Genomic DNA, 144179 nt, shown 5'->3' with positions numbered 1-144179 from the left:
TGTAGCCTTCTCTTGGTCAGGAATGCCTTTTTTGCCATTGCTAGTCTGCTTTTGATGTGTTCCTTGCTCCGTCCTTGGTAATTTTGCTGCCTAGGTAGCATAATTCCTTAACTCCATCTACTTCGTGACCATTAATCCTGATTTTAAATTTTAAGTTTCTCGCTATTCTCATTTGTAATACTTCTCATTACTTTCGTATTTCTTCGATTTACTGTCAATCCATACTCTATACTCATCAGACTATTAATTCCGTTCAGTAGATCACGTAATTCTTCATTTTTACGCAGGCTATTAATGTCATCAGCGAATCGTATCATTGATATCCTTTCACCTTGAATTTTAATTCCACTCCTGAATCTTTCTTTTATTTCCATCAGTGCTTCCTCGATGTACAGATTGAACAGTAGGGGCGAAAGGCTACAGCCTTGTCTTACACCCTTCTTAATACGAGCACTTCGTTTTTGGTCGTCCAGTTTTATTATCCCTCTTGTCTGTTGTACATATTGTATAAGACCCGTCTCTCCCTATGGCTTACCCCTGCTTTTCTCAGAATTTCAAACATCTTTCACCATTTTATATTGTCGAACGTTTTTTTCCAGGTCAATAAATCATATGAACGTGTCTTGATTTTTCTTTAGTCTTGCTTGCATTATCAACTGCAACGTCAGAATTGCCTCTCTCGTGCCTTTACCTTTCCTAAAGCCAAACTGATCATCATCTAACGCATCCTCAATTCTCTTTTCCATTCTTCTGTATATTATTCTTGTAATCAACTTGGATGCGTGAGCTGTTAGGCTGATCATGCAATAATTCTCGCACTTGTCAGCTTTTGCCGCCTTCGGAAATGTGTGAATGATGCTTTTCCTAAAGTCAGACTTATACATACTACACACTAACGAGAATAGTCGTTTTGTTGCCACTTTCCGTAGTGATTTTAGAAATTCTGATCGAATGTTATATATCCTTCTGACTTACTTGATTTCAAGTGCTCCAAAGATCTTTTCAGTTCTGATTCTAATACTGGATCCCTTATCTCTTCTGAAACGACTCCTGGTTCTTCTTCTATCACATCAGACAAATCATCCCCCACATAGAGGCTTTCAATGTATTCTTTCCACCTATCCGGTCTGTCCTCTGCATTTAACAGTGAAATTCCCGTTGCGCTGTTAATATTATAACCCTTGCCTTTAATGTCATCGAAGGATGTTTTGACGTACCTGTACGCTGAGTCTGTCCTTCCTACAATCATTTGTTCTTCGATGTCTTCACATTTTTCCTGAGGTCATTTCGACTTAGCTTCCCAGCACTTCCTACTTATTTCACTCCTCAGCGAGTTGTATTTCTGTATTCCTGAGTTTCCCGCAACATTTTTGTACTTCTTCCTTCCATCGAGCAATTGAATTATTTCTTCTGTTACCCATAGTTTCATCGCAGTTACCTTCTTTGTACCTGTGCTTTCCTTCCAAGCTTCTGTCATGGTCCTTTTTAGACTTGTCCACTCCTCTTCAACTGTGCCTCTTACTGAGCTATTCCGTATTGCTGTATCTATAGCCTTAGAGAACTTCAACCGTACCTCGGCATTCCTTAGGGCTTCCGTATCCCATTTCCTTCCGTATTGATTCTGACTAACGTCATAACCTTCAGCCTACTCTTCATCACTACTATACTGTGATCTGAGTCTATGTCGGCTCCTGCGTATGCCTTATGATCCAGTATCTGATTTCGGAATCTCTGTCTGACCATGATGTAATATAACTGAAATCTTCCCGTGTCTCCCGGCCTTTTCCAAGTATACCTCCTCCTCTCGTGATTCTTGAACAGAGTATTCGCTATTACTAGCTGAAACTTATTACAGAACTCAATTAGTCTTTCTCCTCTCTCCTGTAACTTTTCTTCTACTCCGTCCCCTATAACTGCATACCAGTCTCTAATGAGTATTAGATTTTCATATCCCTTTACATACTGTTTTAAGCTTTCAGTATCCTCATACACTTTCTCTCTCTCTATCTTCAGCTTGCGACGTCGGCATGTATACCTGAACTATCGTTGTCGGCGTTGGTTTGCTGTCGATTCTGACAAGAACAACCCTATCACTGAACTGTTCACAGTAACACACTCTCTGCCCTACCTTCCTATTCATAAGGCATCCTACTCCCATTATAACATTCTCTGATGCTGTTGATATTACCCTATACTCACCTGACCGGAAGTCCTTGCCTGCTTTCCACTTCACTTCACTGGCGCCTACTATATATAGATTGAGCCTTTGCATTTCCCTTTTCTAGATTGAGCCTTTGAATTTCAGTTTTCAGATCTTCTAGTTTCCCTACCACCATCACCACGTTATTGCCGTCATTTCTTTTTTTTTTTTTGACCTGACGAAAGGCCAATCCGCGGCGACACCATATCCTCGCTCCGTTACACGAATGAGGCCTCAGGGGCCTGCTCCCGATTTTTATAAAGAGCTTCTTCTTGCTCCACACCTTCAGAGTACGAGTCAGTGTTTCACATATTTCCCCCATATCCAAGAGCATGGGGTCCCGCAGGGTTCTGTAACGATCATTCCACTGTTTTTAGTGGCCATTAACGCTCTAGCAGGAGCTGTAGGGACCTCAGTATCATCATTCTCATATGCTAACGACTTTTGCATTTCCATTTGCTCATCTACTATTGGTGCGGCTGAACGTCGACTGCAGGGAGTCATACAAATGGCGCAGTCATTGGCCCTCAACGATGGCATTCATTTTTCAACCACAGAGACTTGCCTAATGGACTTCAGTTGCTTTTGTACAGTCCACCCACACCCACAACTTTATCTTGACAATCATATCCTTAATGTAGTGCACTATTACGGCTTTCTAGGCCTGGTTTTCAGTACCCGCTTAACTTGGCTTCCCCATCTTCATCAGCTTAAGCAGAAGTTTTGGCAGCATCTTAATATTATTTTACCCCTGAGTCACACTGACTGGGGTGCATATTGCCCTACATGATTGCAGCTGTCACAGCTCTGTCTTGACTGTGGGAATCTGGCGTTTGCTTCAGCATCGCCTTCAGCACAACGGATGCTGGATTCTGTACACCTCTGTGGAGTTCGACTTGCGTGGGAGCTTTCCGAACGAATCCACTGAACAGCCTTCCAGTATAAGCTGGTGTTGTTCCAGTGCGGATCAAGCGACAACAACTGCTTCCCAATCACACGACGCACATTCGGAGCTTTCCTCAACATCCAGATTACTTTTTCCTTAACACGGCTATCCATTTCCCACAATGGAGGCCAAGATCGTGGATTTCAATTGCAGTCTGTGTCCAATCCCTCTTCACTGAACTCAAGTATTTCCCTCTAACACTCTCCTCCTGTTCACTCACGTACACCTCCATAGTGAGTACCTCGATCACAGCTTCGTCTGGACCTATCAAAAGTCCGTAAAGACCGTTCATCCAGCGTCCCTCTGCCGCATATTTCTCTTTATTCTTGACGCGTCACAGGGTCCGAGGTATTTTACACAGATAGATTACTGGTTGATGGTCACGTTGAGATTGCATATGCTCATGCAGGACATAGTAAACATTGCTCCTTGCCACATGGATGCTCAGCTGGTAGCCATCTCTCGCGCTCTTCAGCATATCCGTTCCTGCGCTGCGAGTCTTCCCTCACTTGAAGCGACTCCTTGAGCGCCTTACAAGCTTTCGACCAGTGCTAGCCTTGTCATCGTTTGGTTATGGCCATCAAGGAACCCATTTACGTCGTCGAACAACGTCGAGGGGCAACAGTCTTCGTATGGAACTTGGGACACGTCGGAATCACGGGAAATGAACTTGCCGATAGCCTACGCAAAGAGGCTACTCATAGACCAAGTCTGGATACTGGCACACCGGAAAACTGATCTCCTATCGGTATTACGCTGTATTTTTTTTTTCAGGATGTGGTGTACTGAATGACACACCCTAACTCACGGTCGTCTCCTGTGTCGCGAGGAACCATTCCGGTCCAGATCTTGTGGGACTGCTCCAATCTAGCAGCCCTGAGGCGGATTTTTAATCTTCCTGACGCACTATCTTTGGTGTTAGTTGTCAAGCCTCAACTGCTGATCTAGTTTTAAGTTTTATTCGAGAGGAGGGGGGTGGGAGGGGGGTCTTTATCATACTGTTTAAGAGTGGGCGCTTTACCCTCATCTTTCAGGCCTGAATTCTAAATTTTCCTCGCTCCTTTTGTTCGACTTAGTGATTGTCTTTTCACCACGTGTTTCCCTTGCCTTGCGTTTGTAGGCTGGGTATTGTAGTGTGTTGCAGAGCAGCTGTGCCATTGTTTTTTATTCTTGCGATCAGCCAGCCAAGGCCATCTGCTAAGTTGTTTTAACACTTTTCCGTTTCGTTAAAGTTTTAAATTTTGGCTTTACAGTTTCGTTTTCTACTTCAGTGTAGTTTTACGCATTTTTTTGCTTCTCCGTATATCAAGTGATAGGTTTCCTTTGAAGTATGATTTTAATCTGAGACCTGTGTGACTACGGAAAAAGGAACTGATAACCATGCAGTTTCGTTCCTTTAATCTTCAAACCTACCAGCCAATCAAATCAGAGTTACTAAGTGCAGCACGTCACGCGGTAACGATTAAAAAACGTACCTCACAGCTATTTCCACTGTCACAACGTTTTTTCACCAGTTTTATCCACAGGATCATAAATCATTACCAGAAAAATTAACTGCTAATTTCAATAGATGTCACAAATATCAGTTAAACAAGGCAACGCGAAAATACGAAAGCCAAAATCAACACAGAATATGAATAAATATATACGACTGAATAACACTTTTGTGCCATAATACGATTGTTTACTATGACAGAATCAATAATTTTGTCAGGCTATGATCATCCTCCTCAAATGAAAATAAATATAGTTAAATTACAAAACTGGCGTAGTAATGCCAACTAGCTGGTAAAACTGATCTCTTCGTTGGAAAAACAAAATTTAGCTTTCTCGTTCTTCCAAGATTTTCATACTTCCTTTTCTTTAATAATGCGACTCTCATTTATTTTAATGATAGGGGACGTTTCATACTGTTAGTATTAGTGACGCATGAAGATCGTTAAAGTTTACACAAGCATAGTATCAGTCAATTAACTGATTGCATGACACTGTCAAGTGTTCTACATTTCGCAACGTCGGTAATGGTAGTATTTTACTTTGAGGTGGAACTGATGTTGGCGCGCCGAAGCACTCTACTGGCAAGATTATCTGAGTAAGGACCCTTATTCCAATTACAGAAAAATTTTAATGTTCTTGAACTTGACCACATGGTAGCTTTCTTCCAGTAATCTTGCTGGAACTCCTCCTTGAGTAAACACTGTACGGTGTCAATTATAACTGCTTTGCTTTCACATTCACTGTGCCTTGCCAGGCAGTTTTTCACCAGGGTGTCCACATATAGTATCTGTGTGATCTCTCACAGTCGCTTTGTGGCCGACATCTTCCACTATTAGCTGCCAACCCCTAAACCGCTCACTCATGAACCACGATGTTCGTCTCAAGAATAAACTCGATGTAAATTTTACATCAACCGTTCTTCCGCGTTTGATGGAATGTCACTGGATTCCGTTTCACATGGAGTGAAAACCAAGCTGTCTCGAGTAAAGTACGAAAATAAGGGTACCTTTTGTACTGCACGTTACGCGCACGTCGACAGAGCGATAATACGCTATAACAGCTTTACCGGTGCATTTGACAGCAAATGTCAGCCAGCAGGTCCAAATGACCTGCAGTGATGATAGCATCTGCAGTCAAGAAGTAAAAAGAGACCGACAAACACGTAATACAGCTTAGAACGTCATTTAATTTTTAAACAAGATGAAATAATAGTCGTAAAATTCCAGCAATACCGCACGCTTCTTGGGGACCAGACAGATAGCGTAACAAGCTCTAGTTTTTAGCTAACATAGTATTGTAATTAAAACTCCCGACATAAAAACAGAATATTTTTTTGCTTGAGCTGTATCTGGCTCAAAAGCTTATTGCACGGATTTCGTCGTATAGTTAAACACTGAAACAGTCGTCTAATAATTCTGAACTGTTTCCATATCCGAATACGAGATACACATTTCAGTCCTGGAATTGTCATCTGTTACCTTCATAACGGGTCAATCAACACTAGGCTAGCTGAAACCTTCCAAGCAGCACTTTTTCTCCTCTTCTTTCATGCCGTGCCTCTCTGTATCCCCCCCAACTTTCGGCAAAGCTGCGTGCATTAGTTCCAGTACGTCTGGCAGCTCAAATGTCTTGTCTTATTATTTCTTGCGACAAATCCCTTAACTTGGCACCAGATCAGTTTTTTTTCGAGTTTATAGAGCACTGGAGCGGTGGCAACTGTAAAAATGTAGCATTTGTAAGTTGTACTCGATGAAGTTAAAACTTTTGCTTCCCATGTTTCTGCGACGCAAATCACTCCGTCTATTTTGAGACCACATCTCTGGTAGAAAACAGTACCTTACTCAAAATAAGGAGTATCATATTTTGATTTGTGTCCTAAAATTTTATTTGCTATGTGTTTTTAACTGAAAGAATCTTTTGCAATCAAGAATTTATATTTGCCAAGCTAATTTGGATTTTTCGTGCAGTACGTACTTATAAAAGGAATATCCCCATTCCTTATAAAAATGCTTATTATATATGTGTTAGGTAGCATATATTTGATGAATTTTAAATATGAACGATGTAGGTATTCCAAATGTAACCTACAAAACGCCAAAGCGAGGGCTTAAACAGTAGTTTATGGACAGCACCGCATAACGAGTGTACTACGCTAACGATGTACTACGCTAACGATTCAGCTATACACACTGTTTATGGAAACTCATTTAACTTAGTAAATAAATTCCTTCAGAAAACTTCAACACCGCCCTCTTTTTGTAATCTAATCAAAAACTTCCAAAAGAATTCCTATTTCGCCTCTTTTTTCCACGTGCGAGTCGTTACGGAGGAGGATGCAGAGTCAGCCATTTTCACAGTACGTGACAGCCAGAGTACAATAGTACAGACACAGCAACTGGACACGATTTTTGAAATAAAACTTCATAGCTCAAGTATGATTAAGATAAACTTTGATGGCTGTTAATACATTAAAATATCTTAAAGTCTCATTTACCGTAACATATTAACAAGATACACTGATTAGCAAGAATATTATGATCACCGACCTGTTATTCAGATAAATCCGTACACGCGATAGCAGCGTCACCTGGCGAGGATAGATGCAGTATCAATGAGCATGCTGTCAGTATGTAGAATGGGGAAGAAGCTCTATGTGAGTTTTGCCGAGGGTAGATTGTGATGGCTCGGGTGCTCGGCACGAGCATTTCGGAAACTGCACGACTTGTCGGCTGTTCGAGGAGAGCTACGGTGAGTGTCATCAACACGCGGCGAAACCAAAGTGAAACCGCATCCAGATGTACTAAGGTTGGGCGGCGACCCGTCATTACTGATGTCGGACGTTATAGGCTGGGCAGATTGATGAAACAGGACAGGTGGCAAACTGTGGTGGAACTGACTTTAAAGCTGGCCATAGTACAAGATTATCTGAACACACAGTGCACCGAACATTTCCAACAAGGGACCTCCGCGGCTGACGACCCTTACATGTGCCAATGTTAACACCACGACATTGGAAAATGTAACTGAAATGGTCACGTGACCTTCGGTGGTGCATGGTGCACTGACAGATCGTTGCCTTGTCTGATGAATCTCGTTAACTTCTCCATCATGCCGATGTGACTCGGCGAATACGTCATCTTCCAATGGAACAACAGCTTAACACCTGTATCGCGTAACGGGGAGAAGCTTGTGGCGGTACCATTATGCTCATTCACATGGGCACCCTTGGGTCCAGTGGAGCTCGTGCAAGGCACCGTGGCCGCCAAGGAGTATCGTAAACTGGTTGTAGACCACGTACACCCCTATATGACGATCATGTTTCCCAACGGCAGTGGTAATTTTCAGCAAGATACTGCACCATGTCACAGGACTGGAAGTGTGGTGGAGTGTTTCGAGGAACACGTTTGTGAGTTCCAATTGATGTTCTGGCCTCCCAACTCGCCAGATCTCCATCCGGTCGAACTCATCTAGTACGTGATTGTATGTGGCGTCAGAGCTCATCGCCCATCCTCGAAATTTACAAGAATTAGTTTAATTGTGTCTGTAGATATAGTACAAGCTCTTATTACTTCCATGCCACGAAGCGTCGCTGCCGTTAAATGTGCCGAAGGTGGACATACCGTTTTTTTTTGGGTCATCAGTCTACTGACTGGTTTGATGCGGCCCGCCACGAATTCCTTTCCTGTGCTAACCTCTTCATCTCAGAGTAGCACTTGCAACCTACGTCCCCAATTATTTGCTTGACGTATTCCAATCTCTGTCTTCCTCTACAGTTTTTGCCCTCTACAGCTCCCTCTAGTACCATGCAAGTCATTCCCTCATATCTTAGCAGATGTCCTATCATCCTGTCCCTTCTCCTTATCAGTGTTTTCCACATATTCCTTTCCTCTCCGATTCTGTGTAGAACCTCCTCATTTCTTACCTTATCAGTCCACCTAATTTTCAACATTCGTCTATAGCACCACATCTCAAATGCTTCGATTATTAGGTAGGTGGTTATAATGTTCTTTCTGATCCTTGTATCGAATACATTAGTAGGCCCTACTTGAAAGACCGTGTACGTGTGCTAAGAATGCTGCCCAATCATCGAGTTTGTGTTTGTTTATATCAGCTTTATTCTTATGTTGAACGAGGTCCAGTACCATTCAGACTATATCTTTGGATGTTATACAGTTTTGTCCACGACATTACCAACATTTACGAAAAGACTTTCAATAGAGTGCAGAGATGGAATTTCGTAATACTTCCGTTAGCATGGCCAAGAATATATGGAAAATACATACACTGATCAAAGAATAACACTGAGAAATTTAAGAAGAAATACTATGGTATATGTGAATTACTGTGTTTGTAGTGTTATTGGCATTTTCAATAGGGACAGAGGCCGCAGTCTGGATAAAGGACATAGTTGCCCAACATGTTGATACTAGTGCATGGCTGCATTGAAGTGAATATTACGTCCGTTATAATTCCTGAGACCGTGCTTTTCTGCGATTTGATTTAATAATGATAGCATTCCCTCAGCTAAAATAGCCCGGGCTAAAATTCCTATCTCTGGGCAGGGATTACTCAGAAGGGTGACCTCAAGTGAAAAGAAGCGTGCAATGCTACACTCTTTAATCGTGCAGGTATATAAAATTAAAAGAGAAATGGCTGACGGGAACATACAGCACATACTGTGGAAGAGCAGTATTTCAGGTCAGGTGAGTATAGGGTGGTGGTTGTGGTCTTCAGCCTAAAGACTGTTGGAACTCTGCATGCCAGTCATCTGATCCAAACCTCTTCATATTTACTTAAGTACTGCGACCTACCCCAACTTTAATCAGCTTACTGTAGTCAAGCATTAGTCATCCTCAACAATATTTGACCTCACACTTCCGTCCATTGGCATACTTACACTTTCTCGATAAATGAAGAAGCGCCCCATCAGACATTTCGGTCATTTGCTCTCGTCACAAACTCCTTTTCTCTTCAATTCGATTCATTAATAACCCTATATAACCATCTAACCTTTGCATTCAACCTGTAGCAGTACAGTACAGATTTATTAAGGAAGCAAAATTCCACCGAGGTATTGCAGCATCAGACGTAATAGTGAATATAAAACGAGAATGCAGACAAATAATCATTAACATCATAGTGAACAGATTACAGTAACCAAGGTAGATAGAAATGCGAGCCACTACGAAAGTACAAGTAAAGACGACAAATAAATCTGCAGATGACCAAGAAGCTGCAAAAGGTGAGAGATGAAGGGAATTATTCAGAATTATTCAGTCCATTAATGACGAAGAAAATTTAGTCTTTATTAAGAATGGAATTCAACAGTGATAGAAGAAAGAAGTGACAGAGGAAAACAGACAGAAACGAAACAATGTAAGGAAAGCGGTTGGGTAAAAAACGAAACAAACCATTGCAAACATTTATTTTAAACTACGAGATAAAGTTTTATATGTGGATGAGGCATGGAAGGTTAAGTTTTAAACTGCGAAACATTTTCAGAAACAAATGAAGATTCTAATAATTATTTATTATGAAACGTAGAGTAAATCTGAAGAAATTGTGGGAATGTAGTATGACAGCCTACCAAAACATGAGGCTATAAGAAACTCGAATAGCAAAATTGTAGTATAGTTCAAAGTAAGTGTTGCGACGACAATTTTATCATAGAGGTAGTATATAAAACAAGTAAGTGCTGCTGATGTTGATTTATGACAACAGTGTCTAGCAGCTGCTATGTTCCTGAAAAACTCTGTAATAATCATGAGGTCTCAATTCTTTTGTGGCTGCGACGCTGTTATCATTATACCACTTTAGACTTTATTTCTGCGACATGGCACCATAACTACGTCATGGGACCTGTTTTTACAATCATAGAGCAAAAAGGTTCCGACAATCTTGTAAATGTATCTGTAAAACTGTTAAATAAATGTAGCTCTGAATACACCACAACTGCTATGTTCGAGAGCAGAAAACCAATTACTTGATATAAAAACTGCCGTATGACTCGGACACCAATCCTAAGTCATTGTTTATTTTTAACGTTAAATTATCTATATTATTACAAACATTTTCTAAGATTCTAAATTCCGACAACAGAATTATTGTGTATGTATTTATCTCTTTTACTGGATTGTTTTATTTTGCAACGAAAAGAAAATATTATTTGCATTTACACTCGAAGTATGAAATGTATCAGGATGACAAACTTTTCCGAAAGCACATCATCTTCAATATAATGCATAGTGATTATTCTATCAATAACCAAAAAGGCTAAACAAATAGCAATAAACGGTAACTGTAATGGAGATCGAAACTCGTCTGCGAAAACTGCGAACCGCACGAATACGATCAAAAGTAGTCTCGAAGGATACATAAATAGAGACACTGGTAAGGAGGATCTCTGTATGGAAAAGAGATTAGCAACCTTGGGTCGCTATAGTAGGGAACACTTAAGTGTGACCTGAATAAGTTGAAACAACAAGAGCTTTTTGAGAGTTTAAAAGGAAGCAGCTGATTGAAGCGAAGAAAAGCAATACAATAGATAGGGAATAAGTAACTGCGAGTGATCAAATAGTGTACGTAACAGAGAAAATCAGGCAAAATGTCAAGTCCCGACAACGTAAACATGCTAGGAACTTTTAACATATTTTAACCTCTCATGTACGTATTAAAATGGGTTTCATACAATGGTTTATACATTATTTCTCTTCCACGTGTCCTTACAAACATTTTCACTAACTTTCATTGTCCTACTCATTTTTAATATGGCCCTCTATGGCAGTGAAAGTTTGATTGTAATCAGCCCGTATCAAAGTCAGTTGATGAAACTTCCTGACAGACTAAAACTGTGAGTCTGACGGATGTCCAGGACCTTTGTCTTTCGCGGGCAAGTGGTGTACCGACTGAGCTACATAACCACGACTCACAACCCGTGAGCACCTCATCTCCTACCTTTGAAACATCGCTGAGATTCTCCTTTTAAACTTGCAGGACCAGCACTCTTGAAAGAAACTATAATTGCTGAGACATGGCTTAGTCATAGCCTGCGGTATATTTCCAGAATGAAGTTAGTTGAATCCGTGTGATTAAGAATAGTAAACGAGGCACTGAAAGTAGTAAATCATTTTTGCTAGTTCGACAGAAAAATGACTGACGATGACAGATGTGAAGAGGATGCAAAATATAGTATAGCAACAAAAGAAAAAATAACTAGCCAAGAATGTAAACTAAAGAGGTAGATCGCATTTTAAGTACTTTTAGCACTATATGGAATTGAAACATCGTCGATCAACTTTACGGACAAGTCATGAGTAAAATATTTTGAAACAGGATACTACAGAAGAATGCTGACGATTATATAGGTAGATCGTATAAAAAGTGACGATCTAGCGAAGCGAAATGGGGAGAACATAAAAATATGGCACAACTTGACTGAATCAAGGGATCTCTTGACGGGATATATCTCGAGACATGAAAGGATTATCAGTTTGGTAATGGAGACAAGTGCTGATGGTGCAAGCTGTACAGAAATACAACACCTGGAGCACAGTATGTTGGTAACCTGGGTAAAATAGGCAGCAATAATGCTGATACGAAAAGACTTGCTTGAATTAGACTGGCGAGGAGAACAGCGTCAAGGCGGTGTTTTAAATTACTGCAAGGACAATGGTTATTTCATTCGCAGTTACTTTTAACCTTGCATAATTCTCCATTGTCGCTTTGAACTCATGAAGAAAAGAAGTTCTGCAAGAGGGTAGGTTTTATTGGATACGGGCTTCAATCGCACATTGTCCTGCTTCATTTCGAACTAAGAAATAAGTAAGGTCATTAAACTGAAGAATCATTGCCAAACACTCAAGTAAGTACAACTTAAATTGTATTTTGTTGCAGGGATTGTGGAAAAATGTGGAGTAAAGATTATGACTCAATTTACAAGCCGCTGTGAGGTACTGAATCGTCACAGTATGTGCCTTGATTCAGTGGAAAATGTAAGACATACTTGAACCATATCTCGGGTTATTTGTGTGTGATATCATTTGTGTGGCTATATAGCTGCAGGAAGTTGAGTGTTAACTGTGGGCCCGCGGGACACTACTTCTACATGTCCTGTATTTGTTTCCAGGTAGGTACGGTACTTTCTCTTAAGGTACGGTACTTTCTCTTATCGAGTGAGTAATCCACTATCAGTTAAGCGAACTCTTGCCTGAACCAGGACTGCTACGAGATAACTGTTAAAAACACTGAACAGTTGACACGACTGTTTTTATTGAAGTCTGTACTGAACCACAGTAGAGATTTAGGGACTAGATCGTTTTCGTTTACTACTAAAAATGTGGGGAACCTTTACAGTACGCGATTGTGGTTGCTGTGGATTCTTTTTTTTTTTTAAATATCTGACTGGTCTGATGTGGCCCGCCACGAATTCCTTTTCTGTTCCCACCTTTTCATCTCAATGTATCATTTGCACCCTGCGTCCTCAATTAATTATTTCACTTATTTGCTGAATTTATCCCAATCTGTGTCCTCCTCTGCAGTTTTTACTCTTCACAGCGTGATCTGCTACAGTGGAAGTCCTTCCGTGAAGTCTTAACAAATATGCTCCTATCCCAGCCCTTCTACTTGTCACTATTTTCCATTTATTTCTTTCCTAGTCGGTACTCCGCAGAACCTCCTCACTCCTTACCTTATCACATCAACTACTTTCCAACATTATTCTCTAGCATCACGTCTCAAACTCTTAGAATCACGTCTGTTTCGATTTTCCCACAGTTTATCCTACACTACCATACAATATTGTACTTCAGACGTGCATTCTTAGAAATGTATTCCTCGAATTATGGACTTTGTTTGTTATTAGTAGATTTTTCTTGGTCAGGAATGCCCTTTTTGCCAGTGCTAGTCTGCTTTTTACGTCCTCATTGCTCCGTCTGTTAGGGACTATTTTGCTGCCTAGGTAGCAGCATTCGTTAACTTCGTGATCACCAGTCCTGATTTTAAGTTTCTCACGGTTCTAATTTCTGCTACTTTTCATTACTTTCGTCTCTCTTCGACTTAATCCCTATTCTGTACTCATTAGAATTTTCATTCCATTCATAAGAAACTGTAATTCCTCATTTCACTGGGGATATCAGGGTCATCAGCGAATCTTATCATTGATATCCATTCACCTTGAATATTAATTCCACTCTTGAACGTGCCTCTTATTTCTGTCATTGCTTCTTCGATACGTAGATTGAACACTAGAATCGAAAGACCGCATCCCTTTCTTACACCCTTTTTAATCTTTCTTTTTGGTATTCCATTCTTATTGATCCTCTTGGCTCTTGTATACATTGTATATTACCTGCTTTTTCCCTATATATTACCACTATTTTTCTCAAAATTTCGAGCATCTTGCACCATTTGATATAACTAAATGCTTTTTAGAGGTCGACCAATCCTATGAAAGTGCCTTGATTTTTCTTTAGTCTTGATTCCACTTGTCATCTCTGCAATCTTAGAAATCCTGTGGATGATATATCACCAGTCTCATAGTTTCTACGCACTAACGTGAACAGTAGTTTGTTGCCATTTCCCCCTATTATTTAGTGCCTTAATTTACAGGCTGTATAGACCGCCTATATTTCTCACAATACATTTTTCGTATTCACCGTTCCTACAGCTGGACTGGTCGGTCGTCACTGTGGCCCCACGCTTGGTGTTAACTTCGTCATGATTTGTGCTTTTCCATGCGTATCCTTAGCGTTTACGCTGTTTTGAATTTGGATGATTAAGAGAAGAAGAAATGTCATTCATCTGAAAAACATAACCGATTGTATTCCTAGTATTCTCTCAACGGCCACCGTAATTATTCCAATATTTAATTTTCAAATATAAATGTGAGTGCAGTTTTCTGCAGTCTTCCGAGAAAAGGCGCTCAGTTCCGAAGAGAAATTTGTGAGAACACACTAATTTCGTAAGGCTTTTAGAACTGTTTGAATGTGGGTTACATATCCACTATTTAAAACATGAAATGTAGACTCGAAGCACCTTCTGCCGTCTAAATTTCCAGTTGTTTTATTTGAGAAATCAGTTTCAGCGCTACATTAAGCTTTTTGTGCAAATAAAATAACAACTGAAAATTTAGACCGTTGAACGAGGTTTGATTCGATATTTTATGTTGAACAGTCGAGTTCCCGCAACCATCCTGTATGATGGGCTTACTTATCCACTATTTGTTCAGACTTCAGATTGCTTACTGCATACACCGATGTAAGTTATTTCGAATTCCTTTCTTTGACAGTGATTCAAATTTTAAAGTTTATCATCTCTCGTAATATTCATGTGACCAGTAACTTTGAAGCCATTGCTATAATTTTTACTGTCTTCATTTTATTGTAGCTCCTTCGAAAGTTTTGTGTACTTACTTCCCTTTTATAAGAGCAAAAATTTTTCATTACTTGGAGAAATTTATTTCATAATTTTAAAGAAAGACCGTGTAAATGCGATCATTCATCATTTAAATATACTGGGACCATATATATTCTCATTATCTTTAATGTACCGACGAGTCCACTTTTTAAGTTTCGTTGTAGTCATAGATTTCATCACTTTTACGTTCCTGCCTTATAAACTGACATGGCAGTCATTTGCGACACGCTACGACCTTGTGCATCTTCATGAGAATTTGATCCGTCATAAAATTAGAACAGTGTACCTTTCCCATCATATGGTTCACTAATTTAGAATTGCGGATGCAGCAAAACAATATCGTGTACATCTTACCTGCGATATTAACACACCGTCACGAACAGGCGCTTTGTGTAACATAAATTGCCTCGGAAGTAGTGACGGTCTGGTTTTAAATTTCATTACATACGATAGCCAAAGAAGCATACTTTGTTCTCTTCTGGCTACTAATACCATTAATTATTTGAACAATTAGCAGCTAAAGTGATCCCTTGAGGTTTAGCGATGAATTAAAATATTCTTGCGAGAAATTTCAGAAACACGTGTGCTCCATTGTCTTAGGTTTCTGGAAGGCTTTACTATCAGAATCACAAGTCGAAGCAACTCGAAGGTATAGTAAGAAATTGCACTGCTCGTTGGACCGTTTGGAGCTGACGTACTGGTTACTTCATTGCAGAGACAAGAAAATAGCAACATGCCAGACGCATAGTCGAATCTACTCAGTATAGATGAGAGTGAGTGCTGCAAACTTGGAGGTTCGTGAAGTCGGTGTTGGAGGAGGGGCAACGTAGCTGAAGGCACTAGGCCGCTCTGATAATCGAGAAGCATTGTTTGGGGTTAGCGTCTGGGATGTAGTTGCGTCACAACAGCTGCCGCAAGTTTAAGCCGGCCGTGGCCGAACCGCCCGCCGTAATTATTAACGAGCGACCCAGACCTAGCGACGTGCCCTGCCCGGCCTGACGTCATGCTGCTTTACAGGTCTCATCCGTCAGGCGTGACCCTCATGCAGTCAACTGTGTATCGCACCTCGACACACACCAAGAGTCTGGTACATTAAACATAATGTAACCTCGACTTTGGTTGGAATTTTGGACATCCAGTACGATTATTCAAATGTTTATCTGTAAGTATCTGGAGATAACGATCTACAGTTATTTGTACACATACATAATACCGTTTAGCGCAGAATAGCGGTCGTACTTTATTGTTAAACTTTTTCTCCTTTCCTGTACACTTTGTCTGTATAAGATAGTCGAAATATGCAGTTGATACAGTTTGATTAGATGAAAAATTTAATAAGAAATCAAACCCCTATTCTACATTTAGAATCACTAAATAACGTATCAGACATTTGAATCAAACTTCATGTAGCGAACTTGCTGCCAAAATTTATTTTAATGTGAAATTGCAACAGCATTCTGTAGGATTTTTGTCTGAATTTGGCTCTGAATGGGTTTGAAACACATGCGCATTTCCTCACGTTTCTTGTTTGATAGTATTTATTGTACCATTTCATAAGCTCTAATAGCAGATCTCCGGAACCTGTTTTTATATTATGAGACAATCCAAAGCCTCTGTAGATTAGGAACTGGTGCAAGAGTCCTTGCCTGCTTCATTGTTTTACTTTTCCATAAACGTAATTGTCTTCTGATTACTGAACTCGCCATGATTAATTTTACGATGCGCATCTTTAGGAATTGCAGGGAGAGAATCAACACGTATTGCACAAGTAACGGAAAAAACACGGGAGTTCATCATTGTGACAGGCTCAGACAATGAAAAAGTGCGAAAGAAAAATGGAAGACTGAAGGTAAAGTATTAGAGGAAGGAAAATAAGGAGAAGAAAATGAAGAACGGATAGAAGAAAAGGCACAAAAAGAAGGATTAGATACTGATTGGGGGAGGCAGTAAAAGAATATTTTAAGGTGATTCTGATTGGACCGTTCTGAGTAACATTTCCGTAAGATCTGCTTTCTCTGGTACAGAGAAGCTTTTCTTCTCTCTCTCTCCACTTTTTTTTTTTTTCTAAATGGAGCAACTCTTGTGTTTCAAATGGAGCCAAAGCAACAACAGTGAAAAAGAGTATATTTTGTGTTTCTTGTTTGTTTGATATCACTTTGCACTGAAGTCAACGATGAATAAAAATGTAATCACATTATTGTTGCAAGCAATGCAACGCTTGATTCCGTGCTACTCCGTGTCTTTAAGTGTATCATAAAAAAAGAAATACTGAAACGTGTGTCTTTCACTCTAGTGTAAAATCCTGCTAATTCTAATTAACGAATGAAAGGGTAAGGCAGAGATGAAAATTGACCAAAATAGGTGGAAGAAGGAATGGTGGCATGAAAGTTTGCTGTAGACGTCATTTCTACTAGTTACGACACTATTGTAGAAGAGTAGTATTTGTATGGTTAGCGATCAGTAAACTGTCCTCATTTTTTGAATGGTTCTTTGACTCCAATCGAAATGTACACTGTTTGAATCTTCCCGGGAAATTTAAAATCTGTACTCGGGTCATTGTTCTTCACCGGGTTATTTTATTTCAACGGCTGAGCTATTCATGTACGACTCACCAAATGCGACCAGGAGGAACTGTGTCTTGTTGTCTCAACCCCAGTTCAAAGAAACTGATATGAGTTGTCCCCTCGTAGCTCAAATTCTGGTCACCATGTCGATAGTGTGCACTTATCCGTGGTTATTGTGGGGAGAAACAATTCTCGGACCAGTTATAATTTGAAGTGAGGGCTTCAGTATCCAGTGTTAGTACATGTTATTCGTCATTTTAGGAATTTTGCTGTACATACTTGAGAACGCCCACCGTGATTACCAGTGGTTTCCAACATTTCTGAGTCTAATGACATATTAACTAGTATCCCAATACATGCTCCACCGCGGACTTCTAGTACTCAGCCACACACAATTGAATTTATCAAAGTGCACGGGCCTGAAGATGGCGTTAACGCAACGTCGAAACTAGTAGCCATATAAATATAAGATCTTAAGTACAGCTGGAGGAGTTTCATTTTTATTAAAAATTATACCAGCTGTGTCCCACCACAATCCAATTTAAATATGGATGTACGAAGATCTAATAATAGAAGCATCTCCCTCTTTCCAGTCACTTTCAAAACACTATCAGCTTGCCTCTTGTCTGGAGCACACAAGCGACTAGAAACTTGCTGGATCCAGAACAAATTTTTTACCTCAAAACCATACCCAAAGTGTGAGACCTCAGACAAAAATCTGTTCTATGCACATTTGCGGAATACAAAAGGTGTTCGACTCGATCAACAGTCCCTCACTATCCCAAAGACAAGAAATCATAAAATAAACAATAAATGTAATGAAATCTAAAGTAATATTTGTGGGAGGGATATCAGAAACCTTGGACATTCAAACAGGTGTGAGACAAGGAGAGGGACTCTCTCCTATTCTGTTCAACGTCGTCCTAGACAACGGCATGTAAGAATGGGAGAAAGAAATTGAGAAACATGGGTTTTGGAAGCTGTACCTACTGGGCTTTCCCGAAAACAATCTCTACATACCACACCACGCGTTTGCAGACAACCTGGGATACTTACAGAGGACGAAGAGACTGCCATAAAACACCCGAGATACTTAAAGTAGACTGAATTCTTATCTTCAAATACAGATATCGTTAACACGAAACCAAAATACGAAAAAATCAACAGGGTCGTGTACTCTAAATATCTTGGAGAATTAATTGAACTGACAAACAATAAAAAAATCCCACAGCAAAATCGCCTCCAAAAAGTAAAAAAAAGGCATTAGGGTTAATCAAAAACCTCTGCAACGAAAGATCCAAGTCAGGACTGACAAAAATTCGGCAGTGCAAGACAGTCATAAAACCAACAGTCCTATATTCAAGCTAAACACTGACATTTAATAGAAAACAAGAACATGAAGAAATAAGAGAAGAAGAGAGAAAGATCATAAGAAAAGTTTTATGAGCGTGAAATACCCAGGATGGGTACAGACTACAATCAACCAAAACAGCAAAAAAGTTTTCAAACATGAAACTGACATTTAAAAAGGCGAATGATGTTCTCTGGAAATCCCAGCAGATATCTGAAAAGCGATTGCCAAAGACAATAATGGAGTACCTAGCATGACGTAATCATTCAACACTTTGGCTGAACGAAATTCGAAAGGACCTCAAAAACGTGAACGTGGCACCAACTGACATTTTAGACACAGACACCTTCAGGCTCAAAGTACGCAAATGGGAAGTTGGATCAAGGAAAACAAAACAAAGGCAGTACAGATCAAAGTTGTCAGAAGAACGTAAACACTTCTTCTCAGAAAGAATGAAAACCTGTTAGAATAATAAGAACCTAGAGAAAAGTCGACATAGTTATTTGCCTACTGTCTTCTATTTAGAGGGAGAATTCGTTCGTGCGTAAAACAAATCTTCAATTTGGGGACTACGCTGAATATCAAAGCCCTCAGAAATACGCCAGTCATATGCATTGACTTTAAGAAAGCGTATGACTCCGTTGACCGCCAGTCATTGTTCAACATTCTGTACGAACAACGTTTGGACAACGAAACACTGCGGTTGATCAGACAGACATTGATAAACATGACATCAAAAGTGAAATTTGGGGGCGAAGTCTGAATCCTTTGAGGTCAGGACAGGCGTGCGTCATGGAGAAGGTCTTTCATCACTCCTCTTCAACCTAGTGTTGGACAAAGTCAGTAAGGAATGGGAGAAAGAGCTGAAATTAGAAGGAAGCCAGTGCGACTAGGACGACCCAAGGATAAACTGGAAGTTGGCTGCTTCGCCGTCGCGGACGACCTGGCACTACTTGCAGACAACGAAACCACACCAATCAGGTAAGTAGAAGTACTCAAAGAGTGTGTAGAAAAAGTAGGGCTATAGATGTCCTTCCAAAAAACAGAGTTCTGCACGAAATTCAACATACTAAATTTAAACAGAGAATATGGCAAGATTAAAAGAGTAACACATTTTAACTACCTATAGGAAGTGCTTGAGGCTACAGGAAAGGAGAAAATCACGCAGAACACCAGATTACTGAAGATGAAGAGAGTCACACAGGGTGCGTACAGCAAAAAATGGTTGTCCACATCCATCGAAATTCTTCACTGTAATACTGTAATCAAACCTGAGGCACTATAAGCCTGTGAGACATTGACGCTACATACCAAGGGTGACCTAAAGAAGATCCTCACAGAAAAAAGAAAAATTATGACGAAAATTATTGAACCTAAACTCACAAACGAAGGATACAGGCTTCACTCCAGAGACACCACAGAGAAGTGGTAAAACCTTGCAGCGGACATCAGAAAGAGGCGACTAAAATTTTACGGCCACATCAGCAAACTCCCACAGAGCAGACACACCAACAGAATAGACACATACAGAGGCTCATATCACTACACCTTGAATGGCACAAGTCAAAATTAATCTGGAATAGGCTCAGGCAGATTCAGCTTCTACAGACACAAATGTCAGAGGAGACAGCACCTAAAGCCCAAAGACCAAAGTGGACCGAAGCAAGGTAGGGGTCCTTCATCGAACAATTGAAAGAGTACTGGAAGAACAGGAGGAACAAGTAGTCATAAATGCTTCGCGTGGTCTGATGAAGGTCTGTAATGTGTGTACTACTACTACTACTACTACTAATAATAATAATAATAATAATAATAATAATAATACCTGATATGTTCTACGGCAGGGCAGTAACAATTACATAGTTGATCTTGTGCTGTGCTGTCCGCTAGTTCGTAAATCTGTTGCGAAGTCCATAATGAAGCAATTTCTGGTCTAGTGCAGGAACTGCCTACAACTCAGAGATGATATTTTGTTGAGATATTTAAGTATATGTGACGTGTATGTTGCAATTTTACTGTTATAGGTGCACGGCGTAAGGTAATAAAGTATGTTGTTTACTGCATGGAGTATATGAGGAACATGGTATTCATCCTTATATTTCACAAGCTGCAGTCTGCACCGCATTGTGCCACACGTTACTTTAGTTTTTGAAAAAAGTAATTTTTGGTAAGTTATGCAATTAGTATTACAGTCTCATGAAACAATGATTATAGTACAGACATTTCAAAAACAATCAAAATTCGGTGAGCGAAACGTAGCTGAACCCCTACGTTTTTAACGCTCAGAAAATTTTATTTTACTCCCTAGAGGGTGATTACCCCCCTTGTTGGGAACCACTGGTCTAGATTGTGTTAGTTACAATATGAGATACTATCTTCTGAAACGTGAATGGGTAATTTTATCGCTCGCTTCGTGAGCCAGTAACGGAAAGATGCGAAGCGACTAATGGTTCAACATGTGTGGGAACGAGGCAAGGGCAGACAACCGCTGTAAACGAAAAAAATTGTGTTATATAAATGCAAATTGGCGGAAATGAAGCAACATCGTCGCGCCAGGGGCTGAATGGATCGAGGCAGCGCTCGGCTCCCGGAATGCGTGATTCGCCGACCATAGGGGGTGGGGGTCAAGGTTTGGCCCTCACGCTGCTCGTTTCGCTCAGCCATTGCCGCTGATGGCCCACCCGGCGGCATCTCCCGTGAGACCCACTGCCGAGGTAACGACTTTTCCATGGGTGCCTATATCGAGGGCGAACACTCGAAATTACTCTCGGTCGTTGTCGGAGCGCTCGTGCGGTGCAGAAAGAGCTGCTCGTGCTTGAGGCTTGTTATTGAACTTCTCCACCATGAATGAGAAAAGAAAACCCCCTCACCCTTCAGTATTCCAGATTTTCGGTAGTAAAATATTCGTTCTATCGTATAAGATGCTAAACACCGGCGTTAAAAAAGGTTTTTGACGGGGGGTGGCATGCACCCAACAAGTCTTCCACGTTATTGATCTACGTCTACATCTACGTAGATACTCCGCAAGCTACCGTAAGGTGCGTGGCGGAGGGTACCCTGTACCACTACTTGTCATTTCCCCTCCTGTTCCACTCGGGAATAGAGCGGGGAAAAACGACTAGCTGTACGCCTCCATATGAGCCCTAATTACTCGTATCTTATCTCCGTGGTCCTTACTCGAGTTGTATGTTGACGGTAGCAGAATCGTTTGGCAGTCAGCTTCAAATGCCGGTTCTCTAAATTTTCTCAATAGTGTTTCCGGATAATAACGCCGCCATCCCTCCCGAAGCATCTCCGTAACACTTACGCCTTGCTCGAACCTACCGGAAAGAAATCTAGCAGCCCTCCTCTGAATTGCTTCGATGTCTTCCTTGCCTGGTACAGATACCAAACACTAGCGAAGTACTCAAGAATAGGTCGCACGGCGTCCTATATGCGGTCTCCTTTACAGGTGAACCACTCTTTTCTAAAATTCTCCCAATAAATCTAAGTCAACCATTTGCCTTCCCTACCACAGTTTTCAAATGCTCTTTCCACCATATGACGCTTTGCAACGTTGCGCCCAGGTACTAAAACGCTTTGAATGTGTCAAGCTGGACATTAGTATACTGTATCTCAACATTATAGGTTTGTTCTTCCTACTCATCTGCATTATCTTACATTTTTCCACATTTTGGGCTAGCTGCCATTCATCACACCAACTGGATATCCTGTCTAGTTCGTATCTTCCTACAGTCACTCCGCTTCGACACCCTACGGTACACCACGGTATCATCAGCAAACAATCGCAAACTGTTGCCAGCCCTTTCCGCCATACTATTCGTGTACGTGGATAACAACAGCTGTCTTATCAAACTTCCCCGGGGCACACCTGACGATGCCTTGTCTCTGATGAACACTAGCCGTCGAGGACAAGATACTGGGTTCCATTTCTTAGTAAGTCTTCGAGTTACTCACATATCTGTGAACTTTTCCATATGCTCGTACATTTGTTAGCAGCCTGCTATGGAGCACCGTGCCTGCCTGTTCCGCTTCATCCATAGTTCTCAGTACATCACGTGAGAAAAGGGCAAGCTGAGTTTCTCACAAGCGATGCTTACTAAAACCATGCTGTTTCGTAGTCATTAGCTGCTTAGCCTCAAGAATATTTTATTCGAATTGAGAATGTGTTCAAGGATTCAGCAGGAAACAGAAGTTGGGGTACTGATCTGTAACTTTGTGGGTCCGTTCTTTTAGCTTTGTTGTACACTGTAGTCACCTGCCCTTCTTTCCAGTCGCTTGGTACTTTGTGCTGGCGAGAGATTCACGATAAATGCAAGATAGGTAAGGGGCTAGTGCCGCAGATCACTCTTAAAATCGAACTGGGATTCCATCCAGACCTGGTGATTTATTTGTTTTCAGATATTTAAGTTGCTTCTCTACGCCAGGTATACTTACTTCTATGTCGTCCATACAGTAGTCAATCCGATGGTCAAATGACAATATGTTTGTACGGTTCTCCTGCGTGAACGATTTCTTGAACGTGAAATTTAAAAATTCGACTTTCGGTTTTCTATCTTCAGCTGCCACACCAGCTGGTCAACAAGAGAATGAATGAAAGCCTTAGACCCGCTTAGCGACTTTGCATACAACCAGAATTTTCTCGGGTTCTGTGCCAGATATTTTTGTAAGGCGTGGCGGTGGTAGTTGTATGTTTTTCTAACAGACGCACGAATCTCTACTAACGTTCGTTTGTCGTCGTTTGTGCTTCCCCTTTTGAGCTTCGAGTGAAACAGTCTCTGCTTCCTCAGCATCTTACCCATTTCGTTATTAAACCATGATGGGTCTTTCCCATCCTTTATCCACTTACTAGCCACGTGACTCTCCAGACCACGATTTACAACCTGCTTAAATTTTGCCGATAATTCCTGTACATCCATCTGAATGGTACTAAGTGATGACAGTACACTATTTAAGTTAGATGTTAATAATTTTTATATGCTCTATCTAGAAGAAACACACTCCTAGATTTCTTGACTGATTTATTGACTTTCGCAATCATAATTACGGCAATGAAATCATGATCGTAAATCCCCATTCTGTGCTGACATTGTCGATAAGGTGCGCCCTCGAAATAAAAGTTTCTGGGTTTGGTGCCGCGTCATAATGTAAAAACTACTGCTGTCATAGAAAAGCCAACGTTTCGGCCACGATTGCAGCGGCCTTCTTCTGGGTCTAGTTAGCTGCTATAGCAGCAGTAGTTTTTACATTATGACGCGGTACCAAACCCAGAAAACTTTTTTATGTCGACTGACACTGGCCGCGGAAGCCTACGCGATTATAAAAGTGTTCGAGTGAAACTGGCAGCCGCTCATTTTTTGGCCACTTTCCACAATTCCAACTACCTGTTCTGTCCTGCGGATTTAACCAGACGTTTTAGTATTCTTCAATTACTAAAAAAGGTGTCGGTAACTGCTGTCTGACGAGCAGGACAAAAGTCCTGGACGGCGCTCTTTGTCGTAGCGAAATGTTAATATCGTTCCAGCAGCATCCAGCGAGGCCCATTGAAGTCGGTAGGTGGGCTTCAGCTCCCAACAATCGTTCCTAAAATCCTGCGCAAAGGCTTGCACATGAAACCATACGGATTGCTGTTGGTCCAGGTAATCACTCCAGAAGATTAATGTTGCACCCAGATGTTCATAAGGATGGACAACACCAACAATACGTCAAAGAAGTTAATTTTTACTGACAAAGCAACGTTGCAGACAGATGATAAAATCGATTGACCCAGTGTTGTTTTTTTGGGCTACACCCCTGGCTATCAAGCGAACATGGTTTATGAAGGATCAATGTGTTCTGCTCACTGTCGAAGGAAAATATTTTCCGGCCCTTATTATTTTTAGAGAAAACTGTTACAGGCTTTTGCTGTGTCGACATGCCTTCCTTGTAGGTTCTGCACAGTTGGAAAAAGACTCCTACAACCTCATCTTGCAACAACAAGGAGCACCTTCTCACTTCTACTGGATAATGCAGAACACCTAAACAGGGATCTGCCTGGACGAAGGTTAGGCCCTGCAGTTGCCGACCGTGACTGGCGGTGCAGATGGTCAGAACGATTATCAGAAATTCCCTCTTGTGAGGGAATAGGGTTATGTGAAAGACACAATCGTTGCCACAGTTACGGCAACGAATCGCATCTGCGGTAGAGTCCACCACCAATGACAAGTTGCACAAGGATTTGTAAGAGCATGAATACCGCTTCTACGTTTCCCGTCCCTGTCACCCTTAAACAAAACTACCAGAGGTTTTAACAGGATAAAGTATGGGTTGAATAAATTTTAATTAATTTTTGAAAATGTTAGGTTCTTTTCTGCTCTGCCAGTATTATTTAATAACCCGACAGAATTAGTTACAACTTAAGGTCAAAACGGTTGTTCACTAACGCATGCCCACCTCGATTTATTATAGGATGTCAAATCAAACACCTTTCAATCGTCTAGTTTCCAAACTTCTTTAGCTATCAGTTTCGGCGATTTACTACGCCATCTTCAAGCCTCTGACCAACGTGTAGGAAGATTCCACCTCGGTTCGGGTCAAAACATTGGCCAGCATTCGGAGACTGGTATTAGTAGATTTCTGCTTGCTATACACTTCAACGTTTCAGAGCAAGTATCTCTGAGGCAATAATAGATATTGAGAAATGAATTTCACGGATATGAATGTAAGGCAAGGGCTCATGGAAGTAAATTCTAACACACATTCTAAAACGTAAGCAAATATTATTTTTGACAAACTTTTTTTATTCCTTGCGCAATCAATAACATGAAAAATCACAAAAATAATGGCGTTGGTTGCATCGCAATACACCCATTACGTCCAGAGAAATTACAAAGCGAAGTTGACACTTGACATTAACGAAACGGGCAGCTATTGTTACACATACCGAGATGCAAGTATGAACCCCAAGTTATTAATATTTGCGATGTGATTGACGTCCGTAATCTAACTTTCACTGTTACCACGATGGCCGAGAGTAATAATGGAGTTTCCTGCCACTGACATTGAGTTGTACATAACGGTTTTCCTCTGGTCGGGGGACGCCGAACAGTTACAATACTCGATACAACCCCCTGCGTCTGCAGTTGCGTACTGGAAGCGTTGTCACCGGACTTCGCCACCATGGACGTTTTGTCTGGGGACATGTGAAAAATGTCGTGTTATCAGCTTGTTCCAGCAGCTACGGACAACATGAAAACCCGTATTACTGCCGCATGTGCTACATAACACCGGAAACACTTGACTTCAGTGAGTGGAGCTAATACAGAGGTTTTTCCACGTAAATACGATCTCTTCGAAAATGCGTTGCAGCGTTTCTGCTGTGAGAAATTTAACTGCATACTGGTGGGAATTTTGTGTGTTTCTGAGAAGAATTACGTTTGCTTTGTAGGCACCATTTTACGTATTTGTAGTCATTTCACAATGTGCAAGAGATAAGTTGCAACGTAGTCATTAAAGATGCTCAGTGACAAGTCCTGTACGTGTCATGTACTACTGTATAATAGATGTAAAACTATTTACAACTAGCATTTATACGTGTGTTAGATCCTTGCTCAGCCAATAATTATGTCCATCCTGCCCGGTGACATTCTGTATTTCGTTACCATTACGTCCATTCTAGTACTGTAGTATTGATCAATAAAGCATGAACAAGTAAACCCTTCATCAGATTACCTGCCATTAGGAACGTAGGTGCACTCAACGACTATGATATGATTTTCAGATGATAGAACACCGCAAACAGTCATCCTTTTCTTGCAGATTTTATTCGGCAAATCTAGATTTCGGCTAGTGCCTAATCATTATCAGTGCAACATCTCATAGTGTGAGTGCAAGTTCTAGTACATCAGTTCCCTGCTATCCACAGGGGACTATGAAATGATGCAGGACGACAGTTGTGCACAGGGGGCTGACGTACTAGAGCATGCACTGATACTATGAATTGGTGTATTGACAATGGCTACGCACTAGCCGTATCTAGATTTGCCGAGGAAAACCTGCGCTCTATTATTTGAAAGTATACCCTCTCCTTATTTTTCATAGTGCGTGACTCGACACCCGCATTGTTTCCAGTCCATTTAATAAATGTGTATATAGTATAGTGTATACAGTATATTTCACTGTATAACAGGTAACTCAGGGAATTCTATAGGGCTGAGGAATGTAAACACTTCTTCAAAATATTCTGACTTATTAAGTAACACTGAACTATTCACCTTGTCCTCCTTGGTGGCAATGACATTTCGAGAAGACAGTTTTTTTTCTAACGATCCCACAATGGAATATGCTATGGAAGTGAATAATCTTATTGAAATCCATATTTACTGTTCTTGATCTGAAGTACCTCACAAACATGAATCCAACAGCAACCAGGTTATCCGGGTTACCTTAGGTTCACAAAAAAGGTGTTGCAATAAGACCTATTTTGTTTTCAGTTTCGGCAACTTATCATAAGTTAGCAAAAGAGATTCATTAATTTAAACAAAAACTAAACTTCAACCAAAATTTCGAATACCTAATTCATTTGTGTTAGTGAAGAAACTAACAGATGTACCCATTCCACCTAATGCAAAACAAATCTCATTTGATGTTACATGTAGGTCAATCAGGTAGGGATGCAACTACTACTCGTAGACTGAGTATGAAAGGAGTTGGAGACTGAGAAAGAAAGATTCCACCTTTGCTGAACATTCTCTATATAAATGTCAGTCATATGATGTAAAATGAGATCTTCTCCATACAGAAACTAAAGGGTGGAAACTAACATTACTTAAAGTTCGCCGGCCGCGGTGGCCGTGCGGGTCTAGGCGCTCTAGTCAGGAGCCGCGCTGCTGCTACGGTCGCAGGTTCGAATCCTGCCTCGGGCATGGGTGTGTGTGATGTCCTTAGGTTAGTTAGGTTCAAGTAGTTCTAAGTTCTACGGGACTGATGACCACAGCAGTTGAGTCCCATAGTGCTCAGAGCCATTTGAACCATTTGAACTTGAGGTTCTGGCCATTAATAAATACATCAAAGAATCCTGACGTGGTTCTTCATGATCAGACACAGTCCCATTATTTACTCTTATTCAAGTAGCAGCCAGTTTTTATTCCTCTCACCGTTAGCTAATAAGCTAGTAATAACTGTTCCAAGCACACATTCCATAGACGTCTTTCTTACCCTCCCTTTATTCGATCTGTTGTTCACATTCAGCTGTTTGTCCATATGACATAATAGCCTGTGTCATTATTAAATTGTAGAACATTTCTGTTCTATTCACTCACATTACCTTGCTATTTGATTATATCGTAATATAAGATCTATTGGTTCAGTGTCTGGTTAAGTATTACGTCATTCTTGTGTTTTGTATTGATACAGTCATAAAATGCCACAAATCTTTGTACAGCTTTCTTTGTACACCTATGAATTCTCGCTGAACTTGTGTGAAATGTCTGTTTAGCATTAAGTTACCTGACGATGGCCTAAAAAGCTGAAAGCTGGTTGATAAGTAATTAATGACTATTATTGTTAAACATTAATACTTTCTGTTCAAGTTATTAATATGTTCATGTTCCTCCAAGAACAAACAGACTATTTCATAAATATAAGTCTGTGCTGAAAATAATATTTATTGACGTTTTAGAATGTCTCACAGTATTTACTTTCACGATCCCCTGCCTTATATCCGTGAAAGTCGTTTTTCAGTATCTATTGTTGTTCTAGAGATATTTGCGCTGAAACGTCTAAGTGAGCCACCCTGTACATTCCGTGCCATTATGGTACATCCCACCACAGATGCAGCCGGCCTGTCAGTGACGACGAAGAATTGTAAATATAATGGCTTCACTGTAGCTTTGTAATACGGGCATGAATATGTTGCTAAGTAAATATCAATTTCACCATGATTCCTTCCAGTTCCCTATGACGAATATTTCGCTATGATTATCATAATTTTTCGTTGCTGGCAACTGATTGCCCGCTACGAATGAGGGCAGACGCTTCAGGGGGCTGTGTATTGCTGCCGTTAGTAGACGCCAGTTGCTCATACGCTGTCTGGCCGGATGCGAAGGTGTCCGGTGAGGTCGGTGCCTTGTGATCACACGTGGCCCGCCTCACTGGGATTGCCGGCAGCCACGACGCCGGAGTTGCGTAGCTGCCTTCCCTGATGATAACAGGCTGCTTCATGATTTCGATTGCCTCTCTCATTTTTCTTGTGTGGATCCACGGCACTACTCGTCCCTCTGGGAATTTGACAGCCTGACCACAATCGCGAAGTTGCTCCGCCGATGTCGATTTGTTCCGTTGGACCGACTGGACTTACCGATCATGCTCTGCTACGCGCTTGTTAGGCCTACCCGTTTCCCCAGTATAAGTGTCAAGGCAATCACATTGTATCTCGTATACACCGGCCGCGTTGCGTGCATTTACAGCATCCTTAATGGGACCTACCAAATGCTGGATCCTGCGTCCACCCCAGAAGACTGGTTTGATGTCTACTCGGCAACCACTGACAAGCTCAACATAAGGTGAGCGTACCACCAGGAGCTGTCCTTTTATTTCATTCTCTGTATGTGGCCTCCTGCGGAATTTAGTAGCTATTCTTATTGTTTTATTGTCTTAGTCGTTGGCAGTAATGGTATTGCACACGTCTTTCAGTTTTTACCTCTGACGCGGTGGGTTCGAGCAGTCGTCATATGTACTGTGGGAACACTTTCGAGCCGGATGATGGTGGTGTTACGTTTGTAGATATCAACTGGTGCTGGTAGGTCTCCGACTGATCTTCTGTCCCAGGTTGACGTTGCAAGTTCTGTAGATCTCGTTGGACAGGAACAGGATCGCACCATTCATTCTCGTCCTCGTGTAACCAGAATGTTCTTATGCAGGGTGTTATACTGACAGAACGTACACAGATTTGCTTCTCCATGTGGCTAAATAACGAATGTGTGGTTCACATGAGCCGGCCGAAGTGGCCGTGCGGTTAAAGGCGCTGCAGTCTGGAACCGCAAGACCGCTACGGTCGCAGGTTCGAATCCTGCCTCGGGCATGGATGTTTGTGATTTCCTTAGGTTAGTTAGGTTTAACTAGTTCTAAGTTCTAGGGGACTAATGACCTCAGCAGTTGAGTCCCATGGTGCTCAGAGCCATTTGTTTTTTGTGGTTCACATGTCACAGCCAAGATCATGGGAAGTATTGGCGGAGTTAAGACAGCTTGCTCAAATGCTTGCACAGAGAGGTCTGCTTCTAACGGTGAGAGGGATGAGGTGGGGGAGGGGGCGGGAAATAACATTGGCACACGCCACTGTTTCCGTTTATTCATATCCTTTCCAAACTATGGAAAATCGGTTGACAATAAACATAACCACGCTATGTCACGGACATCAGGTATTATCCTTTCCTAAATCATATTGATGTAGTTTCCTAGCCAGATACTATGGCAGATTGTAAGTAGTTGAGTCGATCTCCTTAACGATACGCCTTACCGGGCAGCTTTCCTTATGAATGTTAGGCTCTGTAAACTGTTTGTGGCACTGGGTCTTTGATGATGAGTCCCTGACTGAATCATGATGTTCCATCGTCTAGCATTATATGGCTCGGGTCTTCTTAGTAATCCTTGACACCAGATCATTTCTAAGTTCTTAGTAGGTGTGATCACTCGACAAATCGACCATTTTTATTCATGTTGCGTTATATCCATTAGAATGATGGCGTTGCCTTCATCTGTCAGAATTACTATACCTTCGTCTCTCCCTAGCTGTTCTATAGCAGCGCTTTTTTCTCGAAAGATGTTTAGGTGGTTTCCGTCTTTGTAGGATTCTGACGTTTCTTTACCCTATCCTTCAAACTATTGAGCGCGGTGTGAAGAGATTGAATAATTTCTTCTGTGCAAATCTTGTAAATTTTATTGACCGATCTACCTAAAATTTTTACATGTATTCTAATGAATGCTCAGCTGGACATAGTCTGTTTACTTTTTAACATACAGGGTGGTCCATTGATAGTGACCGGGCCAAATATCTCACGAAATAATTGTCAATCGAAAAAACTACAAAGAACGAAACTCGTATAGCTTGAAGGGAGAAACCGGATGGCGCTATGGTTGGCCCGCTAGATGTCACTTCCATAGGTCAAACGGATATCAACTGTGTTTTTTTATATTCGTGTCGTACGTAAAGAAATATGAATGTTTTAGTTGGACTACTTTTTTCGCTTTGTTATAGATGGCGCTGTAATAGTCACAAACGTGTAAGTACATGGTATCTCGTAACATTCCGCCAGTGATACATCACCCGTGTTAAAATGGACCGTTTACCAATTGCGGAAAAGGTCGATATCGTGTTGATGTATGGCTATTGTGATCAAAATGCCCAACGGGCGTGTGCTATGTATGCTGCTCGGTATCCTGGGCGACATCACCGAAGTGTCCGGACCGTTCGCCGCATAGTTACCTTATTTAAGGAATGAGGAAGTGTTCAGCCACATGTGAAACGTAAACCACGACCTACAACAAATTATGATGCCCAAGTAGGTGTTTTAGCTTCTGTCGCGTCTAATCCGCACATCAGTCGCAGACAAATGGCGTGAGAATCGGGAATCACAAAAACGTCGGTGTTGAGAACGCTACACCAACATCTATTGCACCAGTATCATATTTCTACGCACCAGGAATTGCATGGTGACGAATTTGAACGTCGAGTACAGTTCTGCCACTGGGCACAAGAGGAATTACGGGACGATGACAGATTTTTTGCACACATTCTACGTATTTAGCGAAGAAGCGTCATTCACCAACAGCGGTAACGTAAACCGATAATATGCACTATTGGGCCACGGAGAATCCACGATGGCTGCGACAAGTGGAACATCAGCGACCTTGGCGGGTTAATGTATGGTGCGGCATAATGGGAGGAAGGATAATTGGTCCCCATTTTATTGATGGCTATCTAAATGGTGCAATGTATGCTGATTTCCTACGTAATGTTCTACCGATGTTACTACAAGATGTTTCACTGCATGACAGAATGGCGATGTACTTCCAACATGATGGATGTCCGGCACATAGCTTACGTGCGGTTTAAGCGGTATTGAATAGCGTATTTCTTGACAGGTGGACTGGTCGTCGAAGCTCCAAACCATGGTCCGGACGTTCACCAGATATGACGTCACCGGATTTCTTTCTGTGGGGAAAGTTGAAGGATATTTGCTATCGTGATCCACCGACAACGCCTGACCACATGCATCAGCGCATTGTCACGGCATGTGCGAACCTTAGGGAAGGCGAACTACTCGCTGTTGAGAGGAATGTCGTTACACGTATTGCCAAATGCATTGAGGTTGACGGACATCATTTTGAGTGTTTATTGCATTAATGTGGTATTTACAGGTAATCATAACAGCATGCGTTCTCAGAAACGATAAGTTCACAATGATACATGTATCACATTGGAACAACCGAAACAAAATGTTCCAACGTACCTACGTTCTGTATTTTAATTTAAAAAACGTACCTGTTAACAGATGTTCGTCTAAAATTGTGAGCCATATGTTTGGGACTATTACAGCGCCATCTATCACAAAGCGAAAAACGTGGTCCAACTAAAACATTCGTATTTCCTTACGTACTACACGAATATGTAATAAAGAATGGGGGTTCCAATTTAAAAAAAAAACGCAGTTGGTATCCGTTTGACCTACGGCAGCGCCATCTAGCGGGCCAACCATTGCGCCATCTGGTTTCCCCCTTCAAGCTAGATGAGTTTCGTTCTTTGTAGTTTTTTTCGTTTGATGCTTAGTTCGTAAGATATTTGGCCCGGTCACGATCAATAGACCACCTTGTATGAATAATTTAGAAAATGAAACAGTGTTACCAAAAAATTCGAAATGTTCTTTTCTTCAAATTTTTACACGATACTCTAAATGATCATTCGCAACGATGTAGGTTACACCTTTTAAAGAACAAATAATTGAAAATAATAGAACAGATATTTAGTATTCTTCAAAACACACCTTTTAAAGATGTTCAGCAAGTTCAAATAGGCTTCCTGAAACATGTTAATTGGAACTTCCCCGCAGGCAACTCGTCACTGCAGCTTCCTTGGCATCTACTGTCCCAAAATAAAGATCTTTAAGCTTTTATTTGTTCAAGGAAGCAGAAAGAAGCCCCCTCGTGCCAGATCGGGAGTTTATGGTGGCTGGGGCAGCGCTTCCACACCGTGCCTGACATTAAACGCCGGGTGAGACGATGCGTTGTCGTGGTGGAATCATCAGGTTCCACTGACATCCTTCCTGACCTGAAGCACCGGTTTCGATGACTTTCAAGGAGTTTCGATTAAAATTCGTTGTTGACAGTTTATACCTGTGGCACAAATTCCTATTTGATTCTGCCCTCGGAATACGAAACAGCGACGAGCATCGCCTTCACCCGGAATTTCATCATTCTTGACTTTTATGGCTTCGGTGAAGTTTTCGTGTGTCACTATGCCTGATTTCCGGAACTTAATACAAAATTTAATGCCATGTTCCTGGTCAGTAAATCGTGGCATTTTGATCTCCCGACACAGCTACACGCTATGAGCACACCGCACACAGTAACAGCCAGCAGGCAGCTTGCAAGGAACATATCGGCGTCTCAGGACCTCCGACCAACTATTCCCCCAGCAACCGTAACACTGCAAACTTCCTGGTTGGCAGGAAAATCGAAAGTTCTTGGCCGATTTACTTCTAATTCTGAACATTTGGACGGTCATCGTATATTTAAATATATAAGTAGTGCAGAAAATGGAAACGCTGTCTTCGGAAATATTGGGAAATTCTTACATTAAAATTTTACGTGATACTCTAATACACATTCGTACGGACATACCCCATACGGTGTATCAGTACATATCCAACAGTACATAGAAGACACTATTTAATTCATAGTATACTATGATCAATGCGCGTGCAGTGGATAAAGACTAATATTCATTCACAAGCCACGACGAATTTTTCGAGATATTACGTCACACTATTGCATGAAACTCAAACACACACTCAATCGTCCATTACATACATACTGCTATAAACGGTAATGTACATATTTTCTATTAAATCCGACTGCAAGAAAAAGTAAATGCTGTGCTTTGACGTGAAAATACGTGGTTTCGATTTCATTCTGACAGTAACTTCCAAGTATGTTAGGAGAGCTTGTAAACCATTAGACAAATCGTTTCTCCCATTTTTTCTCCTTATGTAATTTTTGAAATAAATATTGAATATAAAAAAATAGGCTGCTGTGTTTTCTTCCTTTACATCGATTTTACAGGAAACAAGAAAGTTGTATACATGGTTAACCAGTTTACGATTCGCCCGAAACATTGTAAGCCTTCCCATTCACAGATTAAAAATGCCAAAATACTGGCAGCGAAGCTATAGTCATCAATGATCCAGCAGCTGAAGGGTGTCTCTCATACCTTATATACCAATGATCCAAACCGATTGGTCCATTCATTTTAAGTGACTTCAGTTTCCCATCAAGCTGTCGTTTCCAGTAACAACAAACAAGGTTCAGTAACAGAGAGATTGATAAGTGGATTGATGGGGAGGAAATGGAATAGTAAGGGGGGTGTGGACAGATATAAGGGTAAGAGGTGACGCGCAGAGAAAGAGGAGGAGGAGGAGAAGCGGGGCGGAGAGAAGATGGGAGGACATTAGAATGTATATTGAATTCTCATACACGTTTAGGAAGTGAGAAGCATTTCCGGTCTTGGTAGTTACTTTATAAAGGCGAACATCGCGGTAAATGGTAGCAGCTAAACAGTTGCAGGATAAAGTTCTATTTAAATCCGGTTTCGGTATATCTAAAAATACCTTCATCAGAAGCAAAAATACACATGAACAGGAAGACATCTTCATTACCAAAAAACTTAGCAACATAACTGAGATAGAAGAAAAAACTAACGCTTATAGCTTAAGCAACCATGAAAATTACCAAATATTAAAAGCACAAAAACTTTTAGTCACTTACTAAAATCATATTCTGCAGTGGAGATGCATAAAACAATCGTACCAACGGCGGCACCAGCAGTTAAAATTAAAATATCACCCCAATCTCTACAGCATGATTATGAAGAGATGGTCGATGCGAACGCGGCATTCTATCAGTACATAGCTTGTGAACTCGCGTGGAGCGGGTGTGGAAGCACTAGGGCAGAGAGAGGGCACTTGTGGTATGCGTGATACACTCGCGCATATTAAAACCCGGGATGCATACTCATGCGCATCAAAATTTTTAAGGTTGTGCTAATTCAAACCCTCTGTCTTAATAAATCAAACATAGCAGAACCATTTAAAACATCCACATGCAATAGAAAATATGAACACCAATTTGCCTGTGTCCTAGTGTCATGCAGGTCAAGCTTGCGCTAAGAAACATATCCAACGTGCGCGCAAATTGGCTCTGAGCAACCTGTGACTTAACATCAGAGGTCGTCAGTCGCCTAGAACTTAGAACTAATTAAACCTAACTAACCTAAGGACATCACACACATCCATGCCCGAGGCAGGATTCGTACCTGCGACCGTAGCGGTGGCTCGGCTCCAGACTGTAGCATCTAGAACCGCACGGCCACTCCGGCTGGAACCACGCAAATTAAAGGCTTGGATACACACTAACGAAAACGAACAAAATGTTGTATAAGATCGAAACAATCTGTCATCATGAATAAGAAAATTAAATCTTTATCCTACAACTGTTTGGCGGTTATCATTTACCGTGAAGATTTTTAACAGTTGCTGCTTCAGCCATGTTTAAAATCTTGAAAGGCGACCATCTTTACTAAACAGAAGAGAAGAGATTCATTGGTTGAGGTGGTATCCCAAACTCACAAATGTCTTCAAAAAGTTCAACCGTACAGGCAAATTCGGACGCGACATAGAGGTTTCGATTCAGAATCCCACTCACATGCATGAATCCTCTAGATTTTGGCACTGTGTAACGAAGAGGAAAATGGGGGCGGTTCAAACAAACGGAGTCCAATGATAGTAGAAATAGTTTCTATCGCTGTTTGACGTTTTCCGTGCCTATAGACGGCGTTTCCTTCCCTAATAGCGTCTACTTCTACACTGTAGCGGATGCGTGCATGGGAATGCACCCACTGCAAATTGATACCCTGCACCCTACGTTTATTGCGAACACGTTTCAAACCATATCGAAAATACAGCGATTGATTGTTTTATTCCATCTCCGGTGTTGAATATTTTTAAGGACGATATGGGAGTCAGAGACCATAATATCTTTGAGAAGCGAGCAGAAAAAACAAAAAATGTCTCTGAGCACTGTGGGACTTTACATCTGAGGTCACAGTTCCCTAGAACTTAGAACTACTTAAACGTAACTAACCTAAGGACATCACACACATCCATACCCGAGGCGTGATTCGAACCTGCGACCGTAGCAGTCGCGCGGTTCCGGACTGAAGCGCCTAGAACCGCTCGGCCACCGTGGCCGGCTGAAAAAACAAACATGAATACTTCTAAAAGTGGCACTGGCTACGCCGTCAAAGCAGAAGCGCCTTTAGGCAGTACGGAGACTTGCCGGGCTTCGTTCTGAGGGCACAGGAAAGCGCAGTATCCTTGTGGAATTCTGGATCTATCGCTGTACATACAGATATATGAGGCTGCTTAGCTGCAACGAGACTATTCAAGTTGTATATTTCAGCTACACATTCATGGCAAGTTGTATTAATTTAACAGAATCGAATCTGGCAGGTGTGTGTTTTGAGATCACACTGAAATAAAGGCGAATGCGAAAAATATAGAATTGAACGTATTACGAGAGACCAATTGTCAAAGATGGTACAGACTCCCGAAATTTTTTTCCCCTGTAGAAGGCAACACACAGTCGGTAGATGCAGTCTGTACTTTTATGGACACAACTGTTGACATCTTAGACAAGTGTCGCGGCACCTACTGTAAGTGTGTGAAACTTTTATTAGGGGCACCGTCACATATTGCTTCCCACACACACTTGTATGGAGTACACCGTGCTGTACACCTACCAACCTTTAGTATGTTCTATCTTGATAGTACTGAAGGGGTCAAATTAACGAAGCTCTAAATGGAGTACGCACTTCCAAACAAACCAAGGACATATAAATAATTAATATAAAAACAATAGAAAGAATCTATGGAACTTGTGTAAAGATATTTTATCAACTGCGGACTCACGAATATGATTGCACTTCGACATTATCGGAGAATATCGTGGGTATGCCCTTTCATTCAAACTGCTGCAAAACAAAGTGCGTTTCAACGATTTATTCAACAGAATTTCGAGATTCAAGGTCAGCCACGAATCATACAGTCTCTGGTTAATAAGTTCCGTTTCACTTCCCAAAGGATGGTAGTTACGTACTGGAATACGCTTCACATACATGGAGCTAAATGATAAGCGTCTGGCGCATCGCAGCGGCAAACGGATGCAACCTGCTGCGGCTCGCTGCAAAACGAGCAGCACGCAGGTGGCGATTTCCTGCTAGGGCTTTGCAGAGCAGCACCGGGTTTCCGCTTCCGTGAGCGCGCCCTGTCGGGAGCGGAGGGCACGCGGCGGACGGCTCGGCACACACACACACACACACACACACACACACACACACACACACGTGGATTGGCAGACAGCTTGGCGCCGAGTGCAGCTGCATGTGAGCTGACAACGGTTAAGAGCAGCATGAAACAGACTGTAACACGCAGACTGAAAAAAAAGGACATTTCCTCTCAGTGAGAGTAAACAAGCAGTTTAGCACTCACAAGGGGAGGCCGCCAATTATGAAATTCAGATTCGATTCATACTGCGCATAATAAAAGCTCATGGCCAGAGGTGTAATGTGGCAAAGCACCAAGATGCACTTCTCAGCCGTTGTCGAGAAAATCGACAGTTAAAAGAAACCGTTGCGGTGAAATACACTCTACGATTGATAATTTTCTACAGCGTCGTGGCGCAGCGGAAAGCGCTGGGGTTCGTAATCCGAAGGTCGCCGGATCGAATCTTGCGCCATGCAATTTTTTTTATTATTAGTTTTTTGCAATTCATATATATATATATATATATATATATATATATATATATATATATATATATAACTATTAATGAATTGCTTATGCATGTTGGTGAAGGCGGATAGCTCTCCAATTGTACCGCCTCCATTTTTCCGTTTTTCTAACAGGGTGTACCAAAGCTCTCCCGTCCGCACTGATTTTCGACGATGTTATAAGTTGCGCTAGGGACCGCATCTACCTTCTTTCGAAGTTAGCAGGCAACTACGCTGTTATGCGGCGGCTCGTTTCGGCCCATTCAACATCTGTCCTTCAAGTGTAACGAGCGAGTAACGGAGTTTATATTTCATACCTGCCGCAGCAAATTTGTGTTCGTGGGGTCTCTATTCTAATTCGAACGGAATATCGTTTCTACGTCTTCCGTTAACTATACGTGATTAACATTATGAAGACAATTAATAACATTTGTGAAATACAACTTTGTTTGCGGAAAACATAATGATGTTCGAAGTCGCCAGTTTTTCCACGACAAACGACTTTCAACAACTTATTATATGCATAATTGTTGCAACTGATTGCCGGGAATTATATATATATATACATATATATTTGAATTGCAAAAAACAAATACTAAAAAAGAAAATGTTGCATGACGCGAGATTCGATCCGGCGACCTTCGGATTACGACCCCGAGCGCTTACCGCTGCGCCACGACGCTGTACAAAATTATTTATCGTAGAGAGTATTTCACCGCATCGGTTTCTTTCAACTGTCGATTTTCTCGACAACGGCTCAGAAGTGCATCTTGGTGCTTTGCCACATTACACCTCTGGCCATGAGCTTTTATTGTACGCAGTATGAATCGAATCTGAATTTCACAATTGGCGGCCTCCCCTTGTCAGTCATTTCAGCTTATAATTCAGTTGTATTCTGGGAGACAAAACTAAAGCTTCTGAATGGCAGTGAAGACGTGATATTACAAGCTAGTAGATCCGTTCAAGAAGCGAAATTCTAGCCGACAGACCGATACGAAAGTAAAGGAAACATGTCCTCCGTTTCGTAAATGTTCTTTTCTTGCTTAGGGAATGAAAAGGGATAGATTTAGGAGGCTCTTGAGATTTGTAGCATTCTGTTTTCAAGCCGGCTGTGAGACGTTGAAGATGCCCTTGTCTTTTAAAAATATGTCGTTGTTATTCTTATCAGTCCGAAGACTGGTTTGATGCAGTTCTCAACGTGGCTCTGTCCTCTGCAAGACTCATCATCTTTCAGTAATTCTTCAATCGACATTCATTTGAACTTGCTTACTGTATTCATCCCTTGGTCTCCTATTGCAATTTTTAGCCCCCCCCCCCCCTCCCCAAATACTTCCCTTCAGTACTGAACTGACAATTCTTTGATATCTCAGAATGTGTCCTATCACCCGATCCCTTCCTTTGGCCAAGTCGTATCAGGTATTTTATTACTCCTGAATTATATTTATTATCTACCTGTTGGGCTGAGCGGTTCTAGGCGCTTCAGTCTGCAACCGCGCGACCGCTACGCTCGCAGGTTCGAATCCTGCCGCGGGAATGGATGTGTGTGATGTCCTTAGGTTAATTAGGTTAAAGTAGTTCTAAGTTATAGGGGACTGATGACGTCAGATATTAAGTCCCATAGTGCTCAGAGCCATTTGAACCATTTGAGGCATCTCCATGTTGGTTACATCATCTACCCATCTTGAGCATTATTATGTATCACCACATTTCAAAAACTTGCGGTCTGAACTGTTCATCGTCCACGTTTCACTGTCATACAGGGTGTCCAGCGAAGGGGTCCCTAATTCCAAAAATAAATATCTCGAAAACTATGATCGATAGACGACTGCAACAAACGGTAAATCCATTGTGGAAGCTGTAAGAATCTTATACGTACACAACAGAGTGGTTTCGAAATAGTTCGAAAAGCCGCTTACAAATGGCGCTCTAGTAAGTAGTGTCTATAAACATTGCTTACAATAGTTGAGCGTTCCCGGCTGTACTGATGAACCGTGAAAGGAGGTTAGCGTACAGAAGACAGAGATGGGAAACATGTATTCTATTGAACAAAGTTTTTTCTAGTAATGAAATGCTACACCTTAGAACACAGTCCTACAGGAACAAAGCACAGTTTATAAACATGATTTAATTTTCCAAAAGGAACTGATGTGATAACCATTCGCAAGGTCTTCACCAAATATGGACGGACGGGCAGAGTAGCTGATGATCTAGCGAGGAATGTTGACCCCAGAGTAACCGTAGTTACTCATGAAAATTTCTCCACGGCTTCTGCAATTATTCAGCAAAATCTAAGGATATCTGTCCTAAGAACTGTTGCATGGAGTGATTTGAAGCGTTTCAACATGCAAAAAATACTGAGACGGAGCCTGCATATGTTTCTATTCAAAAGCCAAGGCCAACAGGCCACACCTATATGATCTGTGCGTCAGAGGGCTGACTTGACGAATCAGATCCTCACAATGATTGACGGATTTGATGGTTGATCTAGTTCACATACGGTGTACACTTTCACTTGAATGTCGTAGGGAATTAAGGAAACTGGCGGTTCTGGGGTTTCGAAAATCGCCATTTGTTTGAAGTGCACACCATATATCCTCCTGCTGTTTGGGCTGGGGTATATAGCAGAGGCGCGATTGGCGATTTTTCATACGAGAAACGCACACTAGAGAACGTTACATTGCAATTTTGGAGAACAGCTAGTTTTGGAGGATCGACTAGACACCGAGTGGTTCATGCAAGATGGGCCAGACCACATCTCACCAAACAGGGGTTTTGCTTTCTCTATCAACACTACGGCACCAGAGGCATTGCGTTGTATGATTACAAATTTATTGCTGCACGCATGGACTGGCCTCCACTGCCTACTGCACCCATCCCACTACTGCACGAGTTTCAGCCAGTGATCTGTGTGGCATCTGCAACTATTTTGAGATACAACAGGATGTGTTGCCAAAATTCATAGTTCGTTTGCGCCACCACCGTACTGCGAGTAGTGAACATTTTAAAAAGATGGTAATGTGTCTGCGAAGACTGCATGCAGAGGGCGCGTTTAATTATGCATACTGATACTGCGTGAGCTTTCCACGTACATAGCCATCTCTTAGCATCTTTTCTAACTATTTCGAAACTTCTCTATGACTTCTGTATTAAATTCTTACAGATTTCACAGTAAACATATTTTTTGTTGCATTCGTCTGTCATTACTAGTTTCCGAGATATTTAATTCAAATGGTTCAAATGGCTCTGAGCACTATGGGACTTAACATCGATGGTCATCAGTCCCCTAGAACTTAGAACTATTTAAACCTAACTAACCTAAGGACAGCACACAACACCCAGCCATCACGCCGGGAATCGAACCCGGGAACCCAGGCGCGGGAAGCGAGAATGCTACCGCACGACCACGAGCTGCGGACAGATATTTAATTTTGAGATCGGGGGTTCCGTCGTTGGACTGCCTGTTCAAAGCTACACTCCAGAACAATAACTCTGGAAAAGATTAGCTGATACTCAAATCTATATTCGATGTTAACAAATTTCTCTTCTTCAGAAACCCTTTTCTTCAATTGTCGTTCTATATTTCGTATACTTTCTACTTCAGCCATCATAAGTGATTTTCCGGTCTAATATAAAATCTCATCTACTAATTTTAACGTCCCAGTCCTCATCTAATCCACTCAACATCGTCTGATTTGATACGACTACATATCGCAACTCTATTTTGTGGGTGTTCATCTTCTAACCTATTTTCACGACGCTATCTATTCCGTTCAGTTGCTCTTCCTAGTCCTCTGCTGCCTCTGTGAGGACTGTTACCGCACAGAATGGTTAGGGGTAGAAACTAGGAAAATTTTATTGAAACTCGTTCGCATTGCCACTAGGAAATTGAAGTCATGCCAGAGACAGAGGCAGATGCAAGAAGGGAGCCAGTATCTCGCAAGTGAGTCAGGTCGACATTTTACCGTCTGCTGAGTAAGGATACGCATTCAGCAGAAAGTAGAGGGTAGCAGGAAGCCAAAGGAAGCGTGACAAGTACATATTCTTTAGCTCGTAAGACATGTTGTAAGGAACTGTATCTCTTTCAAAAGAGCGCATGCCGAGACACCGACACAGCAGTTAATAGCCTGTTAAGTTAATACTGTAGAATGAGGAGGACCAATGCGGTCATTATGAACGGAGCCTTGCGTCATAGCTTTCACGCCAGCTTCCTTCAAATACTCCAGCTCTCCATTTCTCGTCATGAGTCGATTATTGGGATCGATGGCATTCACAGTAATAACGCTCCATTCCGCAATTACGATACGGTAGTCTGTAGTGAATCTAAGTCCTAGATGCTCCAGCGTAGTCTGTGAACTAGCCGAAGATGTACTCAACTTTATAGCCTTTATGCTGCTCGCCGCCTGACATCTATTGTTGGAGGAACTGGATGTCTTTCGAAAACATCACATCGCAGAGTGCTGCCAATACCGGACTTCAACGATGAAGTGAGCAACAGGGCATCTTGGGGTTCACAGTCCTGTTCAACACTCAGGCGCCTTCCGGTACTAAAGCTTATCAGAATTAGGGGGGTATCAACGGCAGGCCTAACAATTCGAATAGCAGCCAGACACGCTGGACACCAAGCTACACAGGCGGTCTCGCATGAGACAGAAACATAAACTGTCCTATCGAACATAATAATTTTAAAGTGGCAGAAGGCTTAGTAAGCTCACTAGAATGTCACAAACCATTATTTTCTTCCTATGAAATGTGAAATCGGTGGAATATCAACCTTAGGTTGCAAAAATGAGCATGAAAGTGGCTTTTAAATTGCAAGTGCTAGAAATAGGGCATGGGAATAAGACGTTTTAGAAATAATGGAACTAACGGTAGAGCATAATGAACGCACCCGCAAGCATCGACAGAATGTGGCAGTGTGGGCGGTGGTTGCACATAGCGAGGTAGTAGTCAGGAATTCCAGAATGAGATTTTCACTCTGCAGCGGAGTGTGCGCTGATATGAAACTTCCTGGCAGATTAAAACTGTGTGCCCGACCGAGACTCGAACTCGGGACCTTTGCCTTTCGCGGGCAAGTGCTCTACCATCTGAGCTACCGAAGCACGACTCACGTCCGGTACTCACAGCTTACCTTCTGCCAGTATCTCGTCTCCTACCTTCCAAACTTAAGGTAGGAGACGAGATACTGGCAGAAGTAAAGCTGTGAGTACCGGACGTGAGTCGTGCTTCGGTAGCTCAGATGGTAGAGCACTTGCCCGCGAAAGGCAAAGGTCCCGAGTTCGAGTCTCGGTCGGGCACACCGTTTTAATCTGCCAGGAAGTTTCATAGTCAGGAATTGTTCCTCCAGGTAACACCCAAGTGAAGTGGTTACCTGAGCCTGGTGCCGGGAGAGTATTATGTGGACTAATAAGGTAAGGATTCAGGTGGTTCTGTGCAGAATCGGAGCGGAAAGGAATATGTAGAAAACACTGACAAGAAGAAGGCACAGAAAGATCTGTTAAGACATCAGGCAATGGCTGCCATGACTAGGGGGAACTGTAGAGGTCAAAAACTGTAGAAGAAGACATCCTGCAAATAACTAAGGATGTATGTTGCAAGTGCTACTTTGAGATAAAGAAGCTGGCACACGAGAAAAATTTTTGGCCTACAATGTCAAAGCACTCAGAAGACTGCTGGCTCAAAAAATGCGCAGGGTGCGCGTGGTTTATCGGCTGGAGGTTGTGCGAGTGTGAGCTTACTTCAAACAATTTCGTATTACGAATCACCTAACACAACAACTGTTTAAGATTAAATTTCTTAAATGCCACTGGTTGTGGATTATTTCGATATATACAGCTACAGTTGCTGAGGATGAATCAAATACTAAAACTTTCTGGAGTGCACGAGTTTTCGGTAACTAAAGCTCACCAGAGATTTTGTTTCTGGCTGTTGTCATTTCTTCCGCACACCGTCCACTCTAAAAACAGAAAATGTCTGCGCAAAGCGAGCCATGCCTCAGTGTGGCTCTATACACCACGCTGCCCATCTCCATACTACACTTCTTTCCAGTGTCTCCTGCTCGACGCCCGCCAACAAAATTCTTGCTCCGCCATACTAGCGGCGCCTTCCGCAGGTGGCTGCAGCCAATGCCCTGATGAAAGGTAGGTCCGGGCGGTATGTCACCAAGTCTCCAACACTACGCAAGACTTGGCCGCCGTCCCCAAAACGGCCTATGGCACTGACATCGAGACAATGTGGCCTTTACCGCTCCGTAATGTTGCCTGTGCGCTGTGGTGACTCCTACGTCAGCCAAAACGACAGAAAAATTGTGACTGGCAAGCAAATTGTCAGCCACTGCTACAGCGACCACCGGCGCTGGTACCAAGTTAATGTTGCGTGTTTGGCCTGGCACTCCAGGCCGTTCTTCTGCGACCAGCATATTCAGTGCTGGACCACAAATACAGAAAACCTCGAGCACCGTGCCAATGCGTGACAGTAACGCGCTGTAGCACTATCGGCTGCTAACACAGTGGGCCCAGCGGTCGGCTGTAGATGAAGTCTTTTTATTTCCGTAGTGCAGATTGCTTTTTCGTGGCCATGCCAGGAAAGCTTGGTGTGGAACCGTGGCTGCCCTCGCACTTCCGCACCTACCCTTTGTCCAGAATTGAGCCTTAGAGCCATGCAGGCATAACTGGCTATGACAGAAAAAAAAGAAATAAGCTCTGAAATCCAATTCGACGGTACAGGCCCAGTGTAATACTGAAAAGGCCTAATGAGCCAGTCACTGAAGAATCTTGCACAACACATCCTCTGGTTAATACTAGTCTGTCAAGTGCTTTTGGTTCATTCCATAAATTTCAGAATGCATACTCCAAGATATCTCAGCTCACTTTACCTTTGTAAGTCAATAGGTAGAGCAGAACCAACATTTTATAATTCTCGTTCATCTGATATTAAACCATTCGAGTGTTTTCTGTGGCGTTATATCAAATAAGCTGTTTTCGCAATGATAAAGTGCCACGTGAAGCGCGAGATTTGAATGCCTATGACTCAAATTTTTTCTAATATTGGCGGCAACTAGACGCCTGTTCTCGGCTGAAAAGCGTACGCTTCATGCACTTAATGTGACATGTAGTGTACCAGTCGCAAAAGTACACTGCTCTGCAAGCTTAAGGAGAGACGCTCAGTGGAAATGAATGTGGGGCAGAATACTTCCAGAGGTGTCCCATTTGTGCACAGGAAGTTAGACGTCACATGGCATGAGGTCAGCTTGACTGCACCACCAACTGGGACAGGCCCCACAACATGAGTCAGTTGAACAAATGGGAAAAAGACAGTATGTCTCAAGCAACGAGCAGCTACAGTTATGGTGGTGTTCTTCGTTACTTCATGTCCAGGAGGAAAAATTAGACGACAGCATATGGGGAGAATCATTGGGAAACTGAAGGAAGGACAATGTGTGTAGCCCAGGAGACTGGCATTGCTCGCAGCAATGTTCCAATTGCATGGGGAGTATTCCAAACAACAGGCGCTGTTGTCTGAAGAAGAGCAGGTGGTCGACTGCGATGATCAACTGCAGCAGCAGATCACCGCCAGGTTGCGCAATAATCAAAAAGGGAACCACGTCAGATAGCGAGTGCAAATGCAATCACTTTTAACAGGCCTACAAGACAAGAAAGCTCACGCTCCACAGGGTCTTGGTGACTGCATGGAAGTGGTCTTTCTGCCCGACGACCAGTATGCTATGTTCCACTCTTTCTGCCCTACGACCAGTACTTGTGTTCCACTGACACCCGTGCACCAGCAGAACCGTTGTGATAGCACCAAGAGCAAATGGAGTGAACCAATGGTGAGTAGGCTCAAGTACGATTCTCCGAACAGAACTGACTCTGAGTAGTGATTCTGGCCATATCATCATATGGCGAGGGGTAGGACCCGCAATGGACCAAGCACGTTACACTCACCAGTCAATGTTACTATGGCACTGTACTTCTTCCCCATGTGTATTTCTTCAGAGGTGCATTCTGTCCTAACTTCATTTTCTTTGGATGACGTGGGTGACTGTACCGAAGAACACAAGTGGATGAACCCTTAGAATGAGAGGATATGCGGCGAACGGACTGGTCTGCCCTTTCCTATTACTTCGGTCCCGTCGAGCCATTGTAGGATGCGTTATGAAGACATTTTGCAACACGTCCGGGCACGCCAGCAACCCTCTACCATTTGTCTATGGCACTGGTGGGGGAAAGGAAGGCCATCCTTGCCATCCTTGTGGCCAGCATGGCAACACGTGGCAGAGTGTTCACTTACGTCAGCTGTGATCATACACCCTATAAAGAACCATTTTCGATTTTTGTAATGTCCAGAGGACCATAAAACACGACGACCGCAATCCAAGTACAGTCTCTGAACAGAAGTGTCATTTCTGATAGCCTCGTTGCGTATCTCTTTCACTTCTGTACTACACTGTAACAGTTCTTTCTATGTTTGCTCCGCATTTCATTGTGCAATGTCACTTGTCGATGACACATCCTGCGGAAGTTATTTTCATCTTTTTGATTAGCTCACCGGAGTGTGGCAGATAATAAGTCGTATGAAGGTGTGGTTCGAATGACATATTTGTGTCGCAGTCTCATCATTCGGCAATGAATCGTTATTGTTGTTGTGGTCTTTAGTCCTGAAACTGTTTTGATCCAGCTCTCCATGCCACTCTATCCTGTGCAAGCTGCTTCATCTCCCAGTACGTACTGCAGCCTACATCCTTCTGAATTTGCTTAGTGTATTCATCTCTTCGTCTCCCCCTACGATTTTTACCCTCCACGCTGCCCTCCAATACTAGATTTGTGATCCCTTAATGCCTCAGAACATGTCCTACCAACCGATCCCTTCTTCTAGTCAAGTTGTGCCACAAACTCCTCTTCTCCCCAATTCTATTCAGTACCTCCTCATTAGTTATGTGATCTATCCATCTAATCTTCAGCATTCTTCTGTAGCACCACATTTCGAAAGCTTCTATTCTCTTCTTGCCCAAACTATTTATTGTCCATGTTTCACTTCCATACATGGCTACGCTCCATACAAATACTTTCAGAAACGACTTCCTGACACTTAAATCTATACTCGATTTTAACAAATTTCTCTTCTTCGGCAACGCTTTCCTTGCCATTGCCAGTCTACATTTTATATCCTCTCTACTTCGACCATCATCAGTTATTTTGCTCCCCAAATAGCAAAATTCCTTTGTTACTTTAAGTGTCTCATTTCCTAATTTAATTCGCTCAGCATCACCAGATGTTCATCTTATATCCTCCTTTCAATACACAGTCCATTCCGTTCAACTGCTCTTCCATGTCCTTTGCTGTCTCTGACAGAATTACAGTGTCATCGGAAAAACATTAAAGTTTTTATTTATGAACAGTTAGCGGACTCAAATTCATGTACACCTATTTTTTTCTTAATAATTTGACTCTCACGTAGTGGACACTATTTTCAATATATAGATTATTGGGGATTCTTACGGCTTAGCGAAAAAGCTGCTGGAACGTGAGCCCTGTAGGAGTCTATTCGCTTTCCATCTATCTGTCTATGGGCCAGAGGCGACTTGCGATGCGTCCTTTTGTAAGTCAACTGCTTATGAAATTTTCTTTGGTTTCCTAGGTCTCGTTTAAGATTTCCTCGCTTAATCTTGAGCCATCCATTAATGCTAAAAGCCTGTAAAATAACCAAGATATATTCCTTGCATTGTTACTAAACCGCTCCGTCAGGTAATATAGTTCCCCTGAGCCTTGGCAAATCCAAGTACAGTGTTGGAACCTCTTTTTATTTTCAGAGAGTATTGTGATTCTAATTATTGCGTACTATTTCCGATACATTCAGTATTGGCACAATATTTACATTAACTAGGACAGTTTAAATAACGAAATTTTCTATAAATATGCCTGTGATAAACTGTATAAATTCCGATGTATAATAAATAATGACTACAGATTAAGAAGAAAAAGTTTCTAAGTTAGTACCTCTCACAAGAACATAAATAGTAAGGATAGTGTCTATATGGTGATAGCTGAACTCTTGAAGCATTTAAGATAAAATCTTGGTTATTGAAAGACCAGTATCATCCAAGAAGAAAAGAATGATAATTTGATACTCCAACTGAAGATGGATCTAAAAGGTGTAGGACAAACCACAACACTTAAATGTGCGTGTTCACCATTTTTTCAGTGATACGTATCATAAAGCTGATCTTCGCTGTAGTAGATATTTAAAGAAGAAAACTTTGCCAGAATCTGGGAAAAGATACACATTGGTACCGAACTAGTATGAGAAAGAGCTCGTGACCTATTCAAGCTTTCGCCAGTGAGTCAAGTTTATCTTGATAGGTTCATTCGTTGGGTATTAACAAAAAAATCTAATGATCAAGATTCTCATTCCAGACCCACACAAAATTTTACTTTACCAGATATAATCAGTATTAAACTAGTTCAGATACCAGTTCCATAGCAAAAATTATGGTTCCATGGTTAGGGCAAGATTTCACGACATTGATCCTTACATCCCCAATATTTAGCAGTGCGTACATAATGGATTGCCATAAATCCTAAGCAGCGATCAGAATACTGCTCCACTAATGATCATACAACTGCTCACGCAGCCATCATCTGCGTGATATAAACGTACATGGTTTATACTTATTACCACGTTGTAGATAAGCCATATCAAGTAACTTTCACCAGACAGACCTTGTACGATGTTCAGATTGTCACTTAAGTTTACTGTTACAAATAACTTTAACTTTGCATTGAGACGTTTGCAACACGTTTCTCTTTTCCTACTTAGCGTAACAACTATGCTGCAGCAGTGAGACACTCTATAACACCAATACCATACTCAAAACTTAAGTTATCTTTGCCACGGTGACTGGGTACCAAATTTCACGTTTACGACACACGTAGACAGACCGATATTACCTTGACGGTATTATATCTTATACTCTTTCTGTTTTCGACGCATCTCTTCAGCAGACAGTAAAAAATCTCATTTTGATTGGATTCTGCGTACTGTAAAAGATATAGCGTAATATTCCAGGCCTGAATGTAATAATTCAAAACTCTGAAGTATTTCATAAAGCTTCCGTGAATACTACAGCAGGCCTATCTCCAGCTCACGGCTGCCCACACGACTCATCACAAATTGCTCTGCGCAGATGGGAGCAAACGCAGATTTGCTTGATAGGGGTGCAGATTTAATTTAGATTTGCCCTCTGAACATTAACGAAATATTAAATCAGTTTAATTAAAATGGTGCCTGTTATATCAAACGCGAATAACCACTCCGGTCCGTGTGGCGATGGAAACCCAAGCCGAGCACATGCAAATGACTATTTCCGTTAGTCGTTCACACAGACCTCGTCACTGACATGAAAGTACAGGCTTAATAACTGCCACTGGCCTCAACAGGACCTCTTCAGGGCGATAACACGGTAGTAAACTGTTACTATTCTCTCGAATACTGGACATATTTATTTAAATTCACAATAGGCTTGAAAGCTAAGATTTTTGATGTTCTGGGGCTGAGACTTAGTATCATTTTGTTTCTGATCCGTATATGAGACTCTATTCTAGATTCATTTAACAATAATATTTACGCCATTACGAACCTTTTTTTATGATTTTTGTCGTATTTGTGGAATCCCTTTTATGAAGTACAAAATTATAGTCTTATGGAGACAACCTTGACTGATATATTTGTTATATTCTTTATTTACCGCTGTTGTCACAAGCATATTTTTTACATGCTCGACTTAAATGTTATAGACAATCATCTTTAGATGAACGTCCAACGTACTGAACGGCAAGCCTCTGAGGATCAGGAATCGAGAACGAAACTTCATTCACTTCTTGTAATTCTTTAATGAGACATCTACATCTACATCTACATATATACTCCGCTAGCCACCAAGCGGTGTGTGGCGGAGGGCACAATTCACGCCAAAGTCAATTTCCTCTCCTCTGTTCTACTCGCGGATCGCGCGAGGGAAAAACGACTGTCTGAACGCCTCAGTACGAGCTCTAATATCCCTTATCTTTTAATGGTGATCATTGCGCGATTTGAAACTTGGTGGTAATAATATGTGCTCTGCATCCTCGGTGAAGATCGGATTTCAGAATTTAGTGAGCAGCCCCTTCTGTTTATCGAGCAGCCTATCTACAAGTCTCACTTCAAACTTTCTATGAGATTTGTAACGCTATCGCGATGACTAAATGTACCAGTCAAGAATCTTGCCGCTCTTCTTTGGACCTTCTCAATCTCTTGAATCAGATCCAACTGGTAAGGGTCCCATACAGACGAACAGTACTCCAAGACTGGACGAAATAACGTATTGTAAGCTATTTCCTTTGTTGAAGGACAGCATCGCTTCAGGATTCTACCAAAAAACCGCAATCTAGAGTTCGTCTTGCCCGTTACTTGTGTAATCTGATCATTCCATTTGAGATCATTTCGAATTGTCTCACCCAGATACTTGACGGACGTTACCGCTTCCAAAGACTGGGCATTTATTTTGTAATCGCACATTAATGGGGATTTTCGCCTTTTTATACGAAGTAGGTTACACTTACTAATATTGAGAGAGAACTGCCAGCCATTACACCATGCATTTATTTTCTGCAAATCCTCATTGATTCGTTCAAAACTTTCGTGTGATACTACTTTCCTGTAGACTACAGCATCATCGACAAACAGTCTAACGCCGCAGTCAATACAATCAACAAGATCGTTTATGTAAATGGTATAAAGCAGAGGACCTATTACGCTACCCTGGGGCACACCTGAAGTTACACTTGTTTCTGTTGAAGTCACCACGTTCAGGACGACATACTGCTCCTGTCTGTTAGTAAACTTTCTATCCAATCGCATATGTCATCGGATAGACCGTAAGCGCGCACTTTATGTAGCAAGCGACAGTGTGGAACTGAGTCGAACGCCTTTCGAAAGTCGACAAATATGACTTCAGTTGTAAGAATATTTTTTGTGTATACGCTGATAAAGCCCTTCCTGACGTAATTACTGATAAATGCACGTCAGTACAATTTACTCTCAGACTATTCCAACCATTATCAATTGAAAAATATACAGGAAGAAAACTTCTAATTGCTATAATGGCATCAGTGATGAACCCAAATTAAGTCACTCCTTCGAAGCTGATACCTTTTAAAACAAAACGGGATGCAGTACACCATCCTCCTCGTCTACGTTGATACTACTACACCTGCTCTGTCAGTGTGTGTATGTGTGTGTGTGTGTGTGTGTGTGTGGGTGTGTGTGTGTGTGTGTGTGTGTGTGTGTGAAATCTTATGGGACTTAACTGCTAAGGTCATCAGTCCCTAAGCTTACACACTACTTAACCTAAATTATCCTAAGGAGAAATACGCACGCCCATGCCCGAGGGAGGACTAGAACCTCCGCCGGGATCAGCCGCACAGTCCATGACTGCAGCGCCCTAGACCGCTCGGCTAATCACGCGTGGCACTCTCTCAGTGAGATATTCCTTTGTTTCCAAACACACCAGTTTTCGAATTTTATGTATGTAATAATATTTGGTTGCTAGATTTTACTATAAATACCCTTACTTCTCAGTAGTCCACATTGAATTAAGTAACCTGTCAATGCCTAACACTTCCGTGCTACAATACACACGGCAGAAAAAAAAAAAATCCTTTTAAAAGTTTTCAATACGCTCATGATTTGTTGTTGGAACAGTGCATATGGACTACATGAAATGATTACAGCTACATATCAGATTGATCCCTGTTAATATGTAGTGTAGCCTTAATGGATGTCAATGCAGGCACTGACTCTAGTGTTCAGTCGATAATACGGATATTGCATTTCATTCTTGGCCATCCAATCTTTTTGATCCCACTTGGTTCCCGTTTTTCTCTGTAGATTATTTCTATTTTTCTCAAAATGTTCCACCAGTTTTCATCGAACTAATCCTATGACCGTGTTTTGAAACCTGAGGAAGCGTAACTGAAACGAGAAGAGTTCGCTAAAAACACTGGTTTTATCTGTTATTGAGTACTGTTTGAACATCTGGACCCTCACCGAGTTCAGCCAGAGATGATTTAAAGAGTGTCTCAGATATTCTCAACAAATTACAGTAGAAGACTCTTCAAAGAGAACATTTCTCACAAATTACCGAGAGTCTCGTTCATAAAAGAACACAATAACACGTATGTCTTATTATGCTACAAGTCCAAACAAATTACTTTCTCCAATATAGGCTACATGTTTTTGACAATGACGATCAACTGAGAAACGTTCACACTGATAGAGAAGGGTACCGACATACTTTCTTCCACGTAAAACAAGAAATAGAATAGGAACGGCGTAAAAGGAATATGGTATAGTATACACCCTCCAGCACACTTGAAACCTACAGACGTAGTTGTAGAAGTCATCGGTTTTCTCCCGAAACTCTGAAACATCGTTCCCGGTAAGGTGAGGAATAATGATCGAATCTTGGTATATGGTTGCTGCAAACAAAAAAAACTTAATAATATTTTATTAATCATGTTCGTATATTCGAAAAAGTCTGTCATCACATTGTACATTTTAAGGACTGAGGATTATTTTCTACAGGATAGAAACTTGAATGGTTACTTTTTTTCTGTCAGCCGAATTCATAAATAAGACATTTGGTGTTCTAAATATTAGTTCTGGTTCATATTTACAAGTAATCTATGAAAAACCATGGGAAATAAACAGTGAAATAACGTGAGGCCCTTAAGATCTGGCTCCGCAATAATATGAAATACGGAAATTGCTAATGTATCATCTGCATATGGTTAGAGACTTCCTCATTCTGATTTGTTTGCATACTTATTAATAATTATCAAATGAGGCTTGTAAAATTCTAAGGAGTTATTTTCGGAAAAGGAATTTTACATTTATACCATATAAAACATTGTACACAACACGTTTCTTAAATATCTTTGTCTTTTAATCGCAGTTAATAGCACCTTCTTTCGACGGTTAGATTTTTTGGTATAAAAAAATCATATTGTTCCTGTCACTAAATTTGTATTATTGTCTCCTCAAATTTTATTTTGAAACGAGTGATAATGAAAGAAAATTCAGCTCAAATGAACCGCTACTGTTGAGTAAGACGTCAGGGACTGCGGTAGAAGTTTGCTTTATTGGTATTTACTCTAGGCAGAAGCAATGCAATTCAGGTCGTCGGAGATGAATTATGTGTACTGATCCACAGTGAAAGCAACGTAAGGAGGCGGCTACAAAATGTGAAGAACTAGTAACAGCAGAGAGAGGTTGTTAAACAATTACTACAACTGACAGAATTACAGTTGAGAAAATTACAGATTCCGTTTTAAGATCACACTTGTCCGCGTTTAAAAATATATGTTTTATTTTTTAAATTTGAATGCGATCCGCATTATGTGCTTGCTATCCAATGAAACTCATATCGACAAGTGATCTTCTTTGTGACAAATATTTCCTTATAACATCCTGCTTACAGTTAATTTTCGCATCATTCCCTTACGTAATCGAGAGAAAAAGAGTTTATTAGTTCGGAGTGATCAGTTAAATCAATAATGAATTTCCTTAGCTATCAGTAATCGAAACACTGCGTAACTTACATGTTACTATATTCTGGCTTTCTACTGGTGTTGAAAATCCCATCAGCGAATAAAAATTGTATAACTGATCGATTGTGCATCTTATCACTCGTGTATTATTTGATAGTGGTGAAGTTGCGTCAATCATTTGTAATGACACCTAAATGTTTTCCGTGATGACAGTTTCTCCTAATAGGGAACTCACGTTTTCACCAGAGAAACAAATATATACCGCTCCGAATATTGACTGCCAAGAGCAGAGGGGTTGTCGATGGAGACAACTGTGCCTTAAAAAAAATGGTGCAAATGGCTCTGAGCACTATGGGAGTAAACATCTTAGGTCATCAGTCCCCTAGAACTTAGAACTAGTTAAACCTAACTAACCTAAGGACATCACACACATCCATGCCCGAGGCAGGATTCGAACCTGCGACCGTAGCAGTCGCGCGGTTCCGGACTGCGCGCCTAGAACCGTGAGACCACCGCGGCCGGCAAACTGTGCCTTATTCACACAGTGCTGTCAATACTCGTTTGACGTGAGGCGTGCGCCATGCACCCAAGTATAAGTTACACGCGTTTCGGTGTGTATTATAAAGCTCCTACGACGGTGCGTATAAGGCGGACGCGATATGAACCGATCAATATCATCTTCTAATTCGAAATAAACGTACAGTTATTACATAGCAACTAGTATAGTTCTACACCCAGTGTCTAGATCAGTGGCTAAATAGGAACAGCTACCAACTCGAAGTCGTCTGGCATAACCGTTTCTCAACTATGGACACGGTACACAGTGACTAGTAGTGCAAATCATTAGCCCTAAAAATAGTAAATAAGGAGCTCTGGTCTTAGATCGAAATCCGACAGGCGTTTATTCTCAACGGAACGAGATATCAGCTTGCAAATCTCCACAGATGAAAGGAATGCCAAGTCGGATTACAAGTAAAGTTGTCATTTTACCTCTACACTATATTTCTGCCACTTTCCTACCTTGTGCCAAGGAAAATCACTACACAGTCGTAAATTTTGAGAAGTTATTTTATTTAGACAACGAGTTTCGGCATCTCAATAATAACATCCTACCGCCCCTACACCGGGCATGTACAGACTATCAGATATATCGATAATTGTATACTGGGGCCATCAGTATCTGGATTCTGTGAATTCGTTCTTGGAGTCTGTACTTCAAAGAGATGAAAACACTTATTGTTGTAAAGTCTTCGAATAGGTTTGCCGAGTTTCCTTGATAAATATTTGACCGGCCGCTGTCACGATCCCACAATGGATCAACAGAGACTTTCCTAATTGTCTTCTTAAGCCGTCAAGCGCAGATTGCATCACTGACTCTTAGAACTCAAACAAAACTGAGAGAGTTACAAGTGGCGCACGGTCGTTACGATTGTTTTCCTCTGAAGGTAAACAATAAAACATTAAACAGAAATTCAAATTCGTTGCCAAGGCTACTCCAAACATCTGAAACATTAAAATAAGGGAAAATGCTGTTACTCGAAATACTTCACTAAAAAGGCTCTTAATCGTTATTTATCTCTGAGGAGAGAGAGAGAGAGAGAGAGAGAGAGAGAGAGAGAGAGAGAGAGAGAGAGAGAGAGGGCTCACTGAGATGTGTCGGCGTGATTTGAGTGAGTGCCGGATCCCACGCTTTACTTAAGCTAATGCCTCTGTTTCTCAGTCGGCTGAATTGATTGCCACTCCGAGGTCTACTGTGGATAATTTAATCAGTGGCGACAGAGAGGATTCAGATTAAGTAAAACGTGGGATCCGACACTCATTTTGTAAATCGCATCTGAAAGTAGTCAATGCTACCTCTGTCTCAGCTCATAGAAAAGTGCCTGTTTTGGAAAAGGTTTTCGTCTTACAGTATTCTCGTTATTTGTAACTCTTTATGTACTGGCGTAACTTTTCTTTTGGTTTTGACTTTCTTTTAACTGTTTCATTGTTTAACGGTGTCGGGAATCAATCGCAAGGTTGAGACGCATCGTTTCCCGTTTAGTAATCTATATTACTGACCATCCCTGAACCCGTAACCCAATACTAGTTTCAGGTTTCCAACAGAATGACTTTCAGTAACAACAAAAATTTGATTTCAGAATTTCACTTCATTAATGACGGAACTTAAAAAAAAATTAAAATGCTGTCAGAACTTACTATTTAAGAGGTAGGTTACGTTAAAAATTTAACATCATAAGACAAATTGTTGCAGTTATAAACTGTGTGTTTATCTTGAGATATCGTAACTGGCGGCGTGAAAATACCAGGACTTTATTCCTCCGGTATTTGAGAATCAGAGCGCTTAGCAATTTCATCCAACTTTAAGCATAAGTTCAAACCTTTTCTGAACTTTTTCTCGTTTACAGGCCGAAGGTGAAATATTTAACTCTTGAACTGATTTGTAATGCAATCCGCGGTTTGAAGCTGTATCATGCACGGGAGTTTAACTCATAAAAGAATCGGGATTTCACTGGTTTGGAATCTCAGCAACTAGGAACCCCAAATCTAGGGTCAACATCTGTCGAAGAGAGCTATCGGAGACGTCGATATATTATGTAAACATAAAACTAGAACTCATTTCCAAATCCAAATAACACGTGAACAGTATTTTTCGTCGAGAATTATTGAAGGCTCATAAATTAAGAGTAAAGTTATTTTATGCGTGACCAGTATACCATTTCTCACGCCCACAACTGGCGACTTATTTCAATTTGGGACAATTTTCTAAGGTGACTCCCGGAGTCACGAAGAGACTAGTGTTCTATGGTACCAGAAACCCTTGTGTGGGGCTGTGGGCCGTCTACGATAAAACAGCAGAGGGAGTCTGTTTAGTGGGAACTACATATGATTAGTCAAGTACATTGTTCAGACACGCTATTTTGGCCACCTCCTAATGTCCAGATAAAGCTAGAGACAACCAATGTTCGAGCGTACAGCTCAGCTTCAGAAGTTGAGAGTAGCTACTTCGCTCTAGCTTCCTAATTCCATGATGAGTCTAAATGCCTGTTGTTTCCTTCATCCATGACAGCTGGAGGGCGTCGACACTGGCGCCCAGACTGATGCTGTCATTATTGACTTCTTGTTGGTGTTCTGTACCGGACTACGCTTTCCCTCAGTGAAAGTAATACGAGCTGAAGAAACACCACTCCATTCCTGTGACTGCATTCATGACTTCCGCGTACACGGAACTCAATAAAACGTTCTTAGAGGACGAGATAGTCAATTGTAGAAAGAATTTCAGGGATGCCCGAAGGGTTTTCACTATATATATGATCTGTGTAATTTCGGTAATTTCATGTGACTCATCTCCAATGATGCGGTTCGGTGCGGGAAGCGTGAAGCGCTAGAAAGTTGTGGCGAAATATAGGAAGACCCTTCGAGGCTCGAAGTTTGACTCAAGAGACTGGCAGTTGATACTCATTCCAAATAAATTCGACATATTACAGTAAACAGGCGGGGAACGGTTTACTATTAAATTATATTTATGGAAACTGAGGAATCTATAATACATCTGGGGATAACCACGGAAGAAAGTAGACAATTCAATACTAAAAGATATGTATTCTCGTGAATGTTAAAAATAGGGATCCACACTCACAAATTTTTAGTAGAAAATTTCAAGATGGCCCTGACATATTACATACAAATGGTCTATGACGTTTACTGGGGCATATTTGTTCCATTAAACACAAATTATGTAGAAACCAGAACTACTAAGAAGCATAATGAAAATCCAAAACAATGTCTATGATGTATATCTATGATGTATATTAAAACTTCTTCTTAGAAGAAAATGAATAATAATTCGATCCGAGTTTCGCGAGAAAGACGTATTGTTCAAGCTTTAAACACACGCTTCCCAATTTGATCACTGAGAGCCTTCTATATATCCACCCCACGATCCATAATATTTTTCTCCAAGTTTGGAAGTTTTCAAGCTTCTCGCTAGATGGTGGCACTGGACAGATACGGATTATGGACATCACACGGCTTCAAACTGAGTAATCATTTAGTGGGACAAATGTGCCCCATCAACCACGAAGTGGTTAAAACTAGTTGTAAGACAAATCCGCTGACAGAAGTAATGACCTGACGCTCATTGTTGTACTTGACAGTACACACAGAGCAGAAGAAGAAGGAAGTTCCAAATCTTGTCACGAAAAAATCACACACTATCTTCATTGACCAAAAGAATATCTCAGTCAAAGCTGACGTGGCCAAAAGAAAACTGTCAGTAATTATTAAGAAAATGAGGCGACTACCGCAAATATTAGAAGAAAGCAGGTGTAGTGTTCTATGCTTACCTTCATGACCACTGCGACTTGAACTCATTCGAACTGATTTAGCGTAATGGAATGATATTTGCCAAAAAGAAACATCTACAGATTTTTTGATGAAAATTATGTTCATGACACAAAAGTGCATAAGAGAACTAAGTGTGAAAAGATGGGCAAAAGTAAGTGTATTATTGAAAAAATTTCTTGAAAGGGACGTTAGCGTTGTGGTGCTTTAGCAACAGTTGGGAACGGTTGCAGGCTAGACAAGAGAATCATGGCGAGAAATATGAGGAGGAAGGATGATTAGGGTTTAATAACCCACTGAAGGTGAGGTTTCGGTTCAGGAACACAGGCTCTGAATGGGCAACAACGCGAAGGAAATAAGTCGTGCCAGCTTAAAGGAATCATTTCAGTATGCACCATAAGCGATTTAGGGAAATCGAGGAAAACATAAATTACAGTGACTCAACAAACCATCACAACTCGGTGGTACCAAAGTTTTCCCATTAAACTTAATGCACAGAGTTTACACAACAGAAGGATCTATACTGGAATTACTGCAAGAAAGAACATACAAGAGTGAATGTACCCACCCCACATTTGCTGAACATGTAATAAGATAAAATCTCCATCACACTGGGATAAAAACAGACATGTCAATCGTATGCCTTAAAAGCAAACGAAAGGGGATGCTCATCCTGCAGGGAGAATATTTCATACAGAAGGCCATAAATGAAAAAGAAAATGTTCTCAGTGACCAAAAGAGGAACAACAGAAGATCAATATTCAAACTAATTCACAGTCTGCCATAAAAATATATTTAAAAAAATAAAAAAAAATGTACAATAAATAAATAAAAATTTACACACAAACGCACACACACACAATAGCCCACCACTAACCGTTCCTCCATTCCCACCCAGACATCCCACTCCACTGTCCCACGATCCCTCAATCATTTGCCATGATCCCTTAGACAGCTCTATAGCATGTAGCCAATAGCAGTGCAAACATGTGCAGTTTTCTACAATAAAGTTTATGTGCAGAGAAGTATTTACTGGAAGAAACCTTTAGTATGCGCATTTACTACATATAGAACAACAAATGTCTCCACGTCACGGAAATGAATTTGAGTAGAAAACACGAACAGTAATTTTAAATAGAAATAGCCGTTTGATAACAAGCTACCAAAAATCACAGAGAATCTCACACCAAACTATGTACAACTATATAACTTACACATATCAGGAGTCACTCAAGATGCCCCACTAGAGTAGGTGAAACAATAAATTTCTGTTGCAAAAGACGGAACTTTTCTTATCTGTATGATAAAACATAATTGAAGTTATTAACAACTCAGGAAGAGGGGTGCAAATATTAACAGTAGGATCAAGTCATTCAACCGATGAAACCACACGTTTAAAGCCTCTGTTTATTTGTTGATCACATAGTATACTTCAAAGAATGTCATGTATTAGCTTGGTGCATAATTTCGTTGCGTTTTTCCATAAATTTAATAAACACAACAGATACACATGACAGAGACGTTAGTCATCAATTATATTTTCTCCTTTACTCTTTGCAACAGTCTGCCAACGGTTGGGTAACTTTTCGAGTCCGCGATGTAGAAGTCATGTGGTTTTGAAGCCAATAGCCCATCGAATCATGCAACAGGACGGAAAACGTGAAAAATCTGAGAGCGGGAGACCAGGAGAATGAGGTGGGTGCAGAATGACTTTGCTACCCATCTCATATACAGTGTCATGTGTCAGTCTGTCAGAATGCAGGGTGGCGTTACCGCGATGTAGCATCTCTTCAAGCAGTGTTCCTGGTCATTGTTCTTGTGTTGCACCTACAAGATGGGTCAGTCGTTGACAGTAAATGTCGCCAGTGATGGTTACATCTCGGGTAAGTAATTCGTAGTACAAAACACGGTTGTTGTTCCACCAGATAGATAACATCTTTCATAGATGAGCACTGGTCTTTGTACGGAGAGTTGCTGCTTTGTTTGATCTCAACCAGTCCTTTCTTTTCCTTCTGTTAGCAAGAAGACAACATTTCTCCCCACCATTAACAATATAGGATAGGAATGTGTAGTGTTACTCACGAGCCAATAGATAACTAGCAAGCAGAAATGCATATATGGCCACTCTCTTTTTTTTTTGGCTCAGTTCATGTGTTACCCATGCAAACGATTTCTGAAGTTTCGCCATAGCATGTAAATGTCGCACGATGGTGGATGGAGTGATCAAATTTCAGCACATTTGGCATTTCTCGAGTATACTATCGTGTATCATTGTGGATTAATGCGTTTAAATGATGTTCATCAAACACCGAAAGTCCTCCTGAACGTTGGGATTCAATAATGTCAAATAGATCCTCCTTGAAACGAGGAAACCATTTTCTTGCCGTGCTCTTTCCAATCTCATTATCCCCATTTAAGGCGCCTATGTTTCTGGCTGCCTCCGCTGCTGTCAGTCCTCCACTGAACTCAGACAGAAGAATATGTCGGAAATGTTCCAATTTACTTGGAACTCTAACGTCCACAGCTCCACTCACTATCTCCAAACAAAATGACGATATGAAAACTCAAATAGCACCAGTGAACTACGAATAAAGAAGAACAAACAATAAATAAACCCATAGCAACCGGAATACCAGCACGCAAAATGGAAACGTTACGAGTTTATGCACCAAGCCAAAACAAATTACCGATTCAGTATTTCAAAGATACGGGTGATTAAAGTACACAGTGTATGCAAGATCCGTAACTCACAATTCATAATAATAAGTAAAATATAACAAAATTATTAATTTAATTGGACAGATAAAATATCTACTCATCATGCGGCGGTAAGTTATTTTTTTTTTTCCTATCGAGCTTCATTATATTCGTTTTTAATAAATTCAGTAGTAGATAAGTTGTTAATAAGTGAACATGGTATCACCTACTAATAATGATTTTCACGTACCTCATATGCCCTCACGTTGCAGTATTGCGTAATGTGACGGATCATCTGTTTTCTGGTGCACAATCGTCCAATGAAGAAAGTACTATGTTGTAGCCGTGAAACCAATCAGCACACTTGCCATGGTTTGGAACTGTTCCGGTTAAGAACTGACCATAGCCTAGTTTGTAGTTTAAAGGTAGTTTTAGAAAACGCATAACATTTGTATATTTTGTTGACCACTGCCTAAGGTGGTTATTAGCCACGGCATGATGCGAAGTTCATTGGCTGTTGCTACTCTTAGCCGCCTCCCGTCATTTACGGTGTTAAAAATTCAGCAGTGGTCTCTTTCCCAGCTGTTCTTTCAAGGAGCATTCTGTAGCACACCTATTCCTGAATGTATCGCTGATAATCATATTCATTAGAGCTTATAGGACTTGAAGATACTTGTTCCACAGTCTGACACATGCAAAAAAGTCTCCGTAGCGCAGGAGATGTGATATAGCTCAGAGCCGATAACCAGTGGTTTGCTGTTGACCTAATTGTGCCCGAGATCAAATGCATTATGCGTTTCAACTGTATGACAGTCATTTTACGGATACAATGCTCCGCACTCTGAAGGCAGAGGAGCAGATCTTGACTGAGGAAGATCTCTGTAAGTTGCTGCATAGGTTTTACACGAGGGGTTTTCAAAGAGTGTGTTAGACATTACAATGGCAGAACTGTCGGAACGTTCTACCATTTGTACAGCGCCTGTATTCGAGAGTCACTGTATCAGTCTCATCGTCGGAAGCTCTGCGATTGCTCCTCCCCAATTCCTCGATGGCCTGAGATTCGTCGTCTGTGGTCGATGTCGATGGTCTTCCTATCCGATCAGTAACCGTGTGTGTGTGATCATGCTGAACACCAGGACGGTCGCCATTAGCGAACTACCTAGAAGGACCGCTAACTGTCAGTTCGACTGATGACATTTTCTCTCTTTTTTTCTGTTTAACTTGTAAAATTCGGTCAGTACGGTGTATTTGAACGTCGATAGTTTATTTTTCTCACCATACTGATGGGCTATGCTTAAATTCTTTTCTGAAAAACAATATTTAACTGAAGAAAAAGGAATAAAGCATACAGCGTAAATACAATATTCATAGAAACTAAACCATATTACTAAACTTGCAAATCCAAATAAATGTGTAATTATAAAACACTATTTTTTCTCTATGACGTGTTCTCAAACTAAGCCCCAAACAGGCCGTAGACATATATTTATTAGAAAATACACAGTAAAATTGTCATAATCTCCTGTGGCAAGTACCATAAAGTAACATTTTCTTTCTGTGTGACATGTTTTCATTCAAAGCCACCATCTTTAGCAAAACACTTTGAACGCTCATATTGAACACTTACCACACATGGACCCCGTGGTGTCACCGCCAGACACCACACTTGCTAGGTGGTAGCCTTTAAATCGGCCGCGGTACATTAGTATACGTCGGACCCGCGTGTCGCCACTGTCAGTGATTGCAGACCGAGCGCCACCACACGGCAGGTCTAGAGAGACTTCCCAGCACTCGCCCCAGTTGTACAGCCGACGTTCATAGCAATGGTTCACTGAGAAATACGCTCTCATTTGCCGAGACGATAGTTAGCATAGCCTTCAGCTACGTCATTTGCTACGACCCAGCAAGGCGCCATTATCAATAGATATATAACTTGTGATGCCTGTACCATCAGACCGATGTACACCACTTCTGGATTAAAGTTAAGTATTACAGCAACTGCGTCCGTTTTTCTAAGTTCTCATTTCCTTGTAATGTTCCAGACCTCACGCCAATCTGTGTGAGCATAAAAGCGTGCATTTCGGCTTCCTCTAGCAACACGGTGTTGGCTCTTCTGCCAACACTTCAGACCACATATGAATTTTATGCTCTGCACGGTCAGATTATTATTATTATTTTTTTTTAATTTCTGCATCCACCTATTGGGCAAGCCATCCACACGCACCTTACCTATTTTGTAGTCACAGTGAACGTATGAGCAAGCCCTTTCCTTGATTATACACACGGAGAGAGGACTTCTTCTGCTAAACTGTAAAGAAACATTCGAAGGTAACTTTTTGTCCTGTTGTCTTTCTATAAAGGATATGTGCTACGATTCCGGCAAGAAGTAGCACGTTGACAACAGTATGTATAAGTCATCTGCGGCAGCCATACTGGACAGTGAACAGACAAGACATCTGATCCAGAATATTAATCTCAAATTTAATGGAATTGTAAAAGCTCATCTGAATGAAAACAACGATGCACCATAATAATGAGGGACGCAAAACGTATGCACAGCACAACACATTCGGTTCTAGGCGCTTCAGTCTGGAACCGCGCTGCTGCTACGGTCACAGGTTCAATCCTGCCGCCGGCCTCGGTGGTCTCGCGGCTCTAGGCGCGCAGTCCGGAACCACGCGACTGCTACGGTCGCAGGTTCGAATCCTGCCTCGGGCATGTATGTGTGTGATGTCCTTAGGTTAGTTAGGTTTAAGTAGTTCTAAGTCTGTGAGACTGATGACCTCAGATGTCCCATACTGGTTAGAGCCATTTGAACCAACAACACATTGACAGAGCACAACATCTAAAGTACGTCCACTTCTCTACTAAGAGAAAATGAGGGAATGATATCACAACAATGAAATATAATAAGCTAAAAGGATGCCAAAATCCATTATTACGCCTTGTAGAGACATGGAACATAAAAAATTTCACACTAGTGAAAATGACCGGCTGCCGTCCTTCAAGGTAAAAATTTTTATACTTCGTTCAGCGTTTGTAACAGACGTTTGTCTTTTACAGAAATTAGAAACCGTCAAAGTATATTAAAGTTCATGATACACGATACCATATAAATCAAAACTTACGGTATTTATTAACTATTAAACAACACTCGCCGGTCGGATTAACCTGAAAGGTCTTCTAGTGTTATATTTTTGGCACCGATTGGAAGCAACATAGCATACACCGCTAGAATTTTACGGTGAATCTGAGAGCAATTTCTGGGTTTTCCCTCCAAGAATCGTACTGTCCCACTTATTTCTGTTTTCAGTTGCCGCGCAATTTCACTTCCACAGCGTGATCACCCGCAGCCACACAACAGCAGACCTGGGTCTTAGTGCCGGACGACATGTGTAACTTACTTTTGGAAGTCCCTTGTATTATACCATTTTTCGTTTTCAGTTTTGCAGCACTGTTATATACTGACTGCCGTCAGGTGTGACTTCTTGGACATCGATTATAGTACAGGAGCCTGTTGTCGAAGTTCAGTGCTCTCTGTTAGCAATGTGTCTTGCTCAGACAGAGTCGGAGCTATAGTAGCTAAAGTATTTCCATTTCTTCGATTTATTCGCTGCTAGGTTGTATTGCTCATTTATTTTCTAGATCAACTTTTGGACGTATCAGCAATGCAGCAGCTGAAGCGAGAAAGACTAAATGCAAGAGGCTTGAAGGTCTTTACTTTCCTCAACATGATGCGACAAGTAATCACTACAACACGAAAAAAAATCTGCTATTTAACAATACGTAGTTTATTTGCAGGATAACTGACGGATGAGTTCTGGTAGAGTAACCCTTTTTTCATCAGTGTCATCTGGTACAGTTACATGTAAGAATGCAACGGACGTTTCTGACGCCTAAAGAGTTACTACAGAATCTGCAGTACATCTGAATATAGCCCTCAGAAAGGAACGTAAATAATACGCTTTGGTGATTAAAGACTCTTGGGTCTTGCCCTGAGGAGGCCCTTTGTAATTCGGTCGAAACGTTGGTTTTACAATTTATAGAGTATTTTATACAATCACGCGGCACAGCGCGCAGAAGCATTTTAATTATCCTGACATCGACCGCGAAAGCCTACGTAGAATATCAATAATACGAATGTTCGTTAAACTACTATTTTCCACTATTAAAATTATTGTGATGCGGAATGTGCACGGAGTTCCTTCACCGATGTTCCTATTTTCCATGTTGTCAGCGATAGATCGCAGAAGGAACGAAGCGTTCCTAATGATGGGAAATGTGCGAAGCTCATCTCGTGTTTCAAAATGACCGTTGTACACAACGGACACAAATACTGAATTATATCACTGTTGTCAGTCTTTTGAGCAATTTTGGAAAATGTTTTATACACGCGCTTTAAGACATTTCTGGCAACCGAACATTCCTGTACAGGAGTCAACAAGGAATCCGCTGACAACGATCGTGTGAAACTCAATTCTCTCTGTTCACTGATGAGATGAAGTGATTCCTTTCGTGCTGTTTGTTTAAGTTTACAATTCATAAGTATCGCGAAGTCTGAAACAAAAGGATCCACTTCATAGGCGATAATAACGTGGATGTGCAGTTATTGTCGTCTGCAACTGATATTAATCTAAAAACTGATTAACTCTCACTTTAAATAACATAAATGTCATTGGATTTGGTAGTTTCTTTTGTGTTGGCAGAAGAGCCAACACCGTGTTACTAGTGGAGGCCGAAATGCACGCGTTTTAGCTCACGCAGGCCGGCGTGAGGAGGGAAGAACTATACTGACTTGAGGTCTGGAACATGACAAGGAACTAGAATTCAGAAAGCGGACGTAATTAGTTTGATACTTAACTTTAATCCATTAATGATGAACTTCGCTCTTGACGGTACAGGATTCACAATATCAATATCAATAGTAACTGAATATGGCGCCTTGCTAGGTAGTAGCAAATGACGTAGCTGAAGGCTACGCTAAACTGTCGTCTTTGCAAATGAGAGCGTATGTATACAGTGAACCATCGCTAGCAAAGTCGGCTGTACAACTGGGGCGAGTGCTAGGGAGTCTCTCCAGACTAGACCTGCCGTGTGGCGGCGCTTGGTCTGCAATCACTGATAGTGGCGACACGCGGGTCCGACGTATACTAACGGACCGCGGCCGAATTAAAGGCTACCACCTAGCAAGTGTCGTGTCTGGCGGTGACACCACAGTTTCAATGAAAATTAAAGCCAGACCGAATTAGTCAAAGTTGGTTATCGGCCATCCTGCTGACGAATGACCATGTACGTAGCTACTTTTATTCAAAAAAAGCTTATTTTGTAAAATGTTAGACTTCAAATTAAGATTCAGGTCTGACTTTCTAATAAAGCAGTAGGTAACAACGGCGCGCTTATGGTGCTCAATTGTCACTTCACCAAGCAAGCGTTTTGTAATTCAATTTAAATGGCCTGAAATTACTTGCCTTCTATAATGAAAACAGAATTGAAAGGTTGATCATTTTACAAAATAAAAGCAAGTTTGAAATACAGTATAATTGTCCAGTTATCATCGCCAATAGTTACAATGAAGACATTTACATCCGTACTGTCCTGTCAGAAGGGGAAGAAGAAAACAATCTCATGTTGCTGTCCTCGTAAATAAAACAATTACAACTTCGTAGAATAAAGATGAGTATCATATAACGGGGTTTAGAGATGTTAATTTTCCGAAGACGTTGCTTCTTTATAGGTACAGTTAAAACAAATTATATTTTACTCTTCATTCAGTGTTGTTGTCATAATTTCGCAGACAACGTTAGGAAGTACTACGTAGAAGTCCGTACGCAGGAATACCACGTGACATAATTATTGTCGTGTTTCTCTAGGACTAGTCAATCAGGTACAAGAGTTCAGCTTTGTTGTTTTATCAAAAGATATGTTGTAACGTTTCCCTTAGCTTTAGCAGATCAACATTCTTGTTAAGATTTTGTAGGATAGAAATGTTCTTTTTCAGAAGGTTTACGAATTTATTTTGGGAAAATCTGCAAGATTTGTTGCCATGTAATGATGATAAAAATTTGTAAATGCGTATGGGGTGATTTGATGGAGATTCCGAATGGCAGGTTTAGCCCCCTGAACTGGAAATATGTGTTCCATCCTTTGCAACCTATTGTAGCTTTTGTCGTGAAGTACATCTACTAAGTGGGGTTCTCTGTAAAACGCGCACGCCCGCAGGCATTTGTGTGTGTGTGTGTGTGTGTGTGTGTGTGTGTGTGTGTGTGTGTGGATTGACTGAGGATGACAGAAGAGAGAGTGTGAAATCCGGTGCCGTCACACAGCCTCTCGAATAGCACCAAGCAATAGCTTAACGTCCCATCAGACGGACGGATCACCGTCAACAGTGTCGTATTCCCTCACTCCACGAGACACAGCGGCGAGGTTCGGAAATTAATCCAGATCAGTGGCACAAAGATGATGATCAAGCACTTTACCCCACCCCTCTCCTGCTCTCTCTGTCGTAAAGGCAAGGAGATGTCAACAGCGCGCGGCCTACTCGGACCATCAGCCATCAAAGTACCGCCCGACGGTGCTTAACTTCAGAGATCTGACGAGAACCGACGTATCCACATACGCACGGCCGTTGACGTTTTTGTAGTTAATGCTATTTACCCCAACAGTGACTTTTATATTCTACAATCAAAATTGTATCACATTGTGTTAACAAACTTCGCTACTTTTCCCCTCCTTTTAGTGTTGTAAGTACACTGTTCTGACTGGTTTGATGCGGTCCGCCACGAATTTCTGCTGAGATCTCCTTCATCTCAGAAGAGCACTTGCACCCTACGTCCTCAATAATTTCTTTAATGTATTCCAATATCTGTCTTCCTCTACAGCATTTACTCTCTACAGCTATTTCCAGTATCATGGTAGTTATTTTCTGATGTTGGAACACGCGTCCTATAATCCTGTCCCATCCTCTTCTCAGTGCTTTCCCTATGTTCCTTCCTTCGGGTCTCTGAGGAAAAGCTCATCCCCTACTTTTCGGTCCACTTAAGTTTCTGGTTTCTTCCGTAGCAAAACAAAAAACAGACACCGACGGAACCGGCCGTGAAGACTCAACGGTACCGATCGGTCGCCCTGTCATCCTGAGACCTTAGGCGTCACAGAATGCGGATACGAAGGGGCATTTGTCAGCACACCGCTCTGCTGGCCGTTGTCAGTTTTTGTGACAGGTGTCGCTACTTGTCAGTCGAGTAGCTCCTCAGTTGGCCTCACAAGGGCTGTGCGCACCCCGCATCAAATATTTGGATTTTATTCTGTTCCTTTTTACCCACAGTTCAGTCTCAAAATTTATTCCTGATATTAAGTGCTATATCTGATACTAATAGATTTAAATTGGCTAGGAGTGCATTTTTACCCCTGTTGGTCTGCTTTTATCGTTCTCCTTGCTTCATTCGTAAGGGGTTACTTTGCTTCCACTGTAGCAGATTTCACCACTTCGGATACTGTGTGGTCACAAATTTTGATATTAAGCGTCTCTCTGTTCTCGTATCTGCTATTTCTTATTAGATCATCTCAGGCCGGTATGTATTCATTAGACTGTTCATCATTCAGTAGATTTCGTAATTCTTCTTCACCTTCACTGTGGATAGCATTGTCGTCAGCGAACCTCATAATTGATAGCCTTTCACCCTGAATTTTAATCGCTGTCTTGAATCTTCTTTACATCATTCCTTCTTCGATGTATGGATTGAACAGTAGGGGCGGAAGACTGCATCCCTGTCTAATACCCCTTTTCGTCCGAGCATCTCATTCTCTCTTATCCATTTTCCTTATTTAAGGCTAAACTGTTCGTAGTCTAACACATCCTCAATTTACTTTTCTATTGTTATATATGTTATTCTTATCAGAGACTTGGATGCATGAATTGTCAATTTGATTTTTCGCTCTACTGAATTAGACTTGATATTACCTAAATTATACAACGTCCTTGCCTTACCGAGTGTGACATAGTTCGGTTTTATTCTCTCCAATACCAGATAACGGAACACATCAAGTTCGCAATTCAACTATTTTACATACGTAGTAACAATATGATTTTCGTAACCACTGTATTTTAAATCCATCAAGCACGATCATTTTGTGTAATCACATACTCCCAGTTCTCTGTTTCTCACATATTGTTCTAAGCTTCCTTCATTTGCACGCAGTATTTACAGATTGTTGGAATAACTAAACGGTATCCAACTTTGACTGAGAGCTCTGTAAGTCGTTCCTCCAGGAAATTATTTGCAAATTCTAATAATTGTATTAAATAATTTTACACTGTAAATACAAGCTAAGGTTGTATGTGTCTGTATTTATTAGTTTAGCGCCTTTTGCTTCCCTCGCGTATCTACAAAATACATATTAGGTCTAATGAAAAATTTATGTATTAAAGAGACGTTTCTTTTTCTGCGAAATTTCGGCAAAGTCCATTTGTTATGACGACTGTTAGTTAGCTTTCTTTAATTTAATTCACAAATTCCAACACTTTCTAAGTTTTTGATGCTAATTAAGGCCACAGAAGCATGATCTTTTCACAATGCACTTATGATCAAAAAGCGTTTCTGATAGTTGGACTGTGCGGCTGGTCCTGGCGGAGGTTCGAGTCCTCCCTCGGGCATGGGTGTGTGAGTTTGTCCTTAGGATAATTTGGGTTAAGTAGTGTGTAAGCTTAGGGCCTGATGACTTCAGCACTTAAGTCCCATAAGATTTCACACACATTTGAACATTTGATAGTTTGAGTCGAAGGCTCTGTTAATACTGCCTTTTGCCGGCCGTTGTGGCCGAGCGGTTCTAGGCGCTACAGTCTGGATCCGCGCGACCGCCCGAGGCATGGATGTGTGTGATGTCCTTAGGTTAGTTAGGTTTAAGTAGTTCTAAGTTCTAGGGGACTGATGACCTGAGAAGTTAAGTCCCATAGTGCTCAGAGCAATTTGAATCAATATTGCCTTTTGTGTCCCTGTAGTGATACTTCCGTAGATATTTTCGTCTCCGAACATATAAGGGGTTGAATTTCCTAAAATGCTAAGACACGTATGTATGAAATTCCATTTTTGTAGTTCTATCTTAAAAATTGTCTTAATAGCGACAATAGCAATAAACTTTTTATCCCCTATTTCAGTCCCTTAGGGTTAGAACTACAGAAAATCCCTTCTTAAGTAAAGCCTACAGTATGAGATCAGCATACTCTCCAGGTTTCAAGTTTCTGTGCTTAGCGGTTTGGGCGGGGCAGTGATGAGTTAGTGAATCAGTCAACACATTTCCCTTTATACTGTGTGTAGAGACTAGATACACTCTCGCACTTTAAGTCACTACCTTTGTCAGAATTGATTACAGTGCCTTACAATGGATACGTCAGAGTGGACAGACGTGAAGCAACATGTTTACTTCTTTCGTTGATCATCTCTTCCCAGCTAACCTTTCTAGCACTGCCTGTTCTCGACCACAGTATTGTTGCACCAGGAACTCAAACCGCTTCCTTCGGCTTGTCGTTACTCGGGTTAATAGTACATGGTGGGGCAAATAAAAGAAAAGACCCGGGGAATGGAGTTTCAGGGTACAAAAGGAAACGGCAGACGAAAGGAAATACAGTAGTACTAACCTGACTGGAGCAGATTTTGAAAGTGACCACAATTCATGTTTTGGCATCTATGTGCCCTGGTTAGCTAGTTGCCGAAGCCAGATCGAAGCTGGACTGCTGGAATTTAAGCAATCTCATCCGTAATGTTCTTCTGCAGTTCTTAAAGACTCTGAGGGTTGTTGCGATACAGCTTAGACTTGAGGGCTCGCCATACAAAGTAATCGTACACTGACAGATCAGGTGACCTTGGTAGCCAGTTAGAACCGCGACTTCACTGATCTGTGCTAATAACTGTCAGGTGTGAATATTTTGTAAATGCGTCCAAGGTTCGGCCAGCTGAATGCACGCTTGCTCAATCTTGGTGGAAGTAACTGTACGCCTTTTCCTCTTCCGTTAACGCTGCCACAAATAATTTCTAATGTTGGAAATGTAAGGACAGCAGTCAGCGTGTGATGAAAGAAGACGGGACCAATAATACGCCTTGCAGACACTGCACACCAACCCCAAACTTTTGATGATGCACTCATGTTTCATGATAGTCATGCGGATCCTTTGCTGTGCAGAGCCTGCAATTCTGTGAGTTGACATAAATACTCAGATGAAACCAGGCTTCATCAGACATAAAAGACAGATCCATGTCCAAGCCAATCATGGTTACGTTTGTGAACAGCCACTCACAAAACTGGAGGCGCTGAGGAACATCTGCTGGTTTTGATGCGTGTACAACAGACACTCGATATGGATGCGTGTGCAGTTCCAGGTGGTGTATTCGTCCGCATCATCGACGTGATATGCTGGTGTTTTGCAACATGCCTAAGGTTCATTTGGTAGTACCCTGAAGCATTTTCTAGTTAACTGCAGCCACATTTTCTGGTGTGCGAGCACTTTTCGAAATATGTTTGGCTTGTTCAAATCAGAGCGTGTATGACACCATTTTCGGACTAAGCGTTGTTTGGCACTCTTTGCTGGCACTTTGACGCCATTAAACGTCTTATCAAACAACTGACCACATCGTTTCCACGAGTTTGTTGTCACGTAGCTTTCCACAACGAACACCCGCTTTTCCGCTGTGAGTACCATCGTCCCCTTTGCGCTGCTCCACTCACACTGACGTAGTCCGCACCACGTTCTGAACTGCTGCGGATCACGTGGTGGCCATACAGTGGTGTGCGCGTAACGGGATATAGTAATATTCGCACATTCACGTTCAATCTTATCCACTCCTCCGGGACACTTTTGTTTGCCCCTACCTGTATATGCGTAATTAACTACAAAGCATTGACAGTGCGATGTGCTTTCCTTAGTCGCTAATGTACTAATTTACTGTAACGCAATCGCGTGTTTCCGAGACAGGCCAGGTGTTTGAGTAGTTAGAAACGCGTAGCCTACTGCTGGTTGTGTTCATACCAGACACAATCAATGAAGTGAAACAACTTTGTTACCGTATTCTAACATCAAAAATTGTTCAAATGGCTCCGACCACTATGGGACTCAACTGCTGTGGTCGTAAGTCCCCTAGAACTTAGAACTACTTAAAGCTAACTAACCTAAGGACATCACACACATCTATGCCCGAGGCAGGATTCGAACCTGCGACCGTAGCGGTCGTGCGGTTCCAGACTGTAGTGCCTTTAACCTCTCGGCCACTTCGGCCGGCTATTCTTACATCCACTCGTCAATGTTGTATTTGGCGATCAACATTAGATACCATTACAATGACACATTTCTGCCATCTTGGGATTGAGTAGTCATTGTGACAGCTTCACATCATATTTTATGCAAGTATTTTAGCTGCTTTTTGCGTAATCTGCTTCGTTTTGAAACGAAGACTACTTGCGAACATTTATATGGGATGAATGCGGTTATAGTTTAACGAACGCACGCAAAATAACGGTTGTGGTTGTCTTATCGCTCACACCATAACATGGTTTTCGAAGCTCTGACGTAGATGTAGATGCAGAGAGCAGTGATGTAGCGCGAGACAGGCCGCCAGTCACTTCATCAACGTGGCGTAGATGAATCGCTAATATGTATTAAAAATGAAGAAATTCCTCCAGCTGTATTTAAGGTGTCGATTTTATTTTGGCAACTAGTTATAACGTCCTAACAACGTCATTTTCAGGCCCTATAAAATATACCACACATACAACAACCAATGTGACATCAGTAATCTGTGAGTTGTTATGGAAACAAATATGTTAGAAACATATTACGTAATGGAAGAATTCAATAAAATTAATTACATTTTGTCCGTTTCCATTAAATGCAATCATTCTGGAAATTAACAATTTATGTTGGCACCAATAAGTACAAATGAAATTATATATAAATGATCGTTTTTATTACAGATCAATGTCAATCAGTAAATGAAATGGGAGTATATATATGAAACTTCATAACCAGACACACACCTACTAAAGTAATTGCATGTTAATTAAGCCCCCATGCACATTTTTTTTAATATGAAAAAAGGAAATAACAAATTAAAAAAGCAAAAATAAACAAAACAAACTAAAAAAATTAAAGAAATAAAAAAACAGAAAAACGTGCATGGGGGCTTAATTAACATACAATAATTTTAGTAGCTGTGTGTCCGGTTACGAAGTCTCATAACCGGTTGGCCCTGAGTAGTATTAGTACGCAATCTGACTGCATAAAATAACAATAAAGAATGAAAAGAAATTTCCATTAACACAATTAATTAATTAGGTCCCCTGCAACTATAAAAGCTACGAAACAACAAAGTACAAATGTAACTGTTCTGTGTGTGGAAGTGTGACTCAACGTACATGTATCTGGCACGGTTCTTCCTCAATACGACAAGATATTTTAAACACCATTTACAATGAACTAACTGAAAAACCAGAAATACTATAATTGCACATAGAAACCAGAATTAGAAGTCTAATACATGAAAACGAGCCAGATGCTTTGTTGACTGAACCTGTGACCAAGAGGCATTGTCATTAAGGAGATGTGAAATTAAAAAAAAAATTTTACCTCCACATATATTGACGAAAAATACACTGTGATCATTGCAACATCTTCCATCTATACATTACACCAACCAAACAGCATCTACTCTCTCGCCCAACAGAACAACAACTGCACACGACATCCTGTGAACTAGTACTGCTCTCGACATCCTCTCAACAAGTACTGCCCACGGCAACCTCTGAACTACTACTGCCCCAGTGGAGGCGGCGGAATAATAATCTTTGGCGCAATCTCTGGCGCTGTGACTCAGTGTAGCCACCATTCATATAAAAGAAACTTAGGTGACAAGCCATTACGCTTACGGATAATAAACTCTGCTAAAGAAAATATGCATTGCTAATCAGACATATGTGGGGTAAGATCCATTATTTAAGAATAGTAAAGGGAGGGACGGTAGAAATAGAGTTATGTTTGCATATCACTGCATTGTTATCATACTAAAGTGACAATGAAGCAAGTTACTTAAACATCGTGAATCATAACGTCGCAAAACGAATAATAAGAAGCCGGAAAACGATAAGGAACCTTATTAAGAAAAGGTAGTCTGTGGTGTGAAATACATACTAATCAATCTAAAACCTACTCATTCGAATAAAAAATGCAAGTTAACATGCCGCTGAAAAACCCCATTTCAACGCCTTTGTCTCATCGACGGCAGTAACCTTGGTCACAAGTAGAGTATTCTAGTACGCTTACATGGTCCATAGGCGGTTCAAGTTCATAGCAATACTACAAAAAGGGAACTAGGTATTGACAGCCGAAACAATTCGTCACACCTGTAAAGTATTTACTTTTCCCCTAACAAACACTTACTAGAACGAAGACACACAGTAAAATATATAGTCTATAACAGTGGTATTGTAAATGTTATCTAGTCAAAGGTTGATTAGGTTAATTACACTCAATGACATGCTTAATCACTACTCATTAGGACGGTGGAAAGTCTAACAACCAATATCACCATTATACCATGGGTACTCATTCGATCTTGTATAAAATTAATAGTTAAAATACAAGCTATCCACTGATTACGACAACAAGCATCAGAGCGGGAAGTAAAATTATTTTGAACACGAGGCCTCTTAAGTGATTAGGATGAAACTGACTCATAACAGCAAAAGACGATAATGTGTCCAGTATGGATTCTGTCAAGGGAAAGCAAATTCTCTATCGAATTGACCACATAGTGAACTCCATAGTAGGTATAAACGAGCACAAACACATGAAATATTACCTTTTAATCACTTATAAGCACTGTTTATTATCCGTAAGCGTAACGGCCTGTCACATAAGTTTCTTTTGTATGTACTCCCATTTCATTTAATGCTTGACATTGATCTGTAATAACAACGATCATATATATATATTTTCATTTGTACTCTTCGGCACCACACAAATTGTTAATTTCCAGATGTACTCTTCGGCACCACACAAATTGTTAATTTCCAGAATGATTGCATTGAATGAAAACGGACAAAATGTAATTAATTATATTGAATTCTTCCGTTATTTAATATGTTTATAATATATTTGTTTACATAATAACTTGCTTATATCACATTGGTTGTTGTATGTATGGTATATTTTATAGTGCCTGAAGATGACGTTGTTACAATTTGAAACCAGTTGCCAAAATAAAATCGACACCTTAAATACAGCTGGAGGAATTTCTTCATGTTTAATATAAATTTTTACCAGCTGACGTCCCACTGTTCTCCATTTCAACTACGGCTGTACGAAAAAAAAGTCGCTAATATGGACACCACATCTTCCCGGCGGTCATAAACAGTATTGCTGTAAAGTAAATTTAGCAAAGGGGACGTAGCAGTTCCTGGAATTACGCTGTTTAAGCACCTCGACCGTCGTTCATTCAAAAGGCAGCAAAACTGGTTGAGTAAAACGGCCTGCAAACCGTGCGCCACTGTATCGGCGCCTTAAGTGCGACCCACGGCGCCGTCGCGCGAATATAAATTGGGCCATATCGCTGCTACGGCTAGTAGTCTGAACGTGTCTGGCCGGCTGTTTCGAAAGCTCGCCGATAACATCGAGTTAGCACCGACTCGCGGCACGTCTTTACTGCCGGAGGCACGCGACCCACCAGTAATCCCATTCCTCTTTCACATTCCTTGCGAATGGCCAACTACCGTGAGTCACCCTCATCTTATTGGAGCCGTTTATAGCCGTTGTGGGCCAATATTTTTTCCCGCTGCCACCTTTTGGATTTGATTGCCTCCAGGAGCTGGCTGCAGATTACTGACTACATAGCAAACATATCTTTTCTTTCATGTTCTGTGTACCAGGTCCCCGAAATGTAATAGTTTGATTCAGCATCCATACGGATTCATCAGAACAGGCACGTGTTGCACGCACGTAGTAAACATCAGGTGACGGCACGTTTAAGCTTGTACTACACAGATCAACGTCATAATAATGATCTTCATTCGACTAACCACAGGAGAAAAATATGTGTGTTGTGGCGCTACGTCGCAATTCTCGACATTTGTACTTGTGTACATGAGCATGCAAGATCAAGGCTGCGTGTAGGATAGTTTTTAGGGGAAGGGGGAGGGGCTGGACCTGGGTATGTGGAGTATTTTTAATGTTTTGGAAGACGAATGGCAACTTGTAAGTAACGAAGCAAGACTTCCGACTCTGTTAAAAACCTACATGGTAGGGACTCTTAAATCATTTCCTTGGAAGCAAAACACCTGCCTACACTTTGTTTTTCGTTTCCCAGAGGTCCAGGAAGTGGGGAGACGCCGTACGCCCACTTGCCCCCAGCTATGGGTCGTCTTGCACAAGATAATATGGCATGGATAGGTTATGGTCGGGGGAACTCGCATGTACAGAGAGTAGCTAAATTCCATTTGCTGAGTTTGAGATCCTGTAGTAGGGTCCAACACTGCTAAGGTTTTGCCGGAAACGTATCGTTTTCCAGCTACATGCAGAATACTACAACACACGTTGCTCTCTGACTGCTGCTGCTTGTCGCCTGTGGCCACTTAAAAGTAGAGTTCAATTTGAGGATCACCGACGTCAGCACAGACATGGTACGTTCGTACCATATTTCGATCTACACGATCACTAAATGGGTCTCGTAGGTCAAGGATTTCGTGTGAGTCCCCACGTAGTTGATTAGCGAGTTCAAGTCACCAGAAAGCGCAGGTCTAGCAGTCGGGCCATGACGACGTATCCACTGTTGCCCAAATCGTTGGTCCACATAATCTCGGAAGTGTAAAGGGAAACGGGAAAACGGTAGGTTTTCGTACAGAGGACATGAATTCCTGTACTAAATAATCTTAGTCTCTTTTCCAACTCCTCTAAGTCTATAAATAGGATTTAGTAACACCCTCTATACCGTCCTGGGAGAACGTTTTCGCTTAAGACTGCACGAACTCGGAGTGATCTCCAGATGAGTTTATCTGAAATTCATTATTTCCAAGCATCGCAAATTTACTCTCCTTTTAGCAGTTTTTAATGGAGATCGCACAAAAGCAAGTAATCATCAGCAATGACTTGTTACGTATTACAAAAAATAAAAACGCTTAACTGGTTGCGACGCAGCTGCTCTAACGGGCGACATAGCTCAATGTGAGATAAGACAATAAAACATTCAGATCACCACGTTTCATCTTTCACATAAGTAGAAAACTTCAGGTCAGAAGGATTGAAACAGTTACCAAGCGCGTTCCCACTAAATTTTGTGCAACTGTGATGTTTGGCAACTGTCAAATTTTGCCCCCGCAGCGAATAACAGCAGAGCTGTAGGTCTTAGTGTCATCGTACTTGCACTAACAAAATCGTAATGCACCCAGGATCAAACAGTTCAGAGCCGGCCGCTGTGACCGAGCGGTTCTAGGTGCTTCAGTCCGGAACTGCGTTGCTATTGCGGTCGCAGGTTCGAATCCTGCCTCGGGCATGGATGTGTGTGATGTCCTTAGGTTAGTTAGGTTTAAGTAGTTCTAAGACTAGGGGACTGATGACCACAGATGTTAAGTTCCATAGTGCTTAGAGCCATTTGAACCATTTGAAACAGTTCAGATTTAGCACGGTGTCTTTGAAGTAACTGAAATCTAGCGAATGACACAGAAATTCACATTTAATATGCTTTCTTCGTTGAATGATACAGACAATGACACGAACAGGTGTAACAAGGCCCTTTTAGAATGGAGCAAAGTTCGCAGAAGAAGGAAACTAAATTTTTTTTAGTCATCAGTCTTCTGCCTGGTTTGATACGGCCTGCCATGAATTTCTCTCCTGTGACAACCTCTTAACCTCTTCATTTCATAGTATTGCAGCCTACACCCTCAGTTACTGGCTGGGTATATTCCAATCTCTGTCTTCGTCGTCAGTTTGTACCCTTTACGGCTCCCTCTAGTACCATGGATATTATTCCCTGATGTCTTAACAGATGTCCTATCATCCTGTCCCTTCTCCTTATCAGTGATTTCCACATATTCTTTTCATCTTCGATTCTGCGCAGAACTTACTCATTCTCTACCTCATCACTTCACCTACTATTCGACATTCGTCTGTAGCACCACATCTCAAATACCTCAATTCTCTTCTGTCCTGGTTCTCCAACAGTCCATATTTCACATCCATACAATGCTGTGTTGCAAACGCACTTCCTCAGAAATTTCTTCCTCAATGTAAGGCCTATGTTTGATACCAGTAGACTTCCCGTGGCCATGAATGCCTTTTTTGCCATTGCCAGGCCTCTTTGGATGTCCTCCTTGCTCTATCGTCCATTGGTTACTTTACTGCCTAAGTAGCAGAATTCCTTAACTTCATCTACTTCGTGACCATCAATCCTGATGTTATGTCTCTCACTGTTCTAATTTCTGCTACTTCTAATTACTTTCAGTTTTCGTCGATTTACTCTTAATCAATTTCCTATACACATTAGACTGTTCATTCCACTCAGCAGATCATGTAATTCTTCTTCACTTTCACTCAGGTTAGCAATGTCACCAGCCAATCGTATCATTGACATAATTTCACCTATATTTTAATTCCACTCCTGAATCTTTCTTTTATTTCCATCATTGCTTCTTCCATATACAGAATGCACAGTAGGGGCGAAAGACTACATCCCTGTCTTACACCGTTTTTGATCTCTGCACTTCGTTCTTGGTCGTCCATTCTTATTATTCCCTCTTGGCTCTTGTACATATTGTATATTAGCCGTCCCTCCCTATAGCAGTTTGGCTTTCGGAAAGATACAGGGATGGGCATTCGGCTTCGAAAGCCCATATCGATGCTGTTTCGTGAAATTGTTCGCACGCTGACATTCGTTAATGGCTCAGCATTGAAATCTGCGGCAATTTGCGGATGTGTTGCACTTCTGTCGCGTTAATCTTTCTCTTCAGTCGTCGTTGGTCTCGTTCCTGCAGCTCATTTTTCCGACCGCAGCGATGTCGGAGGTTTATTGTTTTACCGGATTCCTGGTACTCGTGAAATGGTCGTACGGGAAAAATCCCCACTTCATCGCTACCTTGGAGATGCTGTGTCCCATCGCTCGTGCGCCGACTATAACACCACGTTCAAAATCGAATCTTGATATCCTGTTATTGTAGCAGGAGTAACCTATCTAACAACTGCGCCAGGCACTTACTGTCTTATATCGACGTTGCCTACCGCAACGCTGTACTCCACCTGTTTACATAGCTTTGCATTTGAATACGCATACCTATACCAGTTTCTTTGGTGCTTCAGTATATATCACCCGTCTCTCCTTATACCTTACTCCTATTTTTCTCAGGATTTTCAACATCTGGTACCTTTTTACTTTGTCGAACGCTTTTTCCAGGCCGACAAATCCTACGAACGTGTCTTGATTTTTCTTTAGTCTTGCTTCCATTATCCACCGCAACGTCAGAATTGCTTCTCTGCTGCTTTCATATTTCCTATGGCCAAACTGATTGTCATCCAACAGATCCTCAGTTTTCTTTTCCATTCTTTTGTACATTATTTTTGTCAGAAAATTGGATGCATGAGCTGTTAAGCTGACTGTGCAATAATTCTCTCACTTGTCGACACTTGCTATCTTCGGAATTGTGGGGATGATGTTTTTCCGAAAGACTGATGGTATATCACCAACCTCATACATTCTACACGTCATGGTGAATCGTCGTTTTGTTGCCTCTTCCCCCAATGACTCTAGAAATTCTGATGGAATGATAATTGTCCGTTTTGCCTTATATGATCTTGCTCTTCCACAGATCTTTTAAATTCTAATACATTATCCCCTATCTCTTCTACATCGACTCCTGTTTGTTCTTCCACGACTTCATCAGACAATTCTTCCCCATCGTAGAGGCCTTCAGTGTACTCTTTCCACCCACCCGTTCTCTTCTCTACATTTAATAGCGGTATTCTCTCTGAACTCTTAATGGTACCGTCCTTGCTTTTAATTTCACCGAAGGTTGTTTTGACTTTCTCATATCTTGAATCCGCCCTTCCTACAACATTGTCTTTTTCGATTTTTTCACATTTTTCGCATAGACATTTTGTTTTAGCTTCCCTGCACTTCAAATGTATACCGTTCCTAAGTGACTTACATTAGTGTATACCTGAATTTTCCTGGACGTTTGCCGGCCGGGGTGACCGAGCGGTTCTAGGCGCTACAGTCTGGAACCGCGCGACCGCTACCGTTGCAGGTTCGAATCCTGCCTCTGGAATGGATGTGTGTGATGTCCTTAGGTTAGTTGGGTTTAAGTAGTTCTAAGTTCTAGGGGACTGGCGATGTGTGAAATCTTATGGGACTTAACTGCTTTGGTCATCAGTCACGAAGCTTACACACTACTTAACCTAAATTATCCTAAGGACAAACACACACACACACACACACACACACACACACACACACACACACACACACACACACACACATGCCCGAGGTAAATTATCCTAAGGACAAACACACACACATACACACACACACACACACACACACACACACACACACACACATGCCCGAGGGAGGCCTCGAACCTCCGCCGGGACCAGCCGCAAAATCCATGACTGCAGTGCCTCAGACCGCTCGGCTAATACCGCACGGCGGGACTGATGACCTCAGAAGTTAAGTCCCATAGTACTCAGCGCCATTTGAACCTGAACGTTTCTGTACTTCCTTCTTTCATCGATTACCTGAAGTATTTCATGTGTTGTCCATAGTTTCTTCGCAGAGCCTTCCTTGTACATAGGTATTCTTTCCGAATTACGTGATCGCCCTTTTCAGAGATATCCATTCTTCTTCAATTGTACTGTCTACTGAGCTATTCACTATAGCAATGTCTATAGCCTTAGAGAGCCTCAAACGTATCTATTCACATCTTAATACTTCAGTTCCTCACTAGTCTCTTGACCTCCAGCCTATTCTTCAACATTACTAAATTGTGATTTGAGTCTATATCTGCTGCTGGGTACGCCTTACAATCCAGTATCTGATTTCTGAACCTCTACCGGACAGGGATTAATCTAACTGAAATTTTTCCGTATCTCCGGGCCGTTTCGAAAGTTTTTCTCCTCCTCTTGAGATTCTTGAACAGAGTATTCGCTGTTAGTAACTAATATATATTGCAGAACTCAATTAGTTTTTCACGTCTCTCGTTTCTACTAGCATGACCATATTCTCTCGTAACCTATCCCTTTACTCCTATACCCTACAACTGTATTTCAGTCTCCTATGACTATTAGATTTTCATCTCCTTGTACATACTGAATTACCCGTAGAAAATTCTAATTTACTTACTCCACCAGTTGACCTCTTACGTTACACCTAAACTATCGTTGTTGACGTTTGTTTGCTGTCAATTCTGATGAAAACAACCCTGTCACTTGACTGTTCACAGTAACCCAGCAACTCACGTTCTGCATTATTTTCCGCCTTAAGTTGAATCCCACTACCGTTATACCATTTGCCGCCGCTGTTGATATTACCCTATACTCCTGTGATTTCCATTTCTCTTCACTGAGTTCCACTATAACTAGATTGAGACTTTTCATCTCCATTTTCAGATTTTCTAGCTTCCCTACCACGTTCAAACTTCCGACATTTCATGCCCCGGCTCGTAGAACGTTATCCATCCGTTGGTTGTTCAATTTTTTCTTCATTATCACGTTCCCCTTGGCAGCCCCCCCCCCCCCTGGATAACCGAACTGGGTGTTTTTCCGGAGTCTTTTACTATTGAAAAGATCATCATGATACTTTTTCAGTTACAGGGCTCATATCTTGACCATACACTTCTGCCTGTAATGCAGTGGTTTCCTTTGCCTTCAGCATCATGACCCGTTGCTCATCGCTGATTCTTGCTGCATTAGGGGCAGTTTCACACCCCAAGGGCAAGACAGTGTCCTGAACCAGTAGCTGCTTCTCCGCCCTCTTTGACAAGGCTATTGGCTGAAGAGGGTGACTTCTTATGACGGAAAGTTTGAAGGTAACTGAAAAACACTTATTCTGAATGATACGTCTACGAGTGTACGGTAGCTAAAAATTGTTTGGGATGACTTTCCAAATTTGCTTTGTCATCGATTGGTCTCGATGACATGTGCCGTATTGTGGATTCCTACAACAGCGAATGGTCGAAGTTGGCTCATTTAATATCGTTCTGATGCGTTCTTCGTAACAAAGATTTCATTTTCGATCTCGTTGAATTGGACCGCAACAAGCTGGAAAGCATGTAGAGAACCACTCGCAAGATGAGAGTCCTTGAGCAGGTAGGATTTACTGAATTTAAGGACCACGCGGCTCATCATTTGAACCTACAACCCGAAACAAGTAACCACCTAAGACAGTGCTTTCCTCAATATGACTCACTGAAATACTTAAAGTTTTGATGGCGACCTGAAACTGCATACGTAGTTATAACTGCATACTGCTTTACGCAACTACTCAGATCAGATATTGTAATAGCATGTTGAGTGAAGTCTTGTTGAGTCGTAATCAAGTTGACACACTCCGACTGTGTACATTATACGCTGTTTCATTTGTTTTTAGAAGACGTACAGTCTCTTAAGTTAACGAATTTTGTTCTTCAGTGGACTTTTATAACCCAGAAATCTAGCTTTTCAATCGCTACCACGTTAAAGATTGTACGAGTCTGAATAGTGAGGTAGCAACAAACACAAAACAAAAGATCTATAAGATTGATATATGCTGAACAAGATTAATGGCGAACTGGGATTACGGAGTCGACTGAACTCCAGATAACACTAGGAGCACTTATAAACTTATAACTCCTCAACCGACAATATGGGTATCGCAACACACAGTACAGTAGTAGCCGGAATGTTCATTCAATGTACTTGCACTCAGTTTTTTACATGACTGATAACAGTAAATAATACCCATTGTTAATATCACTATAATTCAATACGGTTTACTAAGCATCATTCCACCAAACGAAATAAAATCAAAGATTTAACTGTTCACAGATATAGCTCGCCCCTGCATTGATTAATGCAGTGAAACGAAATTATTTTAATTAGCATACTTAAAGAAAGTAGTTGTGAAACAACGAAATTACTTGAACACAGCTATCAATGGCAGCTATTGGTGACACGTATTAAAAATTTTCGGGAAGGTTTCCTAAAGGTAAAATTATTGGTTTTTATCAGTATTTTCTCACAAGTGGTTCGAAATGAGGAAAATATTATTATTAACGTTGTCAAAAGGACGTTCTTAGACAGTTTGCGTTGCAGTTACTGTGCCTTCCGAAATTGCAGCTATACAACACGTCGTCTGTCTTCCTCGTCATAGGAACCGTCTTAATCGTTCTCCTCTCTCGCTTTTGCCAACCAAGTTAACATCTAACGTTTTCCAGTATAGTCTCGGCTTCGTGGGAGTTCGTTCGACTTCTTCTCTACTCCAAGGAGAAGAATAGTGAATGTGAAAATCAAGTCCACCGTTAGCGTTGACACCGTCAGTCATCATAATCTGACTAACAACACGAACTCTATAGCTGCCTGCATATAAATTAGTTCCATCCACTTCACCGTTTCTGGTATTCGCTCTTGCTGATGGACTTTCATCACATTATTCGTTTAAATTCCGTGGTTGCTCGCGTAGTTCTGTAAATCTTCGCTTATAAAAGATTTGGGGAGTCCAAAAATTACTACCGATCAGCTCACAGTTGTAAACAATGTGATTTCCATGTAAAATTGCTCTCTGGCTACATTAAGAAGTTTTGCTCGAAACAACATGAAATCATACGGTAGGAGCGCTTTCCAACTAAATGAACCTCTCCTCCTCCAATTTTCCACCGAAGGCTCTGAGTTCTCCTGCAACGTGGTTATAGTGAGAAATTTCTGTTTTGCTTGTACATGAACATGAAATCGTTCGTCAGGAGTATTTTCCAATTTAATAAGCCTCTCTTTCTACGATTTTCCACTCAAGACTCTGACCGTCCTGGAACCACGTATGTATTTTGTAACGTAACAAATCAATAAGTACTCAAACTGCATTTCGACCACATGGTTACAATCTGGAATTACCAACTCTTCGAGTTATATCTACTGCACTGTCTCTCTCGCAATGTACTCAAGCCTAACCACTCCGCAATTTACTGAATGAATGAACATCATCTGAAACAACAAATATGAAATATCATCAGCATATCATACAACACTCAAAATTATAAACCTCTATTTAAAATTCGTTACATATCACTCGACTGCGAGCGAGCGAGAAATCGAACCATTTCTCGCTTACCAGAACGCTCAGACAACAACTAAGGGCATTTTAACTGTTGTGTTATACAGGGCCCCTCTTCCATATTTCGGTAGCTCAGTTACAGAAACCAATTGAAATACTCCTCATATTATTAAAGCAATATTTTCAGAGTAATTTACATACCGAAACAGTGGAATACAAAAACAGTGTTCCTCGCCGAAATCGGAGGCAATGTAGTTACACGCTATCACATATAATTAGAGACTAATTGTGCACATAACATGACACCCTAGTATTTCTCGTAGAAGAGGATGTATTGCTCTTAAATTAATAGCTAGGTTTCAATTGACACAAATACACTCCTAACTTATAACAACAAAGTAAATTCAATGAAACTGTTATGAATGACGAGAACAGCCTCCATGTCAGCATTGTACTTCATTAACAGCACTGGTTTCTGACTTTGGTTGACGAATTGCTTTTACGCATTGCTTATGCTAAGGACGTAATCGCCGTGCTATCCACAGCCTAACCGGTTGTTTTGATTTGGCTGGTGCAAATGGCTATGAGCACTATGGGACTTAACTTCTAAGGTCATCAGTCCCCTAGAACTTAGAACTACTTAAACCTAACTAACCTAAGGACATCACACTCATCCATGCCCGAGGCAGGATTCGAACCTGCGACCGTAGGGGTCGCGCGGTTCCAGACTGAAGCGCTGTTGATTTTAGAGGCACAGTGACGAATACTGAAGGCCCTAGCTCCACTCAGTCCAACACCATCTCATCATCCTTTTTATCTTATTTATTTATTTTTTTATTCACCAGAATTTTGACTGGTTTGATGCGGTCCTCCACGAATTCCCATCCTGTGCCAACCTCTTCATCTAAGAGTAGCACTTGCAATCTACATCCTCAATTATTTTCTGGATGTATGAGGGTTGTCCAGAAAGTAAGTTCCGATCGGTCGCTAAGTGGAAACCACAGTGAGACTCAGATACATTTTATTTGCAAGGGTTAGCTACACTTTCCAGATACTTCTCTACATAGTCGCCGCTCCGACTTACACATTTGTGGGAGCGTTGTACCAAATTTCCAACACCATCGTCATGAAGGGCAGCTGCCTGTGCTTTCCGACAATTCTCTTCGCTGGTTTATAGTGCGTAGCCTGCGCCCAAGTGTTGTCTTCGTATCCAGCGTTTCATGTGAACAGAGATGATACTCAGGACGAGCCAATTATGGCTGTGTTGTGGGTGATCGAACACTTTCCATCAAACAGTGTGCAGTAGCGTCTTAACTGCCCCTGCAGAGGGCGGCTGAGAATTGCCATGAAGAAGGAAGTGCGTTGCAGTTGTGTTAGGTGGGCTGCATTCATTAAGGCAAAGACTCTCGGCGCGCCATACTACTTGGCGGGAGACATAATTGTTCTGGGCACATTAACTCGTTCACAGTGCGCTCACAACTGAAAAGAGCGTCTTGATGTGATCGATGGTCAATCTAGAGACACTACCCAACACATCTGTGCAAAGCTTCGTCGGGTTTTCACTGTGTTGTCCATTTCGCGATTGATAGGAACTTACTTTCTGGACAACCCTCGTATTCCAACCTCTGTCTTCATCTACAGTCCCCACCCCCTACAGCTCCCTCTAGTATCATGGAAGTTATTCTCTCATGTCTTTGCAGATGTCCTATCATCGTGATCGTGTCCCTTCCTCTTTTTTGTGTTTCCCACGCATTCCTCTCCTCTCCTATTTTGCGCAGAACCCCCACATTCCTTACCTTATCAGGCCCCCTAATTTTCAATTTTCGTCTATGGCATCATATCTCAAATGCTTCTATTCCCTTCGGTTCCAGTTTTCCCACAGTCCATGTTTCACTACCACACAATGCTGTGCTCCAAACGCATATTCTCAGAAATTTCTGCTTCAAATTAAGGCCTATGTTTGATAGTAGTAGACTTTCCATGGCCAGAAATACCCTTTCTGCTATTGCCAGTCGGCTTTTGATGTCTTTCTTCCTCCGTCCTTCATTGGTTATTTTAGTGCCTAAGTAGCAAAATTCCTCAACTTCATCTATTTCTTCTGTTTTTAGAAGACGTACGTTTACTTAAAGTAGCTTATTTTGTCCTTTAGTGGACCTTTTAAAATTTAATAACCAGGAAATCTGGCTTTTCAATCGCTACCACACTAAGAGTTGTACGAGTCTGAAGAGTAAGGATGCAACAAACACAAAACAAAAGATCTATAAGATTGATATATGCTGAACAAGATTAATACTGAATTGGGATTACGGAGTCGACGGAACTGCAGATCATACTGACAGATAAATACCGCGTATGAACTTATTACTCTTTAACCGACAATATGGACACTGCTACACACATTACAACAGCCAGAATGTTCATTCAATTTACACTCCTGGAAATGGAAAAAAGAACACATTGACACCGGTGTGTCAGACCCACCATACTTGCTCCGGACACTGCGAGAGGGCTGTACAAGCAATGATCACACGCACGGCACAGCGGACACACCAGGAACCGCGGTGTTGGCCGTCGAATGGCGCTAGCTGCGCAGCATTTGTGCACCGCCGCCGTCAGTGTCAGCCAGTTTGCCGTGGCATACGGAGCTCCATCGCAGTCTTTAACACTGGTAGCATGCCGCGACAGCGTGGACGTGAACCGTATGTGCAGTTGACGGACTTTGAGCGAGGGCGTATAGTGGGCATGCGGGAGGCCGGGTGGACGTACCGCCGAATTGCTCAACACGTGGGGCGTGAGGTCTCCACAGTACATCGATGTTGTCGCCAGTGGTCGGCGGAAGGTGCACGTGCCCGTCGACCTGGGACCGGACCGCAGCGACGCACGGATGCACGCCAAGACCGTAGGATCCTACGCAGTGCCGTAGGGGACCGCACCGCCACTTCCCAGCAAATTAGGGACACTGTTGCTCCTGGGGTATCGGCGAGGACCATTCGCAACCGTCTCCATGAAGCTGGGCTACAGTCCCGCACACCATTAGGCCGTCTTCCACTCACGCCCCAACATCGTGCAGCCCGCCTCCAGTGGTGTCGCGACAGGCGTGAATGGAGGGACGAATGGAGACGTGTCGTCTTCAGCGATGAGAGTCGCTTCTGCCTTGGTGCCAATGATGGTCGTATGCGTGTTTGGCGCCGTGCAGGTGAGCGCCACAATCAGGACTGCATACGACCGAGGCACACAGGGCCAACACCCGGCATCATGGTGTGGGGAGCGATCTCCTACACTGGCCGTACACCACTGGTGATCGTCGAGGGGACACTGAATAGTGCACGGTACATCCAAACCGTCAGCGAACCCATCGTTCTACCATTCCTAGACCGACAAGGGAACTTGCTGTTCCAACAGGACAATGCACGTCCGCATGTATCCCGTGCCACCCAACGTGCTCTAGAAGGTGTACGTCAACTACCCTGGCCAGCAAGATCTCCGGATCTGTCCCCCATTGAGCATGTTTGGGACTGGATGAAGCGTCGTCTCACGCGGTCTGCAAGTCCAGCACGAACGCTGGTCCAACTGAGGCGCCAGGTGGAAATGGCATGGCAAGCCGTTCCACAGGACTACATCCAGCATCTCTACGATCGTCTCCATGGGAGAATAGCAGCCTGCATTGCTGCGAAAGGTGGATATACACTGTACTAGTGCCGACATTGTGCATGCTCTGTTGCCTGTGTCTATGTGCCTGTGGTTCTGTCAGCGTGATCATGTGATGTATCTGACCCCAGGAATGTGTCAATAAAGTTTCCCCTTCCTGGGACAATGAATTCACGGTGTTCTTATTTCAATTTCCAGGAGTGTACTTGCACTCAGTTTTTTACATCATACATAAGAGGTTCATATCCATTATTAATATCCCTATAATGCAATATGGCTTACTATGCATCATTCCATCAAAGGAAATAAAATCGGGTGCAGGTATTACACATTTTCAGTAAGGTTTCTTTGAGGAAAAGCTGTGGGTTTGTATCGGTATATTCTTACAAGGAAGTGGTTCAAAATGAGGAGTAAATTATTATTAACTTTGTGAAAAGGTTGTTCTAAGACAGTTTGCGGCAGTAGCAGTACCTTCAAAAATTGCAAAAAAAAAAAAAAAAAATGGTTCAAATGGCTCTGAGCACTATAGGACTTAACGTCTATGGTCATCAGTCCCCTAGAACTTAGAACTACTTAAACCTAACTAACCTAAGGACATCACACAACACCCAGTCATCACGAGGCAGAGAAAATCCCTGACCCCTTCGGGAATCGAACCCGGGAACCCGTGCGCGGGAAGCGAGAACGCTACCGCGCGACCACGAGCTGCGGACTCAAAAATTGCAGTTGTACACCATATCGTCTTTCTGCTCCGTCGTAGGAATCACTGTACTTGTTCTCCTCTCTTGTAATTTGCCAACGCAGTTAACATCTGACGTTTTGTAGCAGCGTCTTCGCTTCATGGGAGTGTGTTCGACTTCTTCTCTACTCCAAGGAAAAGAAAAGTGAATGTGAATATCAAGTCTACCGTTAACGTTGATACCACCAATTGTCACAATTTGACTAATAACACGAATTTTAGACACCAGCATATAAATCAGTTCCATCCACTTCACGAGAGTTGGCATTCGCTCTTGCTGATAGACATGCATCACATTATTCGTTTAAATCCTGAAGTTGCTCGCATAATGTTCTAAATATTCGCCTACACGCAGTTTGAGAGGCCCAAAAATTGCTACGGATTACCTCACAGTCTTAAAAAATGTAATTTCCATGAAAATTGCTCTCTGGCTACAATGAGAAGTTTTGCTCGAAACTGAACATGAAATCATTCCGTGGAGCAATTTCCAACTAAATCAACCTCTCCTTCTCCAATTTTCCACTGAAGGCTCTCCCAGTCCTCCAGGAACAACGTTCGTGTATTATAAATCAACAAAAGTATATGAACGCTTATTGCATTGGACTAAATGGTTGTGAATAGGAGCTACCAATTCCTGAAGGGGTATACTGCGTTGTCACACTCACATATTATGCAATTTATTGAATCACTACCGGCCTCTGTGACCGAGCGGTTCTAAGCGCTTCAGTCCGGACCCGCGCTGCAGCTACGGTCGCAGGCTCGAATCCTGCCTCGGGCATGGATGCCTGTGATGTCATTAGCTTGGTTAGGTTTAAGTAGTTCTAAGTCTAAGGGACATGGCCTCAGATGTTAAGTCCCATAGTGCTTAGAGCCATTTGAACCATTTATTAATTCACTAAATATCGTCTGATGCAACATTTCAAATATGAAATATCGACAGAATTTAATATTCGATACCAACCCGTGTAACTATATTTAAAATTGGACCATTACTCCTCGACTGCGAGGGAGCTAGCCATCGGACCATTTCTCGCTTCCTCGCACGCTCAAATATTATCTATGGTCATTTTAACTTTTGTGCTTTACAGACCCCTCACGCAAATTTCGGTAGCTCAATTACAGTAATCCTTTGAAGTGCTAGTCATGTTGTCAAAGCAATAATTACAGAACAATTTACATACCGAAACAGTGGAATAAGGAAAAAAAAATGTTATTCGCCGAAATCGTTAGTTACACGCTGTCACATTTAATTAGAGACTAATTATGCAAAAACCATGACACCCTAGTATTTCTCTTAGTAGCGGATGTACTGGTCGTAAACTAATACTTAGGCTTTAATTGGCCCTATTAACGCCCAATCTTATAACAACAACTTAAATTCAAAGCAACTGTTAAGAATGGCCGGCCGGAGTGGCCGAGCGGTTCTGGCACCGCGTGACCGGTATGGTCGCAGGATCGAATCCTGCCTCGGGCATGGATGTGTGTGATGTCCTTAGGTTAGTTAGGTTTAAGTAGTTCTAAGTTCTAGGCGACTGATGACCTCAGAAGTTAAGTCGCATAGTGCTCAGAGCCATTTTTTTGACGCCTGTCACTTTGGCTTACCTGGCAGCACAACTTGCTGCACCATACAAGATCTACATCTCTACCAGTTCCAGCGAAGATTGGTCCTCCACCCTGAACATCCAGTTAAGACCTGTGATCAAATTGTTCAAATGGCTCTGAGCACTATGTTACTTAACATCTGAGGTCATCAGTCCCCTAGAACTTAGAACTACTTAAACCTAACTAACCTAAGGACATCACACACAACCATGGCCGAGGCAGGATTCGAACCTGCGACCGTAGCCGTCGCACGGTTCCAGACAGAAGCGCCTATAACCCACACGGCCACACCGGCCGGCACCTGTGATCAGTAGTAAGCTGTTTCCTCGTGGTATGTCAGATGATTGTATATTATGCTGCAATGTAGTGCCACCAACGTCGATGCAGTAGCCAGTTTTTTTTATTATTATTATTATTATTATTATTATTATTATTATTATTATTATTATGAAACAGCAATTTACAGACATCTATCTCACACACATTGCCCCTTAACATCTTGTACCACTGATCGGTTCCACTCTGTAGGCTTCTCAACTCAAAGCACCCAATTTTGGATCATCTACCTTCTATACGGTTTTGACCATAAAAGTGCGGTATTCGTTGTATGCTCATACAGAAATATTTCTTTTGTGATCATCTGTGTCACTGAGGCTTCATTGTGTTCATACATGAAAGGTTTTTCAGTGGATATTCTCGCAAAAGTATCAACACAGGATGCAGGAGTGTTTAATGTAAGTACTGCGTAGCACGCTGAATTGCGACAGTGTTAGTTTTAACAATCTAATTTGACATGGAGAAAGAAATGGCTGATATTGTTTTATCCACACCACAAAAATATGATAAAAACTTTTCTATGCTGCACCTGTCATCATCTAGCAAACTTATGCTTGAAGTTGTGTATACTACATGTCCACTATTATGAAATATTTGTGTACAATAGTTAAATCTTAAAGCTCATCAGATGATGTTGGAAAGTATCTAAATGGTTTCTGTCGGTACAGATAAAAAGAAATTCATCAAAGCTGTGGAATGGAACCTATTTAATCAGCTGAGAGACTTATGCCACGATGATAGTTGAATTAGTTAGACAGTATAAAAATTTTACATTTAAATACACATTTACATTTAGCAATCCACTTTATGATCGGTGGCAAGGACTCTTTCAATCACTTTCCTACTTTCCTGTTCCAGTCGTAGAAGATCCCTGGAAGAGCCATTCTTGTCAATCCTCCGCGTGACATCCATGGTCCTGTCACTAGATAAACGTAGGAGGAACTAATGCATGGCTGAGTCTTCTAGGAACGTCACTGTCAGAAATTCAGCATGACTCCACCCAGGTGTTGTGGAATGCGTAGTGGCTATATATATATATATATATATATATATATATATATATATATATATATATATATATATATATATTGTCTTTACGATCTTATTAGTAAAGCATGGAGGCTAAGGACAAATAAATGTAAGGATATGAAGTAGGGTTTTAATGTCGTTATGTTTTTCTAATGTTTAAAGACAGAGAACGTGGTAGCTCTGTGAGCTCTGTGCCAGATGATGGAGACGAGCAATGTGAATGTTGAGACGAAACACAGTACTGGGAACCATTGCAGCAAGTGTCCACATCGTATAAGAAATTCCGGTGATTTTATCACCAGATTCCAGTCACTTAAGCTAGAAAGCAGCCATCTGTTGATCAGTTTTGACGTCACTTCGCTTTCTACAAATGAGCCTGCTCAGTAGCAGTAGGTTTGGGGATGACATTACAGCGTTGTTTCAGAATTCTGTCTCCCCGACGTACTTTTTATTCAACAACGAAATTTTTTAACACTCTGATGAGGTCTCCTCTGGTGGCTAATCTTCTTACCGAGGAATTTTAGAAGCGAGCACTCGCCTCAGCTGTTTTAAAACCTACAGTATTTTGATGACACGTTGATTACACCTTTAAAGTTTGGTCCCATGGTTTGGACAGACTCAAAGACTTTTTTCAATAGCTGAACTTCATACATGAAAAAATAAAATTTACCATGGAGGTAGAGACGTCATCGCACGCCGTAAGTGTGGTGGCACAATTGCGCATTCAGTGTTTCGAAAGGCCTCTCATACAGCCCTTTTTAATCACCTACTAGTGCCACCATTCTGCGCAAACAATGGGCACTCTAAAGCTTTTGATCCAACGAGATCGTATCGTCTCAGATCCCGATAGCCTGTAACCGGAACTAGGAATACCTGCAAACTGTGTCCCTGAACAATAGATATTCGTCGCAGTAAGTACAGACAGCGCTGCAGACCTACAAACGACGGGACAAGGAAGATGAGGCCTTCAAAATGACTGATGGTCTATCACATATTGGAAATGTTTCGGCTAAAATAGGCATAGATATAAAGTTAAAGTAAAACCTCCTTCCAGAATATCAGCGTTTTTGATATCTTCTAAAGATTACTTAGAGTTGCGCAAAGCAGGTGTTTACAGGATTCCGTGTGAATGCTACAATTCCTATACAGGGGAAACGGCGCGTATTTTGTAACACCAGAGCCACACTCGCCTTCTCTAAGAAGGTAAGTCCACCATTACTGAGCACGGTATTTCCACTGGTCACCTGATGAAACGAAAGTTTTGGACTACACTTCAAACTTTCGGAGCTCAGTGATCAATGAATCAGTGGACAAACTGTCTTTATCCCTTATGAATCGAGACGGCGATTTGCAACCGATTATATGGAAAAAATTCGTGCTGTGCGTAATCCGCGTCGTGATGCGATCTTGCTGTGCGAAGATAACGGTTTTCATATCAACGAGGCGAGGTTTCACCACGGAGAGTGCGCAGAGCAGAGCACACTTATACAGCAGAAGCGTATACGCTCAAGCAAAGCTCGCGCAATGCCAACTACGGCACCATGCACGTACCTGAAGGTGGCCAGAATACAGTACGCCGACATGTCATGGAAGAAAGCTACAGACTTCCGGCAGTTCTCCCAAAGTTCTACAGGGCAACCATTACAATATTTGCCAGCAGAGCGCAGCTCCGGGTCCACAGACAATAAATGCTACATGCGGAATCTTTGAAACAAGTACACGGAGAAATGAGAAGGTCCAAGTATGTAAACGGAAGTAACAAAGTGTTTTACTTCGGTGGTCAGTGAACTTCCTTAAGTAGACAAAGAATGTGGTTCTCTGAAAAGAAATAGACCTTGAAAAGTAATTCCGGAAGCAATGGATTGGTGAAGAGTATTACTGCCTTTATTTTAATTTTTAATATCTATGCAGATAATGTCTAACAATTACGTTGACATGTAAGCCTCTACTCTTTCGAAACGTTAGCAAGTCTGTAGCGACAGTACCACAAAGCATGACTTGAGGGTAAAGTGTAATCTCTAAATGGTGAATAATAGTTAAAATAAATTACAGAAATCAATTTTTACTTGCTGTTAACCCTAAAACGCAAGTAGCTATAGCCAAATGAATACAGAAGTAGCGCACTTTTAGTGGCCGGGGGTTAAATAAATAGGAATACTATAATTCAGTTTGCACTGAAATTTCTTGCATTTCACATCAAATGTAGCAAAGCAGTCACACCAGACATTACTGGCACGTCAGAACCACGTTGACTTAAGTTGAGAACCAAAGATAGGTTACATATACTTGAGATACCTGAAGATATAATTGCCTCTGTTACTATGTAAATATAAAACATCCATCATATGAAACTTCCTGGCAATTTAAAACTATGTGCCGGACTGCGACTCGGACTAGGGATCTTTACCTTTCGCGGGAAAGTGATCTACCAACTTTTTGTTTTTTCGCCACCTATCTTCATTTCTATTTTTTCTACTTTTTATGTCATCCTTGTAGAAAACAAAAGGAACAAACACCTACTATATGAGCAAAAAGTTTCAGGCAATGAGAAAACAAATAAATACCTCTAGTGTATGAAAATAAAAGACGACGTTCTTCAAAAAATAACATACTATTCCTTGAAAACTTAAAACATAAATAGGTTTTGTGTAAACGTCTCACAATCAGCGGCAACCCAACATTTTTTTAATTTTATTTTTATGGGGGAGCACAGGAGAAAGGAACCAAATAGGTTGAAGATAGAGAGCTATGCGTGGAAAGGATAAACATGTGTAACGGAAAAACTAAGAAGAGGAGGAGAAAAGAGAAGTGAAATAAATAAGGAATACTTTCCGCGCCATGCTCCACTTTGGCACGCCCTCCGAACAACGTCCATTCTACCATTGATCATTAGAAGGTGAACGTGGGATCATCCTGTCTTGGCTGGAACGTTTCGTTGAGATTCCAGCTCCGAGGCGGCTTGGTGAAAATACTTTGTAAGAAGTTCGCGAAAGTGACCCGCTACTATCGATGTCGGCGAAGGGTGCGGTGATGTACTTGGAGGCGTGTCCAGAAGTCCGCCAGATCGATGATGTCGTACCGGAAGAGGTAGTTGTTAGTCATGCCACTGAACCACGTGATGGCGTGCTACTTTAGACGATGGGAATCAGGTCGTGTCAGGATATATCGTCATGGTAGCAGAAACGTGACGCGGTGGTACTCGGAGGTAGAGAGCCACAGTCTTCTGTACGAGGATCCAGACAGCTGCTGCTGACCCACAATCAAACCGATGTAAATCTGTATCTTCGACATTGGAGTTGAGGCACAGGGGTGAAGTCCACCAGCGCGATGCGATGCAGGTTCTGTCTTGTAGTATATTTGCCGTTGACGAGAAGGTACCACTTAGTGGTAGTGTCAGTGGTGTGGTATGGTTGGTTGATCGGTTTCCAAACTGTAGGCCATGAAACCTGGGGGGGGGGGGGGGGGGGGGAGGGGGGATGTGCTTCGACGGGGTTTCGGCGTCGGGACTTTCGGAAAAGGCGGTAGATGTCGCGGGTGGTCGCCTTATTGGTCCTGGGCAGCTCGGAGCATATGTAGCTGTATTCCAAAAAGAAACGGCCGATGTGCGACATCGGAGATGGGATGTGTGCCAAAGACGTCGATGGGCGTCTCGAAACAGGTGCTAGCTTGGTGGTCAACATTCCAGTAAAAATATCATTTTGGCTTTCCCATTACCGGAACATAGTATTGATGTAAAGTGCCGTAGCCCTGGCTTTCACATTATATAGATCGAGGCTACCATTCCACTTCGGTAAGGTGAGAGCTTCATACTGGACTTTGAAGAAGTGTCCATAACATATAAAATACCCGAAAGCCACCTCTAGTCGGGCTGCCATTGTCGCAGTGATGGACAGAACCTGCGCGACATGGGGTATCCGGGCTGCCAGATGGGTACTGACGAAGGTGACTCTCTGGCACATATTCAGCAGACGTAGTTGGTGGTTTGTATGTTGGCCAGGATGCGTTGCCGTAGCGCCCGAAAATTGATCGCCGATGTTCTGCGAATGTCTCGCGTGTACACCAACTCTAGACAGCGAAGGGTGTCCTCCAGTTGAAAGGGGACTACGTTGTCTGCGGGAAGGCCGCGGCCGATCTTCATGGCACATGATTTTGCAACGTTCATAGCCCTCCCTGCCCCTGCACTATAACGGGTAATCCACAGCATCGCAGCTTGTACGTCGCCACTCTACGTACGACGAGGGCCAAGTCGTCCACGTAGGCTCGGCAGCGGAACACATGATCCCGGAGAGGAATACCTGTCAAGCGTCGCCGTGATCCGCAAATGAGTAGTTCCATCGCAATGACGTAAAGCACAGTCGACAGTGGGCAACCTGCCGTACTGAGCGCTCAATACGAATAGGTTTTGTAAGTCTGTCATTGACGAGAAGCCTGGACGTCGGGGGAATCACTATGCGGTCCATACTGCGTTGAGGAATACATGATTTAAGCGGTCAAACGCTTGTTTGAAATCGATGGAGATTAAAGCGCTTGTCAGTCGCGTGTGTTGCCACAGCTATCACATCGCTATATATACTGAGGGTTGTCTGTATATTACGATCGCCGCCTTAGAATGTTTGTTCTTGAGAAACGATGTCTAATAAGACATGCTTGAGTCGCAATGCTAGAAGGCCTGTGAAAATCTTGAAGTCGGAATTGAGTAACGTGATCGGCCAATAACTATCTAGTCGAGTTCCCCCTGTAGGTTTCGGGACTGTTACGAGTAAGCCTTACACGAACATTTGTGGCGGGAGTGCCCCGCGCCGGAAAAAAGCTCCCAGTACAAATCTTTCCATCGTGGCAACATCAAATCTTGGAAGGCTCTGTAAAATTCGAGAGGTAAACCATCCTTGGGCCTCAGCGCCATGGACGTCGTCGGTGGTCACTTCCGCAGTCAGGAGGGTTGTAGCCGGGGCTTTTAGTGTACAAAGTATCTCCTGGGCAACCTCAACAATGGCCTCTGCACCGGCAGATACTTCTTGATAGAAAAGTGCGTAGTGCGTTGTGAAGGCTTCCGCAATGGTAGCTTGCGAAGTCAGCCGTCGTCCATCAGGCAGGTCGAAAGTTGTCATTAAAGCCTGTCGGCGTCGACGAACATTTTGAACAATACGATGCATAGAATGTTCTTCACCGTTAATCCTATCTTGGCTGCGTAGTCGTACAATGGCTCCCTCCAGACGGCACCTGGTCAAGGTTAAAATCGTTGCCTTGATGCGTTGAGTTTCTTTTAGACGATCCGAGGATGGAGGATCCATGAGATTGCCTAGAGCGCTGTAGTAGAAATCTGTTGTGTGGTGATTCAACCTGGCTTTGGCTCTGCCATAGTGTGTTGAGATGCGTTGGATGGCCTTTGTGGCGCACAGTAACCACCATTGCAGTGTCTGGTAACGCATGATGCGTTGAACACAAGTGTGCCACGTGTGTAGTGACGTCGACATTCAGGGTCCCGCAGTAGTGTGACGTTGAGTTTCCAAGGTCCTGCACTGCGCCATATAGATTACTTACACAGGTTCATGGTACAGATGTAGATGTCACGATCCGAAAAGGCAGACGGCCAACGTTTCGCGTCGAGGAGAACGGATTTTAGAGCGTCAGAGATGTATATTCTATCGAGTTGGCTGGCGGAGTGGCTCGTGATGTGTGTATGCCCCGGGCAGTCACCGTGTACCACTCTCCAATTGTCGAGGAGACGAAGGTGGCGGACGAGGGAAGCTAAGTTCCGGACATGTGGTGAAGTGAGGGTATTGGTCTGTACGCTCGACAACACAGTTGAAATCTCCACCTACGATGAGATGATCGTATCTGCCGAGGAATAAAGGCGGGATATCTCCTGCGTAGAACTGGGAGCGATCCCTCCGTTTATCAGTGCCCGATGGGGCGTAGAGATGTATGATTTCGACTCCTTCAACTGTTATGGCCACCCCTCGCTCCATTGGGAGATATGCGACATCGGAAACTGCAATCCCTTCTCGGAGGAGGATGGCTGCGCCTGTGTGTTCCATAGCTGCCGGGGTGGCGTAAGTCTCGTATCCGTAACACCCGGACCAAGTTACTGTCCTAAGTTCTTGTAACGGGGCAATGTCGATGTCTGCTGCTGAAGTTTAACGTGGGAGCCGATACTATTAGTATTGATGGTAGCTACAAAAGCCGCAGGTGCTATGATGCTCTCTTCAGTCTTCATAACACTCTCGCTGGTATCCTTGTGATCTTCTAGCGTGGGTGTGTCCGGCTGTAAGTCATGTTCGCGGGCGGCACTGCCGGTGGCAAGATACTGGGACGCCTCCGGGTGTATCGGTCCATAGAGACACTCATGAACTGCGTTTTGTGAGGGCTGGACGAGCGGTATCGCCGCATACGTGATTGGAAGGGCGATTGTGATTCGGTCGGTGTTCGTATCGTCGTGCCGTAGTTGTGTTATGCGGCGTTGCAGGTATTCATTACGCACGTGGCCTTCTTTGCCACAACCGGAACATGTTCGAAGTTGTCCGTAGTAAATGAACACCGCACGACAGTCGCCGATAGAAATGTACGATGGGACGTGCCGTTTGTGATCTGTTGGGACTTGTCTCACACCATTAAGCACCGGATACGTCGTAAACTGTGCCCATGTCTTGGCTACGTGACTCTGGACTTTTCCGTACGGGCTTAGTGCCACGTTGTCTTCATCTTCTTTCACCTAGAAAGGCAGTTCAAATACACGGATCGTTCGAAGGCCAAGTCCTGCATGGTCGACATCCACAGGGCCAACGTTGCCGTCGGAGTGTCGAAATTTTAGTCCACATCGCGTCCGTTGAATGATATCGTTGCAGCCAGCGTCGGAAGTCATCTCGACATAAACGACGCTGCTAATGATCGGTAGGTGTACGCCGATAAGATCGTCACGGGGGATCTTCACATCTTCGCGTAGGAAGCGTTCGACGGCCCTTGCTTTGGGTCGTGCGTACTCATTTGAGAAGGTGTAACCTCCCCACCGAAATTTACATGACAGAAATATTATTTAGGAATGCCAATGGACATTGCGCTGAGTGTAACCTCTCCACTGAAATTTTAAAGACAGAAATAATAAATGAATAGGAGCCAAACGTAACCTCCCTAGCAATTAAATTTAATGACAATAAAAGTGAGAATCGCAATCTGACTCAAGTATAAGTTCTTCATAAAAAATTAAAGTCCATTCAGTGGTAAGAAAATCTCAGTGATAATAATGATTCAATTAAACCGAAATATCGGTCTTTGGCCCTGTGCAAAAAAATCAAAATTAAATTCTTACCTCATTGCAACACCTAGTCAAATTTCTGCTCTTGTTGTTGCGCACCGCTTGGAGGAACTGCATTGCAAATAATAATATTCCCTTTTTTTTTTTTTTTTTGTAATCTAATTGAAAACTGAAACTTTTGTTTAGGGGAAGTGGAACGAAATAGTTACTTCAATTAAATGAAAATTTTATGTAAAATTGCTTTTGAAATCAAAGTTATTATTGGGGGCACTTGTTGAAAATTAGTTACAATAATTAAACTTTACATTATCCGATGATTAGCTTAATTAACAGTATACCTCATTCAGCATCTTGACCAGTGATGTCGCCAGACCACATCACGCAATCCCACTGGACTGCTACCACTGACCGACCGCTCTGCATGACGACTACTAGCGTACTGCACGCCACTGAACAGAGCTACTGCTCGCGACGACTACTGACAGAGTACTGCACGCAACTAGACAGAGCTACAGACTCGCAACGACTGACCGACAGACTGAGAACCGCTCGCAACACTCGCGCGGTCAAGCGCATACTCTCTGGTCACAGATGCTACAATGCCTCGCCATCGCTGCTATGTTACATACGTGTTTCAAAGGTGAACTTAAGAGTGTTCTTCCTGTGAGAGTTGGTCATTATAGCTTATTCGACTGATTGTGAGAAGCGCGGTGACGGGGAAGTATACAAACACTCCGTGCGCGCAGCGGCGTGGACGGCTAAGCGCGGTCCGCACTGCTGCCCTTTTGCAGGCAGGCTGTACCAACTGGGCTACCCAAGCACGACTCACGCTCTGTCCTCACAGCCGTACTTTTGCCAGTGAGTCGTGCTTGGGTAGCCCAGTTGCAAGCCGGCACGCTAGCTCAGCGTGCTCGGGTCGAGGGTTAGCTACTCTCTGTAATAAAAAAACAGAATGAACAGATCAACGAAGAACCTAAACGGGTGTCATCGGACGTCCGCCCCCAACAAATTCAACGAACAATATAGAACAAAATGAGACCAACAACTATGAAAAGTTGGTAGAGTACTTGCCCGCGAAAGGCAAAAATCCAGAGTTCGAGTCGCAGTCCGGCACATAGTTTTAGCCTGCCAAAAAATTTCAAATCAGCGCACTCTCCGCCGCAGAGTGAGAATCTCATTCTGGATCTACGATGTGGTCAAAACATTACAGGGAATATTTAGAATATTGTATCAAAATATTACTCCACATTGTATAAAACAGCACAGAATCAACGTGAAATAGATATTTTAGAATTTCGCTTGAAATATAACAGTCACCAGATACATTCACACCAGATGTTATATATACGTCACGACAGCGTAGACGTACATCTCCCTCATTCTTATATAATTCAAAAATATAAAAATGAATTGTTTGTGTAATTTGTGTTGATGAACTTTATCACTGCAGTTTCAATTATACCTCAATAATTCACGAAATTCTTCATTTAAAAAATTAAGTCTAAAATTCTTCTAGAACTATAGCGCATTTTAATTCTCAAACTTTGTATACGAAGGCACTTGAAAATGGAAATCTTCCGAAACCGCTGTCGTAATAATCAATAGATGTTTCAACCATGGTTCTGGAACCTTCCAAGACACATATTTCACTGCAAGCCCAGTCGCCAATAAAATAATGTAAAACTATTTTTGAAACACCATTTACAGGCTCATTATAATTAAACTTTCAGACCGCTGTAGAAATAACGCAATAACAAGTTGCAAGGGAACATTATCGCCGAAGGACGAAAACGTATGGCAGAAGAAAAATAAATAGTTACAAAATGTAGCAATCGATAGCACTGTAAGCACTATAATTTAATAGTGGTCGTCTACAAATGACAAATGAATCATACAACAATGCCTAATGTGTACGTTTGGCCTTAAACAGACTGTACTACTCAGTGTGTATGGGGGTACGGGTGTTATACTGTCAGTTATGTAAGCTCATCCACCACGGCAACTTCATATCACGTCGGATGGGAAAAATCGGTTCCTAACTGTCCTGCGGTCAAAAAACCGCATAAAAATCATGAATCAAAATCAAATTGGACTGTGACTGGCGCAAAACATGTTCAATATGCTGTCCACCGTTTCCTGCGACAAGTTGAAACCGAGAAACAGCATGTTCCACAACTAATCTAAGTGTTTCCTGGATCACGTTCTGAATGTGTTGCGCAACGCGTGCCTTCAATGCAGCTAAGTTTGCAATCGGAACACTGAACGCAACGTCTTTCAGGTAGCCCCACAGCCGGAAGTCACACGGATTAAGATCAGGTGATCGGGATGGCCCCGATGTAGGGAAATGGCGGCTGATAATACTAGCATTTCCGGAATGGCGCCTCAGCAGCTGCTTAACTGGATCTGCAATGTGCGGAGGAGCGCCATATTGCATAAAAATGATCCCATCCACATATCCACGCCGTTGGAGAGCTGGAATGACGTGGTTGCGCAAAAGGCACTCATAGTGCTGACCAGTGACGGTACAGGTAACAGGACCGGAAGCACCTGTCTCTTCGAAAAATTATTGCCCTATGATTAAATGATGCCGTAAACCCGCACCACACAGTGACCTTTTCAGCATGAAGTGGTACTAATTGATTTGCGCGTGGATTTTCCGTTGCCTATATTCGACAATTCTGTATATTGACATATCCTGCCAGATGGAAGTGGACAAAATCTACCATGGCCTATAATTGTCCACTTCTATGCCAGCAAGAAAATCTAAATCATAGGTCTCTCTTGCTGGAAAGTCAACAGGAAGCCGCTCGGGACAGGGGTTATTTTGAATGGATAGCAAAGAAGGATGTTTCGCAGCATTTTGAGCACCGTGCTCACGGGTATGTCCCATGTTCGGGCAATTCTCCGTGCACTACACGTTTGCACACCACCACTCATCTCCTCCAGAATTGCTGTGGCCACTGCTTCCACTGACGTCGAATCAATTTGTTTCCTCCCTCTACCAGATTGCACGCCTAAAGAACTCGTCTTTTAGAAATTTCGAATCATTTTGTCCAGACCCACTGCAGCCATGGGACCAACGCCTTTTTTCAAACCCTTCAGTGTCTGGAACTTCTGCAGAGAGACGTGTGCACAGTCACCATTCTTGTAATACATCTTTACAAGCAGAGCGCGACCCTGCATTAAGATAATCATGGCGAACGTCGCAGACGCCATAGGGGGTGTTCATACCAACTTCAATGGGTCGTGCGCATGATAGGTATTTTACATATTCTGAAACATAAATCGCAATCTATTGATCAATTTTCATACTAGTTTTTTTTTCTTCTGCCATACGTTTTTCCCCTTCCCTGATAATATTCCGTTGCAATTTGACGTCATTCTGACCAGTGGTGTCAGTTTTACATCGTTTTGAAAGTTTAACTTTAATTATAATCACCCTGTATATTGTGAAAAGTTACGCTCCATAACATTCCGCAGAGGTACACCTGAAATTACTTCACATCTGAAGATTAACCCCCTTTACCAGAACGTTCGGGGATATAGGCATGGCTGTCCGTGGTGGCCAGCGGTTCTAGGCGCTACAGTCTGGAACCGCGCGACTGCTACGGTCGCAGGTTCGCATCCTGCCTCGGGCATGGATGTGTGTGATGTCCTTAGTTTAGTAAGGTTTAAGTAGTTCTAAGTTCTAGGGGATTGATGACGTCAGTTGTTTAGTCCCATAGTGCTCAGAGCCATTTGAATCATTTGATAGAGTCATGCACCGCGGTTACACAGTGTCGCTATTCTCGCCAGTTCGGGGTGTCTGTAAGCCAACCCATTGTACTGGACAGGCCGAGCGCAACTGTCCACACTTCACGAAGTCATGGATTATCTCAACACCGAGAAAGTCACGATTGTTCGTAGAATCGAATTACTATGTATAATTTAGCTTAAGATGTTTCATTCCTTTACAAATGAGTTAATTTGTTAAAGAAGAGGTCCTGAAAAAAGCATGTTCTTTGAGAATTTTTTTCTCTGGGTGTGTTATAGAAATCAATGTCAAATTTGGTCAAAATACCTACTGATATTTCCTATACAAACTGGAATTTTTTTGACCGGAAATGTCGAAGAGAAAAGGCGGAAGTGCCGTTGGAACGAAACAAAATTTCGATGTAGACCTTCAAGCGCGGTATGTCACAGGTCAGCCGACTCGTCTGAAATCAAAATTGAGTTGACGTTAGCGAAGAATATAAGATTCTTTACGAGTTGTACTTCGCAAAAGTTATTTGAACCATAGGAAACAAAATGGCAGCCATTTGAAAAAAATAGGGTTTTTTCATCGATTTTTCGACTTCGCCGGCCAAGTAAAAATATTTGTAGTTGATGGATCGGAATAAAAGTTGTACAACTCCTAGACAATGTAGTTATCTTCGTCGGAAACAAAGAATCATGCCAATCGGTTCAGTAGATTTGAAGTTACTATTCCACGCGATGAAAAAAGAAAAAAAGTCATTTCGAGAAAAACGCCTTTGAAGTTTTGACTACATATAAATGCAGTATTATGCAACGTACTTTCAATTTGCTATTCCGAGTCCATAAACTAGTCCTTCGTCTTCCTCATAGAGGGCGGTCTGCTCGATCTGGCCATCCTGCGCTGCTCCAGAGCCGCTCGCACGGCCGTTGACATGCGGTTGTCGGCCCCTTGAATGCCCTGGTCGTCCGAATGCTTGGCTAACTGCGTCGAATAGAGTCAAAGGATGACGTCCATCGTTGTCATGGTCTTCAGAATTGCTGAATACCCTTCGTTGAAGCTGCTCACTGCCAGGAAAGTCTCAATCTCCACAGTCTTCACACCAGAATGCAAATGCTTGGGAGCTAACTTCCAAACACACGCGTTGAAACTTTCATTTGAATTTTGTGTTTTTCTTCCGAAGCACCGGTACAATAACTCGTCATCCAAAAGAAAAACACTGGTGGGTGACAAAGGCCGAGTGCACGCAGGTGCTTTTTTTTTTTTTTTTTTTTTTTTTTACTTAACCGCGAATAATCAACTTTACCGTTCCGTATTCGGAAAACCGTTTCAGGGGTGGGTCCTAAACACTTTTATGGATCCAAAAATGCAATCTAAAAAAAAATCGATTTCTTCAACCAAAAGATAGTAAACCTACCCTTCAATATTGCACTATAAGCGTGTAAGAGAGAACAAGTTTGGATAAGGTTTGAAATTATGCATAACGTTTGTTAGAAGTCTGTAAGTGCACTCATTATGAAACACTGGACGAACAGGTGTGGGCAATTTGTCCTGCGTTGTAAGCAAAAAATACGTTTTCACGTGCCTCAATGTTTATGACGTCATATCTCCTGCACTATGTCTCGTACAATAACGTAATTCTACAGGTACTTTCAGCGGGATATTAGGCAACTGTAAAGAAATAATAAATTAAAACGTAATGCTTGATCCTGAAGTTTGACTGCACGATTAGTGAAATAGTTTTGTGGAGGGGAGTGTGGGGTGTAAAAAAATAAGAAAGTTTCGTAAAGGTTTGAAATTATAAGCAAAGTTTCTTGGAAGTCACTAAATGCTCTCATTAACAAATAGTGGACGAATATAGTCCAGGTATCTGCGCGCTGTGAGATAGGCATCTTTTAATATAATACCTTTTTTATGAGTATATTACGACAGAATTTAAAATTTTAAATTCGGTCAATAATTACGTGAAATTTTCAAAATCTGATTTTTGTTGCACCTCGAAGCTGCTAGATGGGAAACGTGCTAATGGTCTTAGATTCGATAACAGCGGTTTAGCAATAGGATAATATTTTTAAGTTAAACGTTATTAACAATGGGTAACTTTATTCGTCATGTCTACACATTTCTAAACATAGGGAACCTAGCGACGTTTCTCCCAACGAGAAAAAAGTTTCTTGATACCGTCACTGTGAAGTGCTTGCTTTGGCGGACACAGCCATAACGTAACCACTGGTTGCACCGCTTCAGCACTATCAAAGTGAAACCCTTGAAGGTGTTCTTTAAGTTTTGGAAAAGGATGAAAATCGGATGGGTCCAAGTAGCTACTAACTCGTAATTGTCAATTGTGAATTTAGAAAAGCTTATCACGCCCTTCTTTGACATCGCCGCAGATGCACATTTGTGTGTGCGTACTTGCACGCATGTGAATGTGAATGTGTGTGTGTGTGTGTGTGTGTGTGTGTGTGTGTGTGTGTGTATGTGTGCGCGTGTTTGTGTACGTATAAGTCTCAACACTGTACACGGATCACTGTTGAAAACTACTTAAAATATTAACATCTCCTCTTGCTAAAGAAAACTTGACTTCGGCCAACTGTGCAGAAGAGTCTAGAAGTGAGCGCTCCTTCTCAGAGTTAACTGCCGGATATTTTTTACGGCTGTTGGGCGAGTGAAGCGTGGTGTTGCGTTTCCTTTTCCTGAGGGAAACCCTCTTTTTTATTGCACCGAGTAAAAATTAGCGGTCATTAGTTTTAGGGCAGAGCCAGCAGGCAGCAGGCGTAGCTCACAACGCCATGAGAAATGGTGGTGGTTCACAAGCCTCCCACCACAGGTGACAGTCCAAGCGCGATGTGCCTCCGCTGTTCACGCCTCCATTTTATGTCCCATAACTGGCCTACTTTTATAACGGTCGTTATTAGGAGAAACAAAACTGGCGTTATACGGATCGGATCATGCAATGTCAGATCTCTTAACCGACAGGTAAATTAGAGGATTTAAAAAGGGAAATGGGTAAGTTAAAGTTAGATGTAGTGGAAATTAGTGAATTATGTGGTAGGAGGAACAGGACTTCTTGTCTGGTGAGTATAGGTTTATAAATACAGAATCAAATAGGGGTAGGTAATACTGAATAATAAGAATAGGAACCCATAAGCTACTACGAACAACACAGTGAACTCATTATTGTAGCCAAGATAGACACGAAGCCCATGCCTACCAGGTAGTACAAGTTTATATGTCACTAGCTCCGCAGACAACGAAGAGATAGAAGAAATGTATGACGAAATAAAATAAATTATTCAGATAATGAAGGGAGACGAAAATTTAATAGTCATGAGGAACTGGTATTCAATAGTAGGAAAAAGAAGAGAAGGAAAAGTAGTAGGTGAATAAGGACTGGGGTAAGGAACGAAAGAGGAAGCCACCTGGTAGCATTTTACACAGAGCATAGCTTAATCGTAGCTAACACTTGGTTAGAAGAAGGCTGTAGACATGGAAGAGTCTCTGAAAGACAGAGATTTATGAAACAGATTTTAAATTATAAGACATGTCCAGGGGCAGATGTGGACTCTGACCAAAATTTATTGTTTATGAACTGCAGATTAAAACGAAAGAAACTTCAAAAATATAGGAAATTAAGGAGATGGGACCTGTGTAAACTGAAAGAACCATAGTTTGTTGAGATATTCATAGGCAGCGTTATGGAACGATAGTCAAGAAGAGGGGAAAGGAATACAGTAGAAGAAGAATGGGTAGCTCTGAGAGATGAAACAGTGAAGCAGCAGAGGATAAAATAGGTAAAAAGACTAGGGCTAGTAGAAATCCTTGGGTAACAGAACAAATATTGAATTTAATTGATAAAAGGAGAAAATATAAATATGCAGTAAATGAAGCAGGCAAAAAGGAAAACAAACGTCTCAAAAACGAGACCGACGGGAGGTGCAAAATGGCTAATCAGGGATGGCTAGAGGACAAATGTAAGGGTCTAGAAGCTTACATCACTAGGGGTTAGACAGATACTGTCAACAGGAAAATTAAAGAGACATTTTGAGAAAAGAGAACCACCTGTACGAATATCAAGAGATCAAACTGAAAACCAGTCGTAAGCAAAGAAGGGAAGGCAGAAAGGTGGAAAGAGTATGTAGAGGGTCTATACAAGGATGATTCACTTGACGTCAATATTATGGAAATGGGAGAGGACGTAGATGAAGATGAGATGAGAGATACGATACTGTGTAAATAATTTGACAGAGCACTTAAAGTCTTACGTCGAAATACGGTCACCGCAGTAGAAAACATTCCGTTAGACCTACTGACAGCATTGGGAGAGCCAGCCATCACAAAATTCTTCCTTCTGGTGAGCAAGATTTATGAGTAGGGCGAAATACCCTCAGACTTCAAGAAGAATATAAAAATCCCAATGCAAAAGAAAGGAGGTGCTGACAGGTGGGAAAATTACGCAACTCGCAGATTGATAAGTTACGGTTGTAAAATACTAACAAGTATCCTTTGCAGAAGAATGGAAAAGCTGTCAGAAGACGACCTTGGGGAAGATCAGTTGGATTCCGTAGAAATATAGGAACACACGAGGGAGTTTAAGGAAAGACAAACCTACATTTATAGCATTTGTAGAATTAAGAAAGCGATTGACAGTCTCGACGAATACTTTCTTTCATATTATAAGGGCGGCAGAGGTGAAATACAGAGAGCGAAGCCTATTTACAATTTGTACAGAAACCAGATGGCTGTTATAAGAGTCGATGGGCATGAAAGGGAGCGAGACAGGGTTGTAGCCTATCTCCGTTGCTATTCAATCTGTATATTTAGTAAGCAGTAAAGGAAATAGGAATTAAAACCCAGGGAGATGAAATAAAATCGTTGAGGTTTGCCGATGACATTGTAATTCTGTCAGAGACAGCAAAGGACTTGGAAGGGTAGCTGAACGGAATGGACAATGTCTTGAAAAGAGCGTGTAAAATGAACATTAACAAAAGCAAAATGACGATAATGGAATGTATTTGAATTAAATCAGATGACCCTAAGAGTATTAAATTAGGAAGTCAGACACTTAAAGTAGTAGATGAGTTTTGCTACAGGGGAAATAAAATAACCAATGATGGTCGAAGTATGGAGCGTACAAAATGTAGTCTGTCAATGGCAAGAAAAGCATTTCTGAAGAAGAGAAATTTGTTAGTATCGAGTATACATTTAAGTCTTTATTTGGAATGCTGCTATGTTTGGAAGTGGAACATGGACGATAAACAGTTTAGACAAGACGATAATGAAGCTTTTGAAACGTGGTGCTACGGAACCACACTGAAGCTTAGAAGGATAGATCACGTAACTAATGAGGAGGTACTGAATATAATTGGGGAGAAGAGGAATTTGTGGCGTGACTTGACTAGAAGATAGGATCGGTTGATAGGACACGTTCTCAGGCATCAAGGAATCACCAATTTAGTACAGGAGGAAAGCTTGGAAGGGTAAAAATCGTAGAGCGAGGCTAAGAGAGGAATACACTAAGCAGATTCAGAAGGATGTAGGTTGCAGTAGGTACTTGGAGATGATACGTTTTGCAGAGGATAGAGTAGCATGGAGAGCTGCATCAAACCTGTCTCTGGACTGAAGACCGCAGCAACCACATGGAATGTCAATATTCGCCAATATGTTACGTAGTGGATAACTGAATCACTAAGTGCCAATGGTGACACGAAGGAGGAGGTATTCACTGTATAAAAATTTGCTGGTAATTCATTTCGTGAGATACCTTTCAGCGTTATTGCTTCTACTCTGTCATAATTATAAAATACGGGTACTTCGATCTTAGCTACGCATTTCAGAACCGAAGGGTCCATTGAGAATGAATCATGGTAATTTCTATCTTTCTCACGTGAACTTCACATTTAAAACCACACTTTGGAATAATATATCTTGTGTTTATTTCAGTTACAGACGCAGTCTTACAAAACAGGAAATTAATTCTGTCTATCACGACTATCTTCAAGGTGTGAGTACAGTTGCTTTTGAAACACATCTTACTTTATATACAAGTAAGCTAGTCAGAAAATAAGAATGTGCCATATTCATATACGTTAGCTATGTTATCAAATAGGAGTTTTGAGCTCAGTTCTCATGCTTTGAGGAAAACAATAAAGAATTATGGATGCAACTATACAAAATACCGTTGTTTTATAACACTCAAACATATTTCACTACAATTGTGGCTTCCTCAGTGAGCTTTTTCTTTTATTTTCCTGAAATACGTACATACATACAGATAATCTTTAGGTTATGTAGTTTGAGACACCAGATTTTGGCACTGAAAGAAATAACAAAGCAAGACGCATTATTTACAAACGAGCAGGAAAAAACGTGAACAAACACTGTCAAAATACGAAATATAATCCGTTAATAACAAACTACAGCCGGCCGCGGTGGCCGTGCGGTTCTAGGTGCTCCAGTCCGAAGCCGCGCTGCTGCTACGTTCGCAGGTTCGAATCCTGCCTCGGGCATGGATGCGTGTGATGTCCTTAGGTTAGTTAGGATTAAGTAGTTCTAAGTTCTAGGGGACTGATGACCACAGCAATTGAGTCCCATAGTGCTCAGAGCCATTTGAACCATTTAACAAACTACACGAAATAGTTTGCATTACGTACGCTTCACACAAATTTTGCCGGTGTCCAAAAGTTAGGCTTAACTACGCAGAAACAGGTTTGGTGCATAAAACTAAACTCATCACAGCACTCATCTAACCAAATACGACAATGGTAATGCCAGAAAAGGGCATAAGCCAGAAATTTTAACAGAACATGTATTTCAAAGATGGTATTACATAAAAAATTGACGCAGACGATTTTCTAACATCCCTCGTGTTTGCAGAGGACCTGGTGTACAAATATAGACCAGTCGCTGTTGTTGGTTACCATCCAGACGACACGCACAATCTAAAATAAAAGGTAAATGCACATATAATTTAAGTAACAACAAAATCTGATGTTACATATTTCTAAGCTAAACATAATCTCTCTGTATATACTTCAAGAAAATAATTAAAAAACCCACAGAGGATACTACTGCTGTGGTGAAACCAGTTTAGGTGTTAAAAGAAAACACTAATCTACGTATTTGCAAATAGGCGGATCCACCATTAATTTATTATTACTCACGTATGTTGACTGGATGTGTTGGAAAAGTATTTGTAGTTAGGTGTCAAAGATGTTCATCATAGATTGAAATTAATAAAGTGTTTGTTAGATTTTGGTCTACAACTAGAATAACGACGTAAACTGTTTCCTGGATTACTGTGTATTTTGCTGCAGCTCGCGAATGCTGCATATTCGTATGCCTTTGGATATATCTTAGCAACAGAGTGAAATATAAGAACTGCACCAAAACGTACGAACTCTTTATAATCCATTATCCATTGTTAAGTATGAAACTGTAATAAAGGTTATGGTGACTACTTAGATGCAAGTTAGATGCATGACTGAATATTAGACGTGTCATGAACAAAGTACCTCATAACTCAGTGTTTTATATGTGTGACTGATTTCATTATAGTTAATATTTCAGTTATACAGTAACGACCATTTGTGGCGTAGTTTCACAATGGAAAGAAACCAAAGTGAAGAATTATTTCATTGACCTATACGAGAACATCGAACAGGGGTTCATTCACAAGTATCTATTTCTAATATCCACACGGGGATATGTATTTCACGTTACAAACACGTAGGTCGTCTAGAGGGAGTCCGGACAGATAAAGGTTTGAATAAAAAAACCGCGATACGAATTGTGTCCATCAGCCTCTGCCTTCCAATCTATCATGAGTTTTCAGTAATTTACTGTGAGCCAGGTAGTCACCACGTCTGTAACTACATAAATAGCGTGGTAACGAAACGTATATCTGTATGTGTCAGAAAGGAACTCAGCGTTTTTTTTTTCCACTGACGTTCTGCGTCCTATTTCTCTACCATAACAACGTTCAGCAGCGGAATTCGTCATTTAACTAGCTAACTGCACGCAAATAATGTAAGTAACCAAGTTGCATGAACTTGACAATAGTATTTCGCAAAACGGACGCAGGACAGTGGAAATACGCTTCTTCTCAGAGCACAGAAACCACACTTCTCCGAATCCTGATTCTTTTTCTAATGTTTACGTATTCACTACTCTTTTCTGTGGTGGTGGTGTTGTGGTCTTCAGTCCAAATACTGGTCTGATGCAGCTCTATCCTCTGCCTCGTCATATCAGAGTAACTACTGCAGTCTACATCCTTCGGAATCTGCTTTATGTATTCATCTCTTGGTCTCGCTCTACAATCCTCAATCCCTCTCCCTCCCCGTTCTTCCCACCAGTACTAAATTGGAGATCCCTTGATGCCTCAAAATCCTACCAACTCATCCCTTCTTCTCTATCACAAATTTCCTTTTTTCCAAGTTTTTTTCAGTATCTCCTCATTAGCTACGTAAGGTAACCATCAAATCTTCAGCACGGTTCTGTAACACTACATTTCAAAAGCTTCATTATCTTCTACCAATAAATCGCAGTGTTTCTTTCAAACCCTACAACTTTAGCTTAGGGTCGCTCCAATTTAAGATATTTGTAATCTATGTATTTAGCTGAATTCGTAGTCTTACGTTTGTGTGATTTATCGTGTAACACAAATTTAACGATTTCCTTTTAGTATTCATGTGGATGACGTCACGTTTTACATAACTTAGAGCCAATTGCAACTTTTGGCAGCATACAGATTTCTTATCTAAATCATTTTTCAGATGGTCTCGATCATCCGATGACTTTGCAGTGCGGTAAATAACAGCATCAACTGCAAAACACTCTAAGAGGGCTGCTCAGATTACCTCCTGAATCGCTCATGTAGGTCAGAAACAGCAGAGGGCCTATATCACTTCCTTGAACTACGCCATATATTAATTCTTTTTACTCGATGACTTACCGTCTGTTATTTTAACGACCTTCCTGACCCGAAATAACCACTCCAGTTGCACAACTTAGGCAATGTTCCATAGGCAAGCAATTTGAATAGAAGTGCCTTGCGAGGAACGCTATAAAAACCCTTCTGGGAATCCAAAATTATTGAATCAATTAATGTCATTATGTAAAATATGCTGATTTTTACAGTTATTAGACTTACAGAGCAGTAAATAAAAATAAGTATTAAATGTGGACGATTGCTCACCTAGAATTCTGTATCTCTAAATCCATACTTACTTATAGAGACGATGTTTACCAAATTGTAATATTACAGGCTACTTAAGCTGTTAAATATGTGATTCTTTACAAGCATGTTCTAGATGCGCGTATTGAAATGCTAATTTTAACTTATACGTATTACAGCTATTCATTGTCGTCACGATGTAAAAATTTCCCTTTGTATACGAGTGCGTGATTGTTGAAGTTATTCTTGGAGAGTAGTCGTGGAAGTTTTATTTTCGAAAACGGCACGAAGTTCTCAGTGTTAGCCGCTAATCTAGATTTTACTTTATAAAATGTTATTTCTCAATTTATTTATTATTGACGGGAATCACTATAGAATCGCAATTTACTCGTTATCTAGTAATGATGGATTGCCTGTTACAAAAAAAAGTGAATAAAAATGCTCACCGTTAGAAGCAATGTAAATAGACGTTGCGACAGAAACAGAGCAGAATAAATATCGATTGATTTAGAAGAGACCACTCAGTGAAATATTTCATTCGTGTATCTAAATTTACGAGTGCAGAGTTATCCAAGCGCAATACAGAAACCGCAGAGCAAACGAGAAGAATTTTCGTATTACAAACAGAATTATTTACAGTCCACCTGTTCTCATGGGATCCTCGTTAAATATCCAGCGCAGAAAGTTTTGGAACATGAACCTCTATAACTGGTGAATTATTCACTTTGGAGCAGCAGGATTTCCGACCAAAAAACTAGGCACATTCATAACGTAACGAAGAGCATTTGAAGTAGAGTACAGCAGAGAACACAGAAACCCCGAAAATGGCTGACAGGCGCTGTGCACGAATTTCACGTCTCACAGAATAGATTTGGGCACTTGCTGATTAATTACAAATTGACAGCTTTAAAAAATTCTTGAAAATTAATCGGAGCCAATTAAGTAGCGCACAAAAAACGAAATTTACTCAGTAAGATTTATTAAACGTTAGGGAGAGCTGGTTTGGGTAGCAGAGCATAGTGTTTTTTCAGAAGTTCCTGCACAACTTATACGGCAAAGGTTCAAGAATTAACAAGTGCACAAGGAAAAATTTTCAAACCAGACAACTAATTCCTTTTTTTAAATCGCAAATGTAAATCAGCTGTGGAAAAGACAATTAGTAAAACTTACGTTTAGCTAGACCCCAAAAACTGTGTTTCTTGACAAATGTGAATTACAAATATGCACTGAAAGTGCTAAACATATATGATTATCGTCACATACTCCGCATAGTGTACAGGTATAAAAAAAAGAAAATAACAGCACAGTAGGTGTCAACTGAAATCACTAGCAACGGCCAAAACCACGTCGTTGCAAGGCCATCGAAGGAACAATGACGTCAAGAAAAGAAAAGAGAGTGGGATTCAACACACCGAACGGCGAACCGTTACATTTTCGACGGTATCTTGATGTAAAACTGTTTTCGAATTGTGTCGAACAGCTTCTGTTAACAATATACTAGTTGGCAATCCTGGTACATCGTCTTCTGGTCTGTACAAAGTACAGGTACAGGTTTTGGAAGAAAATATGGGAAGAAACCACAGGAAATGCATGCTTGACCATAAATGCAGATTTTAGTCAAACCTGCAGGTTGAGCTCTTTTACGACGAACGGTACCTGTGCAATTCTCTCAATACTTTCCAAGTGTCTGGCGTGGTCAGAGTGCCTCATGTCGGAGCTCAGTGAATTCGAATGTCGGAAAATAGTTGGTGCTCCAAAGTGGGTGCTTCCTTCATGAAGACCACGGACGTGTTTCGTGGTGCAACAGACACCGAATCGAAGATTTATACCACATACCAGTAAAAAGAAAAAACATAATCCGCTAAGGTACATCGCGAACGAAATTTTGTAATGAATAATTGTGACAAACGATCGTTGAAATGGATTGTAACATAAGGTACGTGAACAGCACCTGAAAAAGCCACTGCAGAACTGGATTCGCACCCGTGAACCCTATCAGCAACAAAACAACACGGAGCCCACCCATCAGTGATGCATGTGGCTGTAACTGGAAAACGTGGTGCCGAAGCCATAAAAATTCTGACTGGTTTGATGAGGCCCGCCAAGAATTTCGCTTCCGTGTCTTCATCAACTGCGAGTAGCATTTGCATTCAACCTCCTAACTTACCATTTACTTTGGACAAATTCGTATTGGTTTTTACGTCTTACAGCTTCATCGGGTACTATGGAAATTATTCCCTGAAGTCCTCTAATTCTTTCCCTTCCTTTTGTACTGTTTTCATGGTCCTCTCCTCTCCTCACCAATTCTACCACATTATTTTCAACTTCTACAGCAACACATCTAAAACCGATTCTCTCCGTTTCCGGTTTTCCGACAGTCCATCATTCACTTCCATAAAATTCTTTGCTCCAAACGTACGTCATGAGAAAACTCTTCCTCAGATTTAAGCTAGTTTCTGACATGAGAATTTATTTGGCCAGGAACTCCCTCTTTGCCTGTGCAGTCTAGTTATTATGACCTCCTTCGCTGGTCAGCCACGTTTTATTTGCGTCCAAGGAAGCAGAATCCATTTCACGTCGTCTCCTTCGAGGTTCTCCATTTGATGTTTACAACTATCTTATTTCTGCTAGAGAGCAAGACTGTTGTCATTCTTCGGTTTAACTCAGTCCATAGTATATGCTCACCAAACTGTTCATTCCATCCAAAAACTCCTGCAGTTGTTCCTGTCTTGCATTTGCGTCAGCGCATCTTATCAGATGGTCATCGATGACCGAAACGGTAGATATAGAGCAAAAATGTTTCGTGATCACAGGCGGAATTGGAATAAATTTATTCTTATCTTATACATTCACCTGGAGATTTTTAACCCTTCATGAACCTTCCATCTGCTGCTTCTTTGAAGTATAGATTGAACAACAGTGACAAAAGACTGCATCTCTGTCTTACACCCCTTTAATCTTATTACGTCATTCGGACATTTCCATTCTTATTTTTTCACCAGAATTTACCGGTAGCTTACACTTGTTTTCCGGATAATATAGATAACCTTTTGCGCTATTTTCCATTCTCGAACCCTCTTTCTGTGTCAACAAATCCTATGCCTAACGGAAAGGACCCAAAGGTTATTCATGAACACAGTCTAGGCAGTAGCACTGCTTCAGATTACTAGCAGACAACTGATGCGCTGGCAGTGAGTGTGAAGTGCGGCTATCCTTGTTTCTCGTTCTTGTCTACTAGCTACACTTTCAACATCATGCAACAGTCTGGCTTCGACAAGTTGTGCTGTGGTTCCTTACACCATAACGAAACGACAGTTTGGGTGTAATAATGAACTACATGTTGAGTTTAAAAGAAAAATAGCATACGACAGTGCAGAGTCTTTACCATACTGGAAGAGGGCAGTTGTAACCCCCGCCCTGATTTAGGTTTCGTGTGATTTCCCTTAAGTGCTTCATTAGAAGGCTGGGATGATTCTTTTGGAAGGTCACGGCCGATTTCCTTCTCCATCCTTCCTTAATCCGCCCTTTGTAGTCCGTGTCCAATAATCTATTTGTCGACGGGTCGTTAAACATATATTTTTCTTTCTTCTATGCATTATGGCCTGTTAAGAGTTTTAAATGCTGCATCTATTCGCTTACTTCTCGTTTGCCCGGGTAGTCTTAAACAGCCGTACCACACAGTTCTGTTACTGACATATAATTTGGTGGTCCTGCATCCGCGGAAATCGCAGTTACGTGCCACGTTTAACTGTCTCATTTACCGATTCGATGAAAATAGTATTTGTCTCGTATTACATAGCTCTCTGGCAAGAGCATCACTTCCTCACATAGTACAGACGTAATACTTCTGCATTATAAAGCCACCACACGTTGACTAGAAAAAGGTGTGGTCTGCTGCGCTGTTAAAAAAAAAAAAAAGTAAGGATTAAGTTAGACTATTCGAAAAGCCTCATATCATACCCCAGTAACTGAAACTTTTTTTTTTTTTTTTTGGTCATCAGTCTACTGACTGGTTTGATGCGGCCCGCCACGAATCCTCTTCATCTCAGAGTAGCACTTGCAACCTACATCCTCAATTATTTACTTGACATATTCCAATCTCTGTCTTCCTCTACAGTTTTTGCCCTCTACAGCTCCCTCTAGTACCATGGAAGTCATTCTCTCATATCTTAGCAGATGTCCTATCATCCTGTCCCTTCTCCTTATCAGTGTTTTCCACATATTACTTTCCTCTCCGATTCTGCGTAGAACCTCCTCATTCCTTACCTTGTCAGTCCACCTAATTTTCAACATTCGTCTATAGCACCACATCTCAAATGCTTCGATTCTCTTCTGTTCCGGTTTTCCCACAGTCCATGTTTCACTACCATAAAATGCTGTACTCTGTCTGACCATGATGTAATCTAATTGAAATCTTCCCGTATCTCCCGGCCTTTTCCACGTATACCTCCTCCTTTTGTGATTCTTGAACAGGGTATTCGCTAATACTAGCTGAAACTTGTTACAGAACTCAATTAGTCTTTCTCCTCTTTCATTCCTTGTCCCAAGCCCATATTCTCCTGTAAACTTTTCTTCTACTCCTTCCCCTACAACTGCATTCCAGTCGCCCATGACTATTAGATTTTCGTCCCCCTTTACATACTGCATTACCCTTTCGATATCCTCATACACTTTCTCTATCCGTTCATCTTCAGCTTGCGACGTCGGCATGTATACCTGAAATATCGTTGTCGGTGTTGGTCTGCTGTCGATTCTGATTAGAACAACCTGGTCACTGAACTGTTCACAGTAACACACCCTCTGCCCTACCTTCCTATTCATAACGAATCCTACACCTGTTATACCATTTTCTGCTATTGTTGATATTAACCGATACTCATCTGACCAAAAATCCTTGTCTTCCTTCCACTTCACTTTACTGACCCCTACTATATCTAGATTGAGGCTTTGCATTTCCCTTTTCAGATTTTCTAGTTTCCCTACCACGTTCAAGCTTCTGACATTCCACGCCCCGACTCGTAGAACGTTATCCTTTCGTTGATTATTCAATCTTTTTCTCATGGTAACCCCCCCGCTTGGCAGTCCCCTCCCGGAGATCCGAATGGGGGACTATTCCGGAATCTTTTGCCAATGGGGAGATCATCATGACACTTCTTCAAATACAGGCCACATGTCCTGTGGATACACGTTACGTGTCTTTAATGCAGTGGTTTCCATTGCCTTCTCCATCCTCATGTCGTTGATCATTGCTGATTCTTCCGTCTTTAGGGGCAATTTCCCACCCCTAGGACAAGAGAGTGCCCTGAACCTCTATCCGATCCTCCGCCCTCTTTGACAAGGCCGTTGGCAGAATGAGGCTGACTTCTTATGCCGGAAGTCTTCGGCCGCCAATGCTGATTATTTATCAAAATTTAGGCAGTGGCGGGGATCGAACCCGGGACCGAAGACGTTTTTATTATGAATCAAAGACGCTACCCCCTTTTTTTTAAAAAAAAAGAAGATGGGGGAGGGCGCGGAAGGCAGAGCGATCAGGGGTCGTAACCCGAGGCCTGGTCGCAGTCTCCCCCTCGTCCGTCAAGGAATCAAGGATGGGAAGGGGAAATCTTTTGTGGGAATTATTATTTATTTATTTATTTTTATTTACTGTTTTTAATACATTCTTAATGTGGTTTTACTTTATACCACAACAAAAATAAATGTATCTGGCACCGCATCGTGCTCTGAGAAAAAGAAAACAATATCTCGGCACGTTCCTACACCGAGGTAATGTATATGGGGAAAACGAAAAAAAAGTACTTCATACAGGATGCAGAAGGGTGTGTCACTACTCTCCTTACGCTTCATCATCCAGGTACGTCTTCACGTATATCATGTTGTTCCACCGAGAATCGAACTTGGTCATGTCAGCTCACTCAATGGGTATCTTCTCCTACCTGTTGATGATCCAGCTGCGTGGAGGGTCGCGTAGGGCACTCCCTAAGTAATTAGAAAAATACTGTCTGTATTTTGGGTTCCGTACGATCTTGCAATGACGTTCTTGTAGGTAGTTCCAAAAGGCTAATACATCTTTAGGTCCATCGTGAAATAAGTAGTGTACCGCATGCGCACGGATCCCGTGACAGCGTTGGTCTTGGCGCGCGGGAAATACTGTTGATCCGGAAATAGTAGAAACCGAGGTGTAATGTGTTCACTCGTAGAAAATACGACAAAATTTGTCGCACCAAGCGCAATACGTCTTCTGCCGCGCCACATGTGGGACGGTGTTCGTCCGTGTCTGGTATCCCGCAGTCTACGCAGAGAGGCGATTCCGCCATGTTTATCTTGTGGAGGCGTGATCGGGTGATCTGTTTACCATTGACTGTGATGTACCATGTGGATCGGACGGCTGTGTCCAGTGGAATCGCGTGAATCGTCTCCCACACCACCTTCCAATTAACCTGAGGGCTTTTGGTCTCCACGATGTTTGGTGGGCTCCTCTGCTGTAAGACATGATATATATCCTGCGCCGACGCCTGTTTCGTCGGTGGTACTGCGATACGGAAATAGCTGTGTTCAATGTAAAAGTTCCCGAAGTAGTAGAAGGGTGGGGGTATGTCTTGCGTCGTCAGTGGGGGCATAATGGACGGCGGAACTAAGGACTCCAACAGCAAACCTGTCAAACTTTCCGGGTGGTGGCGCCACAGCTTGATGTGTGAGCTGACATACAGGGCCACAGCTCTGTCGTGGACATGGACTAGGCCAAGACCTCCCCTTTCTCAGGGAAGGGTCAGTGACTCATAACTGACTTTGAAGAGCATGCCTGTACTGACGTAGGCTCCGAATGCCGCTAATAGACGTCGAGCCATCAGTAACGGTATTGGGAGAACACGCGCTATGTGTGGAAGGCGCGATGCGAGATAAACATTAACGAAGGTGTCCTTTGGAGAATGTCGAGGGTCCGCAGACGAAGGTTGAAGATCTGGACCCGAATTTGTTGTAATAAGCGGCGGTAGTTAAGAGCCGCGGTGCGCCGTATGTCGTCGTGAAACTCTATTCCGAGACATTTGATAGTGCCACGAAGCTGTAGGGGTTCGACACACGCTGGGGTCAACCCGTCTCCTATGGCCATGGCGACCGATTTGGCGACGTTGAGACAGCTGCCGGAAGCCACACCGTACGTGGTAATCCATTTTAGTGCTCTGTTGACATCGTCGCGATTGCGGAACACGAGAACCAGGTCGTCTGCAAATGCTGTGCAGCGAAATGTGACGTCACGTAGGGTAAGACCGGTGAGGCGTTGACGGAGACCATAGAGGAGCGGTTCCAGTGCCAGAGCATATAGTAACGTCAACAAGTGGCAGCCTTGACGGACGGAGCGGAAAATCGGGAGGGACTGCGAGAGACGCCCGTTAACGAGCACTTTGGAAGTCGCCTCTCGGAGTAGGCGCATCACGACGGCTGTGAATTGCTGTGGGTACTGCATGTGCTGGAGAACGGACGTTAGGTACGCGTGATCCACTCGATCAAACGCTTGGCTAAAATCTAGTGATGCCAGCGCTCCCGGGATGCGGCGTGCCCTGGCTAGGGCTATTAAGTCACGGTATCAACACAGTGCTGTGTGGATGTTGTTGATACCCCCTAGGAAAGTCTGATCTGGCGAGATGACGTAAGGTAGGGTCGGTCGTAGACGGTTTGCTAACAGTCTGGTGAATATCTTCATGTCGCAGTTGACGAGTGTTAGCGGGCGGTAATCTTGTATTCGAGCCCGACCTTTAGGCTTGTGAACCGGTATAATTATTCCTTCTACGAAGGTCGCAGGGAGCGGCACCGCGGGGGACATAAGCTCCCGACAGATGTCTGTTAACTTGGGAGCCAGTATATACTGGAAAGTTCTATAAAACTCCAGAGGGAGCCCGTCGGGGCCAGGAGACTTATTCGCCGCTCCTTTACCGACAGCGTCGATAACTTCGTCTTCCGTAATGTCGTTCAATAATTCAGTTTGGAAATCCTGTGGGACAATGCCGTAAACCAGTTGTGAGACTACTGTCACCGTCGTCGGGTCGGAACATTGAGCAGAATAAAGTCGTGCGTAATGGTCGAAGAAGGCTGCAGCAATATCGCGTTGTGTGGTGTGATGAAGGCCGTCCTCAGTGGTGATGGCATGTATCAGCGCCCGTCTTCGCAGTGTACGTTCTCGGATGACGTGGTACATGGTGGGTCGTTCCGTTGCGAGTCTGTCTTGTGTCCGCGCTCGGACGATCGTCCCTTCGAGGTGTCGGCGCATATGGGCTACGATCTGTGCTTTCGCACGCTGAACTGTCAGCTGTCGTTCCGGTGTGGGTGGCAAGGAGGCGCATTCGCGAAGGACGGTGAAATAAACATCAAGGGTCTGCCGCCTCCAAGCAGCAGTCTCACGACCATACGTAATAAAGGTTCGCCGTAGGGCCGGCTTGGCGCAGGTTAACCACCAACTAATCGACGTAGGGTACGTTGGGAGGTGGCGGACGCACAAACTCCACGTGTCTTCGATGGCGCGTCGACAATCCGGAGAAGCGACACGAGCAAGGTTTAATTTCCAGGGATGTCGGCTGCGCCACACCCGTTGGCGACGAAGGGTGACGGCACATATATAGGCCTTCTGATCAGAAAAGGCTACTGGCCACACCTCCGCGTCACTCACCGTTGCCGCGAGAGAACGGGAGACGTGAAATGGGTGTATCCCGGTCTATTTCCTCGGACATGTTCCCATGTATCTACTAGCGGGAGATCGCCGATGAGTGTCCCAAGTTCGGGGCGCGGTGAATGGCGTGGCAGCTGATCTGTAGGTGCTTGGGTGCAATTGAAATCGCCCCCTAATATCAAGTCATCGAGCCTGCCCTGAAAAAGCGGTGCTAATCCTTCTGCGAAGAAGAGCGATCGGTCACGACGGCGATTCGTTCCGGAAGGGGCGTACACATTGATAAACCGGACGCCTTGCACCGTTACGGCCATTCCTCTAGCGTCGGGGAGATATCGGACTTCGTCCGCCTCGAGGCCCTCTCTGAGGAGAATGGCGACTCCACTGTTAGTTGGCGAGGCATGGGACACATGAGCCGTATAACCATACATACCCGGGAAATCGTCGACGAAGACTTCTTGGAGAAAGACAATGTCAACGTCTGCTGCATTGAGCATGTCTTGGAGCAGCGACAACTTCGTACGCGTCCGAATGGTGTTAATGTTGATGGTCGTTAAGCGATAGGTTTGTAGATCGTCTCCTGCGGTGGGGGCTGCCGTCAGTGTCGCCGTAAAAGGTGGGGCCTGTGATCTGCTGGCCGCGTCCGCGACGTCATCTGTTGCTACTCGGGAGGGGCCGAGGTTTGGGAGGAGAGACCCCTCTCCTCATCCACCACAATGTCATCCGCCCAAGGTCCGCAAGTTAACGGTGGCTGCGGTAGAACACTTGTGGGCTGAGTGACTAAGGGTGAATCCGCAGTTGTTTACGGTTGTGTACCAACGGCGGGCGCTGTGCTGGCCATCCGTTTGTCCGAGGGAGCGGAATCGGATTTGTCAAAATCAGACAAAGTGACAGGTGAGGGCGATCTCGTGTCATCCATTCTCCTCGTCGTTTCTTCGGCCGTCCGGTCGTCAACTGGAGAAGACGTCCGCTGGAGGCAATCGTCTGAGAGTGTGCGACGTCGCTTTTTATGTTTTCTCGGTAACCTTTGTTTGCGGACGTGGGTTTCTGGGTCCGAAAGAGTTTGTGGTTCCCGTACAGCATCCCCCTCAGGGAGAAAGGCAGAGGTCGGTACAACCCTAGCGTCGAGTTCCATTCTCTCGTCCGAATCTTCATGTGGAGTCGATGGGCGGCGTTCTTCAACCCCTGCAGACACCGTAATGGTGTTGGTCAATCCAGGACCGGCGACAGGTGTGCATTCTAACGCTTCCTGTCTTCCGTGGGGGGTTGTCGTCTGTCATGACGGTCGATCGTGTTACCTCTGCGTAATTGAGGGGGAGGGCCGTGAGCGTAGGAGGTGGTGTCGTGTCATGCAATGGAAGTTGTGTAACCCGACGTTGAATACACGCCGAGCGCACATGGCCCTCCTGGCCGCAACCAGAACAAGTACGAGGTTGGCCGTCCTACATTATTATTGCTCGACAGCCACCTATGACTAAGTAGGACGGCACATGTTTCTTTAATTCAATTTCCACTTGTCGGACGCCGTTGAGGACTTGGTATGTCTCAAAGGTGTTCCATTTTTCGGCCACGTGGCTAATTACCGTCCCATAAGGGCGGAAAGCTGAGGTAACGACGTCCGGTGGTACTTCGAAAGGGAGTTCGAAGACTCTTAGTGTGCGTAATCCTAGTCCAGCATGGTCAACAGTAACCTCTCCGATGTGACCATCGGAGTGTTTGAACTTGAGAGTGTTCGCGCATCTGTTCACAACTGCGTGACATAACTCGTCATTGACCATCTTGACGTAAACGACGCTGCTTGTGATGGATAGGTGGATACCGATGATGTGCTGTGTTGGTATTTGAACTTCGTCACGGATAAATCGTTCGACTTCAAAGGCTCGTGGTCGTGCGTAGTCGGGCTGGAAGCTGATCTTGATGGTAGCTTTTCTGTACGAATGAGCCATGGCGACTCAGTGTTAACGGACGCGAATATTAGCTGCGGCGAGGAAGTAAACTACGCGCGCTCGCGACTCTGCGGACGGGACCGCGACTCTGCGGACGGGACGTAAACAAGACGTCCTCGCCGCTCACCGGCCGAAAGCAGACTGTCCCTAGACCACGCTTACTGCATAACTGAAACATAATACCAAGAAATGTCCAGCCTTGAAAAATTTTATTAATTCAAAAATACTTTTTACTGTCTTTCTTACTCTTTTCAACTGCAGCGCCTGTCTGACTATCGCCTGTTACGCAAGAAAATTCGTGAGAGCCTGCACTATTTACTGCAGCACTTGAGAAATATAATCATACAGGAAATATTTTGTAGCAGTTCTAGGGATCCAACACACAGAAAGTGAAAGAATAAAATTTTTGGCCTTGTGACGATCTTATACATCAAAGACCAAGTTTCTTAAAAAAGTACTCTTTCTATTTCATAAAAGGTAGTATGCAACGTCTTATAGACTTTCACACATATTGAACACGGCTGCGATTCAACAACCATTAGAGATGAGTAAATAAATACAAAACAGCCAACCAGTTGCGATAAAAGGCGCTTTTATGCGACCTTGACCGTGGTTTCGACGGATGTAAACCAGTCTTCTTCATAAATGCATCTAACTAATATTTCACATTGGGAAAACACCAAATAAGAAAGCGGCCTGACGTTTGTCCAATGAAAATATGCTGTGAACCCACATCATTGTATAAATTATTAAATATGCTCGCATCTGAGATCAGAGCTTGTCAAGTAAGGATAGTTAAAATACAGAAATAAAACCAATGAAATAAAATGTTCATAATATCTGGGAGTATATCACTGAGACCTTAAACCTGACATCAGAAAAATTAATCTCGACCAATTTCAGAAACTTTAAAATTAATTGAGGAGAAAAATCCACTCATCCTTCCATGCTTCGACGTGTAAGACGTTATTAATTAATGGAATTATTTTCTGTCTTGGAGAAGGGACTTGATGTCATAGTAGTATTTGAGAAACAATATTCCTGTGTGATTTTCTAGACACGCATATTTAAATAAGATCCATTATGAAAGCGTTATTGAGCTCGTCGAACATATTACTGCAGTAAACCTGTTTTTGTATTTAATCTCCTTTTCCTGATTTCTTTGGTTAGCCTTCAAATACAAAGCTCAAAATGGGCCTTTGCTACTTTTCACAGTTTTGTAAGATTAACTATCTATTTACAATTATATATTTTATCTCCTGAGCCCGACATAAATTTTAATACGGGTTGTATCACTATTAACGACGTAAATGCATGCAACTGAAAGTACACGATACTAGAAGCAAAAAGTACTCGGTAAACGTAAGTCCGCAAAGGAAGTGTCAGCGAGATCATGGCGACTTTGTGATTACCAGCTACCACTGACGTGATTCTGTGTAAACAGCGCTTATCGGTCCCTGGTGTTCTCTTTGTTTACATTTTTGAGACGTGGCATTGTAAACAGAATGGATACGACAAGTACACACGTGCCACTCATGTCAGTTGTTTGCAGTGCGTCATTTGTGTTCCATGAGTGTTGGTGGTAACATGGAACATTACAGTAACGAGGAGAATGTGGATACGCATTTCCTGTGTCGTAGGGCTAATGGAAACGCACGAGTGACAGCACGCTTGTACGAAGAAAGCGTAACCTGCCCTAAGGCACCACGGGAGTCGAATGTTAGAAGGGCGAATCAACGCCTTCGAGAAACTGGAAACTTTGCACATGCAGAAGGAGTGGGTAGGTCTGCACGAATTATAACTGTGCTTGAAGATGTGGAGTGGTAAACAGTAGAAATACTCTCCAGAAATCTCGACAAGGAAACTTGTCACACAAATTCGTGAAATAATGATAGTAGTGTTTGGACAATAATGTATCACAGTGCAGTGTACCAGTAATAGCTCCAGCGAGTTCAGTGTCTTAGTGAGGTGGACTTCGGCCATAGACTTACGTTCCATCAGTGGATACAACAACAGGCTATAGTCAGCCCTACGTTTGACAATAATATTTTATTTACAGGTGATTCACGGCTCACCCGTATTGGTGTGTTTAAATATCACAATTCCCACGCTTGGATTCATCTACGCTCCAACCTACATGTTGTACTTGAGTCTCCATATCGGCGACATTTCTCACTGAACGTGTGGTTAAGGCTACTGGCTGATCGTTCTTTTTATCGTACAAACTCGATAGACTGAATTAATTTCGGTTTATACATCATCATCTTGCAGGATTGCCTTAGGATGTTCTGTTAGAGCAACATGCATAATGTAGCACGGGCACATTTAGTTACTGTCGCGAGACGACACCTAACGCGCCGAGATGGTCACACAAGGATTGGTTGAAGATGACCTTTGCCGTGGCCTGAACCCCATGAATTTCTGTGATAGGGGTAGAATTCGCCACTCCGGTCAACATGGTTGAAGAATTTGAATACAATACTTGTTAAGAAATTCGAAATGATCCAGGCGCATTTGAAAGAATTAGGGTATTGACTTGCACCTTGGTATAATTATGACATTTCGAGGATGTGATACAAAATGGAGTACACTGATGTAACTGTTTTCATGTTCCTTCAGAACATCTGCACTTCTTCTAAAGCATCTCTAATAACTGTTCTTAATGTTACACAGTATTCCTACCTTTCCGTAGCTGGTATGACTTAGCACAGAATCAAGTCAATGGTGGCTGGTAACCACAAAGTCACAATTATCTGGCAAACGGTTCCTTCGCGCACCTTTGTTTACTGACACTTCTGTGCTTCTAGAACCGTGTATGGAATTCCTTTAGCGACTATGCAAATCGCGAGATACCCAGAAATTCTAGCTGTCTTGTACCTCAACAGAATATAAAACGATGAAAAAGGCGGGTGAGAAACCAATACATTTCAAACTCTTCCGTGTGCTTATTTTCACTCAGAAAGAATACGGAGAGCCATAACTATGTATGAACATCTTCTCCACACGATACAGATTTCAGAGTCTGTTAAATATGCATCGCATTCGCTAGCTTCGTGAACTGAATGCAACGGTGATGTAGTAAGCCCACAAGTGTGATAAATATTTACGACCTATTTACATTTTCTCATACCAAGCCGAGAATCTCGCAAGAAGTATCACACTGGAGTATCTATATCTTCCACGTTTCTGTGTCTGCAGCGCTGAAACTGACCAACTGCACGCAATATGTTGACTTAAGAAAGACTGACTTCATGACACCTAATGCAAGTACCTGTCATAAAGCATACAATCCCAGGTTGTTAGTCACACTGGCTGGGACAGCCCGTAATGTGAGAGAGCAGAAATTCCGTATTTTGTAGAGAAACCCTTCATCTGTTATAATTCATATCATCACACTTCTTCACTTCCCATCTTTTCCGTTTATTCCTCCTTTTAACAATCTTAAAAAATTATAGTTACAACGTATCTTTATTCTTATGTTTCTTTCTTGAATTTACAGATCTTTAAAACTGAATGCGGTGAATATCCATTCACGGAAATGGAATGTATTGTACCATGAACAGCAATACAGTATGATGCCAAAATGATACTCCATCATGCACATGTCTATGGAATAGACTGATCAAATTTTGTGCGAGCTTATTTGTAGTATTTTGAATACAGACAAAAGCAACTCCTAAAGCTGAAGAATGAGTGTGAGTTCATAACGGCTACTATGTGTGTGCAACGTTACTACAACCTTTCAAATAAGTATCGTAGCAAAGAGTGGCCAGAGGAAGTACACGTGCGACGTATCACTAGCGGTAGTACTTTGACATAGGTCGATCATTGCCGTGAGGGACTTGGGAACAACACACCGACAAATTCTACAGAGAGTATCAGTAGTGCAGTGGCTGGGAGCAAGTGGTGACCTGCGCTCGAAACGCCATTGTGGTAAGAAGTATGGGCACCGGTTCATTCAGAACGATGCAAACGGAAGTTTCAGTAAGTCGCCAAAGACCACAGGTAACAAATTACTGGAAGAGTGGTTGACATTTAGAGGTACTATGTCTCTGTGACTGCTGACGTAGTACCACACAAAACAGAGACTTCCATTATTAGGATCGAGCTTCAACTGGAACATTGTCTGAGATTGCTGCCTGAGAGAGCCATGGCAACGTGTGTGTAGAAGACTTGGTGGAAGATAACAGGAAGCAGCCATTCTCGAGACCCATACAACTCATGGACTCTTGTTATGTGAGCTACTGCGTATCACAACAGTACTGATTTGGTAATTGTGGAAGGGAGGCTGAATGCTCACCAATAAGTGGCAAGAGTGGCAAATTCCTTTCTCATTCCCGTCATGGCTAGAATAGCAAATAGCATACTCCAGCAGTTTTTCAACACAAACTCCTTAAGGAATGGACGAGTTCTTGGCGTGCCTACTTTGTCCCCTAATAGATAACATCTGGGTGGTAATGTGCAGGCGTAAACTTTCATATCAACTTTCAACGTAAAATATTCAGATGTTTCAAACAAGAATCTGTGAATAATCTCATGAGATATTAACATCACTACCCGCGAGAAACGTGGAAAAAATTATTAAAATCTTGTGCAGCAGCTTATAACATCATTTTCCTCTTGCTCAAGCCTGACGGATTGAGTGAAAATTCTAATCGTTGGTGACTAAAATGTACCACACTGACCCCAGAACTACGAAATATGTCCGTTTTCCGTCACATTTTTTAAAGTCACAATTGCTTCACTTGGTAGTTCATGTTTCTCCCAAATTAGCTGACACTATTCACGTTTCAATTGTGTGCTTCAACGGTCTACGTCAATGAAATACACTAACGCTCGATCACTCATGATAAAAACTATATACTTCCTTTCAATGTACAAACACATTGTACAAACTAAACAGATAACTAAATAAAAATTGTCGCTGTGTGTCACCAAGCACAATACAATATGATTTTGATTTTAGTCTCTTCATTGTATGCACCCTCAGGACAGCTGCACAAAATCTTGGCGTTCTTGAGATAAGATTTTGTAGTACTTTTGCTGAGATTGCAGTCCAACACTTCCGTAAATTATTCTGCAGACCTTCAGCAGTAGATGAGACCAGTTTTCTGACCTTCCTATCACGTACATCACGTAAGTGTTCAGTGGGATCTAAGTCAGGTGACTGACTTGGCCAAATCATCTTCTTAAGTTCCTCACATTTCTCCTAACTGTTCCATTTAGAAGTATGTTTGGGATCATTGTCCTGGTGTAGAATACTCCCACGACCAGTAAGTCTCTTCCCAAATGGAACTGCGTTGCTGTTAGTATCTTTTGATATCATTTCTTTAATGTTCCATCAATTCTCGCTAGATCACCGACTTTATCGAGCGCAAAACATCCCTACACCATGATCTTCCCATGCTTCACTATTGGGGTTACATACCGACTCTTCTCATGCACTCCATGAAGTCGACGAAAAAATTCAAGGATGGCTTTTAAATGCTTCAAACATATAACACTGGGAATGCTGCTGCACGTTCTAGTTTTTATGTTTCAGTGCAGTGAAACCTTCTCACCTTATTCTGCTAGCGTAATGATGATTCCCTGTAAGCTATGCAGCCCTTTACACATTGTTCACGAAGATGGCGTTGGACTGTAGATATAGATTCTGGAGCTGCTGGTATACTGTTTATTATTTACTTCCTCGCGAGTTTTACGCCCTGTACGAGTTCTCGCATGTTTACTCCGTACCCACACGTACTGGTCTCCCCTCTATGATGTTACTCAGGGTCTTCCAGATAGTGAAACGAATTGGCACCAGGGTTTTACCGGGGTCATGGCGAGACAGGCATCCACCAAGCGCGCAGGAATACATGGGGCACAAAAACGACCCAAATAAAAAGGAAAGCGATTTAAAAATGGACCAGAGACGGACTGTTTTCCTCCTACCACTCGTTTTCCTATCCTCCTTCCGTGGGGTGAAACCTTCACCTCGACCGGATAGTGTAAACGCGCGCTGTTGTCATCGTCATTTCGTACGAGTAGCATCGTAAAGAAATGAATACTGCGAATCAGGCGTTACATGGGTTGTATGTCAACAGAGCGCTTGGTTTATACAGCTGGCGCCTTCACAGTTAACTCAAGTTCATTTTCTGCGCTCTGGGGACTGATGTGACTGTTTAAACTAGAATACTTCAAAGTATTTGATACAATAGTAAGTGAGCAAGGTAATCTGATCTCACATAAAAATCCGAGTGCCTCTATTATTAAGAAGTATGATGTAACGTTCCTTCCGACACACATGCGTGCCCGGAAAAACATTGCATCGAATTTCTTAATCACACAGGCTCTTCCGTTACGTATTTAGTTGCCAATACCAGGCCTTCAACTGTTAATAAATATGTCCTTCCTCGTCGGGAATATACGCGACACATGGACATTGACGTATGGAAATTTAGGTCTGGTCGTGTTTCGTGTACGGAGGGCGACAGCGATTAAGGCTGCCGCTCGCGAAAAGCGGGTCTGACAACGTCATCGTCATACCAATGTGAGGTTGATGGTCGTTCATATCGTCAAATGCGAATACATTTCCCTTATATCTGGTCCGCAGCTCGTGGTCGTGCGGTAGCGTTCTCGCTTCCCGCGCCCGGGTTCCCGGGTTCGATTCCCGGCCGGGTCAGGGATTTTCTCTGCCTCGTGATGACTGGGTGTTGTGTGATGTCCTTAGGTTAGTTAGGTTTAAGTAGTTCTAAGTTCTAGGGGACTGATGACCATAGATGTTAAGTCCCATAGTAATCAGAGCCATTTGAGCCTTTATTTCCTGACGGCTGTAGTCGCTGCATTGCTGCAGTTGTTGTTCCTTTAGACACTCACGTATTTCCGAAAGAACATTTCATTGTACCCCTTAATAACAGGAGCACTGCAATATTGTAATTTATCCACCAATACCGGCCATCGACTTTCTTTTAAAATGTCCTCTCCTGTGAGAAACCAGGGCGAGAATTCCAGTCCGTCATAAATTTTCAACGTCGTCACTCCCTTATACAGCTGATGGGTCTTCGTATTCACAAATACATTTCATGTACGAAAGTTTGGGTCTAGCTGTGATTCGTACACGGATAACAGAAGGCAATTCCCTCCAGGGAGCTCGCAACTAATGTGTATTTGTGCTTGGCTGCCATGGGGCCCCGCCTTTGCAGCATTACTTTATTTCTATGGTGCAAGCTTATACTTCCACTATCCCTTTTCCCCTTTGCGTCTCCATTGTAGGTTTTTCAAGATGCAAACCCTGCTTGGACATGGATTATGCTTCGGGTGCCGAGTTTCCACTTCCGGCGTTTTCTACAACTTACCATTAAACAGACACGTGGTCTCTGTTATTTGGGTTGACGTGTCACCAATTTTTAAAATTCTCCAGAACTGCGTATCGTGAAGAGAAGGTCGCCCAGTGTGGTGTATGCTTCACCTTTGCACCCTTTCCTTTAATAAATCCAGTATTGTAGCTATCCCATTGTGGGAGTTTGTGCCCCTTGTGATGGGGGCACAGGGACTCCGAGCAATGGATTGCTGGCCAGGTAGCCATTGCTGAGGCTGTGTGGATGGCGCCCATTGGGAGAGCCCCCGTACAGAGTGGGTGACACTGTGTTGGGCGACCCACAAATGAAACAGATAATGTTGTCTTCTGCTTGTGGCTCTGATGATTGGGTGCTCACACGCCTACTTTGGGATCATTGCCACCACTGGCGACATTGATCTCCATCTCCCAGCTGGAGACAAATCAGCTTCCTCTGGCTTCTGTCGCCAGGAAGGGGTCCCTCAGCGCACTTCCAAGGCTTCTTCTGATCTATAACTGGACACCGGCCAGTGGCCGAGTGAGCCACAGGCTTAGGGTCTAAGACTTCATGATGATCATTATTCCCTGGAACTGGTTCAGAGAAGCCCTCGCAATCGTTCAAATGCACTAAGTAGAGAAACATAAGAAAAAGTCCTCCAAGAAGGAGATTCCAGTTGTTCCCGTGCCACCCAATCCAAACTATTCCACTCATGTGGCCAACGTGGAGATACTGGTGTCCTATGGGATCGCTTGTCGCAACACACAATGGAACCCAAAACCCATATCCGTTGTTGCCTTAATACCTCAACCAGGGACAGTGGGTGACCCTAGAGCATAACATACCTCCTTGGTCCATCAATAGCCTCACAGTATTTAGACAACACTATTCTCCAGTGGAACTGTAGGGGTTTTCCCCACCACTTGGCTGAGCTACGACGTGTTCAAGTACTTCCCCTGCCTTCTGTATTGCCCTTCAGGAGACTTGGTTTCCAGGAAGGTGGAGCCCAGCCATTCGTGGATACTGGGGATGTTACAAGAATCTTGCTACCTATCACAAGGTGTTGGGCAGCGTGTTCGAGTAAGGGCGTTTCGAGATATTAGCATCTGTAATGTTTTCCTCCCTCCTGATGGTAAATTGTTTCAGAACATAATTTTTGCATTGGTTTCTAAGCTTCTCTCACGTTCACTAATTTTTGGTGATTTCGACGCCCATAACCCTTTGTTTGATGGAACCACAATCACTGACCCCTGTGAAGACCTTAAAAACTTTCTAACACAACTTGACCTTTGCCTCTTGAAATCCGGTGCCCCACACTCTTTTGTCCATCCACTGGAGATGTCTTCTCCATCTATCCACTGGAGAATCTACAATGACCTGTCTGATAGTGACCAGTTCCCAATCTTTCTTTCCATCCCTCAGCGTCACTCCCATGAATGCCTGTCCAGATGGGCTCTGAACATTGTTGACTAAGGTGCTTTTTCCTCTTCTGTTGTCGTTGGATCCTCGCCACATGGAAGTCTCGATTCGGTAGCCCAGAATACAATTACAACTATTCTTTCAGCAACTGATCTTCAGCAGTTTGCAAGCTCTCGGCCAGTGTTACCCTCGCCTTCCCTTGGTCATGGCTGTCCGGGAGTCCCTGAATGCCTTTGAACAATGTGGATGCTCCTTGACATTCATCTGGGGTTCCGGCCACGTTGAGAACCTGGGACATGACCTCGCTGATGGCTTAGCTAAACTGGCTACTAGTAATCTGACTTTTATTCTGGCTTTTGTTCGTGAAGGGCGTTCTACCACTCTCTTTAAGGAAGGGCCACATCGTTATCGGCCCTTCGAGGGGTAAGCAAAACACTCTGTTTCCTCCTCTACCAAGACCGGGATGTGGTTGTCTGGACTTCGTGATCCACACTGGCCCTCACCCTAACTGCACATTTCTTTCCCCCTCTCATGTAGTCTGCTAGACTTGTTAGTCTTATGTCCATCTGTGCTTCTTTTGCACTGTACATGTTGCTAGCCTTTCCTAGTCTGTTTCTGAGAAAATTACCTCTGGTAAGTGCCGGGGGAGCTGGGGATGTATATCCCCTCTTTGCATTCTGCTTTCAGGGCTTCTGGTTGCTCCCTAGATATGACACCTCGCCTGCCTTTCTTCCTTTCTGTTCCTTATCTAGCATTCATTGATCTTTGGTATACTTTGGGGTTTTCTTCCCTAGGATTTTGTGTGGTAGGCATCTCTGATGTACAGTCATGTAGATCTGTTTGTGTGAAGAAAAAAAGGACTGTTGACCTAGCAGCTTGGCCACTTTAATCATCCGACCAACCAACCAACTAACCAGTCAGATGCGATTAAGGCAACTGCTCGCGCCTAAAGCGGAAAATATGGGATCGAGTCCCAATACAGCACAAATTTTCAGTATCATCATTCCACTTACAGCCGATCGTAGGCGACATTCGCAACTGAGATGACGTTTCCTGGATTTCTTGACGGCTGCAGTCGCTCCGGCGCCTGTCCTCATGAATGAATGTCGGAAGTGACATTGCATCGTACCTGTGAATAACACAGGTACTGCCATTTCGTACTTGCTGAATCGGTATATGTATAACATACGAATGCAATTTGTGACATATGGACAACGACATATGGAAGCTCGGATATGGCCAAGACTCATGCATGGAGAGCCAATGCAGGGAAGTTTGGTTCGAATTCCGGTTCAGCACAAATTTTCATTGCCGTCATTACAATGCACAGCCAATGGTTTTTCATACTCACAGTATCGTCTATATTTTCTGTAGGTCATACATACAACAATCCGTTCACCTCTCTTTAATTTTCTGTTGGGAGCGCCTTAAATGAGAGCATTGTATCTTATTTTGGAAAACGTACACATGATTTTGGTGCCAAATATTGTGAAAATATTAATACAGCTGAGCTAGGTAATGAAACAGTGACTTTAAAATTCCAGCAGAAGTAGCTGGTGAAGAGCACTGACATGGCTTCCCATTCAATAATTCCAAGTTTATTTTCTTTTTAAGTAAGGGTTGCGAGATGCTTATCCAAACATCGAAGTAGCTTCGAGGATGTTTATGAAAAAGTCCAGTAACTGCAGCATTTTTTCAACGCAGTTTCAACAAATTAAAGTTTATAAAAAACTGTATAGCTCGTCTCTAAATAAAGTTCAATTATTTTACATATAAAATAACACAGCTGCTAAATTTCACTTCATTGAAATAATTAGAGGGTTTGTTTCGCACAAGGGAAGTGGAAAATAGAACTATATTGAAAACTCAGATCTTGGAAAGTAATGTGGTTTTACCACCTAATTCTAGCCCATATTCTCTAATTTTGAATTAACCATTTATGACGAGAAAATAAAATTTGGTCTTAATTATATATATGACACTAAAATACAGCAGCTGCTTTAAACGATGCGATACTGATTTTCATTTACTTGCAGTATTTTTAGAAAGTTTATAAAATTTGTAATTCATTTATTGCAATGAAATAGCTCATTTGTTGAAACATATTTTTCATTTACATACATTAAGTGTTATTTTCCTATAACGCTTCATTTTTATTAGACCTACCGTAGGCATTAGATAATTTCCTAATTATGTGTAGAAAAAAATACAGAAAACTGGTTTTTGTAGGGGTTTGGAAGGAGGGGGGAGGGAGGGGCCGTGGATACAACTGCCGCAGTTCGGCCAAGGGCGCTGGATAACCACCATACGGCTCTGACTGATTGTTTATATTTTCCGTGAGACTGTCTTTGGACTTGACAGCCCTTTATTATGTCATGTGTGTAACAGAAGGTTCATTTTCCGTGCGTGAGAGAGCCAGACACGTAACTTGCAACATTTAGAGTTGTAATGGTCAAGAGTTTTTGTGAATGAAGATCATTTTTTGTGGCTGTTCCGTTTCTGAAGAAATGACTGTTTTTACTATTGTCTGAGAGGAAGTAAACACAAGAAATCGCCCAAATAAAACAGAAAGTGTGTTTCAGTTGTGATTAACCGAAAAACCTGGACCGTCATATTAGAAAGTACTGAATCGTCATTTCAGTCGATGGACTACTATAACTCAGTGAGCTGTTATCATTATGAAAATCATTGAAGCTTCACTACAGTTGCATACTAGGAATTTTTTTCATTATTGACAATAACTCCATCGTACACAATAGTTATACCTTTTATTCGCTCCGTAAGCATCCTCCATGATGTTTTATGGATGTGACTGCTTCCACTGAGTGTTCTGCAATTGTGTATTTATGTAATAGTGGATATTCACAATGCTCGCTCGTAAACTGATTGAGATTGATCTGCGTTCATTGACAGTAGCCGTTCGCGTCCGGTTCGAACCCAATTGTCGTTGATAGTTCATTAGTTTCTTTTACGGTCGCTATCGGCCATCGTTTACCTGGTTGCGTGTGGTATACCATTTCTCGTTGGTCCGTTAGAGGGTCCGCACTGACATACCAAATGGAGCAGCTTTATTCACAGTGCTATCACGGTCAGTTCGAGACTCGTTTCTGACACCCGGTCACGTCTCCAAGTCGATCCATCTTACTGCGTTGATTTGATGCAGCCTACCGCATATGCAGGATATTTCGCTACCATGGTTTAAGCCAAATGTGTTGTCGCGTGGTATCGTTCCTTCAGCGCTCCAAAGCGATCACTGTGGCCTTCTATGCAGGCGGTGAACTTAGCATTATACACGACAACGTTGGTGAAGCGACAGACTACCAGTGGATATGAAGCCGCTGTGTGAATTCAGCTCTAGGGAAAAACTGAAACATAGTAGCCAAAAAATAGGAATAAGCTAAACCTGGCCCACGGAATACGATCTGATGTTAAATTTTTGGCCTGTATTGTTTGTTGTGATAGCAGATAAGTTTTTATCAGCACTTGTTATTACCACCTTAATAGATCATGCTGAAAAGTAATGACTCCGATTTTCTTAAAATCTGTTCTCAATATCGGTTGATGTTTTTCGTGTCATGCATATTACTCGGTTGAGAATGTGTGTGTGTGTGAAATCTTAAGGAACTTAACTGCTAAGGTCATCAGTCCCTAAGCTTACACACTATTGTTGTTGTTGTGGTCTTCAGTCCTGAGACTGGTTTGATGCAGCTCTCCATGCTACTCTATCCTGTGCAAGCATCTTCATCTCCCAGTACCTACTGCAACCTAAATCCTTCTGAATCTGCTTGGTGTATTCATCCCTTGGTCTCCCTCTACAATTTTTACCCTCCACGCTGCCCTCCAATACTAAATTGGTGATCCCTTGATGCCTCAACACATGTCCTATCAATCAATCCCTTTTTCTAGTCAAGTTTTGCTACAAACTTCTCTTCTCCCCAATCCTATTCAATACCTCCTCATTAGTTTTGTAATCTACCCATCTAATCTTCAGCATTCTTCTGTAGCACCACATATCGAAAGCTTCTATTCTCTTCTTGTATGAAATATTTATCGTCCATGTTTCACTTCCATACATGGCTACACTCCATACAAATACTTTCAGAAACGACTTCCTGACAAATCAGTACTCGATGTTAACAAATTTCTCTTCTTCAGAAACGCTTTCCTTGCCATTGTCAGTCTACATTTTATATCCTCTCTACTTCGACCATCATCAGTTAATTTTCTCCCCAAATAGCAAAATTCCTTTACTACTTTAAAAGACTCATTTCCTAATATAACGTAACCTAAATTATCCTAAGGACAAACACACACACCCATGCCCGAGGGAGGACTCGAACCTCCTCCAGGACCAGCCACACAGTCCATGACTGCAGCGCCCTAGATCGCTCGGCTAATCCCGCGCGGCGTTACTCCGTTGACCTTCCTTGCAACCGTCTGTTACTAGATGACGCCAAATTGTATCGTAAACAGCTTGCTGTAATCGAGTTTCGAACCTCAGAAAAAGTACCTCCAATTAAAATCCATGGAAGAATGAAGGTCGTATACGGTGATGATTGTATCGGCATCAGTAAATTGCAGGTGATTAATGCCGGATCCACCGTTTTTACAAAGAAAACAAGAGAGAGTCAGTGGACTTCTGCCACAAAGGATCACCGATGCCAAAAATGTTCAAGACCTTATCATCAGCTCATCATGGGGCAGTGATTCTCACAATGGTCTGGGATGTTCAAGTTACTGTGCATTTGAAGTTAGTGCATGAAGCCACCACCATAAACTCTGCAAGGTACTGTGAGAATTTAAGAAAACTGAAAGCTCGAATTCTAGGCGTTCGTCCTCGTAGCGACCACTTTCTCCTTCAGCACGACAATACCAGATCACACACTCGAGCGCTTAGACATTGGCAACAACATGACACCTTGGGTTCACTGTCATCGATCATCCTCCATACACTCCTGACTTTGAACCATCCTATTTTCATCTGTTTCCAAGAGTTGAAGAATACCTCCGAGGACATCACTTCAGTAGTGATAAAACTGTGCAAGTACAGGATTGTGGCTCGGTCGACAAAAGTGTGTTCGTCGCCAGCGTGATTATATTGAGAAATAAATATGTAGACACGTAAAAAATGGAGGTATTATCTTTCAACATTACCTCGTATTTCGTGACCTTGTCGTCGTGCCGCAGGTAAAACTGGAAGTCTTTTCCCATATGGGGCAGCAGCATCAACAGCATCTGAGGCCTCAGCTTGGCTCGTGTTATTGATTCGGCTGGCTTGTCTGCGGGATATCGTGCCGTAAACTGAGCTGCAGCTGCATGCCGCACGCACAGCGAACTCTGGGATGTAGCCCAGCAGGCCGGAAACCTCCGAGAAGCAAACTTCCTTGTCGCCGCCCCTGAGGGCGCTCGTCGGCCTACGAGGCGTTTCACATGTGACCTGCGCGGCTCTACCAGAAAAAAACCTAAACTCTCTCTGGCAGGCGAAGCAGAGCGGCTACACAGTGTTCTCGCACTTCGTCTATATTGTCAGAAACAGAGCATTAACAGTACTTCTAAGTCAATGAATGTAGCTACAGAGGCTGAAAGCAACTGTTCGAGGTAGAATAGTAAATGGAGCCTAATTACCAACTATTTCTGTTAACCTCTTGTGGAAAAAAATGGCTTCAAGATAATTCAGATTTTCTTCTTTTCTTTTTTATTTCTACACAACTGCAAAAGTAGTTCACAGCACAGAAACTGATTTCAGCAGTGGACGTCATACTGGGTGATATTAATTAAAGCGCAGCAACTCACAGAGGTCCAGTGTGGGCTGTAATTATCATACGGCAGCGAACATGGTAAATATTCTGATACGTTAATTTAGAAACGATTTAGGTTGGAAATAAAGTAATTTCCAATTTTTGCCGCCTGGTGCAAATCTGGTGCTTAAAATATCTGGTGAGCAAAACTTAAACTAAATTTTTTACAGTGTACATAGCTTCCGCATTATATATTAGCACAGATACCAACTTTCGCTGCTTCCCGGACGTGTCTAAGATTTATCTCCACTCGGGCACTTGGTGTTGTGTTGTTCCTACATTCACATCTTCATTACTGACACGAAAGTTACCTCAAACACACTGTTGTATCGACTTTTCACTATTGAGATAGCTGCATGGGTACGAACTGTAAGCAAATATACTGAAATTAAAAAAAACGTTTTGCAACCATGCGATATCTATAGCCCACACTGGACCACCGTGAGTAGTTGCACATTAATTATATCCAGCCGGTATTATACATCACATGCTGCAAACAGTTACGTAACGTTTCCTTCGTGTTGTCTGCATCGCTTGAAGAGACACTCCATCCTAGTACTTCACTTTCTTCGAAAAAATTAATTGCTATTTCACATCTTTACAACGTTTACTCTTACATCTCAAAACGATTTGGCTGTATTTGAATTACAAATACGCCTAAGAAATATTTTAAATACTGACTACGCGAAGAGACCGTGACAAAGTGACAGTTCCAAAATCAGTCAAGATTGTACCAGTCTATTAGAGACTTGTATCCGATGTACAGCTGGCAATGTGCATTTACGGCAAGACACAAAATGCAAATACAAGTTTGCCCAGTGTTGGTTTGGTCACGGTTCAAATGGTTCAAATGGCTCTGACCACTATGGGACTTAACATCTTAGGTCATCAGCCCCCTAGAACTTAGAACTACTTAAACCTAACTAACCTAAGGACATCACACACATACATGCCCGAGGCAGGATTCGAACCTGCGACCGTAGCAGTCGCGCGGTTCCGGACTGTAGCGCCTAGAACTGTACGGCCACCGCGGCCGGCAGTTTGGTCATGTGTCATAAAGAAAAAAATACTTTTGTTCTTGTAGAAGGTGTTTATCAATTCAATATTAAATACTTTTGAATACATTATGGGAGTGACAGTGATCAATGTGTTACAAATATTTACTATTACAAACAGTCTTGATCACAATTTATTTATTACGGTGACCGGTTTCGACCACTACTGTGGTCATCTTCAGACCTGTGAGGAAGAACCTCCTTCTGATTCTCCAGCAGAAGAAGGTTCTTCCTCATTGGTCTGAAGATGATCGCAGTAGTGGTCGAAACCGGTCACCATAATAGTAAATATCAATATTAAATGTTTGAAGACTATAAAGTCCCTGTCCACTATTAACAACGACCCAGAAGGAGATCTGCCTATCCAGAGATCGACAACGGATCAAGCATTCCACAAGATAAAGTCTGGTTTTGAAATCACAACAACAAGCCTTACAGAAGAAGGAAGCCAAAAGTGTGATGATGGTGAATTTTAATGTGTATTGTCATACACTAGCATTTCAAATTTATTTTCCCGTAAGTTTACTTTTCTACGTTCAGTGTCAACTTTTTTATCCTAATTATTAACTAATCCCAATGAAATTTTAGCAGAAAGATGTATGTTCATTCTTCTGTGCCATAATGTAATGGAAAATGTAGAGTGCCTAATTTATTATCACATTTATGTACCGATAATTCAAGAAAATTTGAGTTTGAAAGTTGAAAAAAGTACCGAAAGTAAATTAATAACAATTCTCAGACAATGAATGCATAGAACTGTTGAACAATCTCTTGTGAATTTACCTAAAAATCTGGAATATAGAAATTGAGGTTTAACTACCAAAATATTTTTCAGAAATACCATTAAAATCATATTAAAAATTCAAAACCCTAACACCAATTATGTTTTGGACTTAAAAGCTTGGGCATTGCTACATCTTTACATGATAGCTACACCTTTACATGATTTTAAAATTCGGTTGAAATTGGCAAAGTAGAAGAAAAGTAACATTTTTGTGTGAAGTCTTTCCTTAAGGTTGAGCGTCGACTGGAACTGTATTCCTACTACTAGTTGGACGGCCATTTACGATCGCACATGGCCGGCTAATCCCAAGCCATGATATAGCGGCATTGGCATGCGTCCACTGCCCTTCACTAAGTCGCATCATACGGGCGTGCACGGCCGGCTGAAGAACGGATCACAGCGAAATGGGTTTGGTCGGACGCAATCGAGGCAACGCAGCGCCTGTTTTTGCTTGTGTCGGGTGTGTTTCACATTCAGTTACCAATTAGGGAGGTAGAGAAGCTGTTTAAGTCTTACGAATGAGGACAGATCAGTGTGGAATACGCAACACAAATGATGTCACCAACACGACTTAAAGATGAAGCTATGGTTGAATGTTGCAGAGGGAACGCGACACAGTTCATATTCAGTGTGACACCTTAAAAATTCTGGAGACAGTATTTACAGAAAAACTGAGTAGACCATGAAGATGCAAAAAACGGTTCAAATGACTCTGAGCACTATGGGACTTAACTTCTAAGGTCATCAGTCCCCTAGAACTTAGAACTACTGAAACCTAACTAACCTAAGGACATCACACACATCCATGCCCGAGGCAGGATTCCAACCTACGACCGTAGCGGTCGCGCGGTTCCAGACTGTAGCGCCTAGAACCGCTCGGCCACTCTGGCCGACAACTGCACATCAGACTTCCTCGTTTTTTCTGTGCGTACTTGTCTGCCATATCCTGTGCATTCAACATAAATACCCTATCTGCTCATCGTACTTAATTTCTGTAGAATTATATTTAATTTGGTGATTACGCCTCTAAGAAACACCGTCTTCAAGTTTTCTGTTTGCTTGTAGCCTTCGATTTTCACAACGATTCAACAGGTGCCAAGCAATTGGCGTTATCGCGTCCAAAGCTATTAAGCGTCGCACCGCGGTGTGGCGTGACGCAGCTGGTGCTGCTGAAAGTCAACAGCGGTGTGAGGGATGGCCAAACATTTGCCGCTGCCAGCCGGGAAGCGGTATGTATCACACGGAAGCAGAGGCTGCGCCAGATCCCACACGATGCGGCGTATTTTATCGTGCACACGTGCCAGCGGTCCGTAATGCGGGCAATTCTGTGCTAATGTAATGTACTACCGCTGCAATACAAAATATTCCCCCCCTCACCCTCCTCACCAACTGTATACTTTGTTTTCATCAAAAAGGAAAAACAGTAACAGCGAGAAAAATTTAAACGATCTGCCGTTGGAAATACAATTGTAATTTAACTTTCTTCTCATTACCATTCCAAACAGAATACTGGTAATAAATGAATTCGCGCACTGTGCGTGTAAATATATCATAAAACTTGTCCACGTAATGCATCCAATAACGATATTCTCATTATCACCTGTATTTCTACGCCACTCTTTTATTGCTAATAGCTCAAATATTGGTTTACTATGATGTCTACAATTTTACTTTCTTTCCCTATCCTACGGGTAGTATGTCAGTGGGAAGTTGGTAGAGCTACGATAGTTTAAGAATCGATGATAAATGAAAGGTGTACAACAGCGTATTTCAAACGTGTTGCAGTTCTGTAATTGCGAATGATAGGGGTAGTGTGGTGGATGATACGCACCTTGTTAGAATAACTGCAGGAGGCATTATATGAGTTTTACAGCACATTTCACTCACTGATAAAGAAATGTACCATTACACATATATAAAACCAGTACTTCGTCTTTTCGTAGCCCCTAATTTGTTGTACACCTATAACTGCACTTCCCTTTCTGTAAAACATCATCATTCATTCACAAACATACGTATGTAGTACGTTTCGTCTACTAGGGAATGGAGCGTCGGTTAATTTAATGTATCTTGCTTTACCAAGAACAGTCTTCGCATTCCACTGAAGACGATAAGCAAGCTGGCCTTTCATCAGCCATTCAGCGAGAACAGATTGTAACACCATAGTTCTAATGCTGTACTGATTTATTTTGCTTTTGTTTCATTTAATGTTACATTGCAGTGCTTCTGTAAATGTGTGTGATTGAATCGATAACATAAAATTGTATACTGCTTTCTTTATACAAACTTTGATGTCATGGTTTGGTTCTATGATGTGTAGCATATCTTTCATTTACACACTTTGTCCCATTTGGAGGGAACAAAACTTACTGCATATAATTGTAATTTTGTGTGAATAAATTTTTTGTAGAAATGTCAATGTGTGCAAAGGTTCTGTTTTATTTAATGTATTTGGTTACTTTTATGTAAACTGCTGATCCTCACTTGGGTTCATAGTTAGTTGGCATGTAAAAGGTGTAGTGGTTCCCTTCGGGAACGGAATTCTGTTGTTGTTGTGGTCTTCAGTCCTGAGACTGGTTTGATGCAGCTCTCCATGCTACTCTATCCTGTGCAAGCTTCTTCATCTCCCAGTACTTACTGCAACCTACATCCTTCTGAATCTGCTTAGTGTATTCATCTCTTGGTCTCCCTCTACGATTTTTACCCTCCACGCTGCTCTCCAATGCTAAATTTGTGATCCCTTCATGCCTCAAAACATGTCTTACCAACCGATCCCTTCTTCTAGTCAAGTTGTGCCACAAACTTCTCTTCTCCCCAATCCTATTCAATACCTCCTCATTAGTTACGTGATCTACCCACCTTATCTTCAGCATTCTTCTGTAGCACCACATTTCGAAAGCTTCTATTCTCTTCTTGTCCAAACTATTTATAGTCCATGTTTCACTTCCATACATGGCTACACTCCATACAAATACTTTCAGAAACGACTTCCTGACACTTAAATCTATACTCGATGTTAACAAATTTCTCTTCTTCTGAAACGATTTCCTTGCCATTGCCAGTCTACATTTTATATCCTCTCTACTTCGACCATCATCAGTTATTTTGCTCCCCAAATAGCAAAATTCCTTTGCTACTTTAAGTGTCTCATTTCCTAATCTAATACCATCAGCATCACCCGATTTAATTTGACTACATTCCATTATCCTCGTTTTGCTTTTGTTGATGTTCATCTTATATCCTCCTTTCAAGACACTGTCCATTCCGTTCAACTGCTCTTCCAAGTCCTTTGCTGTCTGACAGAATTAGCCTCAAAGTTTTTACTTCTTCTCCATGAATTTTAATACCTACTCCGAATTTTTCTTTTGTTTCCTTTACTGCTTGCTCAATATACAGATTAAATAACATCGGGGAGAGGCTACAACCCTGTCTCACTCCTTTCCCAACAACTGCTTCCCTTTCATGCCCCTCGACTCTTATAACTGCCATCTGGTTTCTGTACAAATTGTAAATAGCCTTTCACGCCCTGTATTTTACCCCTGCCACCTTCAGAATTTGAAAGAACGTATTCCAGTTAACATTGTCTAAAGCTTTCTCTAAGTCTACAAATGCTAGAAACGTAGGTTTGCCTTTTCTTAATCTTTCTTCTAAGATAAGTCGTAAGTTTAGTATTGCCTCACGTGTTCCAACCTTTCTACGGAATCCAAACTGATCTTCCCCGAGGTCCGCTTCTACCAGTTTCTCCATTCGTCTGTAAAGAATTCGCGTTAGTATTTTGCAGCTGTGAGTTATTAAACTGATAGTTCGGTAATTTTCACATCTGTCAACACCTGCTTTCTTTGTGATTGGAATTATTATATTCTTCTTGAAGTCTGAGGGTATTTCGCCTGTCTCATACATCTTGCTCACCAGATGGTAGAGTTTTGTCATGTCCGGCTCTCCCAAGGCCATCAGTAGTTCTAATGGAATGTTGTCTACTCCCGGGTCCTTGCTTCGACTTAGGTCTTTCAGTGCTCTGTCAAACTCTTCACGCAGTATCTTATCTCCCATTTCGTCTTCATCTACATCCTCTTCCATTTCCATAATATTGTCCTCAAGTACATCGCCCTTGTATAGACCCTCTATATACTCCTTCCACCTTTCTGCCTTCCCTTCTTTGCTTAGAACTGGGTCCCCATCTGAGCTCTTGATTTTCATACAAGTTGTTCTCTTCTCTCCAAAGGTCTCTTTAATTTTCCTGTAGGCAGTATCTATCTTACCCCTAGTGAACTGTGTAGCGCGCGCAAATTGTAGTTGGCATAGGTGGAAAAGGTGGAACTGATAGTCAGTCAGGGACGAGCCACCAGTCGGGGACGAGCTACGAGTCTGTGCACTGCCATGTAAAAGATGCATATTGTGCTGATTCCGAGAGAGGCTTTTCCTGCTTTTTTCCAAGGCCTCGGATGGATGGATAAATAGCTGGAACTATTCTGGAGTTTGTATCTATCATCGCCACCAAGAAATGACAGAGTACAGCAATTCTGCCTGCAATTCCACCTACCAACATGCAGTTGCCACCACATTGCGCAATCATTGCAACGTTATACTATAATGATGTACAGTGAAGGATCAGCTTAATGGATGTGCTAATGTGCTGAAATATAAGGTAACTTATATCTGAATTTATGCACCTACCTTGGTTTTTCTCCTCATCATAACACCTGTCAGGGTCCTCTCCGTTTGAACTAAAGTGATTACAGAGTGTCTTTACTGAAAGTACATTAAAACCCAGTTTTCTAATTAATGCCTCTTGAACACAGTAAAGAGAAAGTTAACGTTAATGTGGCAAGAGAGTGAGTTAAAGTTAATGATGCTTGCTGAAATAATTTTCCAAGTAAAACTGCTTATTAATGTGTTGTTGCCAACTTCAAATTAAAATTTCACAAGACTGAGGCTTGTAAAGTTTTGCTTAGTAAATGATCACATTACTGCCTGTTAATCGTAGAAAGTGAGTCAGTATCTTACATAAATGTTAATTTTATGTCTCACGGTAGTAAAAGTGGAAAGTTGCATAGTAGGAAATTATATGTTCATGATTACTAAGTGTTTGTCTTTCTTGTGTATTATAAGTGCATATTAACAGTATAACAGGATCCACAGTTTGACTAGTGTGCTAATACTAGGTAACAAATAACGGAAAGATCTCTATTTATGAAAACCATAATCTATTTATTAGAAAGACAGTGATAAGTAACCTGTCAGTGAATTTCAACTAACTTTCATTTTAAATAGTAAAGTATTTAACTGAGAGAGACTTAACCTAAACCTATGTCCAATTTATGATCCTAGAGGGAATGTTAATGGTAGTGTTATAAAGACCACTCAGTTTGTGTAAGCCCTGAAAGTGATAGTGTTTTTCTGTACCTGTTATAATTTTGCAAATAGTTTGTGCTGCTCTAACTGTTAGTTTCAATCTTACCGTAAACATATGTATGTGTCAGAGTTCACTGCACTCGCGTGTGACAAAGTATAGGGTGTGTTTATCCATTAAAGTTACTAATAACTATTTTCTTGAAAGAGAATGTTTATCATTCTCTTGCCTAGTTAGGCTGGCGACCGTTTTCATTATCCGTTAAACAGTGCAGATAGGCAATATTTGGTTTGTCACTGTTTAAATATTTACGTAATTCTGACTTTCATTACCGATAAGCCACCTCCGTTAGGTACAGCACGGTCAACATAACAAAACTCCTCTCAGAGGGTAACACTGCTCTGTTGCTTTA

Source organism: Schistocerca serialis, chromosome 4 (genome assembly GCF_023864345.2).
Source record: "Schistocerca serialis cubense isolate TAMUIC-IGC-003099 chromosome 4, iqSchSeri2.2, whole genome shotgun sequence".
Taxonomy (NCBI): Eukaryota; Metazoa; Arthropoda; class Insecta; order Orthoptera; family Acrididae; genus Schistocerca; species Schistocerca serialis.
The sequence above is the reverse complement of the archived record's forward strand: the minus strand, read 5'-3'. Positions refer to the sequence as shown.